Genomic DNA, 144,179 nt, shown 5'->3' with positions numbered 1-144,179 from the left:
CTTCTTATTTTTCTACAAGAGGAAAATATGCACACAGATACAATCAGTAATAGAAAATAAAAAATTTAATTACTTTTATAGTACAATTGCTGTCTGGATAATCAAGGCTTTTTTTTTCTTTCTTTTTTTAAGGTAGAATAATAAACAAAGCTAGAAGCAAAATTGTTTGCTTAGGCAACTTCACTGAATATAAAAATACATTGCCAGAATTCAGGCTTCCGCATTCTTTGGGAAACAAAGGAAAGATCCTCTTTCCTTTGTTAATGGTATTTATCATCTTTAACTCATTAGTTGCTGACGGCAGAAATGAAATGTTGGAGGGACTGGAAATGATCCATTGATAAAATTCACACAAGTCCTTTGAGGAATGCCTTTGCGCTGGTATTTTGCAGTTAAAATACATTCAAAAGTACATAAACTGTCGGCATTGCTCCTTTTTAATGCTCCTTAAAGAACATAGATATTTAATCTCGTGTTGATGCATGTTTCATGCCTTCTAAATAAAGAAGAACAATTGCAGGATTCCTCTTTATCTGAACTTTGGGTGCGCCCTTGTGTAAAATGGAAGTGCTTTGTAAGGCATCCACGAGAAGGGAACAAAGTAGAAGGTAATATGGGACTGCGTTACATGACAAACTGTGATTTGGCCTCTGCTGAAAAAATATAATTTTATTTTTGTCTGAGCCATCTTAATTTCTTGAGAAGTTAACCTTTTGTGACTGTCTACAAAGCAAGGTCAATTATGGGTTAATACAGAGCAGTGTATACAAATATATAGATCTCTTTCTTTTAAAATTATCTTGGTTTTTCTTTTTATTTACATGTTAAGGGAATGGATATATATTCAAAATATGAGGGATATCTTTTCCTTTACTTTACGTGGAAGTCCAGTGAGTCTCCTCTAAATTAATTTTAAAGAATGGTGTTTCAGTGGATGCTTCACTACGTTGTCTTGCTTAAGGCTTATAAACTCACAAAGAATTTGCACCTTTTTTTTTTTGTTTGCTTATTTATTTCCAGTAAATCATATGTACATGTTCTTTAAAATTTCTGTTACTGGGAAAAATAATTCTTCCATCTAGCAACTCTTAGATTTTTGTGTGAGATCTTGCAAATGTCTAACCAGGATCTGTACTGTAGCTGCTTATGATAACTGCCAGCATATTGATGTGAGGGGAGGAGCAGAAATCTTAACAGCTCACACTCCAGACACCCACACTGATTGCAATAGAGGAAACTCGGCAGCAGCAAAACAGAATAGTAAATACAGAGTAAGAAATCGTGAAAATGTGGTGAGTTATAATTACAAAGAGGGCACTTATATCACGCTGAATACTTTCTTTCTGTGTATGATACAAGTGAGATTTTTTGCACAGGGAAAATCCCAAAATTAGTCCATTGTATTTTTTGTAATTGCATGTTTTGTGTCTCCTGACTTCTAATTGAGTGACCTCAGAAGGAGGGCTACTTGTTCTCTGGATTGTGACTGGTTTCCTACTTCTAAGACTCAGGACTCGGGCTCAAAAAGAGGCAGCGTTGGTGGTGAGAGCTAAAGAGCAGCAATGATTCCTTGAGTATACAATTTTCCCCTTCTTTCTCTTTTGCTCAAGTCAGATATACACAGTCTTACATACATTTCTGTATGCACACATGGCAGAGCAGCAGTGGATGCACTTTGGAGTCTGCAGGGATTCAACGTGCAGGTACCAAGGATGCGCAACAACAGCGCTTCCAATGTCCCTTTTGAGTCTCCACACGTGGGAATTTGAATTACTTCACCCAGGTTGTTCCATAAGGATAAGATTATTTGCATTGCAGAAGGAGATAAATCAGTTATTGAGTGTGCCTGGCAAGATGGAAGGCTGCATTTGTGTACAGAATAGGAGACAAGTACTGATTAATTATGCTGGAAAGCACACATAGCTTATAAATGTGCGCATGATAAATGTCTGTATCGTACACCCTTGTCCACTTTATCCATGGACAACCCATTTGTCTCCCTGAGGACTACTGCAAATATTTGGAACACCCACCCCTTTTAAAATAAAACCAGCCAATGTAGTGAGTTTTTCCTTTCTCCGATTTCACTACTTTCTTTCTCCTATTTCACTATTTCTCCTCAGTGAAACCCCTGTTTGTTGCTCATAAAAAGTTTGGAAATGATTGGCATGTTGTAAGCAGCCTGACCTAAAGGGACCAGGCACCTCCAGGCTGGCTGTGGGGCACAGTGTTTGCCTCTGCAGGAGAAATGGGCACTGGGCTCTGTGTGAGAAAGGGTTGGAGGCAGTGCTTTGGGTAGAGCCTCTGGTGTTCATTCCTTCCAAAGCCTCTGCTCTCGGTGCTCTAACAGGAAGGGCAGCACTGCCTTTTGGGGTTGAAGTAATTAAGAAAATGTGACTTTGCACCAACTTGCCTTTCATGCCTGCATTACAAAATTGCATTTTATTAAAAGGCAAAGTCACTTTTCTGACACTAGATGCTTTTGCTCTGACCTTTCCTCAAGGGCACCACAAAGGTATGGTTTTCTTCCTTGAGGAAATAAATCGCTGTCCCTCCCTCCTGCCTGTTTTATGCCCCAACAATTAATTTTGTGAGTATCAATGTATCTTCTTTGTGTGTTTAGACCACGAACACCGCGTAGGGAGATTAAAACTGCTGTGCATGACAATTATGTGTACATGAAACTCTTCATTAGCCTCCATACTAAAGAAAGGAGAAAATAGATGTCAGAGAAAAATTTCTGCCCAGTTCTGCTTCCTCAGCAGATGAGTGGGAGTGTTGAAGTACCTCTTCTGACTCTGGAGCAGCAGCATGCAGGTTTCCAGGCAAACCTAATCCCCAGGGATAGAGGAAGTGCAGCGTGGGAATATAGACAGGGACTGCTACTAGGTGGTTCTGGCTGTGTGGCTGAACAAGTAGCTAGGGCACCTATTGAGTGAGGGAGGTGTCTCTGTGCCTGATCATCCCCATCCATCTGCATCGCTTTGTCTGTGAGCCTTTGCTACCTCTGAAATGAAGCAGCAGAAGCTAATCCTTCATGAGCCCATGGCTCCCAGCAGAGGGGCTGGAAGGGCTCAGGACGTGGTGAGAGCTGTTCATGTTGAGTCACTGCTGGAAGTCCACTGTGGCTGGTAAAGTGACACATCATTTTCTGCTTGAACAGTGGAGAGGTTTTTCTCAACACCTTGCACACTTCTTGCTCTGTTGGAGTTGAGTTTTGAACTGGTTTAAATTCATGAAACATCAAGGAGTATGCATATTTTTGTATCGAAAGTCAGATCCAAGAGGCTATTAAATACTATAAGTACTCTATAATTGGCTCGATTAGTCTAATATTAACTCTAAGTGACACTTAAGTGACATCAACTGTGACAACAGAAGTGACATTTTTGAATTGCCTTATTTTTAGGGAGAGTGTTGATCATGGCTTTTTCAATTGTCACTGTGGCATAATGCTCACAGACCAACATATTTCTGGCAAGCGTGACATGTCCCTTTTCTCTGGTGTCAGGGGTGTGGACAGTGAGCCTTGCTGCTGCTCAGTAGGGTTCCTGCACTGACAACATGCATTTGAGTCAATAGAAAACCATGGATTTCTGCTAACCTATTCAGGATGAAGAGATTTCTCAAGAAATGTTTTTTTATTAGTTACCAGTAATCTTTACTGAGGCAAGGAAGAAGAAAAAGACCACCTTTGTTAATGGCAAAGCCTATGAGGCAATGGCTTCAGCAGTCTGAGTGTGTGATAAAAGAACATCAAGACTGCAGCATCCTTTTTTTTTCATCCTGGTCAGTAGACTCCGTGTTGTTGATTTTGTTGTAGCTTTCTGAGGGGAGCAGTTCCAAGTGCTTGGCATCTAGAGAAGGGCAGTTTTCACCATTGTCTATATCCTTGGTTCTGGTGCTCTGGTTCCCAGGCTGATACCAGATATAGAGAGGGACCTTCTCTGCTTTTGCTAGGCCCTGCTTTAGATACAGAAGGTTGTGTTAGCCTCAATCATATAGGCCAATACTGTTCTTTGAGCTTATGTCCTGGCAGGCTTACATCCCAACAGCCTAAGAAAGCAATCTGTAAAAGTGTTTGTCTCCTAATCAAGACCCAGTGACTGTAGGCAATCTATTGAGGGGAAAATAACAATAGTTCCAGTGAAATTTGACTTTTTGGTAATGATTGTTTCACCTATATTTATAATCATGTGGAAGATGATAGGTGCAGAATAATTCTAGCAATGAAAAAGATGGTTTAACTAATTTCCAGTCTTAGTGGATTTCTGTGATTTTGGTGACTGTTTCCCAAAAGATTCAATTCAGAATCTCTGGTTGGTATTTCCTGCAGGAAGTGCAACATGGATTGTAGATAAGCAGGTTGAGGACTGTTATTGTCTCTTCTGATTGACTAGAAATAACCACATCCACTGTTTTATTACGCTGTTCTTTTCGCCTAATAACTCTTAACTCGAAAGGCCTTTGAGATACAGGCTTGCACTTTTTCAGTCTGTTTCCTGGACAATGGAGCCTTGGTCAGTTTGGCTGATAAATTCTGCTGTAATATATGTCATAAGTCTGGGTAGGAACCTTATTAAATTTGCCTGTGCTTCCCTTTTGCTTATTCCCTTCTTACAGTCATTGATTGGACTTTTATCCATTATCTCCCATACAGCTTGAAGGAGTGCAGCTGTCTGTGCAGAACCTGTGCTGCAATACAGCACAGATCCAACTTTTCTTAGTGCACCCAGCCATGCATGCAGTAACTTCGCTTCATATCCAGATCTTAAATACACTTTCTTGCTTCATATATTTTACATTAAGAACATTTACAAACTAATAATTTTTTTTCTGTATGTTCCTCTTGTATTTATTTTCCAGTGGGCTCCTTGAAATTGAGCCTGTGATAAGTCTGTCACTTCAAAGAATCGGAGATTCTTGTCTGTCAGTCTCATGATTACATGACATAAAATCTATTAAATATATATTTACTACATATTTGGTTTAATCAAATTAGTTGGTTTATAAAAATTAGGCTTTTTAAAATTTCTTGGGTATTGTCGTCCTAAATTCTGACATAAAACATTGCCTCCTTCACTGCCATTGCTGATGGCAAAGTGTTTTATTCATAATTTAATATTTTCCATATAAGCATTCCAAAAGTCTTACCCTCAGTGCTTTGGATATGGCAGGGTGGAATCTCATGTGGTTAACAAGGCCAGTATGTGTTGTTGTATGCCTCTCCACTGACATTCTCTACATTCATCTCACGTGTTACAGCTCAAAGGCTGATTATCCAAGAGTCACAGTCACGGTCAGTCTGCTTGAGTGTGATGTGAATTCTGCTGCATGATATTCCAGAAGACAACTTACTGCAATAACTTTGTCATTTCAAAATTGTTCCATACCTGCATACAGGTGAAACACAGCTGTGCTGTGTGTCCTGCTTTATTTGATGTGTTTTTCTTGCCTAATCAGTGAATTTATTCCATATGCTAATTTAAGATTCTTCTCTCCAGTTTCCAGCACAGAACTGTGAAGCTTGGAACATCATTACAACTGGAAGGGTTGTTTTTATTTGCTAATTCCTGGAAATCTGTCTGTTATTCTGAAGTCAAGGGAATGCAGTTTATGCAAGAAGAACCAAGAACAGGAAGGTTTTCATGGGGTTTAACACCACAGTGGGTCATAATTCTTTAGTTTAGTTGTTTTAGGTGTTTAGGTTTTTTTAGGTAGACACATGTTCATCATTTGACCTCTTAAAGGTCTTTGCATGCAGCTCTGTTTGTGTTCACAGCAAAGATTATTACATAAGAGCAAAGTTCATGTGTTGTATTGTCAGAGCACCTAGAGGTGCCTACCAACCCAGAAGAAGACTCCTGTGAATTCTGAAGAAGATTTGAGTTCCTGTTTTCAGGCCTGATCTGTGTTAGAATAATGAGAGGCTGTTGCAGGCTGAGTGACTGACAGGTGTAAGCCCTGTACTGTGTGTCCCTTTTAGCCAATTCAAAAATCTCTTTTAAGTACTACCACCAAATATCCTGCTTAATTGTTTCTTTGGGGTTTTTTAACTACATATAAAAAGAAGAAAGATAGGTCTGTTTCCCTTTGAAATGACACAAAGAGAGAGAGAAGCACATGGGTTAATGGTTACCTGGACTGTAACATCTGCTAGGTGTTTAGATGAAGTGCTTGTCTGGCTATTTCTATTGACCAGGGCTCACAAAAGGTTTTCTGTTCCAGAAGTAGGTCTGTAAGACCTCTGATCACACAGATGACCTTCTTAGTGTATCTGGTCAGTTGTCCTGGTTTTGCTTATATCTGAGAAAAGCCTGCAGGAAACAGTGGTAGAGCTGGGCTCCATGGTCACACCCTAATACCTCACTTGCTGAAGAAAGCAAGCCCTTAATTACAAACTCAACCACATTAAAAAAATTGTTGAGGGCTGACATTTCTGCATGAATTAAATGTGTGATGCGTTTGTTGTGGAGGCATGAGGTTGTAATTAGGGTTTTATACAATATTGTAAAAGGAGATTAATGTATAGTGTGTTTCCTTATCAGCAGGAAGCAGGAACCAGTTCCCTGTGACAGCATGGAGACAGTCCTTGTCCCCAGGACATGTGCCATGCAGGCACAGGCTGTAGAAGCCTGTCTAAAGGGTTTCCATTAAACAGAGTTTAAAAACTCTGGGGAGGCAGAGGTTGGTAAGATGTGAGTTGAGAATGCTTTTTGAGGTTAGTTCTAGGATTTCCTATTAGCTAAAGAAGCAAAATGCCTCCTGTCTGGCCATCATAAGGTGCCTGGCAGTGGCAAGGAGGTCCAGCTGGCTCTTGGGCCAGCTGGGAGCTCAGTGAGGAAACTCCACAGGAACAAGACTGGGCAACATCAAGTCCACTTGTCTTTTTTTTTTGCTGTGGTTTCCAGATTTTGCTGTACTGCAGAGTTTACAGAAATTTCTGTTTCAACCCTAGCCCATCACCAGCCAATTTTTCAAAGCAATTTGATTGTACAGCCATCTCCCCCTTCCCACACCTACACAAAAGTTTTAAAACTTGTTTTCTTCTTGCTGCCTTCTCCCAGCTTCTCCCTGTAGGAACTGAGCTGCACAGCAAAAGTGGTAATGAAATCCTTTGCATATGGGCAGGATTGATGTTTTCGACATCTGTCCTCCATTGATTTAAAATCAATCAATTTTTTGCTTCATCTATGAGTCTTGCTTTTTATGTCCAGCACAATGGATAGGATGGGCCCAGCCCTCTGCATGCACTCTCTACTGTTCTTTCTCTCCTTCGATGGGAAGCCTCCCGTTTCCCCATCGCGTTGACATAATTTCAGGATTCTTTAAAGTCACCCACGTGTGTATGTAAGCGGTGTGCTGAGCCATGCATAATGTGGTCACTTGAATGCTTCTGGAATGCCTAGGTATCATGTGAAGATAATGATCCATATAAATGCATTTCATAGCAAGAGACTCATCTATAGATGGTGTGCGTGTAGGCTGCCTTAAGCATTGGAGCTGCTTTTGCTTTTTGTTCCTCTCTCCGCTCACTTAGCCCTAGATCCCTTTTTTCAGCTTTGTATCTTTAAAAAGCTTTGCTTTTGTTAGCTGCGCTAGAGATATTAATTGTGCTCACAGAAAGCCACAGTTAGGTGCATATGTACCAAAAGCCACTGTGCTCTTCATCTGGAAGAAAATTGCAGATTGTTTTTTTTAGTGATTTGAGTGGTTGGTTGCTGCTCAGTGGGAGAAGAAGGTGGGACTGGCTTTCATACAATTTCTACATTCTTTCCCTTTTGTGTGTTTGAGGAAAAATGTCAGGTTTTCCACACATGGTTCATCCTGAGCCTGCAGCCCTACAGAAAAGTTCTGTTCCTAAGGACTGAAGAAACAAAAAGGAAAAGAAAAAAAAAAGTAGATTTGCAAAACTATTATTAAAATCAGCTCCAAAATTTATTTTTCTCTTTCTTTCTTTCTTTCTCAGTGAGGCAGCTAAAACACTTGACAGTTTTAGGTGTATGCTGGTGAGAGGTGGAACTTCCTGTTCCTGTCTGTATGTATAAAAACATGGCTTGTCTTTGATGTGCCAAAGCCTCATGGTCGAGTCATCCCCAGTCTTCTCACTCACTTTTGCATCATCTTTCCTCCTGCTGCCAGGAGGACCATGACAGCCCCGTCATTTCCTGCTGACACTGTGAATCATGCCCTTCAGATGCCTGAAGCTGGGGAGCAAATTTCTGCAATTAGTGAGCACAGAAATCCTGCCCTCGCTGTGGCCTTACAAAGACTGCAGTCTGATGTCATGAGCCAGTTCTTGGATTGGAAAGAAAGCAGATCTTTGCTTAACAGGGACTGTGGATACTGCCAGTGTGGTCTTGTTAGGGCTTCCTTGATGCTTAATGTGAGATAGATGCATCTCAAACACATTTTAGGTGTTTTCTTATTTTAGTCTCCATATTGAACTCCTGTGAAGCCTGTTTTGACTTGTGCTTTTAACCCTGTTAGTTCATGAAGGCTGAGAGGTACCATCTTCAAATGCCACATCGTTGGCATTGATTGAGAACATGCTGGCTACTAGGCATGCTGATGGGTCATGAGGTGTCATTAGTCTAGAAGTGCTTAATTTGAAGCATACTGCAAAAAAAGAACTCCAAAATTGGACTAGTTCTTGGTTAGGAAATCTACATGTCCTCTGACCTCATGTCAACGGGAAAGTTCAGTGACTTTTTACTTGTATGTTCTAAGAAAAACCTCACTATAGACGTATGAACTGGGGAATAGGAAAAGATTTAAAATAATCTCTAAAAGATATTTTCTCAGTAAAAGAGGAAATAAAGTAATTTTTGATTCCAATAATCTTGCCTTCATTTTGAAAAAACATAGCCCATGAAAGTAAACCCGCTAGTCACAAAAGAATGCTTTCATTAAAGTTTAAATGAAAAAGAAAAAGAACCCCACCATTAGCATAAATATGATCAGAAATGTGAACAATAACTCAATTTAGAACATCAAGTTAACATTATTAATCAAAATACTGAAGACAGACTGCTGACATCACTGATCTGTGTGCAGCATACTAGGGAAATAAGGAATAAGGCTTGCATTAGGGAAACAAGGAATAAGGCTTCTGAGATCATCCATATACTGCAAAGCCAGGATGTATCCATCATGTCACTAAATGTCCATTTATTATCCATTGCAGAATAACTTTTGAGTTAATGCTTTTGCACTGCAGGCTGCCAGGAAAAGCAAGAAAGCTTCTTAATACTGTTCAGATTTTAAAGCATTCATAATTTGGGATGAAGTTAAAAGAACTGATAGGGCATCCCCATCAGAGTCTCTGAATGAAGAGGATGCACCCCAAAAGAGTCCTTGCTACACAGCGTATGGATGGGTTTTCAGGAGAGCAAATGGATAAGCTTTTCCCATAACCAAGTAACTACCAAGGCATTCCTTCTGGGCCTGAAGTGGCAGTGGCATGAAATCAGTTTGTAAATCACATTGTGTATCACAATGCTGCATCTAATGATTATATGTATCCTAACTTTCAAATATTTTTTTTTCTCCAAAGTCTTCAAATATTGCCTTACCTAGTCAAGCAAAACCTTTTTTAATGATGCACTCTGTGAAAGGAAAGCTGTGACAGGGTTCTTTGGCTCCTGAGCCAGTGGTTTTCCTCCTACTGACTGACCCAGGAACACCAAGCTGCATAAATACCCAACTTTTCCTGCTTGGCAAACCCTGACTAGGACAAACTGTTTGTTCCAGTGCTGCAACATCAAATTTATAGCTTCTCCTTGGAAATAAATGCAGCACTGGAAGAAGATGCCTGCCAGAGAGCAGTAGCAGGATTTTGGTACCTTCCCCTACTGAGGAGACAGGGAAGCCATGCCTGCTTTTGCTAGCTTGCATTGCTCTAAAGACACTGAAGGAACAAGTACTCAAACAAGCAGGTTTTGGCTTCCCTGCCAAGCTTGCCACTGGTTTAAAGGGCAGGGGACCTAACCCCTGCAAGTGCAGTAATCATCCTGCTGCATACAATGAACCACCAAAGAGCTGGTGTTCGTAACTGTGCAAGAATTGTGCCTTGCTAGGTAAAAGATGCTAAGTTGTCATCATGTTTTTTTTTCTTTTACCAGTTCTGTATGACACTTTTTAACATAATATGTGTGAAAACCAATAGCTTTTGTCCTTCTTCAGTCTTAAGCAAGTATATTTATTATATCATTGTTTATGTCATGAAACATGATCCTCATTTTCATGTTGGTCTGTGGATTCAGAACAGATTTCTGTGTCTTTTTGGATTTGCTGCTAATTCCTTTAATGTACAAGTAAGACCACAAAATTCACAATAAATGTTGTTATCTGTTAGTATATGTTTGAGTTGAAAACTTAAAATACTTCCTTTCAGAACACCTATGGGATCCCTGTAAGAGACATAGTATTTTGTACAGATATACAAAGATGTTATTCCAATTGCTGATAAAGTACATTAGTGAAGAATTCTTACCTGGTTCATTACATCCCCTGGAGTTTCCAGGTGTGTTTGCACCAGGGTAGATGCTGGCACTCGATACCTTTGTTTGACTGTCTGGTTTAGCACTTACCATGGCAGTGGACTTCCAAAAACCAGAGGTGGGAAACAAATGGCACAAGAAGCCTTGTGCACCAGTCAGTGTTTGATTGCAGCTAGAATATCTTTACATGCTCAATTTTTATACACTTAATTAAGCAAATGGATCTTTCCCATGAAGCAGATTCCGAGTCTGTATCTGCTCCTGTTGAAATCAGTTGGCCTTAGGGGCTGTGTCAGAAGAGATGAATGTGATGCAAAAGAGAGTCCCTGGGTTTACAGGGGAAAAACATTGACATTAGCATTACCCCTACACTTAAACCATGAGCAGTAATTTCTGTCCATTATTGTCACTGCTGAAGAAATCCCCAATGATACAGTGGTTACCTAGAAGTATCATACCTGGCTTCTTTCTAGTAGCCAGGTCCTAAACTGAGGTCCTAAATTCTTTAGATGGTTTCAAATTTGGGTTGACATACTACTTTGCACTAGGACAAATATTTCAAATCTTGTTTTCACTTTACTTACATGTCGCTGAGCTAGGATTCAATGTCCCTTTTTACAGCCATCCTCGTCAATGTCCCTTAGGTCAGAACCCAGACACGTGGCCCCAGTATTACCTAGGTGTGACATAATTTTCAGTTGCTAAAGAAATACAGACTCTGAAATGGAGGAGGAGGTGGAAGGGACTGCAGGCCATAGTCTATAATTGGGAATCTTTACTTTTATTAAAAATATCTTAGCAGAAGCTTTGTTGTTCATCTTTCCATGTAAGTGGATATATTCTCATTGTCTTCTGTTAAGAGGAGTATTTTTATCAGCTATTGAAAGGTCCTTGGGGTACATGTGTGTAATAATAATTTTTTACTTTTAAAGGAAATGATCTGTAAATCCCATTAGTTATCATTTTTCAATTTTCATCTTTCTAAGCGTGATTTAACTTCAAGTGTTGCAGTTCTTAAATCTAATTAAAGAATCGCCTTTAGTTCCCATCAGAAAGTCGACCTACTGTAGATTGTTCGATTGAACGGTGGAGATGAACAAATTAAAGGCTGTACCCATTCTGGCATGAAAGAACCGTGGGGGCATTCCTAGGGTGTGGGACAGGACTGGATGTGGCTGTTCTCCCACAGGAAGTGTGGATCTGATCTCATGCCAGTGGGGCTACAGGAGGACCCAATGGGGCTAGCAGTGGGTGGATGGAGGAGGCACCGTTCTCCTGATGACTTCCTGGGAGGAGATCCCTGCCGAGGGGAGAGGGCCACCAAAACAGTGTCTGCCCCTTCAGCCAGGGTTCTGGTGGGCAGCAGTGATCATTTTCACCTATCAGCACAATGTGTGGCCTCCCACTGCTGCTGCAGCCCCACTTTGTGCTCTGCAATATCCGATAGCAGCAACCATGGAAACCGCTGCTGACAGTGGCTTACAAAAGAATTGGTTAATTAAAACATGTTTAAAATTATAATAAACTCACTATCTTAAATCCACCAGGGATATTGCAAATGGTATCCCACTCTGCCATCACTCTCCAGAACTGGAATGCAGCTGGAGATGAAATGCCCCTTTGCATCCAGTTCTCATCTTCTGTTATCTTAGCACATAGTCAGAAGGCATATATTAGAATCAAATTTTTTATAGTTGCAGCAATGAGGGCTTGACCCAACCCTGTGGCCACCCATAAATTCTGTTATCTGTCTCCCAGTTTAGCAGTGCAGGGTTTGTCCCAGCCCTTGCTGGAGGAGGCTCTGCAGTGGAGACTTTTTCAAGAGAGCAGGGAAGATAAAGGGGAGCAAGCAAGGAGACAGCGAGCTAAATAGGGTGGAAAACAGAGAAGAACCACTGCAAAGAGAATGTGAGATTGAAAATCAGACTAACTTCACACTGACAGAAGGGAAGTAAAAAGTCAAAATTTCATTGAAACTTGTGGGTGATTGAGCTGAGGAAATGTTGCATGTTCTGAGTCCAGTGGGGTCTCACAGTGAGCAACCAAGCTGTCTTAGTGGGCTGGATCCGTCCTACGTGTGAATCCAACCATGGTTTGCTGCCTTGGCATGCAGGAATCACATAGTGTAGGAGGGCTGTGAACCTGAGAACCCAGCAGTCTTTGCTAAAAACAGCTCTAAGCATCACTGAATGAGCACCTAGATGTTGTTCTTTAAGAAAAGATGATGGTTTTTGCCATGTGGAACAAAAGCACTTCCTCAGTAAGGAACACTCTTTGAGGCAGAAGAGTTAGTGGAGTTCGAGTGTGAGTCTCTTGACTGATCTCTTTCCTAGGCAGTTGAAGGTGAGCCTGTGAGTAGATGGGCAGAAGCACCAGCACTTCTGCAGGAGCTCTCTTCCAGCAGGATCTATGGCATGCAAGACTCTGTGTAAAGCGAGGAAAGGGTATTTGGCATTCTTATGTACACATGGGCAGATGAATTCAAACCCTGCCCTGTTTTAAGGCATCCAGAATAGAGAATATTAATTTATTAGTGTTTTCTGTTCATTAAGACAATGAAAATCGCCTTTTTAAAAATTATCAGGGTTTTTTTAAAAATACTATAAAATAAAGGCTGTATTTAAATCTTTCCAAGGAAAATATTAACTTACACGAAGGTTAAAAGTTCTCAAATTCCTATCCCTGGTATTTCTTTATAATTCTTATCACAAATTGATCTTTTCTCCCAGCAGAAATAATTGGTTCTGGTTAATAACAAAACCTCATCTCGATTTCATTGGCTTGTATCTCAGGCAACACAAGAGACCTTCTGTAATGCCTCAAAATATCCCTATGGATAATGCAGACCACCAAATTAGTCCTATTAAACTTTTTAACCTTTCAAATTTAAAATCCAGGAATTTGAACACTGACCACAAACAGAACTAAACATGCTGAAATCTTTTTGCTTTATGTAATTTCTCCATGTTATCATACACTTAAACGAAGATGCAGTGATCTCTATGGGTTGTTTCTGTTTACTACTGTCACCAATAATTAATTTTGTGGTTAAAATAAATGTATTAAAATATAGAACTTCATTCCAGCAACATATCTACAGTTAAGCAGTGTTACACCTCTGTGTGTTGATGATTCAAACCAGTCAATTTGTAATTTGCTTCCTAACCTCCAGGAGGAACAAAAATGAACTGTACAGAGAAAGGAAAAGGACAGAAATTGTATTGGCCTGTCTTGCTGAGTAAAGTGATGGATAAAAAGTAATTCTGTGAACAGCATAACTTGTTTTATTGCAGAATGAAACAACATGCCTGGAAAATGGTTGCTTCTCTCTCTGACATGGTTGTTCCACATCTGACACCAGCAGTGCCCCTCACAAAAGTGCTAATGGCTCTAAAAGTTGCATTAAGGAAAGCATTTCAAGCTGACTCATTTCAATAGGTGAACATAATCACTGGATCATCTGACAATGGCATGTAAAAAGTACATGTTTGTGGTTTTCCTTTGCTGACAATGTGAAGTAGAGGTACCAGGGGTTTTCTTCAAGCCTTTCCCCGCCTTTTATTTAAAGGAGTTGGTGAGTGATGGAAAAGAGCAGGGAGCTCGAGCTCCATAGCAAAGCCCCATGTCATTCAGACTGCAAGACAAGAGACTGCAGTCTGCCTCTTGCCTTTTCCCTGTAGGAATGAGAAATTATTATTATATCACTGATACAATAATTATTAAATCACTGATATAATAAACCCCGAAAGGGTAAAAACTGTAAAATGCCTGTTTGTACCAGGTACACGTGTATGTTGCTTTGACCTTATTTCATGAAACTTAACAGAGTTTTTGATTACTTTTCCTAGCAAGTCATGTTACTCAAGTGCTGTTCAGCAGTGCTGTTTCAGATGGGAGGTACAGCAGAGAGCTGTGTTGCTACAGGCTCCAGGCAGAGGAGACTCCTTCAGCTCTGTGGCCTGAAGAAGTGTTTGTATTTCAAATTCACTGTAAAAGTCAGAAGTGGGGAGGGAAAGAAAAACCCACAACTCAGAAAAAAGAAAAATCCTTTTTGCACAGACAAAATCGTAGAGGTCTCATGTTTAGGTTCCTGGAGGGATGCTGAGCTGTTTGATGGGATGCAGGTGCTTTGCTGTGGACATTTGCTGGGTTGTTCCATGTCAGTGGTTGGGGTCAGGTGTTGTGGTTTGCCTTCCAGCTGTGCTTTCTGTGGGCACCAAGAATGGTGACAGGTGGAGTTCAGCACTTCTTCAGAGCAGTCCCTGTGGCTGAGATGGTTGTACCAGTCTTTCTGTGGTCTAGTGGCAGACCTTGCTTTTGTGGAGGGTGAAGTTCCATGAGGCAGAGGGTGGTGTTCAGGCTGCCCAATTCACTGTCCAAGCAGGGGATGACTCCTGAGGGGTGTCTTTCTGTAGTCTGAAAACTAGGTGGTAGTTGACAGTGACATACTTCAGCAAGATGACAGCTTGCTGGATGTGAACAGTGTTGCATGTAGGACACATGGATTAATCTTCTAAGGTAGCTGGTCTTGAGAAGGGCTCAGCTGGGGCATTTGTGTGTCTGCTTTGGGGCACAACCCTTCAAGGAAAATATAGGGAAGGGCAAAGATTACACAAGAACAACAATATATATTTAGGAAATAGGATGTAGGACAGCAAGTTGAAATAATGGAAGCTGTCATTGGGTCTCTTGGCTAGTCTGTGTGACCTGGAAGGCGTAAATGCCTGCTGGAGAGAAGGAATAGCCTGTGAGGCCTGTCTGCTGTGAGTTGGATAAAGAGCAGTAAGTTGCAGCAAGGAAAATGTAGGTCAGATTTTAGTAAAAAACTTTACAGCAGAGAAGAGAGAGAAGCAGAGTCTGCTTGCAGCATTCCTGCACCAGGGGAATTTGAGGAGAGCTGGATAAATGCTGGTCAGGAAGGGTTTAGTTCACTGGTACTGCTGACAGGAGATGGGAGGAGGTTTCTTTGAGCCATGTGTTTCCATCATTCTCATTTTATGATAGTTAGCATGGGAAAATTACCACTGCAGACATGAAAAGTGGGAACCTGCCTTATGTCTGGCAAGCGATGGGCACTGTGTGCACATGTGAGGACAGAGGTGAGCAATGTGGGAAGGCAGCTTCCCCACCCTGCTCATCCCATTGCAGCCATTGCAGATCGCTGCATTAGTGGGTAGCTCTGCTCCTCTCAGAGATATCCCCTTCTTTGCTTATAAATAATTTCTTAAACCTTTCCAACCCTTTTGATGATGAGATTTTTACTGGTGGCTAAGTAGTGGTTTTGTATCTGATGTCTGCTGCATAGAAAAAATATCAGCGCATCTTCCAGCCTGGATTCTGCACTGCCTCGTTGGGGTTTTTTGTCATGTGTCAGGTCACTAACATCACTTCCAGTAGGGTTTTATAATTGCATTTAGTATGTCACTTACTATGCACGCCTCATCTGATTTCTATGGCACTAATGAGATAATTTATCTTTGCTGGGTAGCAGTCAGTTGTGTGTTGATAAGGCATTTAATTTTACCAAGTTATAAAATCTTGGCTGATTTTAAAGAAGGGTCAGAGCCAAGATAATTTTATATTTTAAAATACTTATCAACTTCAAGTCCTTAATGTTAGCTTTCTTTTTGTCTTTTCAGATAGACCAGCTCCAACCTTATTGAGAAAAACTTCTTATTCATATTCTTATTCATAAAACTTCTTTTGTCATTTAAGTGATAAAGGAAACCATGGGAAATTCTGTGCTAATATTTATTAGCTGTTTAGGGCTCATTTGGGGAGGGGGAAGATGGCAGGGAGACAGAGACAGTTTTCCAACTACCAAAGCAGCAAGACTTCTTATCATGCAACAGTGAAAGCCCAGCAAGCAAATAAGTGTGTGGGAGGAATACCTTCCAGTAGTTTAATTTTTAATTTTTTTAAATTTTCAGGAGTATCTTAAGCTGTGTTCTATCATTTTAGCCTGATTTGGGGATATCATTTGTAGGAAGAGTTTTAGTTTTTAGCTATTTTTTCAAGTACTGTATTTCACTCCTGCACAACAGTTTTCTTGCAAAGTTAATTGCACTTTTATTTTACAGCAATGCTGACTTTGTTTCATATATGAAGAAAAATGACATCTGGGTTTTCTAATTTAGAAGCACAAAAGGGGTTGATAGGGGCAGTGTTAGTACCTGATTCACATGCCGAAAAAAAGTGCTTGTGTTAAATTACAGGCTGCTGAAGCTGGGGCCAAAGATAATGTTATTAGACTTTTGGAATAAATGTGATTAATGGGACCACAGGGCTATCATATGGGTCACCTCTTATGTAGATACCAGATTAATTTTCATGAGTAGGATTTTACCATTTAAATCAAATATGTGCATGCATGCTTTTTTTTTAAGCTCTCTTAGTTTTCCCACATTTGGAGATTTTAAGTGTCTAAAAATGTTCACGTTTTCTTAAGTCCGCTCTGGCAGAATTTTGGAAAAGGAGACATCTCCACTTGTGTATTTTCTCTTCCTCTAGGTAAGGTCTGTGAGATCCAGAATACAAGTTACATTTTGTAATGGAAAAAACCCTCTCCTGAGATTATGAAAAGAGTAGTCAATTAGAGAATGCTACGATGTTTTTTAAGGCTATGAAAAGGTAGGATAAAATGAGCACTCTGGCTCATGCTGAGCTCCTTGGGAACAGCTGCTGTGCAGGATTCCTCCTGAAAACCTTGTCCAAACAAATCATCATTTAAATACAGAGTTGTCACTTTACCAAAGCCTCACTCTTGCAAGATCTTTCACGTCTGTGTTTGAGATGGATGTATTGTACTACAGGAGCCTACAATTCTTATTTCTGTAGTCTTTTAGCTCTGTTTAGTACGAGGTGAATCAAAGCATAGGGCAGCACTCAGCTCCTGATTACTCCTGTTTTCCGGTGGCTTGGGGTTTGTCAAACCTGTGAAGAAATCTGGGGAACAGCAATGATGCTTCTTCCCCTTCCATTGCCTCTCCCAAGGATGGATACAGATTGGATAATTTTCCCACTATTTAAGACTGAGATAAAGTAAAAAATATCCTATCACAAAACCTAGAGGATTTTTTTAACCTTTTAAAAGCACAGAAATGGTAGATTCTGGGTGGACTGTGGTATCCGTGTGATGGATTGGCACAATTCCTATGTCTCCCATGGGGCCAGTAAAAGCATGTATTATTCTGACATGCTATTTTGAGAAGAAAAAAAAAATCATTCAGATCCTTACATCCTCTTTTGTGAGCAAAGATCAGAAAAAAATTACTCCAGTGGCAGACACAGATGTATCAGGTTTTTGAGCCCCTCAAAACATTGCCTTGACTTCAGTCTGCAGGACAGGGCGCTGTGGATTCCTTGAGTATGTCTCATTTTGCACCAGCCTCCATCACATTTGTGTTTTGAAAATCAGTGTGTCTGTCATTTCTCCCCTGGGAAACAGCTGATTTATTTGTTTTGGCAAACCAAAATAAAAGCTGAGAACAGTATGAGCCCTTTCTTCAAACGGTGGTAGGACCTGATATGCTGAGAGCTTTTGTTTATTCTGATGTCTCTGACCGAGATGTTAATCGCCATCTCAGAAGTGTAAATCAGTTAAAATGGCAAAAAAAGAGACTTGGCCTATTTTTTTTTAGGGTCTGGAAAACTCCTAACTGTTAGGCAGATAAAATAATTTGAAAAACTTCCTAGTATTTAACAAATGACCAAAAGCATTTAGGGTAGTTCTTCACTTTTGGTGGGAAAAAATGCCTTTTAAACCTGTGGATTTGAAATATTTTCTTCTTGTAACTACCTGCAGGTGGTAATTGAGTGTGGGCTGAGTTCTAGCAACAGTTTGAGATGAAAGGACAGGCATCTCTGTCCTGCTTGGGGCTCCTCTCCCGATAAGTTTGAGGGTCAGGGTTTCACAGGGAGCAGGGACAAAGGTAGTTGGGCAATGTGCAGAGTGTTCTTTGCATTTGCAAACTTCATTGGGGTTTTACTAAAATTGCTTTATTCTGGTATTGAGATTGCTGCCCAGTGCCATTTCACCCACCAGTCAGCAGAGCTGTTTATTCACCAGACAGGTTTTTGCTGAGGTAGTACATCAATTCTAAAACTCTAAATGTTTGTCCCTTTCTCAGCCTCTCTTGTGCAGAGAATAAAATGGGAAGTGCAGTTCCCCAATGCAACATCTTATCTCTGTCATCCAAGGATGGATGAAGTGTGTTTGAAGTCATGGGCTCCCTTCTAGTATGCCTGTTTGAAGTTGGTTTCCCTGCTGCAAAGCTTGCTGCCTTCCCCTCAGCTAAAATATGGTGCCTGTTCAAGAACTGAGTTTGTAAAACCAGTTTTAATCTCTGCATGGGGTGTTAAACTGCTGTTAACCTCACAAAGGTTCTGTCCCAAGAAGCACAGCAGATTGTAATCCATTCTCTAGCATGTGCTGTCTTCTAGACTCCCACTTTTTAAGGCAACAAAGCTGAATTTAAACATAAAGCTTGAACAGCTTGGCTTTTTGATCCCTATGCTGAAAGACATCCCCATTTCAGGATCAAGGCAGCTCTGGAAATTCCTACATCTTGAGCTGTTAAATGATGTAAAAAGCTCCTAAATGAATATACATGTTTGCAAAAGAAGTACCGAAGTGCTGAAAGCAGCATAACTGTGTCAGTCAATGCCAGAGCCCAAGCGAATAAATCCAGGCCCTGGATTCTTCCTGGCAGATGTGAGCTGGCTGATGAGCAGGTCTTGCTGTGGCCATGCTGCTCACCCTCATGGGTCTGGCAGAGCTGGGGCTTGGGAGTCTGCACTGCAGGCCTTGCTCAGCTGAGATGTGGGCTCTGATTTACATCTGATATTTGAAGGGACTGTCTGCGGGGAAGCCCTTCAGAGAAACACCAGGGTTGGGTCACATCTATTTCTACTCTCTGCTATCCAGCATAAAGTGGCTCTCGACTGATGGATGTGATGCTTAATGGCAGTGGTGAATGCATACATATTTCCCAGATTCTCACTAGAGTGGGGGAAAAAAGCTAAAATGTAGTACTATGTCTTCAAAAGAATGTGGCCTCTGTGCTTTTTACTGACACAAATGTGGGCTTAGAAGGGAAACCTGCCGGGTATTTCTCATCCCAGATACTAAGGTAGTCCTGTACAGTAACAGAAAAAGGCTCAGATAACTCTTCACAGAGTCTCTCTGTATTTGGTATTAGACCTTATTCTTCCTCTTTTTTTTTTTTCTTTTTTTTTTTTTAAAGTAAGTGAGAATTTTTATTAAACATCTTGATATTCCCTTATATTAGCTGAGTGAGTAGGTATTTGTGTCTGGCTGGTCTGTAGCCAGTTTAAGTGTCATTGCATAAATAATTTCTCTGGGAACCACATTTAGCTCTTGAGTTGATAAATATAGAAGAATGTACGAATTTCCTGAAAACTGGTGCATAAAAAATTAAGGGAGAACAGGAGGAAGTTCAGTTTTCATTTCTGGGAGATCAAGGCATAGAATTACTTACTTGTGTGTGTCTTGCTTGTAGCATCAAAGACACACAAATATTTTTCCTTATCTAGTATGCCAGTCAAATTATCAGCTTGGAAATGAGATGCATTGAATTTTGACAGCAGGGAGAGTCCAAGGAAAGGATTGGTATCATTTTGGTACCAGGTGACATGGCTGTGCCATAGTTCAGCAGCTGGCTTAGTGATCTCCAGGGTACAAATTTCTTCCACTTCATTGCCAGCATCCTCTTCCGAGGAAATCAGTGCGGACTCTTGCAAATAGCTTTGTCCTTTCTCCGATTGACTGTGCTCTTAATAATCAAAAAGAGTTGCAGGCATTCCATTAATTGTCCAGATAATTAGCTTCAGGCAATCTGGCATTTCATCTTTGTCTCTGACTTAATCTCAGCTAGTTTTTGTTCAATCGCTGGCATGTGTAATTCCTCATCTATTTTGACATTTCTCTGTCACATTACCATTTGTCATATTTCAATTCCTCCGGACTCGAGCAAGCTTTGATCAGTCGTGCTGGTCTGCAGCTTACTTATGCTACATAAAACACAAATAGCTGTAACTATTTGTGCCCACTGATTTGATAAATGTTCATTTTCTGCTCCTGACATGTGCTCGCAGCCTTCGCTGGTTTGCCTTGTCCGTCCCGTGGCGCCTCCACACAGGTTGTTAAAACCTTCTGTAAGAGTTCTCATTCCCTGGGTGCATATGTGGTGTTTTAAACCTAATTTTATTTTTCTTTTATTAATCCCTAGAAGGATGCCAGATGGCGAAATGCGAGGATACATGATAGGGCTGCATGTGCACACACACACACGTTTTATTTCTCTGTGTGTGAATGCACAGGGTGATTCAGTGGGATGGAAGGTTTTATTAGATAATAAAGCTGGTTTTTTAAGTTATGCAGGTCACTTTACATGAGGGCTAAAAAATCTCAATTTATTTGGCTCTATGCAGTGTATGACTTTATAGAAAAGCTGTTTAAAAATATCCACTACTGCTGTTGGGAGCACTTACATTACTGTTCCCCAGAAGTTGGATGCCTTCTGCTGCTGGGTCCAGATGAGAAAGGAAAAGCTGTTATTCTGTGTACATTTGGAAAACTGTGAACCTCCCAGTTAGTCACATTGATCCCAAAGTGCTAGTCTGAAATGCTGCATGGGTATCAGGGGCTAGCTCTTAAATCTGTCACTGGTTCCCTGGGCATTTCACACTTTACATCTGGAGCCAGTAACGAGGTGGAAAGATTTGGCAGTAAAAAAGAGAAAAACATCTTTCTGCTAAGTAGCTTTTTTTTTTTTTTAATTAGGTTTGAAACTGTTGAGAAATTCAAAATATTAGATCAATGTCAGGTGGAGAGGTGTTGCATGTGCAGAAGAAAACCAGAAGTGTGTTTCCTGTTTGAAAACTGAGGAAGACATTTGTTCTATGCTTTACTGAATTTCTTACCCTCAGTTTGCATTTAAAGGGAATACACTGGGCTTCTTCCCCTGAGGACAGAAAAACTTCCCCTGGTCTTTGTTTTGTTGTTTTTTTCCTTTATAAGAGCAGCAGCTATCAGGCAGAGAAAACTTTTCCAAGATACAAGTGCTTTGAAGATCTGTATATGCTGAAAGTGCTGTGCTTGGGACATAACCATGACCAAGCACTGCGCATCCCAATACTGCACAGCTCCTTAGAGATCAGAAGGTGTTTTTCTCAATGATATCTCCAAGTCTTGTGTCCATTTAGGTGTGGGAAAAATGCCTTGGGCTTCTTATCTTTGAGAGAAAAGCCCAGGAGGCTTCAGAGCTGCTGTTTTGGCTGTGAAATGTGAGGCTGTGGCAAAGCACTTCCCCTTCAGAGACACCAGCTTCTCAGGAGGGATGTCACGTGCAAACACCAATTTTGGGGGAGAATAACATATTGGGCACTCATTCTTAATGTAATGGACAGATAGCTAAATTTCTGTCTTTCTGCACACAAATCATCCTGCTTAAATACATTGTCAAGTGGAAATCATGAAATCCATTACTTCATTTATAACAAGCTGTTGTGTAAGTCCTCTCAGTGGACTTTAAGTGCAGTTAGGCTTTTTAAAATATTCTAGTTCCCTTAGGACTGAGTGGAACAGCATACAGCATTTTCTTTCTTTATTTTTTTTTGCCTGAATCTGATATGGTCTCTGCAGGGCAGGATGCTGTGTAATGGCTGGATTTTTCATGTTTAGGGTTCAGTTTCTTAAACACTGTGCTAAATTAGGTATTTTTAGGTTATAGTAAATTGAATTCATACTCTGTTCCTCATTATATACAATTTCCTCTTCAAATATAATAGTGTTTTATGGCAAGAAGCATTATTTTAGATAGTATTTAGAGCTTAGTACAAACTCATCAAAAGTTGCAGGCTCTGACATTTTACCAAAACTCATCTTTTTCACAGTCACAAATTTATCACACGCTAGCTTATGTGGGGCTGTGGGTGATTGGTTTTAAAAAGCCCTGTTTATTGAGGCTAAGCTTACTTTTCTCTTGGTAAAAAGATCTACCACCTGTGATGCAATAGGTAGGTAGATTTTAAAGCCAGAAGAGGCTATTAATTTATTTCATCTGTGTGACACAAGCTATAAAATGTGATTTAAACTGGGTAGTTTCTGCAGTGAATCCCTGAAGTCAAAGTGGAAGCTGTTTCAACCCCCTTGGCTGAAAAAGCGTATCCTTCTTGGCCTGCTCTGGAGGAGCTGGAGCTCTCCCTGCGATGACTGAAGGAAGGGAGACAGCTGAGTTTGCTTGTGTACTGTTTTGGTAAATACAGTTTGTTTTTAATAAGGACAGCTTTAAGAGGTGTGAATCCTTGTAGTTATGGGTGACTCTTTCTCAGCCTCTTCACACATTTTGCAGCCGTGGGAGGAAGTATTTGAACACAAACATGATTTGGGATTTATGGAGACTGCTCGTGTGAGTAGAGTTATTCATTTGCAATGCTATTTGCCTGACTAAGCTCATGTATTTAAGCTCATGTATTATGCTTTGCCTTTTATTTTCCCTCCATGGACCCACTACCACCCTTCACCGCGATGAGTTTGCAGGGAAGAGTAGAAGCACACAGTGAGATTTGGGTTCAAGTTCCAGCTTCAGCCAGGCTGTTATGTTCTTGCCTTTCAACACCTGGGCTAAGAGCTTTTCTCTGATTTATTGCAGGTGTTTCTGAAATAAGAGGTGAGCCACTGCATCCCTGCCACATGTGCTGGCTGGAGATAGGCGTTTGTGCGAGATTTCCTGAGAAATGGGTTAGGGAAACTTTAAAGCCGACAGCGCTAATCAGCATCCTGCATGCCCGGTTTATCAGGCACATCAGATCCAAGGGAAGGACAGAAAACCGCGCGCAGGAAATAAGGGTCAGGAGTGACAGGTGGGGAGGAGGGAGAGAGACAGTTAACAAACAGCCAGCAAGAAAATGGAAAGTCACAAATGCATTCCCTGTGCCTGCCAAAAATCAGAAGCTGATGCATGCTTATAAAAGAAGCCATTTTTTGCTTTAAGATATCAAATTCTAGATTGCTGCTCTTCATTCTGCAGTGGTCGGGCAGAATGTAGCACACTGAGGTCCCAGGATGTGATTCTTTAGTTGTCAGCTTTGTGGTACTCTTCTAAATTAAAGTAGCAAAGGCAATAGATTAGAGTAATAAGATTCAATGCTGCATTTTTTTTTTTCTGGGTGTGACAACAACAATTTAGCTTTAATCAAGAAGTTATGTCCTCCTGGAATTTAATTTATAGGCTGTTTCCTAAAATTAGGAGCTTAGACTATTTCCTGTCAGTTTTATTCTGCATGATTTCTCCTAAATTATTTAAAGGTATTAAAAATGCATAGCACATATACTGTACCAAGTCTAATGAAAGAAAGGATTGATCCTGACTTTACATTGAATTACACATTAGCTGTTATTTATTGTTGCACTTTTCTTCACTTTGGAAACAGAATTAATTCAGACGAATACTTTCTGATGGACACTGCTCAGTAATCCCCTCATGTTATTTAATGGGTTTTGTAGATCTACACATAAATGTATGCAGAGAAAGCTCATTTTCCATTTAAATTGAAATGGGCAAAGTCACTCCTTTACATTACAGGAATTCACTATGTTAAAATCTAGTGTATGTGTGTTGGGTTGTTTTTGTTTTTTTTAAATCATGTGTCTGTTCCTGTCTCCAGTAAGGGAAGAGGGAGTCAAATAAAAATTTAAGACAAATCCCTTCTACCTTGCCTCTCTCTGCCATTCTCCTCTGCAATATATTTCCCTTTTAAGGGTGTGGTGGTTTGCCTTGAAATAGTAGAAGAATGTCATGAGGAAGCTGCAGCCTTGTTAAAATACTATGAAATTAAATTTGTCACATATAAATTATTAGCTATTGTATGAGATTTGTCTGATAGTTGGAACCTTCCTTTGACTGGAGAGTCTAATACGTTGGTAAATAGAGAAGCAATTCCACTTCTAATTGCACATGCATTAGCCTGTCTCGATACTGAAATACATTATTGGGAAAGCATATTTATCAGTTACAGAGAAATACAATCCTTCTCTCCTGATGTCATCCATGCAGATTGAGGCAAAAGCTGGCAACGCTGGGGACTGTGGCTGAAGACCTCTGAGTCATGGTTGAGCTCAGGGTTGTGCATCACAGTGGTGGGAAGGGTATTTCCTGGCTGTGTCCTTCTAAATCCAGCACTTATTCAAGAGAAAAAGAAGTCATTTAAACAACTGTTTACAACATGGCAGTGGTTTTGTTCCTTAGGACAAGGATCTGTCTGCAGTTGCCCAGATCTCTCTTTCAGGCTTGTGAGATGCTATTTGTCAAGGGGCATCTTATGTCAAGATTTTTTCAACCTGTGACCAGGAGTGGGATGGTCTCTTTCCCGGCCTGCAGCCCCCAAAGCCCAGTCAGTTCTCACACCTCTCATTCAGCATCTTCTGATGGTTGCTTAATTTGAGGGCTCATATCCCCATTTGCTGTGGGATTCATCTCCTGCCTGCCAGACATCCTGTTGTGTTATCAGGCAGCTGAAGAAATGGTCTGTCTTGTGGCAAAACATCCCAGCCAACACTGATGGTCTCCAGCAAGAAAAGCTCGGCCAAAGCAAGGAGTGACCTTGTCAGTCAGGCCGGGTGCAGTAATTAGGCACATTTGCATAAATGCCACTAACATGTGCCATTGCTTCTAGATGAGTGAGTCTTCACTTAGCTGTGGCACAGCACTAAGCCATTAATTATAGGAGTCAGAGGAGAGGTACAGCTGCAGATCTGCCCCATCAGGATTTATCAGGCTTCATTTTATAATCAATGGTTTATTTATTAAACCATCACAAATGGTGCATGCGCTCTAGCCATGGCCGGCTGCGGCTCAGCTTGGATATTTCATCTGAATCAATGGAAGCAATCATCTGCTTTACATCAGGTATCGAACCTGTGCAGATCCCTGAGTGACAAACGACTTTATTGTCTGGGTGGAATTGACTGGAGCTCATGCTTAAAGCTGGGGATGGGGGGAGAGGTGATGAAAATACTGAATTACTCCACAACTGGTGCTTTTGTCCTTCTTTTTTTCCTTTTTGTCTTTTTTTTTTTTTTCCTCCTCTCTCTCTCCCTAGCTCCTGAAAAACAAATCAGATTCTTTGTCTCTGTGTGGCTGAGACTGATGCAATGAGGGGAAGGGCTAGTGATCTTGAGGTGAGAGGGAAGCTACTGGAAAGCAAAAGGGAAGGGGATTTGTGTCCTGCTTTGGACATTTATGTCCTGCTTTGGACATTTGTGTCCTGTTAAAATTCAAGAGAACAACCAGAAGCAGTGGCCACTGCACTGGTCTTGGCTCTGACCTCTTTGGAGCACACATTGCACACAAATGGTCCCAATGTGCTTTAGGGATGCCATGGGACCCTTTGGCTTTTAAGGGCTGCTGCCAAAAAAAAAGGTGACTCAAACAAAATTGCATTTCAAGCAAAGCAGTGTCCAAAGCCCTGAAAATCCCCCCATAGCCCTTCTCATTAACACTGACCAGGCAGAGAGTTGACACTGAAGCTGTATGATTTGCATGTTGCACGGGGTCTGTTATTGACATAATGAGGTTTTATTGGATTAAAGGCCTTGCTGCCAGAACTAATTGTTCAACAGAATATACAGGTTTTTATAAACCTCCAAAACTAGCCTTTGTAAGATCTGCATTAATATATTTCACACCCATGCTAGCAGTAATTCAGACACACTGTTCCTATGTACAGCAAGGTAGAGGATTGACAGGGAGAAGTGTCTCCCTGGAAGACAGTGGCATCCCACAATGTTATGCAAAGAAAGGCTTGGGCCAGTGTGTTATAAAAATTCTGTATTAAATAAGTATGTACAGCCTGTATTTGGTAATTTATATCCATGATACTTTGTACACAGTCAGTTTTCCTGAATATAGAAAGGGGTGGGAGAGTAATTTTGGTTTCACCTGGGAATAACATGATCTTTTGCCTTTTCAAAACAGTTAAGTCTGAGTACACTTCTATGTGGGCTACTGGTGTGTTAGAAGAAAACACAAGGCAGTGTATTCCTCACCATGCACTCATTTTCAGAAGTGTATGCCAAACTTTAAGCTAGCAAACATAGCTACAGTCTGCACCATGTGGAACCCAGGCTTATATTTCCAGTTCTGCTGCTGGCTGCCATTTGACATTGAGCAAGACAATTAACATCAGACTGGATGTCTTCCCTTTTTTTGGGGCTTGTTTGGTGATGCATAGGTGTAAACTTAAAAGGTGTGTGGCAACTTCCCTGAGTAGGAAGAAGCAGAGGAGAGAATTAATCCACTGGAGCTCACAGTTGATGCTGCATGATGGGACCAGGGACTGGGAGGATAGATAGATAGATAGATAGATAGATAGATAGATAGATGATAGATAGATAGATAGATAGATAGATAGATAGATAGATAGATAGATAGATAGAAAAGTGCTGCCTGGACCATATGAGCTTGACCTGCAGAGTGGGAGACAAGGGTAGTTACATACTAAACCACATAGAAAGATAAATATTCACCTGTCATCTTGGGCAGCTGTTCCAAGAACCTGCTCCCAAAGGGCAGTGTTTTCAAGAATTTGCACAGATGAAGGAAAAAAATAAACAAAACATCTGAATGTTTATCCAAGCAGCAAGTGTCAGCACAGGGACAGAAAAGCACAAATATTCCTTTTCCTAAAGACTTGCTCCTGCCCATCAGTGGAAGGTCTGTCCTGGGGAGAACACCAGTGTAATGTGTGTGTGAACTGGTCTGTTCCTGCTGGCACAAGGCTATTGGGGTGTGTCCCCTGAGAGCTGCAGCCCAAACACACATCTGCTCCTGACTGAACAGTCCCCTGGGAGCAGATGAGGACCACAGCAGCATCAATTAATGCCAGTGCCATCCCAGCAGTTGACATCCAACCAAGGAAGCTTTCCCATAGCAGCCTCAATCATCATGGTGCTTCCTGCTCTTACACTCTCCAAAATGTTCACAGCTGAAATTCAGCTCAGAGTAAGTCACGCTCTCTGATTTATAAAAGGCAGAGCTGCTATTTTTCACTGTAAATGTACATCCCAGTCATTTCTGGTGGTGTGTTATAGTGACAAGTTATGTACACAATGGAGTTCCTAACTGGTGACTAACACAGTGAGTGAGACCTTCCGCGTGTGTGTTTACTCTTGATGTTTTCCCCTCCAGTAATACTAGCAATAAAAACTTGGTGAATGTAGGAAATGTGTAGATCTGCAGATGTTGTATCTTCTTTTCATTGACCTATTTCCTGTATAAAAGAGGTCAAATCACATTAGGTTTTCACTATTGAGATCCCAGGGCTTCAAACATGAAAATTAAACGAATCTATGCTTATTTAAATGCACTGAAACCTGCATTCTTTTTATTTTATTTTTTTTTTTTTATTACAGAAGTTTATCTGAGCATAAAAGTGCTTGGTAAAAGATCATAAATAGAAAATTAATCCTCTTTTAAGCATTTTATTTGACAGTAAGGTACACAAAAAAGATGGATTGTTGCTTCAGAGTTACTATCATGCTCCTCACTTTAGTATTAAATGCATTCAAATTTATACTAGCCAGTTCTTTGCTGTGCAATTTGTATGCATATTGATAGGGTTTTAAAAAGTGGTGGGTTGGTGTTTTTTTGACCCTCCAGGGACTTTTTATGTGCAAGCCAAGTGCTTCTGTACGCATGATAGAGCAATTTCTTCACTCCGGAAAGTGTTACTAGATAGAAATACGATAGCAGAGCAAACATCGACTTCCTCCAAATTGTTACTTGTTCAAATAGGAATGCCATAGCAGAATCTTACATGGGGTCAAAAGTGCTCATCTCGGTACTGATGAAATCTCAACAATTTTTGGCAGGTTTCAAATAGAGAGCATAGCTTATTGCAGGTTGGTGCACAGTGTAGAAAAAAGCTTATATATCCTTCTGATGTGGAAAATAACTTAATTTAAACTTCAAATAAATTACTAAGTATTTTTATAATTATTTAGGGCTTGTTCCCTAGCTAGAATAGATTGGTAGGGTTTGATTTTGGTCAGAGGACTCATACTGATTTACCCACTTGGGGAATCTGAATCTTGATGGAGATGTTTTGGCAGGTTTTTTTTAAAACAACTCACTGGAATTATTTAATGCAGTGTCAGCACAGCCTGGAGATTAAAGGTGCATATGTAGAGATATATGCAAACACACAGGCATCCTTATAAGAAGAGTAGATTAATACAGGCACTGTTGTAGAGAAGTCTGTCATGAAAACTTGAACTCAAGCTAAGCATATGTGCGTATATGTAAAGCTCATTTCAAGAGCAGATTCACAGCACAGACCTATTTTAAGCGTATTAATAATCTATGAATAATACATATCCACGATACACAGCAGCAGTATGGATTTGGAAATGGAAAAAACTTCTGTGAGTTTTGGTGTCCACAATGAAAATGGACTTACTGGGGCACGTCTTCTAACAGTAAAAACCAGCCTCAGGTCTGCTGCCTTTGGAAGAGGAATACTGATAAAAAACAATGGGGCATCTAGTTCAATCTGTCTAGCATACAGATCTATTACCATTGCACATAAGTAACAATTTCATACTAGCATTTTAAATTACTACTCCTTTCTTAAACCGTATGCTAATTTTCTTAAAGAGAAGTCTAATTGCTCTCTTTATATGCAACTCCAAGTCAAAAGCTTAATTTATCCCTCCAGTTGGATAATTAAATCATACAATGTTCATCTCTTGTGACTCTTCCTGTCCCAGAAATCTTAAATTCTTCTTATCTAGCTGTCTTCCAGAGAGCACAGCTCCTGACAAAGCTTTCACCTTTAATTTACTTGTGCCAGGAAGACAGCCGTTTGTCCCGATTCAGAAGCGAGGCTTCATTTTCCTTTACTTCAGTTTCTCTGTGTATTTCTTTTCCTAGAAAAGAAACCCTCTCTCTCCCACATGTACCTTCTCCAGGCATTACAAAACAAGATTTTTTCCCCCTCCCCGTGACCTGGTTTTGCAAACCTGCAAATATTCCCATTTAAATCAGCAGCCTGGTTGTATGGTTGTGGTTATGGGAAGTGGAAAGAGTGCAGTTTGAGTTCCTGTGTATTGTAGTTTGAGTATTACTTCTTGTAGGCAGTCAGAGCTCAAGCTGCAAGGGTGAAGCAGAAGATGACAATCCCCTGCTGCAGGGAAGTCCTAGAAGTCATTGATGCATTGCATCCCACAGGAGCAAGCTGCAGGAGTATTGGCTTGTATTGGAAAATAAATTGAAGGTATAAAAGTTCATGCTTGGTCAGACATTTCTATTAGAATTCCTTCCTTTGTAAGGTTCAACCTCCTTGTTTCATTTCTTTACTTCAAAATAAGGAGTGTTTTAAAAGCTCAGCTGTAGATTAGGTAGACCTGGAAGTGAGCAGTCCTGCTGAAGTCAGGAGGACCATGCATATGTCAAAAATTAAGACCTCCTAGCAGCTTTGCTCCAAGATTTTTAAGGATTGCATCCACTAAAAGGGATCTCCGAAGAATTTTTTTGTTGTGTACTAGTGGCATTATAAGAAATGGTATGACAGGTAGTTTGTAGAATGGCAATTCTGGTGCTGAAACATTGGTTCTGATATTATTTCTTGGGCATAACAATGCCTATACCTGAAATCGTGTTAGCCTTGCTTAGCCATTATGCTCTGGTGGAACTGCTGTGTCACTGCACGTTAAGGCAAAGGGCTGGTGAAGCAAGAGAAGCTGACCCTAAAAAAGCTAACTAAAGGACTGGCTTTTTGCTTTGCTTTGTGTTAGGGTCCTGGTGTGCTTCCACAGCGTAGCGTGCTTACCAGCACTGCTGACTGTCCTTTACTGGAACTGCAGATCAGCATCTCCCCACTGATTTTTAAATGTTTTGTGTTTTCCAGTACATTTCGTTCATGTCACTATTCAACACTGGTATTTAGACATCATTTAAAACTACATCACTGGTTTGTTAGGGGCTGAGACACTGCTCACCCTCTTTCTCCATCTTCCCTAGCATCAACCCCGTAGCATCCTCTGCATCTGCTGTCCTCTTCATGGCTGACTCAGGATGATACCCCAGGAATTCCTGATGGAAAAGCTGAGACATTCCTAGAATTTAAATTAAATGTGCTTTGCACCCAAATGTACGCAAAGTACATTTATTTTGAGTCATGCAACAGCCTGTCTTGTGGTGCAGTATCTGGTTGAAAAAAAGCATCACTGTTCCGGATGGCATTTGTACTGCTTACTCTCACTGGTAAAGCTCTGCCTGCTTTGGGCTTCAATAGGACCACAGAAGTGATCAAAATTCCACTCTCCCTGCAGCTGGCCAGAGAACAGAGGTGGGAGTTGTCACAGCTATGGATTTTTCTTACCTTCCCTTTGATTCTGAAAGAGCTCATTTGTCAGATTTCAGGCAAGAATCTTTGCTTGTGCAAAGGCTGTGGGTCCTTAAGTGAGCAGATTTGAGAACAGATGTGCTGCAGAAGGTGGGTTCATTTTTTATCTTGCAATCCAGTGGTACCTACACAGGCATCACTAATGTTTTTTTTTAAGTGCTTAAAGAAGAGTCTGCAGTTGAAAAAAGGCACTGGATTGCCTGAACTACTTTCCAGAATACTGCAGTAGATGCTGCGGGTCAGCCCGAGTACCTACAAGTAGATTTTTGTGTGTGTGTGCATATTAACCTTGAGACAGCAAGGAGCCACACAGGAGAAAGCACTGTGATATGAGGGCAGTGATTTTGTCAGAGGTCTTGTGTGCATCTTGAAGGGTTTGGTCCTGAGATTACCCAGATTGCTGAAGTTGCACAGAGATGTGGACAAGGAATCCCTTTGAACACTGACCTTTTGCTTTTCCCTTTTTAATGATAAAATATTCAAGGGAACAGAAAGTGACCCATTTTTTGCTCTGCCTGTCAAGCCAAGCAGAGGAAGGAGAGTACAGTGGGGGCCCAGGTAGAACCCAGTGAATGCAAATGATTTATGGAGTAGCTGCTTTAAGCATTTCAAATTACTTCTAGCATCATCCAGTAGAGTCTATTTATGTGTATGAGCTTAAACACAGAACAAATGGATGGCAGAGGCAGCTGTGCAAGTGATACAGACTCGAGCACTTCTCTTTGCCCCTCTGCTCACCAGGTATTCTCTAGGGCTTTGCAGGGGGAAGAGATGCCCTGCTTGGCAACCCCTTCACATGAGCTTGGCTTTTCCTCACTGCACCACAACTAAGCAAGCCAAGTTAGGTAACTGGTGCACCCTGAGCTCTGAAATGTTTTGTCAGGTTTTTTTCTTGGAAACTGCAAAGAAAGGCAGTTCACCTGACCAAGCTGCAGAGGAGCAGGGAAGATCTTTGATGTGGCAGCTGGGCACACAAGTGTGCATTCTTCATGTCTGACCCAGAAGCATCTCTGGGTTCTGCCTGAGGTATGTCTGAGCACCTTTGGGATTCACAGCCACACCTCACCATGGGTGTGGAAACGTGGCAGTCAGCTGGCTCAGAAAGAGAGGAGGCTGACTTGTCTAGCACAGTCTTTAATCTCACAAAAGGTTCCAGGGTGTGTCTGGTGGTACACATTTTCCCAAGGACTGTTTTAGAGTAACTTTATGTAAAAGCTAGCATATCATTCCTTCTAGGTGCCAGAGGTTTCAGCTGGGGTTAAGCAAACAAGCAAGAACACAGGGATCAACCATCAAACCACCACCAGCTCCACATTTTAAGCTGTTTAAGAGACACTAGGAAGATAGTTTGTGAAGCTGAACAGCTTGCTGCACCATGGAGCTTTTATAGGGCTTCAGCATCAATAGGCAGCACGTTTCATAGTCCTGGGAAGCCTGAAGTACTTTTTCCACCCTAGTATAACTGTGTGAAGAACATACGTACTTACAACTGATGCTTACAACTGATACCATCAAATCAGCTAAAGGTAGGACTTTTGGATGTGCTTTAAAGGATGCTGACAGTATTCTGCCTCTATGACAGACTTCTTGTCCATTCTCACTCCAAAGGAGAGTTATTTCAGGGTATCTTCTTTATATTCCTATATTCCCTGCTGGGTTTTACCTTTTTTTTTCCTTTTTATTAAGCTGTGTCCTATTTCTGTTTAATGCACCAAAGAACTGATGATATACCTCCAATTCCTTAGCGGCATCTTTAGGAAATGAAAAGTGATCAAATTCCCTTGTCAAGTAGGACGCTGACTTGTAGATACTTCTTTTCTTAAAAATCTAACCTAGACATAAAACTTTTAAAGAACTTGCAACCCAGATAGTAATTACCTACATTTAAAAATGTAAGCTGGGACAGTCCATCACACAAAACCATTCAAATAGTCCCCTAAAAACATGTTTCTATCTTTTCTTCATGGGCATTTAGATCCTTTACAGTAACCAATTTTATGAAATACAGTATGTCTGTTAACCAAGAGAACGGAACACTTCAGTTGCTTAGTAACTAATCCAATCCAAGGAGGAAATAAAAATAGCATACATAATTTTAGAACCTTTAGGACCTTTGCCAAGCAAAATATTCTCACCAGCAGCAGCCAGGTTTGTGATTTGAATGGGCTATCTTAATAGGATAGATTCTATTTGTTTTATGTAGATAGATGGTTCTTGCTTTTCAAATCTGATTAATTACATATCCGGGCCATTAGGTCTTGTAGCTTCTGTACACTTCCACAACTTTATTTAAATAAAAATACAACATAACTAAATATAATACAAATAAAAAAGGAAAAATGTTTTAGTTGCTGGCTTCTTTTTCAGTCTTAATGTGGTTAAAAAGCCAAAGACTGCAGTATAACTCAATAAATCACATTATATGGCCAGGAGGAATGTTATAAGCATCTGCTTAATTCAAGTGTGTTTTTTTCCTATACTCATTGTAAAGCTAGTTGAAGGGGAAAAGGATATTATTTTTATAAAAAGATATTACTGCCACCATTGGTGGAAATTGCCATATGGTACTATAGCATATTCAAGCAAGGTAGGAACCGTTTCTGTAATATTGTGTTTTAGCTGACAAAATATGACTCCTGTTTTAAAATACGTCTTCAAAAATTCAGCATTTGCATACATTTTTAGAGGCTTGCTCTGTTCATGCACATTGCCCGTGCATTTGACAAGTTTTCTACACCAGACTTTTTGCAAATTACAGCGAGGATCTGCATTTTTTTTTTCCCCCATTTTTATCAGCCTTGCCACTGGATGAAGAATCCGCAGGACTAAATTATAAAGTGTGTGAATAGCATCGCCGAGGTTGGGTCCCTCGCCCGTATTCCTGAATGAGGTAGGCAGTTTGGGATCTGATGTTCATGTAATGCCTGTGTCCTGCAGTGGTCACGGAGCTTTGGGTTATCAAAACAGATAGAGCACTCCTTTCACAAAACAATTTGAATACCAACTTCCAACTACATTAATTCTGATTTAATTCCCCGTTCCTCTGAAGTATGCATTTGGGAAGGTCTCACGTTTTCCTTAATCTCCCTCAGTTCAGTAAGTATTTTAATGTAGGGTGAAAAGCACTCAGATTCAGTGTTACATGGCTGGTACATTTTGCTCAAAGAAGAATACCTTTTTTTAGATGTAGTGATTCAGCACATTTTTCCTTCCACTTTAGGATTCTCATCCTGTAGGGTAAAAAAACTAAATATAGCAAATACGTGCCTTGCACAGAGTTTTAATACTTTTTACTTAATGCTTTTTTTTTTTTTTTTTACCAGTGGCGTTTCAGACACTGATATTCTCATTTTTTGTGTTTTAATTTATTAATACATCTGGCCGGATCATCTGAAGGAAATTAAGATTGTCCGTCATTGTGTGCTGAAAGAATTGTGTGCCAAATCTGAGAGGAAGTTTCCTCTGGAACATCATTCTAATTAGTTTATGTGCCTGAAACCAGGAGAGATGCAGTAGCTGTGTCCATATGGAAGCAGAGCCAGAGGAGTTACCCTGCAAGCCCATTGCTTTGCCCATGGAGCTGCCCAGTGGGAAATTTCTGAGCACAGTAGCAGGAGACTCGGTGTGCTCCTCTGTTGGAATTTGGGGTGAAATCCACAGGAAGGGAATGCTTGCATGGAGTCAGTGTGTCCATTTTCTGCTGAGAGCTCCTGCTCATTGCTGCCCTGGCTGCTTGTATGACCTTAGAGATTTGCTTTAATGTTTGTATTTCATTGACGATAAAGAAAAACCTACTAGCGCTGTGGTGAAGTGCAACTCGATACACAACTGATGTTTTTCCCCAAAGAAGTTCAGAAAACATTGCCTTAATACCAGGATTTCTGGCCAAAATATATTATGGAGTTAATTCAAGTAAATTGCAGTTACTCTGTAGCAAATAATTACCACCTGTTTCACATCTGTCTGAAATCCGCTCAAAATACAGCAATCTAGTCATCATTCTTGTATTATTTATGTCATTTTATTATTTGCTGTTAGACTTCTATTTACTTACCCGATTCACAACAATTTTTTCATGCCTTCTGCACACAGAATGATGAATTTAATAACCTCCTTTGGATTTGTTTATAAAACCTTTCAAAATATGTTTGCAATGCATGACAGGGCTTCTGAAAAGCCGCAGACACCCGGTGGCCTGTTTCATCATGAGCTGCGGTTGGGAGCATGCCACTTGCTGCCCTTGGACCTCAGTGCCTCTGTTTCACCTTCAAAAAAAGTCCACATTAACCTGTCACAGATGTGATCTCACGAGCATTTTCAGTCACATTTTGCTCTGTTAATCTGGGAGCTTCTGGGTTGCTTGCTCAAAGCATTGGTGTGCTTTGATGTTGGATGGACAGTGAGGCAAATGAGGGGATTTTAGCAAGAATTATCAACTCCTGCCAGGATGCCCAGGTACAGTAGAAATCGAAAGGAAGGATGGGGACAAAAGCCAAATGTAGGCTGCTTTAAAGTACTCAAAACAGTCTGCAAGCCGGGCTTGGGCTTTTTGTGCTTTGTGCTGATCATTCTCACGCACAGCAAGACATGTTGTCGTAGTGGTTTCTTTCAATATTACACTTCACAAGAAAATGGCATGTGCAGGAAGGAGGGCGAGGGGTTAATTCCTTGCAGCACATCTAGGCCATCCCCTGAAATCACAGGAGCAAAACCAGCTGAGCAGTGAATCAGGCCACCCTGCCTCTCCAGGACAGGAATAGCAAGAATCAGAAATCTTGCCCTCAGCTGTGCTGGCATGCCGGGATGCAGAGCGAAGGCATAGGGAAATACAGCCAGTCACTTGCCTCTGAGTTTCATGGTCTTTTCAATTACACCCAACTGGTACACATGACTTTGCAGCTCCCAGTAGTGAGAGCAAAACATGTTCCCCATTTACTTTCAGCCTGACTCAGGGTGACTGGCCTCCCAAGATGTGTTGCTGTATTAACACCCCATCTCACCCTAGACTTTTTACCTTAACTCCTTTTCATTTCTGTAGTAGCTTCTTCACATTAACCTCTCTCATAACAGGAGCAGCGCTATCCTCTACTAGAACCAATCCTGCTCAGTTGTGATGCAGTGCCTGTGCCCAGCATGTGCGGATGAGGGAAATCTGGATGCATGTTCTAACATGCTTCCTTGGGAGGGAAGGGCAGCAATGGGCTGGGTTCTCCAAATAATCATTGGAGGTGGAAAAAAAATAAATTACAGCTAATAAAAGTTAAGCTTGGAGGATTCCAGAAGAATGAGTTACAAACTCAGCAGCACTATTGCATGTCTTTATGATACCTCTCAAAACTGCCTGTCAAATCTCCCATTAAGAAGCATCACAGATTAGTAATTATGCGCATCTATTAACTAAGCATCCATTCTTTCTCTCAAAAGCTTTGTAGCAATATCTCTCCAAAGAAGCACATATCTCATCTAGGTGTCTGCTAGATGGCCATAACCCGTCCCCAAGGGAGATGCCTCTGATAACACTATATTAAAGACAGGGCTTGGTTTTGTCTCTTAAACTGCTATCACACAAGCCAGTGCACAAGGAAAGACACCTATTATGATTTTATAGACAAATGCTAACAAAAGCTGCCTGCACACATGCACACACAGAAAAAATTAATGTTAGCATTGCAGGAGGCTGTGGTGATGACAGGAGTACTTTTATTGTCAGCTCTACTGGGGAAGGGAAAAAGCCCCTCTTATTTGTGCAAATAACTCCAGTTTAGCTTTATTCCCATGCATCCTATTTGCACATATGAGTATGTTTTGTCAGCCATGTCTTTAGGTACAGGTTTTCATCTTCAGCTGCTTCTGCTTGTTTGTGTTAAACAAATTAGTGCCATAATAACACACACCCCCATAGAGACATGAATATTGTATGGTAAGAATCCGAAATACACGGTAATCTCAGGTTTGTTTGGTTTTTTTTGTTGCAGGTTTGTTTGTTTGTTTGTTGTGGTTTGTTTGGGCTTCCAGCCCCCCCACCCCCCCCCCCCAAAAAAAAAGAAAGCTTAATTAGACTCTTTTATGCTTAATTTTCCTGATTGTATTTTGTTCATTAATAGAGAGCAAATATGAAAAGAACTAAGAGCAAAACTAGAGGCAGAGGATAATAAAATCTATTACTATTAATTAAACGGAAATCCTCAAACATGCCTCCTTCCAGCTTGCTCTCTTCCAGATCCTAGATTGCTTCGCTCTTTCAGTGACTACTGCTAGACAGACACATCCTGTTCTGATGAAGGAGACCAGCTGGATTTAGGACTGTGACTTTGAATGTGTGGTACAACTGACCATATGTGATTCTCTGTCAAGTTTGCAGTTTTAATGGGAAATCTCTGAAGTGTTTCCACTTTGATTCATATTTTCTCACTGGTTCAATAACAAAAGAGAGGTTGGCTTTTTGCAGCTGGCTTGCACTAACATAGGTTATATTGTGACTCTGATAAGGAAAGGGAAGCTTTTTCATACTTATCCTTAGGAGTTGCTTTGGGCTGTTCCATTTGTTTGTTTGTTTATTTGGAGGATTTTTTTTTTTTTTTAGGGTTTTGCGGGGGGGGGGTTGGGGTTTGGTTGTCTGGTTTTGTTTGGAGCTTTTTTTTTTTAGGAAAAAATATCTGGGACCAGAAACTACATTTCATTAGGGATATAATTTTGAATTCTTATGCAGATCGTGGTTTTTATCTGGCTTCAACAGAACTGAATAATTCTGTTAATTGTTATTGTCTTCCTGCCGGCTTTGAGAAATGTGTGTCTCCAACCTCTCTAGGTCTGGCAACAGAATGGTAGCTAGTTGTGAAAAACAGCATAACAAACAGCAGATAAAATTTAAAGGAGCTTGGGATCTTCTTTTCCTGAAGAATGATTTGCATTTACTGGTCTTCCAGACCTGACAGCAGTATATGTAGGGGCAAAGGACCGCGATGGTGACACGGATATGGAGGAATTGGGAATAGGAAAATTCCCTTCCTTTTGCACTCTATGTAAGTTTTACTTAGAACATGCAATGAATTATCATTTGCAGTGGGTTACTTTCACCTGTATTCTATCTATTCCTCAGCTCTCTGGGCTTCAGGCAGAAAAGTCAAACGCCACAGGAAAATCTCATCTTCTAAGATCTGCAGCCTCAAGGCAACTGGCGAGGCATCAAAACTTCCATGTCAGCCAAGTGTCTGAAGTCTCCTGTTAAACAGGCACACAGAGAAGGCAGAGTTTCACACTCAGCCCTGGGCTCACCACGTGTGCTTTAGTCTAATATGTGCCACTTTTGTATTTTACATTGCCAGTGAGTTGTGACCAGACTGTATCTTCTTTGCACCTTATCAAACACTGCATGTTTGAACAGTGCCTTAATTATAGTGATCAGTGTTTGCAAACAGCATCTTCACTCTTTTCATCCAGATTTTTTTGGTAAAGGAGGGGCAGAGAGGAGACATCCTAAGAGTGATGCTCATGTCTGAGCCTCTGCTCACCTCGCAGCTGTGGAAATCTCCTTGCTGGTGGTGAGGGAAGATGCCCTTTGCTGTGGCTGGTAGGGAGACAGAGTCGAAGCCCTGGCCACTCAGATGCTCTTCCTGAAGTATCCATTATTTCATCCATCACTGAGATGCTCTTCCTGAAGCATCCATCATTTCAGGCCAGCATCCCTGGTCCAAGGGCTGTCCCTCTGTCGTGCAGGGAGCAGATAAATAGAGGTGGGAGGGTTCAGAGCAATGATTTGTAACTTAGTTTTGCTGGCTGTTCTTACAAACAGTGAACGGGCAATCTGGTAACAGGCTATAGATTTCCTAGATGAAAGTCCACTTATTACCACATAGATGTACTTTCTGATAAAGAAATGCTAAAATGGATATGTTGGCATCCAATTCTTTATTAAAATCATATCTATATATATATGTATGTATATCCAAGTGAAGACTGCATAATTTGAGTCCACAGAAAGAAAATGTTACACTTAAGTATTGTGGGGATATTTGAGGTCCTTTTTCCTTTCAGGCAAAACTTCCATTTTTGTGAAGATAAAGGATGTTTAAATTAGAAAGGAGCATTACAAATAAAAATGATCAGCCTCTGTCCTGAAAGAGGCTGTACCACAGCAGAGCATTTATCAAGGACTGCATTGTTACCTGATGCAATGGTGGAGTGCTGATGGGAAGAAGGATGTTTCCAGATCTTCACAGGCCTTGCAGATGAGGCTGTAGTGTTGGCAGTCAGGGTGATAATACCACACCTGCATTTTATTTTAAAGTGCAATTATACTGATGTTTTTCTCTGTTGCTGTAAATCAGTTTCCTAAAATATATGGATGTCTTTTTCTCTTCTCACACATGTACATTTAAATATTTCTGAATATTTGATCATGTAAGCATTAGACCCAGTGAAGCAGCTTGTGTGAAGTACCATGGAATGAGCTCTGTCATGAATGGTAGCAGTTCTGTCCTGCTGCTGTTTGCCTAATGGGGAAGAGGGCACTGACTTGTCTCAATATTGCATCAGCAATCTTCATATTATTCCTTTAAATCAAAATGGGCAGCAGCACCCTAGACTAGTATGGTGCCTATCAGAAGTGTATGTTTCATCTGACCATGTCTTGGAGACTATTTATTTTCTCATTATAAAGAATATTCTGGCCCAGTGTAAATGTCAGTGAGCTCAGTGCACTCCATGCAATGAAACAGACTGATCTAAAACAGTAGAAATAAGGGAAGCTTGGGTCCTCAGAACTGCTGAAAAGCAGTTACTTACCCTTTTTTGTTTTTTAAACACTGTGCACTTGATTCCCTCTGCCCACTAATTTGAGTCTTGGTCGGCCTCAGAAGGGCAGTAACTTTGCATACACCTCTTTCTCTGAGAGGGCAGGAAATTATTCTTCATGAGGAACATGATCTAGCAGGTTGTGCTGTGGGAGTGTTTGTTGGTTTCTTAATAAATATTTCCTTAGTCTGGATTTTAAACATCCCCATACACAGTAAGGAAAATGTGAATGAGACATCCTTTGTGACCAGATGTGTTGGTGGGAAGGAGTCTCCTATAAGCAAACCAGGCAGTGAACAGAGATTGTGTGATGTTCAGTTTGGTTGTCTGCAATCAATAACACTTAGCAAGAGACAATAAAGCATCTGGAAGATAATTTTGAAGTACACATGTATTGTTTCAGTGAAAACATCAGAAAAAAAGCCAGAAAATCCTTTTGAATTCTGTTGTGATCAAATAGAGTCCTACCATCAGGGCATTCAAAGGCAATCCTGCAGTCCTCAATGTTAGTGATCAACATTGATTACAAGGTGATTTTTCCAACAGAATCATCTCACCTAAAAAAGCATCTTGCTGTGCATATATAGCATGTACCAGCCTTTATTAGAAATAAGCTGATTCTTATTCTGCTACTGGCTTTTATTTTCTTCTACTCCCTCCCTTGCAGGAAGGCTGCATACAAATATAACAATCGATTGAGAGGAGATGTTCTTCCTTTACAAGATTAATTACAAACACAGGGATGCTGTGTCTGGCCCGTGTGTGTATGATTGATCTTGTAGGAGGAAATGCAATAGGAAACTAATGCTTCCTTTTATCCAGTAAGCAAAGTTCAGAGATGTTTGCATTCTGCTAGGTAAGCACAGCTGTCCAAAGATGTGAAGACGGATGGACTGTCCTGTCAGCACAAATTCATGCCGAGGTAACAGGCTGTGCTGTCTCTGCGGACCTCTCTCCCTGGCCACGAGGCTGTAGGGCCAGAATCGTTCATTTAGCAAACAGCTTAATTGTTTCACATTTTAATTAGTGGAAAGATCCAGACACAGTCAATGTATTACAAGGGGCAGCAAGGGGAAGAAGGTGTTGGTGGGCCTCTCTGCTGAGGCCGGGTGTGAAGAGGAAGACTCCTAGTGACACCAAGCATGGGACAGCTGTCACAGGGCAGCTGCTCAGAAATTGCAAGGGTTTGTTCTCTAAACCTGGCTGGTGTAAGGAGAGACCTGCGTATTCACTCACTGCGTGTAGCTGTGGAAGCATCTGCAGAAAGTGCAGCACTTTGCTACCCTTGTTTCTATTTGTATATAAATATAATCTTAAACCTCTAGATTTGGCTCAGGGTACTTCTGCAAAGGTTTGTTCTCTTCTTGGGCACAGGCTAGCACTTGTATTTAGGCTGAGAAGCAGTGTCAGAGGTGACAGATCCAGCTTAGTGTGACTCAGCTTTCTTCCTCAGAGTATTTTAAATAATGGATGTGCTACTGCTGGCATTTAACTCCTGCCAAAGCTGCTGAAATATATGGTGTCTTTAAAATACTGCTGCAACATCGAATCTCTGCTCAGGCAGGGGAGGAGATCTCCACTTGGGATTGGCTTTCTCAAAAGGAAAAAGAAATCAGAGGAAGAGGGGAAGGGAGGACGAAAAAGCTTGAGCCATAATATCCTGTAACTGTGAGAATGCCCTTCACCTGAGGCAGTGAAGCAGTCAGCTCTAGCAGCGTGCTGATGGAGAATCCTGAAATCGATGCTGCAGTCTGCGTTATATTTATACAAGCATATGCACTGCGCTGATGACGAGGGAGAGAAAGGGTTGTTCCCTGCGTTCAAATAATTAGTGTAATAAATACAGCCTGGCAAGCGCCAGAGGAAGTAGGGATCCTTTTGTTCACATCTCGCCACTTAGAGCTGGGTAAGCAAGTCTTGTAGAGTTAACCTCAGAATTTACTCATGCTTTTATTCTCTGTCTAGAGGTCTTGAGCAGGACGTGCTGCTGATGCCAGACTTAATAAGCAACGCTGGATCTCCTGCTTTAGAGTGATGCTGAGGATTTTATAGGGTTCTTTTCTTATTTTTCTTTCTGTTCATGCAAATCCTGACTGGTAAACGAGGTTCTGTTTGCTGTTTAGCAGTCAGTTTGCTGGGCTTGACAAAGGTTATTGCAATAATTGATGTTCCTCTTCTAATAATTAATGTTAATGAGTCCACTAAACAGTAAACAAGACAACAAAGAACTGTTAATGAGACAGTCTTTACTCATTTGTTTAATCTTTTACTAAGATAATGGGCGATAAACATGTCGCTATTCAGCCATCTTCAAGTCCTTAATGCATGGGGGAGTGTTTTAAAAGGAGATTTGAGCTGATTTTTTACACTTGCATTTAGTAAATTCAGCTGACTGGGTAGGTGGGGCGCCTGAAAGAATTGGGAGACCTATATAATTAAGTGCCTTGACATTCTGCTTCTGAAGGACATTGGCAGATATCCAAACGCTATGTTCTGCTCTCAAACTATTTAATTGAAACCATACAAAAGGGAGGGGGGTGGAGGGGCAAAAGAGAGGGAGATCTTGGCAAAAACCTTATGTGCAGTTTTTCGCTATTGGATTGACCAGACAAGGCAACAAAGCTGATAAAACAGGATTAGCAAAATTGCATTGTTGGATATTATATGCTGTGTGACATGTACTACAGCAAGGGAATTTGGCAGGATTAACCTGCAGAGGATAAAGATGTACCAGACAAGAGGGCTGAATTAATAGACTGCTGTGACCAAAGCAAGAAAATCTATTTGCATGGAATATTAGGGGCAATAATAACCTTTCAGGGTGGGATTGCAGTTAATGCCCCGAGTCTAGTGCTGACCCCGTGCCCAAGTCCTGCTCACCGCCTGCAACTCAGTGTACAAAAACCAGCTCATTGGCACAGCTTCTTATTACTCTTTCCTGTTTATAAATAAATAAATAAATAAATAAATAAATAAATATATATATATATATATATATATACACACACACACACACAAATGCTAATTCTTAGGCAGGATTATCTGTGTTACCGGGTGCGTTTGTGTTGGTGGATTTTTTTCCTCCCCGAACTGAGAAGTTTATTTTCCTATTTATAGGAGGTCACTTTCTTCTCCTAATGCACTAGTGTTATCCTAAAGTAAATATTTGGGTTTGGTGGTTTTCCTCAGGGCTTCTGGACCCAGCCAGCCATGGGGGAATGCCATTCCCTCACTGTGTGTTACTCAGCTGTTCAGGAGATTCTGCACTTACCTGCATGCAGTTGAGCTGAAGTCCTAAAAAAGCTTTCAGACCATGTAGTGCCGAAGAACCTAAATGCTACTGCCAGTAGATGATTAACTAAAATCATATTAAGTAAAAATGGGAGAATATTAAAATTAAGAATTTTAGAGGTAGACAAAGACTACATGGGACTATTTGACAAGGGGATAAAGAAGCAGAAAACCAGCCTCTGTCTTTGGTGTGTTTAAGGGGAGAGAAAGTAGATTAAGCATTCATTTATCATTTGTACAACATATAATTCTGTTTTTTCACTTGAAAAGGCCTTTAAATTTCCTTCTTCTAGACTACAAGCAATGCATATATGGTAGCGTGCTTTTTTAAAGTAATCTGATATGCTTCAGCGCAGATTGTATTCAAGGATTCAGAAGGATTTCAGCAACCTTGAAAAATGCTCATATCATTTGCTTTCCCTTCTCCCACCCACAGTACTAGTGGCAGACTTCAGTGTTCCCTGGGAACAGAGAATGTACTAAAAGTATTTGGCATTGCTCTGTGTGTGACACAGTGTGGTTCACTGAGTGTGCTCAGTGCTACCACAGACAGTGAAAGAAAGATCTGTTCTGGTGAGATGATTCCCCTTCATCCAGCATTAGCATGTCACCATTGACCAGTACTAGCCATAACACAAGTTCAGTTCTGGTACTTTCTTTCAAAGTTGAAGGTTGATGAGAATATTAGATACACATAAAATGTAAATATTCTTTTTTTTTGTTTGTTTGTTTCAACATGTTAAAATTTTGTAAACTGCTCTTTAAATAAAAGCTCTGTTAATACAACATTACTGGGACTTTACAAGTGTGCATCCATGCACAAGTGTCAAGAAATTTATTTCCATTTCCTACAGCAACTAGATTGCATAATCTCTCTGGAATATTTTTTGCTAGTGCATATGTTTCTCACTTCCCTGCCCAGGGACTATACACATCTCCCTTCTCTGCAGGGGCATGAAGTTTCCCTTGGATTAAATTGGGCAGTGGGCATGGAGGGAAGGATGCTTCCAATGCCTCCAAATCCAACCCATTTCAGGAGAACTATTAAAAACCAGCAGTTCTCCCTGGAGGTGTGCTAGGCTGTGTGTCTCTTTCTATCCAATGTTCTTAAGGACTTCCTCAATGAGTCCTCATCCCAGGATAGTCCTGAACTAGCTCACAGAATCTCTGCCTTCTTCTGGACGTTGGTTGCTGAGGAAGGTCTCCAATACAGAAGCTCAAGTTGATTATTTGCTTATTTTTCACAAGTGCCTAGATTAGTTAACCCAATAAGGAGTTGTTGGTAAAACCTTAAGAAGGACTCAGTCCTGACAAGTGAGTCATCATACCACCAGCAAAGCATTTTGAGGGGAATCAGGAAGAATCACATGTCTGTTTCTGTGGCATTCACATTCTCTGGACAGAGAGATATAATTCTGTCTCTTAGAAGAAGCACAGAGAGAAGAAAACAATCTTTATCTCTGCACCTTTTTTTTCCCCATGTGGAATTTGGTATGGAGATTGTTTACCTGAAGTGATTGCTTGACTGGATTCTGGTGAAGGTTCTTTGGGTTCAATGACCAATTGGATCCAGGTGTGTATAAGACTCTCAGCAGGCAGCCACAAGTATGCTAGTTGGTAGTTAGGTAAGTACAAGTACATCTGTAGAATAGGATAGTCTCTCTTTAAATAGTATATTAATGTAATATAGTATAGTTTTAATAAAGCTATCCTTCAGCCTTCTGGAGCCAGACATCATCATTTCTTCTCAGTCAGGGCTGCCTTTTTTACTATATGTTTCCACCTCTTTTTGTCTGCTTGAAAAGCTGCAGGATCACCTGGAGTGTGCTCTCCCCAAGACCGATTCTGTAGTGGTGCAGCATTGCAACCCTGAGCCCTTGTGCTGCTCGAGAGACACGCTGTGTGCATGCTGTGATGGCTGGCATGCTCACCAGTGTCAGTCCTGCACAGGGAGGGAGATTTCCTTTTCCCCTGAGTCCCAGAATCCATAACTCCCCTTGTGATTTTACAAGAAGCTCATTTTTCCTGGTCAGCAGTGGGCTGTGTCCCTCAGCTTCTGAGAGCTCCTGAGGGATGGGTGCCTTGGAGGGGAATGAAGGGCCTGCAGGCCGGGACATTTGTGGGGTGCAGAGCACCTTCCTGAATGCCAGTGTGCTGGGAAGCTTCTGGGAATGGACCACACACGTGCTGATGTCTCACCCACCTCAGAGGAGCAGACAGGGTGCAGACATGAAGGTTCATGGCCACAGTGCACTCAGGAAGCAAAGTGGTCCCTCGGGCCCTGCTCTCCTTTTGACAACATCCTGGGATCTGTGAAAAAGCAGCCTGCTTCTCCCATGTCTCTGAGGGCTTGGCTGAGTTTCTAGGTTGCCGCCTCCGCCTTCCAGCCTCCGGCTCTCATGAGATGAGCGCAGGGAATGAGTTGCAGGAGTGCAGCTGTACACATTTGCAGTACTGCGCTGCAATGGCCACCTCTGTGAAGACTTAGAGCTTGAGTGCCAAGCCATTTTGCCACTTCTATTTCTTCCTTTTTTCTTGGAGACATACACCCTTCACACATTTGTATTTCAAACAGACAGGAGTGTGTAACTGCTGGGGTCGATGGATCTAACCCTGTCACTTTGCTTTCCAGCATTCGATGGTGTAGAAGATGGACTGCGGAGGAGAAGGGCAGAGCACAGAGGAGGCCAGGAGCAGGGAGCCTGGCCAGGGGCCCCCTCAGGTGCTGTGCAGCAGCTGGTGTTGTGAATCAGGCCGTCACCAGTCGGAGAACGGCTACTTCACAACACCAGGGTCGCACCGCACCACGCTTCGCCCACCGGCTGGAGAAGAGCAACGTTTCCTGTGGGCAGGCAAGGGACATGGAGCACCTCCTGGCTGCTTCCACGCAAGCCCAGACCTGCAAAGGTAATCAGGTGCTCAACTCCTATTTAGGCACCAGCCTCCCACTGAAGTCTGAAATAGAAGTTAGGCCCCTAAATATCTCTGTGGGTCTGGCCCCGAAACCCTGCGTCACTGTGCAGTGCAGAGCTTCAGCAGGCACAGGGCAGAACTGTCAGCAGTATGGTCACTGCCTGTTCACATGCCACATGAATGTTAAGGAACAGGAAGCTTTTATTAAGCTGTGGAAAGCAGTAAAAAAAAACCCTCTGCGTGCTCCATGTGTGGTTCTCCCTGACAGTTGCATCTGTGGTCCCTGCCTGTGACTTGTTCTGATCCTTTCCCTACCTCGACACCCAACTGTGTAGTCTCTGTAAAAGGTCATGTGCATACCAGGAAAAAGCTGGGCTCCTTGCTATTGATACTACACCTGGTCAGCCTCTGCCAACGTGCCTCTATCTAAATCAGCCCTAGGTGTGTTGTGATAAATGAAAAAATAAACAGTGGCATCATCCAGAAGTGGTACCAACAACTGCAGTGCTTAAAATAGAGAAAACATTGCTAAAGCAGAGCCTCATAAATTCCTAGGTGTAGAGGGACAGTGAGGCACACTCTAACCAAGTGACCTGCATGTAACATGTGCCGTGCATTTCAGGTTTTAAAAACAGGCTCTTCTCTGCCTCCTCCTTTGTACCACACCAGCAGTGTGATGTTAGTTTGAGAGGAGTGGGTTACAGAGGACTGCTTTCCATCCAAATCTGGGTCATGGACATGGAGGTTGGCACATGCCTCATGGCAGGGGTATACAATCCCTTAAGTCAAACTGAAATGCTGTTCAGTTTGGATCTCAGAAAGTAGGCATGTGGTCTTGGTCTCAGGATGGGATTTTCTTTGGTGGGTTTTCTCTTCCTCTCACCCCTCAGGATGGCTCTTTGCTCTCAGGTGTGTCTGGCTGTTCCTTGTACAATATAAACCACTAGATATGTCTAAAGCAAAGAGCGGAGAAGTGCAGAGAGAAACTATTCAGGTAACATAGAACCAATGATGGTTTTTGTGAAAGTTTTCTTCATTATCCTAACTCGTGTGACTGATGATAGTAGTAAAAATTATTTAAATTCCATCCTGGATGTATTATTGCTGGCAGGGAGATAGACATAGGGGAGAGTCAGGATATGCACAAGATCTGAAATAGTATGGGACAGCCTGGAAATGCAAATGCAAGGTGACAATGGTGGTTTAATTGGACCCATCCTAATTTTTCTGTTCAGGTGGACTCCCTGCACAGGTAGCCCTGAATTTCTTCTATAGCAAAAAGTCAAATACCTTGAACAATGTTAGAGATGTATGGGAGGCTCATTCATAGATTAGAATGGCAGCCTGTGGGTTTTTGTCATGGATGAGAGGGAAAACTAGATTGTGTTTCTTGTTCATGCACTATGAATTTGTGAATCCAACATGCAAGAACACTGTTTTATTAAACTTGTTCTCTGCTAACACAAACTGTGTGCTCTGTGTGGTAATCTCATTGTTATAACTATGTTTTAAAGCCTGAAAATTTTCTCTACAGAGTTTATTTCTTGAAGCAATGCACAAAATTCTTTAGAAACAGGAGGCATCAAGGAAATAGTCCCAACAACCATGCACACACACTGATTTGCATAAGCAGCTATTCATATAGGGAACTAAACACCATTTCATCTTTCATTGTGAGCCAGAAACCTGTTTTACCTATTCAGTTTCTCTCAGTAAATACACATAATATTTGAAATACATTAATGGTTAATATCCACTGTCAGGTGACCTGATAGACTATCTCCATACTTCTCCAACTGTGATATGTAGAGACAGGTCATTTTCAGCTCCTTTTGTTAAAGAACTTCATGGGAAAAGCCCACTTCAGAGGTACTTTTGGGGCATCTATTGTACTGCAACTCTAACTCGAATGCATCACCCTTTATGCTCTTCTAAAGTGATTTCCTAGCAAATTAATGCAGGCTGTAGTACAGCTCTGCTACAGAAAATCAAGCACTCCGGTTTGTCATCAAGCAGCCTAATCATATCATCTTGAGGAGAATTGCTGGTTGAAAACCTGACTGTCAGCTTCAGTTGATGGAACCAATTTCTGTTTGCTCCCTTCAGCAGTTGGCACGTGCTGCAGTGAAAGGCGAGTGCACAAAATAAATAGTTCAGTATAGGTTTTACATTTGTGGAGTGTTATTCTTAACTAGCGCCTACAGTTCATCTTTCATGTCAACCCCAGTTCTGGATGCTGAGATGGAAAAATAGGTGCTCACCACGTTTCTGGACAGCCCCCCAAAAGAGAGGCGGGCCCCTGCAGTGTGGATGCACTCATAGAGGGTTTTCTGGTGCTTTACAGATCCTTTCTCCTACTTGTGTATTATTGTAAAAGAAGTGGAAGTTTACCCTGCAAAAGTACCCCATTAGAATTGTTGAAAGGCTTGATTTTATAACCTTAATAAAACACTGTGCTCAGCAATGAGGGTAGAAAAAAGCAAAGTCTATCAAACCTGAAATGCCGGGCTGTAGTCTCTTGTGAGATTTTTTTTTATGGGGTTGTTATTCCGAAAGTGGTTCTTATATCTAAGCAAATAGTATTTAATTTCACCCTTGAACCCTTTGAAATTTGAATGCAGTGGGTTTATTTTCCCAGCACATCCACACTGTTCTTCAATTGTTGTGAATCAGTTTTTTTGTTTTCTTCCCAGGCTCACCAGCAGCTCACATACCACTTCAGAGAGCAGCAGCCTTGTAAATTTTGTTCTCTTTTTTCCTGCATACCACAGCCAAGCAGACAGGCACAGTAGGGCTCACCATCTCTCACTTTCTGTGTTTGCATGCACACTGCTTTGTTACTGTAATGTTCCTCATGAAAAGTGCCATTAACAGGTTTCTTCTTCATTCCTTTTAGTGGGCTTCCCCTTTGGCAAGCAACTAATGTGAAATTAAAATGATATTTCAGACAGCATTGCAAAGCAAACAGTAGGTGGGGCTGAATTTTTTTACCCACAAACCTGAGTCAGGTTTTATTTCAGTTTCAGACATAAAAGTTTCACAATGAGAGGGGAAAAATACAGCAACAGTCTTCAGGCATCTTAACATGGTGAGCAAGAGGTGACATTAAGGAGGGGGAAGAGAGGCTTGTTCACATCTACTGTTTTAAACACAGCATATTAGGTATACGAGATTGGTATTTTTAGAAAAATCAAGACTCCTCACAGTATATAGTCAGGCCTCAAATGTGCACATAAAAGGGTCAGAAACATCCCCATTGTGCAGTGAAGTGGCACCACAAAGAGCATAAAAATCACTTGGCTAAATTACCAAGGCTAAATAACTTTCACTCAAAGATTGATGTAAACAACAGAAGAGTGCAAGCAGTCTCTAAAGATAACATAAACTACTTGTAGAAGTTTTATAACCTATCCTCTAAGGAGATTCTACTTAAAAGCCAAAGCAGCAGAGACTTTGCTGTGTCATACTCTTTGTCTTTATGTATACTGGAAATTCCAAAAATTATGGTATTTCTTTGACAAACAGTTGCCTCCTTCGTTAACAAGACTAACTATCTGTACCCCAATAAATGAGTTTTTAATGTTGAATTTGATTAGACCTAGTTCTCCAACCATGCATTAGCAGGAAAGCGCTGCCCACGCATGCAAGCTTAATGCACGCAGCTCTTGCTGTCAAAGACCATTTTGGAAAAAATGATGTGCAAAGCAATCCAGCCAGCTGCACTCTGATACCCACTTCATGCCAGGAAAACTCCTCTTCTCACAGGGACGTGGCTGGGTGTCAGGAGGGAGGCTGGCACCAGGTGGCCACCCTTGTACCACTGCAGCTTTGTCCCTGCTGCTGCTCTGTCTGCAAAGTCTGGGGCAAGGGTTTGGGATGGTCTGGTTCATTCCAGGTCTGGAATAGCACAAAAAAAGCAGAGCTGGGAAGATGTCTGAGGTCTATATTAATACTCTGAGTGTATGGCATCTTCATGATTCAGCTAAAAATGTTGGCAGTTTGGGAAGAAAAGCTCAATTTTAGAGAATTCTGGCATATGTCAAAAACTCAACATCCCAATACGTTGCCTGCCATATGCCTTTAGTGAAGTGGTTATTAAGATAACTAAACCTTAATTCCTTCCCTTGCATAGGGGTGTCTTGCTCTGAAGTCTTTCTGCGCTGGTCTCTGACGCTGGGGATGTGTAGCTGTGGTAGCCTGTGTCCCTGGGCTCTTCAGGAAAGCCAGCAGCCTCTCCATGTGAATAGTAGCCAGGGACTGAAACAGCTGCAAACTCTGCAAATGGTGTTTCATTTCCAAATCTCCAGCTGAATCTCACCACTGCAGATGAGAGATCTGGTGGAGGCAGAGCTTTGTGCTGGTTTTTGTAGGTGCCCACCACCCTCAACTGATACTGAGCAGGACAGTCTTCTGGAAAAGGTGCTGCTATTCCCATTTACCTGGCAGTCCTATTCCTTGATAAATAGCAAGAGGCTTAAGCCTTTTTTAGAGGGTTTACATTACTATTTTTTACTATGTTAGAATAATGGTTTCCATAGTAACAGCCATGTGGGTCAGTACATACCCCAACTCTGAAGATATGTTGTGGAAGACTCTTGGAGATTAAAAATCCCCAAATGCCTGAGGAACTGCTGCACATCCACAGGGTGTTACCAGAGAAAGTACTCCTGTACTCCATAACCTCTCCCTTTGCTGGATTTCAACACATCTAGTTTACTATTTTATTGCTTCAAATAAACTTCTTGTTCAACTGTGGGGACATCCAGAGAGACCTGTCACACAATGACAGCATCTCCCATGTCAGCTGCAGTGTGTGATAAGTCTCTGGTGAGAAGTAGCAGCTCTTTTCCTCCAGGAATGGGTTTTGATCTCTTCCCACTTTCTGTTAGTCTAAACCCAAAAGTATTAAATCACATTCTGGAAGCTGTGTTGCTGTAAGAGCCCTTCTAGTTTTATCACTCAAATTAAAATTATACTGGCTTCGAGCCTTGAATCCAAAATGGCAATGTCTCTGCTGCTTAATGACAAGGTAAGGGAGGTGGAGCTGGTGACTGCTCCCAACAGCACATGCAGAGGAAACAGCATCACTCATCCTGTCATGGGGGAGATGTGTCTGCTGTCATGAAAAAGAAACACAGAAATCCTCTCTGGCCGCAGCAGTGCAGCAGCGAGCATGTGGGAGGTGGTGCGTGCCCCAGGGCCAGGGCAGCCACAGCGGCCCAGTCCTGGGCAGCTTTGGGTGGAGTTGGCTTGTTTTAACCCGTGTGAAAGACAACCCACATGGTTGGGGTTGGTTTTTTCCTTTATAAACAAAGGAGTTAAATTTGTGCTGAGGAAAAGGGAGACATTCACCAAAAAGCCCCCCTGTCCCTGCCAGGATGAGTAAGCAGTTTCCCAATGGCCAAATACCATTAACACTGATGCCTCCATGAAGCTGAGATTCTCCCTCAGTGCCTCTCCTTGTCTGCCTGTGTGTCCCAGGCACATCACAAATTCAAGCACCATCAGCAAGCCTGCAGCTTCATTCACAAGAAGCTGAAGATTTATTCTTTCCAAGACAAGGCCCTGAAAAATACAAGATTGCAAAATACAGATGTTTATAGTGATTGAAATACTCAGTGACCAAGAAAACCCTCACATGAGCTTTCTTTTTTAATAAAGCAAACTGCTCTGCCTTGTCATGTGAATTAATGTCCCTGCTGCATGGCTTTGTCTATTTATTCCTTGCTGATGTTGTTTTTGATCACTACTAGATGAAAATGAAATCTTGGATGCTTTGGGGCTGCTCTTAGGACAGATTCAATGAGATGAAAACGCATTTCAGGAAATATCACTGAAGCCAGTTTTTGTTTTAATTTCCAGGGACACAGAGGGCTCCAATTCCCTGGAGTCAGGAGGAATTGCAATTGAAGAAAGGCACACTGAAAACACATTGGAACTGTGTCCTTCCAATCCTCCAAAGCAAATGTCACCTAGAGGCATTGCTGTTATGCCTCTCAATCACAAACTCTTCTTTTCAAGACAATGGTTTGGCAGTCCATGTCCTTTTCTTCACAGGCTTTTTGAATATTAAATGGTCCCTGGGCAAAGGGGCCAGGGCTGTAGCACCCTAACACACTTTCTACTTGCTGGACCCACAGCCTCTGTCCTTCTGTCCATCAGTTCACCAGCCTGCCCCATCAATTCTATTGCCAGGTTACTCAAAGCCCCATTCCAGTGGCTGTTTGTCTGGCCTGCTCGTGGCCTCACAGGCAGGTCCCCAGCTGAAGGGGAGCACGGGGACTTTACCCTGCACTGAGGTCCTCTTCTGACTTTGTTGTGGGGCAGCCTCTTTTCTCAAGTTCTTGTCCCCACACCTCCAGCTGGGAGGTGTACCTGGCTGGGGAGGTGGCCTCAACATCAGGTGACATTCTGTAACTCAACACTTGTCTTTACACAACCAGCCTAAGGCAAACAGTGCCAGACCAGATGATTCACACTGTGCAAATCACTGTTTTTCACAATCTGTTTGGTTCAAATCCAAGACAAATCTGCATCTAAAGAATCAAGTATCTGCATTTAAGCACATGACTGGTGTCCACCAAGTCTCATAGCTACATTTGATCAAGGAAAAAAAGTACTTTTCCCCATATGTTTATAGAAGGAAAAATCCATATTTGGAAACAGTTTGATAGAAAAAGTCAGACATTCTGTTATTGAATATAACCCAGATTAACACTGACAGACTCTGGGATTTTCTTAGAGGAAAATAAAAATCCAAACCATTTCTAAACTACATTTTTCTGACAAAAATAAGCATTAAGGTAGAGAGCCAAACTTTTGCCCACACTGACCTTGCTCTGCAGTGCAGTGGCAAGGATCTGGGTGCCCCGAGGCACCTCCACAAGGGAGCAGGGTGGGCAGGCATGGGTCTCTCTTTCTGCCGCTCCTGCTGCCAAGGAAGCTTAAAAGGCCAAGAAGGAAGAAATTTGTCCCCTTTCAAATTTTCTTTCAGCATTTCCCCAGCTTCCTCTGTATACGCATCACTCACAACACAGTGGGGTTATGATGCACAGCAGTGTTTCTTTAAACACTCACACAAGTAATAATAAAAAGCCCAGACCATCCCCATCTCACAGAAATGTCTCAGAGAAATGGATTTAAGTGAGACTGACCAGGTCTCACCACTGTAAGCTGGGGAGGAAACCTATGATGCTCTACAGCCTAAAACTGCCTCTCAGGCAACTGCTTCAGCATTTTGGCCCAGTTTAACTCTTGATGCCTACATCTCTCCAAAGACTTCTAGACTAGAAAAATAAACAAATTTAAGTTTGCTGCCACATCAGCCCAAAAAACCTAACAGCAAGGAAATGGTACTTGGACCTGACATTCTTAGCAAGACCAAATGAAGTCGTCCACCATGTGTGAAGCTTGCTGGGTTGTCTTTTTATGTGCAGGTCAGCATCAGTCATCTGCAGTGTAAATAGGATGATATAAACACATCAGTGAAGTGATTCAGTATCTATAGAGTGAAAAAACTTACACCTCCCTCCCATCCAAAACAGTAGGTTGGGAGAGGAGGAGATAGCTGAGTACCTTTGGGAAGCAAAAAATATTTGTACGGTGCTCATTTTAATTACCCTGTGAGGGAGCACAGCAGCCTGGGTGAGTCTCCTGTTATCCCACAGCAGGGTGTTGTTTCAGCATAGTAAAATACAGCAGAACAAATACCAACCCCCACATGGGAGTTTCTGAAACTCTCCATCAAGACTTTCCTCTTTACCAGATAATCGAGATTCTCCTACATGGCCACAACAATTTCACCTACATTTAGAACAGAAGATACTGAAATGGAAACTTGGGGGGGGGGGGGAGGGGCGGGGGGGGACCCTTCCAGACTGAAATCAAAACAAATCACTTTTTTGCATATTAATAAGTCTCCTGATTGAAAGTGTTCTGGCTGTTTAAGGAGGAATATCAACAGTAGATGCTGCTAATTTAAGCCTGGCTAATTAAAAGCAAAACGAAAAAAATTACTCCCGTAGAAACAGCCTCATGCAAAACGCACTCACCCAGCACATTTCATCAAGCTCTGCTTATTATATCTGGGTTTAGGGAAACAATCCCATTACTTTTTTACTCTCTGGGTTGGGTTTTCCCACTGCACATTGCCTCCAGCACCCTGCCCCTCTGCAGAGCCAGCAGCAGCAACCAGCAGGACCTGCAGGACATCCACAGCTGTGATCTGTTTGGAGCTTAGACCAGGCTGTCACCAATGGCGTGGGCATTGAGTCAGGACCACCCTGCCTGTAAGAATTGACACCTGCCAGAGTGCCATCAGGAACTTGTCATGGGTGTACTCTGTCCCCTTACGGAGCTCACCAGTAGGAATATTAAACTGTAGCAGCCCCAGAAATTACCCCCTAACCATATCTCACCAGTTTGGCTACAAGGGTAGTGTAGGCTATTGTGGCAAAAACATGCTACAGCAGGGACAAATGGCATTCACCACCATTCCCCACTGCCTAGAAACAAAGGTAACAACACAGCAAGTGATCTAGTCAGGCACAATCCTGCTTCCTCTCAAAACTGATTACGAACCAGTCATTGAATCATAGAGTCATAAAGGTTAGCAAAGAACTCCAAGACTGAGTCCAGCCTTTGGTGGAACACCACCATGTCAACTAAACCATAGCACTAAGTGCCACATCCAGCTGTTTTTTGAACATTTCCAGGGATGGTGACTCCACCACTTCCCTGGGCAACCCGCTCCAATGTTTAATCACTTTTTCACTGAAGAATTTTTTCCTGTTGTACAACCTAAACTTCCCCAGGCACAGCTTGAGGACATTTTATCTTGTCCTGTTGCTTGTAACCTGAGAGTAAGAAGCCAACCTGCACCTTGCTACAGCCTCCTTTCAAGTAGTTCTAGGGGGTAATAAGGTCTCACCTGAGCATCCTCTTCTCCAGGCTAAACAACCCCAGCTCCCTCAGCTGCTCCTCACAGGACTCATGCTCCAGACCCTTCACCAGCTCCATTGCCCTTCTCTGGACTCACTCCAGCACCTCAATGTCTTTCTTGTCACGAGTGGCTCAGAACTGGACACGGGATCTGAGGTGTGGCCTCATCAGTGCCAAGTGCAAAAGGTCAATCATTGCCCTGGTCCTGCTGGCCACACTATTTTTAATGTAAGCCAGGATGCCATTGGCCTTCTTGGCCACCTGAGCACACTCTGGCTCATGTACAGCTGGACGTCAACCAGCACACCCAGGTACTTTTCCACTTGGTACTTTCCAGCCACTCTTCCCCCAGCCTGTAGCAATTTCATTTGACAACAGCACATACAAATTATGTAAAAACTCTGCAAAAAAAAAAAAAATGAATACAGACACAGTGTAGGAGGAAGGAAGGCTGTATCCCTCACTCCAGAGCACTGGCAGTGTCCAGCAGGAGTCAGGAGAGTGGGTGGCAGTGACATGTTGCTTTCTACAAGCAGCAGTTATCAAACAGAGCTATTGTAGGAAAAGCTGCTGCTGGGCTCTCAAAAACCCACCGAGAGCTTTACTTTAACAGCTTGGAAGTGTAAGGTTCAGGCAGCATTGCTGCTTAAGTTAACTGGTTTGAAATAGATGAGAGGAAGAATCTGGTCCATAACCACAGGTTCTACACACATGGGGGGCACCTGCAGTCAGGCAGTGCCCATCCACAGCTGCTCTTCTCCCTGAACAGGGTGTGGACATTGAAGCCCAAGCAGGGAGGAGAAATGTCTCCATGAGCCTGGTGTCAATCAGCACATTCCCGCTGAAATGAGAAATGGGGTTCTGTTCTCCTAATTTCCCTTTTTTTTTTTTTCTTTTACAGTTATTTATTGTGTCTCTTTGAATTTGCATCCCAAGGGCTCTTGTATGACAGAATGTAATAGTATTAGTCACTGTTATACACATTAGAGAACATAATAGTATTAGCATTCATAACAATTTCTAGCTTAAAAGTGCCACAAAAACATTAAAATATACTGTATTTTTCCCTGTGTTTTTAAGGGATAACTTGTTCTTGTCTGAGGCTATACAATTTCCCTTTTATTATCCCTCACAAGAACTGGGGTGTTTCTGTCACCACCTCTGTCACACAAGAGAATGCCAGTTTTACAGCCCCTCCCTCACAGCAGCTCTGAACAAAAGGAACTTCCCTGTCTCCTTCTTCTCCTCAGCCATTCACAATTCCCACACACCTGCCACACACCTGGCTCCTCAAATCCAAGTCCAGCATTAGACAGCACCAGCAGCAGTCAAACATCCTTTTTTTTTTTTTTTTTTGGCAGCTTGTCCTGCTGCCTGTATGATAAAAACTCCAAGATATTAAATTTCTTTTTCCTTTTCTGCTGATGTTTTGTCATGCTGCCAATAAGCTCATTCTCTGTCGGTCACTAGAGATGTGTGCTGTAACCCACCTCACAGCCCCATGGTTTAAGGCATGACAGGGACCAGGAGCTTGCAGCAGGTACAGTGGAGGTCTGCAGAGCTCCTGGAGGTAATGGTGAGGCTGCCCTGTATCATTCTGGGGATGAAAAAGACCTTATCCAATAAATCTGTTCTCTGAGAGAAATCCTGAATGCATCTAATGAAAAAGCAGTATCTATCATGTTTATGTGGCAATATCCAATTTGTAATACAGTCTCATAAATATTACTTGTGTATTTCAGAGATCAGAAGAAATACAATTTATATAATTAGTGACATAATGTTTTACATGATATGGCATTATATGACTTCTTAGTCCCATAGAGCAGCATATGAAAAGTGGTTAAGAATTTAAAATCTGTCCTCTTTGTATCAGTGATTTTTCTACCTGCAAGAATCTGAAGTTTTTAGGATCTATAAAGCTCCTCCAAGTGTTCTGCAAAAGAGCACTAAGATAAATGAGCTTGTCATTTGTCAGTACATGTCTGCATATATTACCTTTCCAAAGCACCTCTGCTTTTGGGATCCCCAAATCAAAAAACACCTCTTAATGTTATGCCTCAAAAAACATTTTTTGATACTGTGCTTAGCAGGTCTTAATCTTGCCTTCAATTTTACTGCCTTTAGACAACCGAGAAAGGAAGATTAAAAATACTGTCTCAATTGGAGACATCACACAGGATTTGTATTCATTCCCCAACTGTGATTTGTAGTATGATGAATTCTCAAGAAATATCATAGCTTGGCAACTGTATTTCTGAAAAAGAATGATTTAAGCTGGATAGAATCTCCCCTGGGTCATCGAGCTGCTGCTCAGTAGTGATGCCTATGCCATGGCTTTCATTGTGATGGAAGGTCTTCCATGAAAGAAAAAACAGCAAAAAGTCTGTCATGGTATGTATGTCACACACACACACTAGATTTGACAAACCAAAAATCCCAAATCTAAGAACAATGAAACATATAAATATGCCAATTCAGGAGTCATAACAACCCACAGTTTCCACAAATTGCACACATTTTTCTTCTACCAGCCCCAGCCTTACACGCCTCATGCATTTTAATGCACACTTGCAATGCAAATCAGTTTCCAATAATTCCTGTTTGTCAGCTGAACAAAAACCAAAAGTCTCAACCAGAAAAAGTTTCTTCAGCCTCAACAGATGATCAGCTGTGCCTTCAGCCTCAGCCTCTGCAGGTGAGTCAGTGCCTGACTGACTTTGGGGAAGAGAGGTCTGGGACACTGGTCCTCAAGCATGCTGCTTTGGGAAGGGTGGGAAACTTGAAACAGGAAGCTTTTTCTCTCAAATTAAATTTCTCGTCTATGTGCAACTGCCAGGTAAAATGAGTTCTGTAGGCCACTTTGAAGTGGAATAAAACATGCTGCCTTTTGAACCACCAAAGAAGCACCCATAGATTCTACAGTGTTCAGTGATCTTGTAGACATCTCAGCTGAATAGGAGCCAGAGACCAGGGCTCCTACAAGCCCATGGGACCCTGGGCCCTCATCTCCTTCCTTAGTGTAGGCAGCCAGTGGACAGGTCCTTCCCTGAGGGGGAATCCCTGATGGAATCCCTTCCCTATTTCATCTGATGTCTTCTGCTACTCCCTTAATCATATTTCATCATGAGTGGGGAAAAAAAAAAACATTGTGGCTTATATTTCACCAAGGGCTTCATAAAATCACGTTTGCAACAGAGAATGGATGGATTCAGCACAGCTTTTCAGCCACACATGAAAATCTCCCCAGTCTGATTATGGAGAGTCTGTCTCATACATACATGTGCACATCCCTCCTCTTTTCCTGGTTGTCTGCAGGGACAGAGCCCTGTAACACGTTGCCACTACCCTCCTGCATCTCCAGAGCTCAGCTATGGGCCAGAAGGTGATGCAATTTAGCCCCAGTAAGGCTGGTACCCACTCTCAAACTCTCTGCTCTCCTGTCAGATTTAAGTGTCTTGTCAAATTAACATTTGTGTATTTGATCACCTCAAGGTGCAAATTATGCACCAAATGCACTGTATTCTCCCTGTTTAAACTGGAATTTTTCACAACCCCTACTACGTAGCTGTCTCCAGTCTAACCAGTGGTCTTTGCTTCCAGGCTAGAGGAGATGTGGTAAAGCAAACTCTCTGTGTAAGCATAATTTATAAACTCTTCCTAAACCTTTCTCTTTGTTCCAGTCACCCAAAAAGCTCCCAGGAGGAAATGTGATCACCTTGGCTCCAATTCACTTCTTCAGCAAATAAAAAAAAAAAAAAATTATACAGAGTACAGGCACATGCTATTGCTGTGAGAGTATAGAAGATCTCCATGGAAAGGATGCTGTGCTTTCAAAGTCCTCCCCCAAAGCAGTCATGGGGTCCCTAAGATTTTGCAGAGATAGACAGAACTTGCTGATACTAAGTTGTGTCATAGTTTAACCCCAGATGGCAACCGAGCACCACCCAGCCCCTGAGTCATGTCCTCAATCCCAGTGAGATAGGGAGAGGAATTGGAAAAGAGTAAAAACTCATGGGTTGAGATAGTAATATAAATTAGTAAGAAATTAATAAAAACTGAAACAAAGTACAATATAACAATAATTATAATAATAATAATCGTGGTGGTGGTGACATTGCTTTTTATTATTATTGTTACTATTTAAAGAAAGCAGAAAAACAACCCCAAGAAAAATAAATCCCAAGTAAAACAAGTGATGTTTGATACACTACAGTTGTTCACCACCCACTGACTGATATCCAGTCCCTCACTGAGCAGAGATTGGTACCTCTTGGCCAGCTTCACCCAGTTTATATACTAGGCCCGATGTTTTGTGGCACGGAATATCCCTCTGGCCACTTCTGAGCAACAGTCCAGGCTATGCTCCTTCCCAGCTTCTTGTGCACCTCCTCACTGGCTCACTGGCAGAGAATGGAAAGCTGAAAAGTCCTCGACCTTGTGTAAGCACTGCTCAGCAACAACCAAAACATCAGTGTGTTATCAATTTTATTCTCATACTGAATTCAAAACACAGCACTGTACCAGCTACTAAGAAGAAAATTAATTCTGTTGAAACCAGGACAAGCTGGAGATCTTGAAAGTATTTATTTCTTTGCAACAGGTCATAATTTCAATAAAGAACACAAATGTAAGATTTCTCCAGCTTTAGGATAGACATTTTCTAAAGGCCTAACTAAAGCCTGTACCCCCTGGGTACCCAGTACTCTCCATATTAACATTTGCAAATGATGCTTTGAGATATTTCAGATCTTTTAGGGCATAGAGATTTCTCTGAAAGGCAAACCAAGTAGGCTGTGATACACTTCTCTGTCTCCTCCCTCAGCAGCTCTGCAGAACCTGGATATTGCACTGACAGGCAGCTGGTGAGCTGCAGGCAATAGGAGCAGCCAGTTTTTAAGTCACTGATTCCTGTACGCAAAAAGTGGGTACATGGAGGCACCTAAGATCTAATACAAGGTTAAAACCAGGTCCTGACCTTGCACTGGCACACAGCAGAAGCAGGTAATTCATGGGTTATTGTCAAGAGGCTTCGTTCCAGTGACACACTGAGAGAGCAGCTGTGAGCAGGTGAACACAGCAGCAGCAGGACATTCAGGTCTACACTGTACCTCATAAAGAGATGGTAGAAACTGCTCAATTTCTGCTATTCTCCCCAACCCACAAACCTAAAACGGTCTCTGCAAAAATCCACAGCCTCGTGACCCTCTCTTGTGCAGACTGAATTAAAGATATAATTGAAGGTGCCCTATTGGCAAAGCTCCATGTCTATATATACTGTGTTTGGACAATGCAAAGAACTCATAAAAGGCACTGAGCAGCTTTAAAACTATAGATACATGCCACCTGAAGAAGGAGGCATTCAACCAGAGCCTGTTCATTCCCCGTGACCCAAAAACCAGATGCAGGCTACTAACTGAGCAAAACAAACAGGAGAAGTAGGCAACAAAGAGAATTTGGAGTGACTGAAGATCAGAATGGGTAGAGAGGTCATAAAATAAATAAGGAGATAAGGACCAGACATGCAGCAGAGACATCACACAGAGCATCAAAATGAGCAATTGCCAGTGGGCAGCACATCCATCACAAAGTATGTCACAGGGATCTCACAGGTGACATGGGGAAGTAGAAGAAAGCCCTGCACTGCTACAGGACCTGCTCCAGGCACAGGGTTGTCACTCCTCCAGCAGAAAATAGGACTATAGGTGAGGAAAACAGGGCCATAGGTGAGTATGAGCAGTCGTAGCCTGTTTCTGAGAGACAGTTCATTTAATGCTGCTCACAGTATTACTGCAGCAAACATGCAGAATTTCAAGTGTCAAGTAAGTAAATTTGTATTAAAGTAACTGCAATTATACACAGCCTGCACTCACTCTCATGGGAGGCTGTGGCAGGTTTGTGATGGACTTCACTGAGAGCAGAATTAGGATGATAATCGATACAAGCACAGCCATCATTTCATATTTTCTTGTAGCTGCCAAAGCCTACCATAGTAAAAGCAAAGGGCTTTTTAGATTACAGAGCAAAGGCCTGCAGAGATTTCAGCTAGTCTCTGAATAATGGCATGTGATCAAGTCCTTTTGTGAACAAAAAAAAAAGAGAATTTCCCAATACGTGAATGTAATTCCAATGTTGTGATACATTATTTGTTTCACCACTAGTTAGATCACTGCACAGTGTTCAGTGGCACAGAAGGTTTTGGTCAATCAATGCATTTTTCATTTCTCACCTGTCATCTAAATACTGGTTTGTGCCTTAACTGTGTTAGCAGCACATGTATCTCTGGTCTAACCAAAGAAAAACTAAATGTAGTCCTATGAGTAACCCACTGTGCTCAAAAATCAACCACTTCCTTCAATTACATAAACAACTAGGTAACCGAAAAAGTAATTCAATTTATTATGAATTTGATTGCTCTTTGAGATTTAAAAAAAAAAAAAAGGTAACAGAAAGAACTCATCCAAATGGCAGGGGGCCAAAGGGAATTAATGCAAGGTAACTGGGACTGCAGGTGGATACCAAAGGTTGCTCCTTTGGTGCACCTGAAGTTGGCTCAGAAGAGAAAGGCTTGCTGAGCACCACTACCACAGAAAAGCTGAGGCTGTGAGTCTGAAGGTGTGATTACACTGGTGTGCAGCCAGTGCAAAATATGACCATACCTTCCCAGAAAACTGCAGCGTATCTCATACTTCTGATCTGAAGATTATACAGAAAATCCCCATTTGACTGCTGTGCCTGACTAACCTGAAGAGATAACAAGTTCTCTAAACACAATTTATTTTCCAAGTAATTACCTTGACCTGCTTCAGGATAAAAGCCCATGTTTGCTAGGGGGAGCAATACACAGGGCATACTTGCTCCAGGAGAAGCTGAAAGACCTGAAGGAGCTTGAAATGGAGAAGAGGCTTTATCCAGCAGCAGGGCATACAGAGACCCGGCCCCAGGCAGGGCTGAACTCCCTTTTGCACAGTGCTGAAATTAGAAAAATATTCACATGCAAGAAGTGTCTTTTGTAGTGTCTATTGTAGAGATTGGCCAGGAGCAGGTGAAGACAGGGGGAGGACAGTGACAAAGAAAATATTTACCTATGCCATTTGCAAACTGTTCAAAAAGAAGAGAAGGAAGGTAATGGTGATGACATGAGACTTTAGGCTGGGGAGTTAGCAGATTTTTTACCCCTGCTATGTGTTGAAATTCAAGGTAGCTGCCAACCTGCTCCCTGCTGCCCATTGGGTGAACACAGGTGAGAAATCAAGGAGAGGACCTTTACGGTGGCTATTCATGATGACAGGGAGGGGAAAAGGGTATCCAGCTTCCTAGTTTCTTACCGGTCCCAAGGCAAGCACCCTGCTCTGTAACAAGGAAAATCCTTTCAACAAGAGCTCTCAGGATTTCTGCAGTTTTCACAATCTTTGGGTTCCCTCTGTAGTCTTGGGGAGATATTGTCTCCTTTTTCCGAAACTAACCTCTTCACTGCAAAGCCTCCTTCTCCATCGACTCTAGAGCAAACTGTTCCTCTTTCCCCTGCATCCCTAGTTAGAGGGGCTTCCTGATTTCAGGGGGCATAATAGGATATGTCCTCCCTTGCTCCTGCACCTTCTAGAATTTCTCCCAGGAAGACAGAGATGAGCAGAAAGAGCTGTTCATGCTCACTTATTCTCAGACTCTGTGAGGATGTGACACTGAGATGAAGGGAAGACACTTCCAAATTGTCCTGGACTTTGCTCCTCTACCAAAAAAATGCCAGTACCTGGAAAGGTGCACTTTTCTCCCCTCCCCACATGCTTTCACCTTCTTTTCTCCACTCCCCACCTGCATGCAGTCAGGAGGAAGGATATGGCTGAAAAATGCTTGCACAGTTCTCCTGGTAGGAAGTCCTGCTAATATGCAAATTTATCATTGAGATTAGAAGTGTTTCAATTCCCAACACTTTGCTCACTATACACTCTCTTTTGACAACATGATGTCCTATTGAAGCTATTCTGCAAATCTTTTGGCTCTTCTTGTGGGAGACGTGATGGGCAGGTTTGGCTCTTGCCTTGTGCTCTCAGGGCACAGGGGTAAGGGGGGGTCATAGCTGATCTCTGCCTCCCACTGGTTGCCCTAGGGTCAGCCAGATTAATGTTTGCATTTTGTTTGATTCATTGACCATGCTATCAGGGTAACGGAAGACAACACAGGTGACATTTATTGTGAGCTGGCCCCTCTTTCATTAAGAATTGGCCTAAATCCACACACATTTAATGGTAATTGCTAGGCAGGCAGTACAGAGCAAATACCTTTTATTTCAAATCCAAGACAAGTCAGTGCTGGCTGATAGTTTGTTGGCGCTTTCCTACATTAATTAAGTACCTCTCATCTAATATTACATGTGGTCTTTTTGAAAACCTCTAGTGAAAAGTCTATTTGTTAAAAGTGCCAGTTGAAGTCAAAACAACATCCAATATTGCAAATTAGGATTCCAGATTCCAGGATGAGATCTATTAGTCTTTCCCTGTTTAACTAATTAAAAACATGGAGGGACAAAATTTGTTTTGTCATTCTTCCGTCCGTAGGAGTTCTTACAGTAGCTAAGAAAAGAAAACAAAATTCCCTTCATTTATCTTAAGATACCGGCCGGCTTACCCATCTGTGAGCAAAGAATGTTTTTGCTTAGCTTGCTTAGCTAAATGAATCTTGTTTCACTTGCTTGCAGCTGAAGACAAATTAGGCTGATTATACACGAAAGGGCATACAGTACATCTAGGAATTAAACTGAGACTGGGTATTTAGGATGAATGAAATGAATAGGCAGCAGCAGCTTTGTGTGGCTCTGAACAATCAGCAGTCCCCTTCTTCTGCAATCTTTTTAAAGCACTTTCAAAATAATCCTCGGTGTTATTCTTGTGTGTAAGCCGCTGGTTTACAAGTATGGATTTTTAAAGAAACAAACAAACAAAAAAAATCCCCATGCAAACTTTCCCCCGTTTGGAAGGGGAAGCATTGCCGAGCTCAGCAGCTTGCTGCGATGCTGCCTTTCCCACTCAGCGGAGGAATTCCTGACATGCCAAGCTGCCGGGCTGCTCCGTGCACAGATCGCAGAGGCAAGCAACAGCATCGCTCCCTCCAGCAGTTTTATTTCCCACATCTCTTACTCCGTAGGGCGCTGCAGAGTGCGTGCTGTATCTGCTGCAAATGCTTGACAGGTGGTATTTCACATTCACCGCTCTCGCTGGTATCGGGAGCAGGCTGAAATACTGAGTTCTTCACGTGTCGGTGGTTTTCAGTAATTAGCATATTTCAGCCTAAATCACAAACATCCTCCCTTGAAAAGAATGATAATTGGTGACAAAATCCATGGCACGCAGTTACATCAAATGCAAATTTGGGCTAGTAAGATAGATGCTGGGCTGCACAAGGAGAATTAAATGCACCACCGTTAGCAAAAATAATTTTTGCTAACGCTTTGGGCATAATGATTTTTGAGAAGACATTTCTAATTTTAGTGTTTATGTGATAAAGTGGGGATTTGAAATATACAGATAAAAAAAGTCTTACTGGACTGTTCTTGTGGCATACCACTGACCATTCCCTGTATGACTTCTTCTCAGTATGACCATGAAAGATCAATAAATCTTAAACAAAATGGAGATTTAGATGTTCAGTTCCTCTTTGAAACACACATCCATCCATTTGTTCTATTCCAGATACTTGCTGACATTCAGTAATTCCAATTTTGTGCTCTCTCCCCTCACTGTGCATGTAAAAGGGAGGTTGGAGAGTGTCTCTGGTGGTTTTCTTTTTGAGCCAGCACAGGTTTATGTTCATGGTAGCTTCTTTGCAGTGTACAGTTTTACAGCTCTGACCTGAGCAAGGCTTCAGGAACATATTTGATACTGTGATTGGTGTCAACAGGGGAAAGAAAAGCAATCCCTCTAGCAAGAGAAAACATACATTTCTTGAATAGTGGGTGTTGCCCATCTACAGAAATCAGATGAAAACTGAAAGGCAAATATTTGTACCCAGATAGGACAAACCTGTCTTTCGAAAGCAACAGACAGCTTCTGGGAAAAGTGGTAGAGGCTTGAACTGTACAGAACCCCAGCAAGGGAATTCTTTCAAACAAAGAACACTACTAAGGTGTTTGGAGCTTGCTGACCAGAAGTTTTTCTACATTATTATAATTTTAAGCCTTGAGAAACTACTTGGGTGCACATGGGAGACTGAAAGACAGAAATACTGTACTTGTTTTACCCACTATGACACAGGGAGCCCAAGTCAAAGTAAATAGTAAGCCCAGGTCCTAGGGGTCTCGCTCACAAATACAGCCAAAGACAGCTTTTCTTCTCATCTCTTGTTTCCAAAGGGTGATTGTTCTTTCCATCTGTACTGGCTTTCCTGTGGCTTGGCCATCCTCTCTCCCCCACCATCCCCACCTGTACTGCCATGGCCATCTTCCCTCGCCAGCACGCCAAGACTCAGTCACAATGGGTGTGACACCTAAAGCCTCCAACACCTGCTATGTTTCCTACACTCTGTTTTAGCAGCATGGACAGTCATGGTAGGCTGACTGTCTTCTCATCTCAGCTGCCCTAACGCATATTAAGGTTCTGGAGATGCAAGACAGCACTTTGCAGACCACAGGCACAAAAAAATAGCCAAAACTACAGCTGTACTTGCAGACCCGGCCACTCCCTGTCAGCGGAAATGTGATTCTCATCTCAGTAAGAAATCAGAACAAAAGTTTTCTTTCAAAGACTTTCTGACTAGAAAAACATGGGAAGCAAATATAACAAGTCAAATCCCCAGGCTGAGATAGCATTGTGAACACAAGGCAGGATATGGCATTTGGTGTGAACTCGATGCTATTTTATTAAAAGCTGATAGGTGCTCATGAATATAAGTTAGCAGTTTACTTTTATCTAACAGGGGCTTTTTTTCTCTGAAATTACAGGTTCCTATTTTAGTATATAAACTTACTTTTGATGTATTGATATAACATAGAACTTATCAACTGTGGAGAAGACAAGACAAACCTTTATAATATTGGAGGGGTTGTGACACAATTATTGAGCTTTCATGATATAAGCATCATAGTGAAATTATTAACTACAGGAGTGTACATCCAGCTTGCTTTTGAAAAATCACATTCCAAACACACACACACACACACACACACACACACACACACACACACACACACTTCTATAACAGCCATATAAATAGACATTCAGTCATATCCTAACTTACAAAACATACACTACCGACAATAGTTGTGATAAACCCTTGTCTAACACTGAACAGCTTTGTCACTTCCCTTGCTACAATCTTCTACCATGCTGAAAACAATTCTGTATGTGCTGCTGAATTCAGGCTCTGAAATCTGAAGGCTGTTAGATCACCGTGCTGTACAATCACCAGCTGAAAGTGTACAGAGGCACGATATTACTCCATTATCAGCAAAGCACAAAAACATCTTCTTTCAGTTATTATTTATACAGCTTTTAAGAAGCTGAATTTACTTCCATAAAAGGATGTTTGAGAATTTCCATCTTTATAACATAGTAATGTTACAGGTATCTAAAGAAAAAAAAAAAACATAAATGTGACAATTTGTTTTATATGTATTTTGTATATAATTATTAGCTTTTTAAAATTTAGGATGACGTTACGCCCACCAGATATGTGAACAATTTGTAAAACAATAGTGCTTTCTTGGTGTCATGAAAGATCAAATTTAATTTAAATCTTACTTTACTGCCGAAGTACACTTAATGTAACAACAAAAAGGAAGATAGCAATGTTAATAGCTGGTTTGCTTTAACAGCCATCAGTAAGTGATCCTCACAATGACTTCACGTGGCACTGAAAGCTGCAGTATCCCCAGAAGTCTACATGCAGGGCAATCTTAAAAAGCAGTCACACAGAGAGAGAGAAACTAGGATCAGAACAGAAGTAATCACAGAAGCTCCATTTCTTTTCCAGCCCTAGAGACATGCCGGTCCTCTCATCTTCAGCATCAATGCCATGTCAGTGAGAGCCCGGCAGCCCGGGGAGCCGATGCTCCCGGGGCTCGGCACGTGTCAGGAAATTCCTCCTCTCCGCTGGCTGGGCTGCAGTGGTTGCACTGGCAGTAGGAGCAGCTCAGGGAAGGGAGGAGGGCGATGTGCTGCAGGGGCCTGGGGAGGTGGGAAGCAGCTGGGAATAACCCAAGCCACACGGGCCTTCTACCTCATAGATGTCTGCAGGATCTGTAGGGAAATCCAATATACAGACAAAGCAGGGAGTGGCTGTTTTCTGTGACATGCAAAACCAGGCTGCATGGCATACATGTGAAATGAAACCTGCCTATTCATAATGGAACTGCAGCCTCAGTTCAGATGCCTTTCACTCATACAAGGCCTTCCCAGACAGATGACTAAACAATCACTCAGGTAAAAGGTTTAATGAGCACTTTGAAGGCTATCTTTATCTAGAAAGGACCCCTATGCATATATATAAGCTTTGGTCAGAATTGTAAGTGATTCTTAAAAGGCTGGTTGTTAATAATCTAAGATTTTTCATACAGGGTCTTCTACTCCACTGGAAAACACGGAGGCATTTATAAATTAAATACTTTTTTAAATGGTTGAAAACTGTGGCCTTGGCATCACTGAGATGTGCTGACAATCAGCAGGGCAGGTCATTGTTATTAGCCAGAAGCACTGGCTGCACCCCCTGCTTTCACCATCCTGACCAACTGGAAAGCTTCCCTGGGAAACCAGCTCATGGAGACACCAGCAGGTTCCTCATGCAATGAACAGAAGAAGAACAAAGACAGAATTTGGGTTTATATTGACTAACATTTATCTGCATGTTGTGCATTCAGACATGAAGGGATGCCAAGCCACTCCCGAGCCCAGCATTTGTGTGTCCCTAACACTGAGCAGACACAACCTTGCTGATGTATGAGCCACAACTGACAGCTTGTAAAAGCCCACTGCAAGGAACAGCAAGCCCTCCTGAAAAATTTTCCTAGGATAAAACTGTGTTTCCTACTTTTTTGCAGTGATTTTTGGGTTTGTGGATGCTGCTTGGTGTCTCCCAGCTCTGTGTGAAACTGAACATAAATCTGGGATCCCTTTCACAGAAGCATGAAAGCACAGACTGCTCACAGCACTCATGACCAAATTTGCAGACTCATTATTTCCCCAAACCATTAAAAATACTGGGTTGCTAATTCCAATCTAACCAGCAAATCTTTCATCCTGGATTTCCTGGTAATAGCCAAGTGGGTTTAGGATGTCCAGCAATCCTCTTTTAGAGGAGGTTCACAAGCTAGGAAAAATAAATAAGTCAAACAAGGATTTTAAAGGAATAACAAAGGTGGTAGAAAACATGAGGCCAAAATGTTGGCTGTACCCACTATCCTCTAATATCTTCCTTTTCATATTATCAAAAGATCAAGTTCTTAAGCCTTCTGAACTCGGATGGCTAGGAAAACCTGAGCTCAAACAGAAACTGCTAATGAGAGGCATTTCCTAAAGCTGCTTTAGCAGGTGTTTCCTGCTGAAATGGGGAGGGTCACGAATGGAAATCTCATTTGGAAAGTTTCTAACCCCGAGGATAATATTCAGTGGTGCTGCCACTCTCACTGCCATCTGCACTAGAAAGTGGTTCCGACTGAACTAGATAGCACTTGATCCCACTGAGTGAGCCCAATTGTTTGCATTCTTGCACAAATGTGTGAATGGCAGCCTTCCGGCGAAGCAAATGCTGGGTCTGCTCCCTTCAAAGGCTTTGCCAGTGATCCTTGCCCTGCTGGCTTCATCCTTAATTGGCCTACACGGTGGGGAGCAATTAAAAATAAATGGTAGCTTGCTGTGCTGCTGTAAGGGGAAGTTTTGCGACTCCAGGCATGAGCGCAGCTACCTTAGTCCATGGCGTATGCCATTCACGGGGAATGGCACAAGAGAAAGGGGAGAGACCTGGCTATTCCAAGTGCTGAGGGAAAGAAAACCACACTGTAGTGTGCAATAAATCAGCATTAGCTTTACAATTAAAGGTTTGATTGTCTGAGGCCAAAGCATGCTTTCCCTCGTGTGTCTATGGAATGTTGGAATGGCATTTCCTATTATGCCTGTCATCCAGAAATGGGGTTTTTCATACCATCTTCACAAGCCCCCCTTCAATTCAGTCTCACCAAAGAGAGAAGAATGGCCCTTATGCTGCTGCTCGGAAAAAAATGTGGCTTCCTCAAATGAAATACCCAATACCAGAAGCTGTAAAACTAGTCTTTAATGAAAGACAACTAATCTCAAAGAAAAGAGTGTCCCATAACTGTTATGAGGCTCTCTGAAACTTTAATCATAAGGGGGGAATTTTGAACTAGCAATTAACTTGCCACAATCATTATCAAGCAATGAAGTTCCTTAGACAATTTCCTACTACTTATTAATGAAAGTCTGGCATAAGGATGAAGTGAAGAACATAATCATTTATGGAATTAAAATTTGAATTTAAAATACAGATTTTTGCTGCACAGCAACCCATATTTCCATTACATTTAGAAGTGCATTAAAGCACAAAAAAAAAAGGAGGAGCTGAGAGTCTCTTGATTTTCCTTTATTCCATGAAGATATTTGACATTGAAGGTGGCCAGCTTCAACCAGGTACTAAGCACGTAACTCATTTTACAAACATGACATGTATGCCATTTCTTAATGATGGGGTTGCACATCACTTTTTGTATCTTGCTACTTTACTACAAGGCATCTCTGTGCTTCCTGTATCATAAATGTGTGGTACCTTCAGGAAGGTCTCTTCATTTAGTGGTGGAATAAAAAGGAATTAAGTCTGCCCTAGGAAAATCTCCAATACATCCTTTTCTTTTATCTCTCTTTGTTGATACTGAATAGAGGCTAACAAAAGGCTTTACTCAGCTGATACACTGAAAAATTTGTGATGCAGTATATAAGAGTTTAGCATCTCTGGAAAAAGGTACCACTCTTTTTAAGCAGATTCAGTGAGCATGGAATAGAGCTGGCATAGGACACAGACTTCTTCTTGTACTCATTTTTATGCCCAGTGTTAGAAAGAAAATCTAGACATACATCTAAAAATTATTTCTCCCATAACTATCGTGTCCAACTCACATGTTGGAGTGGGGCAGAAAGGTTTATTGGCTATGACAGGGGCACTGGGATTAGATGGCTTTTAAGGTCCATTCCTAGCCCTCAACATTCTAAGACTCTATGATTCTATGCACCAGTGAAGTTCAAACTCTGTGATTATACACATCTCCCCCCTCCCAGGAAATTACCTAAAAGAAGCAGTATAGAAATATTTTTTTTGTTTGTTTGTTTCAGTAGATTTCATCCTCAGGGGGAAATTGGATTTCTGCATAGAAGTATCTTGTGTCTTGTGCTGCAGTATAGCAAACCATCTGAACTGCATTGATAGCATATGATTTATTCAACTGCCGAACTAGGACATTTATGTGCAAGAATATACATTTGCTATACTGTTTGCAGGCACCTCCAAAATTCACCTTCTCCAAACCTGCAAAATTTCAACAGCAGTAGGGCACTGTGGGGGTGGCAGAGACACTTTTCATGTTCTCTCCATAGACGGCTGGAGAAGATAATGTAATTTCAAATTCTTCAACAAAGAAATGTCACTCATCCCAGACACTTTCCTTTTAGTCCATTAATTCCTGATGCAGTTTATAAAAGAGAAAAAATTCAAAATTAGGCAAATCTCTCTAAACCAGATCTGAGCACAGAAACAGTGAGGGGCCAGTTGCTTAGTGATAATCACAAAGGCAAAGAAGGAAATACTGCATGCCCTGATATAGCTAGGTAATCAATGTGAGGAAAAGGCCATGGCCTTGCAAGGGAAAAAAACATTGAGCTGGTTTATTCTGTTGCTTGTAAAGATTTCTTATATGCTGATTCTACCTGATTACATTCAACACTGAGAATCAGTTTTTTTGACTCCAGGATTGATAAAAAATTACTACTAAATAGCACTAGGGGCTCTAATATATTGTTACTATGACCTTTGTAGTAAGGTCTTTAAAAATCAAGTTGTATTCCAAAGCACAGGGCATTTCACAGCTTTTTTGCACATACTTTTTCTTCCTCCCACATACTTCAAACACAGTATTTAAGCACTGTGAAACATATTATGAGGCACAAAAGATGCCAATCATATGGTGTCCTAAAAAGTTTGTCTGTTCACACTATTAGACAAAATCTGTAAGAAAACTCTAATATTAAAAAGCTACTTTTGCTAGGGCTGGTCTTATCAGCCATAAGGTCACTTATGAGGGCCTTTCTCCACTGCTCAGGACATTTTACCCCCTATTAGTCACTACATGGGTCACGGGCAAATGATCCTCCACATGGCAGGAAGATGTCTCCAAAATTATTTTTGACTGTTGCCAGTCTCTTCCTGTTTGAGAAGCACTAGCCAGTGCTAGTTTCACTAGCCAGTGAAAACTCACCATTTTTAGTTCCTGACTACAGTGTTTGTGGTTACAGTGGCAAAGATGTGATTTTTAGAATGCCATCTATAAAAATTGCAGTTTTACTTACCTACCTGCTAAGTGCTTTTCACATTTACAGATCACTCCAAAACAGAAAGAAGGAAGTGAGACAAAGTTTTTATTTTTTTTTTCTTTCTTTACCAAAAGGTTCTATAATTCTTTAGTCAAGAATGAAAGAGGAACACTGCCCTAACCCATCTAACACGACTGACAAAATGAAGGTGCACATAACTGCTAGCCCTGGAAGTAAGTTGTATATTTATACAAATTATTCAAACCTTGAGGGAATACAATACAAAACCAAAAGTGCAAATGAGCTAAAGATTAAGAAAACATAACAAAACACCACAAGAGGAAATTCAGATGTTTACACATGTGCATAGGTGCTGCACATGGCTACTTCCACACTGCACAGGACTTCCAGCATCCTCGGATCCCTTTCCCTCAATAAACTTTGCATCTCAAGTTGCATCTCACAAAGGGCTGGAGAAGGGATGGTACTGGAACGAGGAGCTGTCAGTCCTGGACACATCCCCCGCTCGTGGCCACCAGTGCAGCACCATCTGCTGGGAACACAAACACTTTGGACAAATCCTTCCAGCACCACCGTTTGTCCCCACCTGTCTTAAACATGACACAGAAAATGTCCACCTCCCTGCCTTTCTGCCCTTCTTTTCAGCAAATATGAAGTGATTAAGCACCACAGGCTTATCAGACTATTGCTTGAGCAACTGGCACCTCAGAGGACTTTGCAGAAAGCAATAGCACACACAGAAAGCTGGCATTTTAAGGTCCTACTCAAGAAGTCATTTCAATACAGTTACAGGTTAGTGATGCCAAAATGAAGCCAGGAACAGGAGGCAGGGCCCCATAGACTAAGTAATGTTTTTCAGTGTCCAACCCTTGCAGGGAGACTGGTTTCAGACATTCAAAATTGAGACAGAAAAGGTAAGGGTTAATTCAGCTAAAGGAGCTACTAGGTGAGAGATCTAAGCTAGTGAGCATAGCACTTGCTGAGTTACTACATCAGTGTTAAATCTGTGGAAGAATCTGTCACATTTCCACAGTCAAAACTAAACTTCATTATAAAGTAGGACATCAACATCTTTATTAGCTATGAAAAACACCATGCATCCTCCCTGCATTAACAACAAGAGCCAGCTGGAAAATTTTGGCAAGCTTTTATTTTTTTCTCTCAGAAAAGCATCCTTTGGAGGAGTTTGAACCTTTGACAGAAATTAAAAAAACTTTTACCCTGCAGGACAGAATTTCTGCAGCCTCAGAAGGGCTGGTTAAGGGTATAGACAACACACTGAGACAACCATACTGCCACAGTTGTGAGAAATACCTCAATTTATCCTTCCTCAGGAATCTCCTCATCCCATCCTGTTGTGTGGCACAGGCATGGCCAGAAAGACATTAATGAAAAATGTTCAAACTTTTTGCTTACAGAAGGAAATACAGAGTAATACTCCTGGAGGTTCCACAGTTTTGGGGTGGAACATTTTTGGCGAAACCTTAATTCTTGGATCTCCTTCAAAAGCAACCCAAAAGCTTCAAAAGCCAAGGATCCCTTAGTATGATGTAGTTTAGAGTGAGTTGAACTAAATGGTATCATCTTAAAGTATAAACTTTACATTGAGTAAAAGAGATTAAAGACAGCCAGGAATTCTCAGCAGGCATTATTCAGTATCAGCTAACTAGTTTTGCATGCTGTAAAGTGGCAAAATATATCAGAATTAAAGACCAGAGGCACTTGGAGAGCCAATTCATCTAGTTTGTTTGAAAAACTCTTCCATTTCTTTTGGTAACCCTGTAGACTGAGTTAGCACAGGCAAGTCTGCTTGTGTGTTCAGACTTTTGGTGAGAATTAACTTTTTATTCACTGAGAATGTTGTCATGGATTAACAATCAAGAAAGGGTCATCCATCATTTTTTTTGAATAAATGCTCCCTGTTTATGTATCAATTAATCCAAATATTACTAGGTTTTCATCACTACCTGGCCTCAGATTTGCAAATTCACTACACCGCCATCTCATTTGCTCCACAATTGAATTTGTAAGCAGGGCAGACATTCATTCCTGAAAAATCCAATCTACTAGCCACAGCTTATATTTCTCCTAAAACATATTATGATTCTGGAAAACAATTTCTATCATGAGGATTTCATAAAATAGCAGGGAAAATTGAGTGTATAAATCTATATAAATACCTAACTAGTAACAACGTCTGGCATTTTAATTCAACATAGTTTAGTTTCCTTCTTATAAAAATGGTTTCATTTCACAAAAGGTACATTTTAACATAGGAATTAACAGAGTTTTGATTATTGAATTATCCAGATGAATAATTTGGATTATCCAAATTCAGAGTCCTGACAGTCCTGATGAATTTCTTTTTCCAACTATTTTTAGTAATAAAAAATGAACAGGAGGGAAGGTCACTGTGACCAGCAGAGTTCTCTGAATACAGCTGGTGACTATTTACGGCAACTATGTACAGTTTCAGTAGACAAATCCACAAGCCCCAAATATTTCTCAAATGCTAAATCAATTAGTCAATATTTAAAGGCCATATACAACAAAATCCTTTGTTCAGTTGCCCCTGCGAATGTTACCACTGTTATTTCACATGTAGAGGGCACAGCAGCAACTTGCACTCTCCATCAGCTGATGCCTCACTCTGAGAATCAACGAACACCCAAAATAGTTTTCCCTGACCCAAAAGCCTAGTTTAAATGGCAAGCCTCCCCAAAAGAATGACATGAAGTGTTATCTGGAAGAGGGTAATAAAAATATATAGGTTGCATGTCCTAGTGAATACTATTACAGTGTATATAATTCCTTTTCAGAGCAGTACCTCTGCATCTCCATTTGACTAATGAGGCGTGCTGGTTTAGTTTGGGTTTTATAGCAAAACCAGGCTATATACCACAGTCTTTTTATAGGTTATGTACTAATTCATATTATATGGCTTGAAGCCTTCATGCATGGTGAAGCAGCAAGTAGACAAGGGAAAAGAAATGGTAGTGTCCTCACAGAGCATACCAGGATTTCCCTATCCATAGTCTCCTGCTTCTCCTGTTTATTTTCTTCTCCCAAAATGAAGAGGTTTGCACATGTGTGAAGCCTGGCTGTGGGGGCAGAGCAACACTCCAGCTCATGGGGTCAGCACATGCTAGTCAAGCAGGTTTACCCATCACCCTGAAATGGTGACACAAAACCCAATCTGAGTGTTCAAATATGGAAAAGGTGAGGTTATAGTATGGACAGATTTGTTGTTGGAATACCAGTTCTCATTCACATTGGGGTGTGTCCTTAGCATTTCCTCACACATTAAAGGGCACAACCAAGAAAATCCATCACAGAGCTATGCAACCCCATGTGTAGGCTCTTGGCAGTGCAGTAGGTTCAGCTGGACCAACATTCTAAAGTGAATGTAAGGACTCAGTGCAGCCCCTGAACTGTTTACAGTAACTTTCCCATCTCACTCCAGAGAAAACATTTATTTAGAGAAAGGTAAGAGGAGGATGAGGGTATCAGGACACAGGTCTCTCAAAAAGCAAATGTTGTATATAATGCCTTACTTTTTTAATGAGGCAGCAATTTGTTAATTCACCTTTCTGTTTTAATAAATACAGCCTGTAAAGTAAGGAAACATACTGTATTCACAGAAGCCTGTAACTACTCCAAAGCAAAAAATGTTAGTTAAAAAGATCCAAACAAATTCCTGATTGGAAATAACTCTTTGGCTATACATACTAATTTCCTCAGCAGACAGGAAAAACAAGCAAACAGCCCCCAGAAAGACCACAATGCAGATTTATGTGACAAACCACCACTACCTGAAGATGAAGTATAAATGCTATGGGTGAGTGGGGAAAAGACAAAGTACTGAGTGTATCCTGCGGCAGAGGAAGAGTTTTCAGTTCAGCATTCGCCCAGCCCTGTTCACCTGAATCTCTGCCAGCATCATTCTTAGCCCACATAAGGCAACTGACTGATTTCAGTTGTCTCTTTTCAGACTGTTGAGCATGTGAAATGAATACAAATACCTGGCTTCTTTCACGGTTCAAAACAGAGTAGGAAACTCAAACATAAGCTGCAAAGATACATACCTATTTGCATGTTTACAAAAGCAACTTATATCATTCTAACGTAAACAAATATATTGTTTACATTTATTTGAAATTGCACTACATAACATAAACTACATATATAAATTATTTTCCTTTAAATTCCCAGGGCCCAAAGAACAGTCCTGAAAAACATTCAAATGTGCCATGTAAGGCAACATTTTATTCCACGGAGGGATAATACTGCTTTACACCTTGTGTGCCCCAACTTTAGGAAGCTGTTCCCTCAGGAACAACATTTAGGCCCTTCTGGTCATAAACCTCTGCCAGAAATTTTAACTCCTGTTGAAGCTCTCTCCCCTCACAAACAAGATGCCCCCTGCAACACAGTCTTGCCTGAAATCCTGTTCAAAATTTTATAATCCATAGCTTTGTAAACACTGGGACAAGACCTGGTGTTTGACATCTCTATTTTCTGTGGATTCACTCATGTTTAATAAAGGGTGGGCCTTTCTTTCCATGGATGATTTCTTGTCTACATGTATGTCCATCTTCCTGAAATATGCAGGAACTTAACAGGCCTGGTCTCTATCCCATGACAGTCAAATTTAGACAAAATTCCCCAATATTTACTCAGAGACCAGGAAGGAATGACTGACATAAGCAGGCACACAAATAGTGAACATAACACAATTGCTGCAGCCAAGAAGGAAATTGACTGCCTTGCAGTTCTGACTTGTGCTGGACGGTGGCAACAACATTGCTATTCATTGAGAATTATCACTTATTGCCAGCCTTCTTAGAGGTGAAAGAAATTACAGCATTTGAAAGAAAGGCTCCTGAGGTGCAAGGAAGGTACTTCTGTGTAGATACTGTAAACCACAGAAGACCTACTCTTCTTCATTTCTGTACCTTGTGCTGTGTGAACACATAATCTCATTTCCTCATGATTAATGCAAAACACTCTAGTTTTCATCTCCAGCAACATGCCAAATGTTGTGAATGTGAAACTACAGTTTTAATTACCATCATGAATTAAAGTCTTTAAACCATCCATATACAGTCTCTGCTCAGAAAGTCTTCATATCTTCATGAAACTAGCACTTGAGATGACTCATTCAGTTGCCCTCAGCTGACTGACCTGGGACCAGGAATATAACTACTCACTTAAGAATTCTACCAACGTAATAGTAATAGTAACAGTAATATTATGCAGAAAATCTGCAGTGGAGTTGTGACTCATAATGGTGTTTCAGAGCTGTTGTGTTATATTATGAAAGAATGTTTTCTCTATATTGAGTAAAAAAAAATTGCTCTAGAAAGTGGCAAGGCTGAAGGGTAGTCCAGCAAATAATTCCTCCTACCACAGTGAACCATCTAATTTCTTCAGTAATTACGTATTTGTCTACACCAGCAAGCACGGCAACATTCTGATCAGCTCTCCACAATAACATAGTCGCTTGCAGGGCAATGACTCCAGAAATCATACTTTCCACAATTACTGATGTGCTCAGTCTGACCACCAAATGACAGCCAGCCAAAGAGTGGGCACTCTTGCAGTTAGCACAGCCTGGAACTTGGGTCATCACAAACACAACAATAACCCTCATGCTGATAAGAAAAATATTTATCTAGGTGAAGAGGTGAAAAAGAAATTGTCTGTCCCCAAATGCTGTAGGACACACAGAAAATAAATTAAAATGAAACTGTGTTCTTATACACAGAATGCAAATAGCTAAGATACCACTCAGAGGTTATGACCCAGCCACTCAGCCCAACAAAGTATGAATATATACAAGTGATGTCAATTTAAGCAAATAATCTCTGCTGGATGCAACTCCATGTTGAATGGGTGCCTTGGTTTGACATAACATCAACAAACTTTACCTACAACCCTCACTACAGCATCTAATATGTGCCTGGATTATCTGTAGATAATTTTCTGTTGTTTTCAAACAGCATAATTAATGACATGTGAAAAAGTAAGCAGATGAATGCAAATGTAAGTAAATCTCTGATCTGCTCTGCTCTTTCCTACACAGCAAGCTGTTGCACTCTTGTATATGTGAACCAATAATGTCAGCTTTCATGCAACTCCTCCCATAGATTACCCTGGATATGTCGGTAGAAAAATGTTCAGTGGTAAAGTACATTCCAAACTGGTTGCATGCTGCTTTGGTTAGGGAAAGCTATATAATTAGTGCACTGCACAACAGTCAGCATGGTTTCATCAACTGTAGAAGGTACTTCCATTGCTACAGAGCAATACTGCCTCCAAAAAAATTATAAATATGTAACTAGCAGACATTTCCTGTATCTACAGCTCTAAAAACACTGCAAATACACTCCTCAGGTTCAAAATTATATATACAAACTATGTGACATACTGGGGGATATGGAGTGACCTCATGCTTATGGATAAATCACCCAAGGAAGAAAAGACACAGCAGGTTGTTCTGAGGCTTCACATTCAGTATGTCAGCCACCTTGACACTGCTAAGCACACAAAGATGTAAGCTCATCCTTAATGGATGACCATGGCACAAGAAACTGAATGTAGGAGCCAGTCACTTTCAGTGCCTAACAGTAAGATGAATTAGGTCTCAGATTAGGGTCCCAGTTTGCGATTGATCACTGCCACTATTCAAAGTTCAGGCACTCTTTACTTTTCTTAGGAGCACTGCTAAAGACAATCCCCCACTGTTTCTTCAGTCAGTCTAAACCACAGGAAAGTTTTCTATTACTGTGTTTAGTCTACACCATTCCCTTCTTCTTTTAAAGAGTGGTTTTCTGAAGCCATTTGGGTTTGGTTTTGTCTGTGTTCTGTCTAGCACTGTCTTTTCTGATTATTTACTGGTTTACTGCATTCTATCTATACCTTACTGCACCACTACCATTTCTAATCCTGTGCCTTTTCTAGCTCCAATTTACTCAACTTTAATTTCCTCTTTTCCTTTCTTTTTTAACTTTCTCATCTAGAAATAATGTTTTATAATCTTTTTTTGGCAGAAAGATGGAGGTGTCACATACTTGCTGGTGTGCAGATGCTTTCCTCCTAACTCCATCTTTTCCATCCAGCCACTAGAAGGTGTTGATTCTAAAGGCAGATTTAGTGGTAGGTACATGGTAAGTATTATCTATGTGAAAGCAAAGATCGGCTTTATTTAGAGAATTTTAAAAATAAATTGAAACTGAATGTGTTGTTCTCTACTTGACTAGTTAATCCTCTATTGCTTGTGTGTTTTTTAAATTTCTAAAATTTCTAGCCATATAGCTAGCTAGTTTATTCTTAAATTTCTACAAATACATGAATGAAAGGGAATAAAACAGAATAGGAACTTTACACACGGGTTTCCTTATGGAACCTTAAAACCGATTACTGCCACCTTCTGTAAGATTCAGATCAGATATGATCATCTGGAAAGTCAGTCTTCCAGAATAAATGTCAAGCAGCATAATTACCCAAAAAAAGGCAAATTTTACAGATGACTTTCAAGGCTTGCAAAACCCAGTGTGATAGGTCCTTATCCCTCCTATGACTATCCTTTGACAGAAACAGAATTGCCAGAGGGAAACACTGATTCCATACAATCAATAATTTTTATTTTCATGCTGTCACAATTCAGTAGCAAATTAGGAATCAGAGGATCTACCAAGAAATGCCAGATGGTTCATTACAAAATATAGCAGCTGTCCTTTTTCCTCCAATGACTCATTTTAAACTGGTGGAAAATGAAGTTACTTTAATCTGCCATGTACAGCTCTATAATAAAAACAGACACAAAAATAAAGGTTGAGGTATCAAGCTACTCACTGGATTCACCTGGCCTGTAATCATTCAGCAGTGTAATCATTCAGCAGTTTCACAAAACAGATCATGTATTTCCACCAACGCATCTTTACTCTCACCACCCTACTGGCCCTTGTCTAATGGAGTTCACAGTGTCAGGGCAGACAAGGAAATAGCTGTCAGTATGAACTGGGTCAACACCTACACAAAGGAGATACCAAGGACTTGAGCTAACCATGAACATTGTACCTCAAAGCCAATACATGGGCAGTTAGCAGCACTCTCATTAGATGCCATGTCAGAGGTGGTTCCTGACTCAAGAGCCTGGAAGTGAAAAGCAAAAGCAATTTTAGAGGGATACACATGAATGGCTTGAAAGAAAAAGCAACTTCTTACTTCAACCGATTAGCAATACACCTATTTCCAAAGCAACCATGTATTTGAACAGAAAATAAGGGATAAAGAAGTTACTAAAAAATCATATCAATATTTACTATATTTGGATTCTAACTTTACAAAACCAATATCTCAGAACTCTTAATAAATCCTTGGGATTCTTAAAGGATAGTTTCTTAGACATACTAGGCTGAAACTTTTCTTTTTCTTTTTAGTTGTACCACTTTAGGGATTAATTTGGTATGTTTAAGAATGTAACAGACTAGACATACTCTTCTGAGCTCAGTCTCAGTTATTACAGCACAGCCAAACTCTTATCACCGTGGTTTGCTAGAGATAACAACTCTATCCCTCAGCCAAGCATAAAGATGCAAGCAGTGTAAAAAGAAGTAGTCCAAGGGGACATTTTTCACATTGCTTCACTAAAAAAGGTTCATTTTCAAGTTAATTCTTTCCAACTCCCTAACTAAAAAAAAAAAAAAAAAAAAAAAAAAGACAGCTTAATTCCTACTGCTAGGTGAGCATATTAGCAAATTCTAAAATACAGCCCAATAAGAAATTTATATGATTGTCTCACCTATGTAGCTGGATTATGTGTTCATAAATTTCAATATTTCAAAAACTTTTGGGAGATTGCTCAAATGTATCAATATTGGGTCTGCAGCCACAATTTCTCCACAGCAGTAATGTAAATTACATCATTTGGAGAGATAAGTGCACACACTCCTCTGAAGAAAAAAGAAAAAAAGAGAAAAAAAATTTAAGTGTTTTACATAAATGTAGTCACACAAGTTCCTTTTTCCCACTTGAAAATTACCAGGTGTCTCTTAAGTATCCTGGTAATTCTGGGGAAAAAAATATTTTGGGCACCACAACTGCCTTTTACTTTCAGACACCTGGTACCTCATCTTTCTATTACTGTCTTGAAGTCTCTAGACTGAACAAGAAATCAGTGAAACAAAGCAATGGATCAGCAAAAGTTGAATTAGTTTTAAAATTTAGATATGGCATTGAGATAGATAACTATAAAACTTAAGAAAAACATGTACTTATCTTTATCTTGAAACAAGATATAATTTTAAAATAAAGTTTAAACATTTCTTTGCAATATTAGTAATTCAAATGTTGTTGGAATGTGAAAATAACTAATTTTTCATCCTTAAGCTGTTTACATGATTTTTGAAAGTTTTTTCCACTTTAATAACCTACACTTTTAATAAACACTTGACACAGGATTTCTTTAAATATGCCTACATATTAAAATTCTCTTATCTTTCAAGTATTTTTAAAAGATGGTTAAATTGATCCACTTTGCAAGACAATGTTTATACTACCTCTTTTTAGCAGTATTGTAAACTGAATGCAATCTGGTTTTTAACATAATCCACAGCTGCTTCAAACTTTCTGAAGCTCTAGTGCTTTTTTCAAAGTACTTTAATGAAGAATGCCTTTAATTAGTATTCATTTCAAGTAGATTTTTATGCATTTCATAAAAATCTGGTCTGAGGAGAGTTCTCATCATTGCAAATAACTGACTAAATACTAACATCCTAAAAATTAGAGCTAGCAGTAACATAATTCATATGCCATTTTCCCAGATTTCCTTTACTACTGCTTTTCAGCATATCTTCATTTTGCTATAAAACTTAAAAGACTCTGTTACACACTGAAGATGGTTTGAACTGAAAGGTTAAATGGTTAAATTTCACCAGAGCTGAATGTTTTATGTAATACCAACCTTGCAGAACACTGACAATGATAAATATTGTGCAATTAACTCCCTTTTATTGGGTCCTTTCTGTCCCAAGGACCAGAAGCACAATACTGAGCCACGGGAGAAAATGCCTAAGAAATCTGTATTTTCTGCTTTGATTAGCTTTAGTTAGCCATTTGCTGACTTTTTGTACTTAAGCATGTATGTGCAATCTAAAAAGACCATAAGAAAATTGTAGTTAACAGTTTCCCAGCCTTCCTGTGGTTCTTTCTTCATCTATGGAGAGACTTTAGCAAAAAAGCAATGTTCTCTGTCTTTATTTGGACTGAAGCGTATTATCTCTACCTCTGGATGGAGAAACAGAGATGAAGTGAGATACAAGAGCTGAAGTCATATAGTGAGCCAATGCCAATTAGTAAAATACACCTTTCCAACTACTCCTTTAACTTCACAGTACTGCACTTCTAGCAAGTTGTGATATAAAGTGCCTTATTTCTTTGCATGGATCTCAAACGAGGATGTATGAAATGTGAACACCAGAAAGCACTAAGCCATAGTGAAATGAATTTTAGTAAGGTATTTCATGCATCAGAGACCAGCTGAGGCAAACACTGCTTGTAGGATACAGTCATTTACCAACCACGTGCAATTTTGCTGACAGCATTATTGGCATTAGAGTACCACTTCATTAAGTTTAATAATTCGGGATTTTCATAACACCTGCCACTTAGATTCAGTCTTCGTACAACTTTTTTTTTTTTTTTAAGCTAACTTCTACATGTTCACATTATCACGCAGTGTATGGTTTTGAAGCTTTGGTGTTCTCCACCTGTGTTGAAGCTATCAACCCACTCAAAGCCCAAACAACTTATATTGTTTTCGGACTATATCATCTTTTTGAGTGATTTTTTTTCCCCCGAACTCAAGTCGTGAGAAGCTATGTTATTTGAAACACAAAGTTGATGTCTTCAGAACGAGACACATGGAACTCTTAGAGCAGGTCCAGTGGAGAGCTTTAAAGTTGATCACAGAACTGGATCATCTCTCTTACAAGGAAAAGCTGAGAGAGCTGGGCCTGTTCAGCCTCCAGAAGAGATGGCTGAGGGGGGGATCTCATCAATGTCTGACACTATCTAAAGTGGGGGTGCCAATGGAGCCAGGCTCTTCTTGGTGGTGCCCAGCAATAGGCAACAGCAGTGATGCACATTAAGCTCTGCTGGAATGTAAGGAAGAACATCTTTACTGTGCAGATAACCAAGCACAGAAACAGGTTGCCCAGAGAGGGTGTGGAGCCTCCCTCACTCGAGATACTCAAAAACCGCCTGGACACAATCCTGTGCCATGTGCTCTGGGATGTTGGACCAGATGACCCCAATGTGGTCGCTCCCAGCCTGACCCATTCTGTGAATCTGTGAAACAACCGCATGGCCCCTCAGTGTTGGCGAGCTTCTGAAGCGCTGTGCTCGAAGAAAGGAATCACGAGGGGGATGGGACACCCGAGGAAATGGGCGAGCCTGGCTGTTTACCCATGCGACTCCGAGCTCGGGGCGAGTCGGGTGCTCGCTCACAAGCTCTGGCAGCTCCACACCGAAGCCCGGCCCCTCGGGCGCCCCACGAGCTGTGCCGGGGCGCGCCCACCGCCCCGCACGCCGCTTCGGGCACCATGGGGGCAGCACGACGGCTGCGCAGCGCGAAGCGAGGCACGCCCGCCTGCCCGGCGGCTGCCCACGCCGGCACGGCCCCTCGGCGCCCTCAGCGCTGGGCTCGGCACCCTCAGCGCTGGGCTCGGCGCCCTCAGCGCTGGGCTCGGCGCCCTCAGCGCTGGGCTCGGCGCCCTCAGCGCTGGGCTCGGCACCCTCAGCGCTGGGCTCGGCCCGCACAGGCGGCACCGCTGGTCCGGCGAGAGGGCGAGCGCAGCCAGGCGGGCGTTGCTGCCGCGGAGCCGCCCTCACGCCGCCGCACCACCATTGCCCGCCGGCACGGCGCGGCTCGGCTCTCGGGGCGGGCAGGCGGCGCTCGGACGAGGCGTCAGGGCACGGAGCGGTAGACGAGGGCAGATAGGGGAGAGAGAGGGTGGGAGAGCGGCGCGGGAGGCTGCAAGCAGCGGCCTTCTTGAGTCTGGAGCGGTGAGGGGCCGCTTCCTTCACCGCCCCGGTCTGTGAGAGGTTGCTCCGGGTGTGTGTTTGGGGGTGGGGGCAGTGAGGGTGTCAGCAAGGGCTTGTCGGTGGCCGTGTTTTTTCTCCGGGCGGCCTGGGCTTCCTTTCTGTCGGTCTGGGCTCCCCCGCCTGTCCCCGGAGGCGGCAGCCGGGGCGAGGTTGTCTCCCTCTCCCAGGTCGGGCCTGCACCCATCGTGGGTGCCGGGGTACAGAAAGGTGCGCTGGTGAGTGCGTTCTGTGGGCTCTGCTGCTGTCTCTGCCGCCCCCAAGATGCCGCAGTTGAGGTCAGGGAGAGTGGTGAGAGCCAGCGAGGTAAAGCCGGTTGGCCCGGAGGTCAGCAGCCCCGGCTCTTCCCGGGCAGGGTCTGAGCCAGAGGGAGAACTGGTAGGCGAGCAGAGTGGTCACCTGGCACCAAAGAGAAAGCCTGAGCAGCCCTTACCTTCCTTTGCACAACCTGCCAGGGTTTCTCAGGCTTCCTCTAAGTGTTTTGCTCTTCCTGTGCTCATTAAGAAGCAGCAAGGTGAGAAAAGACAGAAATTCCCAGGTAAAAAAACCAAGGGAATCCAGCACAGCAAGTCTCCCAGAAGAAGCAAGGCTGTAGCTTCACTAGTTTCAGAGACAGCTGAGTGTGAGGATTGGCAAGCAGCAGCCACGGCTGCACCAATGTGCCGGGAAGAGACTATAAGAGGGACAGGTCAAAGTCAACAGCTGTTTTTCTCAGGAGCTCCTTTGCAGAAAAGATTCTCAGCAGAGATTGAAAGGAATGAACATTGCTCAGAAGATGTGAACTTCTCTGGCTTCCACGAGGGTACAGGGAGCTCAGAAACAGAAGGCAAACATTCCTGTATAAAAATAAAAGTCCCATCCTTGAAGAGGGAAATTGAGAGCAGAGAGAGACATGGAATATCCTGTTTTCCAGAACCAGAAGTTCTTCAACCCAAAAAGGTCACATGGAGTAATGAAGTGCAATGTACTGACTGCACAATGACACAGAATATGCAAATTCCAGATTTTAGGAAGAATTTGGGTGCTCAGGAAGCTGTCCCTGAACCAAAACCACAGGAAGAGGCTGATATACTAGAGAAGGTGAATGCGTGTCCATTAGTTGGATCAAGAACGCTAGGGACACAGGAAGAAGAAAAGAAATGCTTGGGCAAGAAAGATAGGAGATCAATGGGGAAACCAAAAGTACATGGTCCCATGGAGAAGGGTAGTTCTGCCTTGCTAAAACAGCATACACAGTGTCCAGAGTCCAGGAAAGGAGCTCTGAGTATGAGGAACAGAAATGCTTTGCTGCCACAGCAGCTGCAGGATCTGACCGGACAAGAAAAAACAACCAGAAGAAAGACTCAGAAGCGTTGCATGAAAGAAGAGCAGCAGAGCTCAAGCCCTCAGAAACAACCAGACAGCCCAGGGGAAAGTGGTAAGCACTGGTAGCTCCATTGTACAAGTACAGTTACAGAATTTGGGCTCCCAAATTGGTCCTGCAGTAAGACCCCTTTAAAAACCGCCTGCTGACTTAGTTTGAGAAAAGCTAGGGTGTGCTTCGCAGTACTGTTAATACCACCAGTCTTAGAAGAAACATTTTCAGAAAGAGGAAAGGCTTTTCCAAAGGAGAAAAGCAGTCTATTTAACATGAAGGAGAGGAGACCAGTTAGCCTTTCAAGGGGGTAGAGAAAGGGAGGGAGGAGGAGGGAGACGAAGGGATATGGACAGAAACAGGCAGGCTGTTGGTAGGAAGTGCTGGGAGTTTGTTTCTCTTAAAAGCATTCCCCATTTTTTCAGAGGTGATGAGCCACAAGCAAGAAAGGGGACAGTAGTTTCAGCAGTGCCAGAATAAAAGACAATTCCTCATTCATCTATTATCTGTTTATTTTTGATTATGTATGATGCTGTCTTGTTACAGTGTCTGCTTTTATAGGATGCTGGGGTTTGCTCTCAGAACTTTTTAGTTGGCATTTTATGAAAAATCCCAAAAGATGTAGAAGGAGTGATTGTGTTTTGATGTTTTAAGATAATGTTGAATCAAACTGGAACAATTCTGAAAGAGGAGTTTTTAAGGTCTCTTTTTTTTTTCAGGATGATTGTCTAAAACCATTCTTTTTACTTTTGAAGTGGATACTTTCAAATGACATATACTTACTGTAGATTATTAATATTTTATCTAAAAACCATATTCTGAAAAACTGAAGTGTTAACATTGTATTTTACCTTAAAAACAAACGTCTTAAAAAATCCAGCATTATACTAGTATGCTCTTGAGTTCATTCTCTAGTCTAAATTTTCAGATACACAGTTTTTTACATAATCTGTATTTGCTTTTAAATAAAAAGTAGTAGTATCTAAAAATGCAAGTCCTTCAAGTTTTTTGGATCTGCGTGATCAGTCAGATGCATTTGGTTGGACTGTGTCTCTGAAAGATATTCTTATGAGTAAGTGTTCCTACTACGGAGAACCTGCTGTGTAAACAAAAGATTTTAAGGCCAAGCATGCAAACAGCATCTGCATTTTCTTGACGGATTTGCTCTAATTTGTTTTCCACCTATGTGGAATGCACAACAAATACACAACTTCCAGTCTCCTTATGACACCATATGGTTCTGTTCCTCGTTGCATTTGTTCCTGAAGATAATACATCCTTTTTATTCTAAGTGTCCCGATAGTCCCATTAAAAAAAAATCATAAAACTTCACAGAAAAATTTTGCCTTATATAATGTCATGTTCTTTAGCAGCCTTTAATGTTTGGGGTTTTTGGTTGTCTTTATAAAATAGGGTAATCTTTTTTCCTAGGGGTTTTCTGTAATGACACTTCTTTGGTTTTTTAATCAGCAGAGGAACCACTGAAAGCAATTGAGCAAGACTCTGGTACTTCACAGGCTGTAAAGAAGGTTAAGACAAAGCAAAACAGCGTAGAAGATTCTAAGGAAAAGGAATCTCACTATTTTAGATCTACAGTTTCTACTTCAGGTGACACTGAAAGCAAGAGCTTTCTGTGCCATGCTGTAACAAAAGAGCCTGGTGTGCAGTGTAGAAAAAGGCAACACAGATCTGGTCAAATCAAGCACTTGCAAAGTTTAAGTGTGACTGCAGCTGAAGAAGTGATGAATACATCTGCAAAATGTGATGCTAAACATGCCATACACCATTGTAGTGGCTTGCTCTGTGCAACTGAAAAGAATCCATTTGTAGTATTAGAGCACTGTAGTTACATCAATACATTAGTGAAGTCTTCAGCTAGTGGAACTACCAACAGTTATAAGTTAAATGGATTGTTCAGTGTAGCCCATGGTACTGGAGACTTGAATGATAGAATTTGCATCACTAGTAGAAAGCAAAATGAGAGATCACTCATAAAAGGTGGTTTATCACCTAACAAAGAAAAGAATGAAAATGAAGAAGACTGTGTTTCATACTGCCTGAGTGAAAACAGTAAGTGTTTAAGGGGAAAAAAGTGGAATATTGGTAGAAAGCCTAGAAAAAAGATGAAAATCACAAAGAAATCTGCAGACATGGCTAGTAAATGCAAAAAGTGTGAGTTACAAACTGAAGCAGTAGTTGCCATGTCAAGCTCATGTTCAGTTTCAGGACTAAATCATACAAATACAGAAAAAAATACTCAGGAGGTACAAACTGTATCAGCCTGGAGAAAGAATAGTACCACATTACTTGCATTTGAAACTGGCTTTAAGAAGACATCTGAGCTCTCTGCAGTAGTAAAAGTAGAAAATTCAAGCAGTGTGGCACATTATGCCTCAGATAGCCTTCGAGCGTTAGCTCAGATCCATGATGTTTCTGATCATCACAAAAGCAAGACAGGAAGAAATTTGAACAAAGTTACTAAGAAATTGCAGCAGTTTACCTGTCAAAGAACAATACCCATGACTGGTAAAAAAGTTTGGCCTGTTGAATCTTGTGCCAGGACTTCTGAATGGTTTTTTAAAAAACATAGGTCAATCTCAGAAGGAAAAATACTTTTAAAGGCTGCTTTTGAGGATTCCTCTGGTAAAATCAACGTTAAAGCTGTGGAACATAGTGCAGTGACTGGGAATGTGAGACAGATGGATTTCCATACACCGTTGGCAGAAATTACAAAAGAAATTACACATAAAAAAATTGATCCAAATATTGACTGTCAGGCTTCACTTGAAACAATGGAATCCTCTTCTGCGGATATTTATGAGACTTTGACAGTGAACAATGAAAATGGGGAATCACCAGTTAATACAGATAAAAATACCGTGGTTTTTAACCATGATGATGTGCAAGAAGTTAAAGCAACCTTGACTTTTACAGCAAAACCAGAAGATGAAGGAGATGTAACAGAAAGAAACCTGCCTGCAACAGTCCAGAATGGTACAATAAAACAAGAAGATAAAGATGAAGGAGTTGCGACAAACAAAAACCTGTCTGTGACAGTCCAGAAAGACACAACAAAACAAAAGGATAAAAATGAAGGAGGTGTGACAAACAGAAACCTGCCTGCAACAGTCCAGAATGGTACAATAAAACAAGGAGATAAAGATGAAGGAGTTGCGACAAACAGAAACCTGTCTGTGACAGTCCAGAAAAACACAACCAAACGAAAGGATAAAAATGAAGATGTGACAAACAGAAACCTGCCTGCAACAGTACAGAATGGTATAACAAAACAAAAGGATGATAATGAAGGAGATGTGACAAATAGAAACCTGTCTGTGACACTCCAGAGTGATACTTCTTCAAGTAACTCAAACAGTATAAACTTCAGCCCTAAAGTATCAATAGTGAACCAGATATTTTCTGATTTAAACCTAATTAAACCATTAACCTCTGGAAACCTGACAAAATTCAAAATTCCTTTGTGCAAAAACAAACGTAAATCCAAGAAACAGGAATCTGTCCATTCATTTGAAAGAAAAATTTGTAGTCCACTAGAGCTTCTTGAAAGCACTAGTCCAGGAAGGCAGAAGACAGGTGAAGATACTTTCTTGGTAAAATCTGAGCAGCATCCTCTTTCTGTCATGAGTGATGCTAGATCTCCAGCTTCCATACAGAAAAAAGCAGATGAGATTGATAGTAAGGACTTCCAGCACAATGGCTCTGTAAACCTCTCTGATGAGATGTCTGTGTTTCCTGAAAATTTTTCTGCATATCCACATCCTCCTCTAGATGGACAGCCAGAGCCATCTGTGCCTGATTTCTATGGTACTGAATGTTTGCTGAAATCTAGTTTTCCTGATAATTCTTGGAATGCAGTCAACCACCTTACTGGATTGGAAATAAATGGTGGTAGAAAATCAAGAGGGGATTTTTCACAACACAAAAGTCAAAATTTACCAGATATCCTTGAAGCTTACAACCAAGATGTTCTTGTCATAGATGTGATTCAGGATGACCCTGACCTTTTTGGAGCCAGTAATGAAGAGGAGCTTGCACCTGCACGCTGTGAAAATTGCCCAGTGAAAGCATCCTCTGCAAACTGCATTAAAGACACAGAGGTGTATATTAAGCCTGAGTCTCCCATTACCTCAGAAAAGACATATTCAGTAGAGAGTAGTTTTAGGTATGCATATAATTCTTTTTTTAATCACAATATTCCCAAGTACTTTTATCTCCTATCCATACGTGCTTTGGTTGTAGTGGTCAGGCTTCATTAGAGAATTCCACTAATTTCTGTTGAAATTATTTCTTTATTTGATTTTGAGTGTCTTAAGTTTGATTCAGCTATGACAGTAGTCTGAATGCAGAGAAATTAATTTGTTCTTCATAAGAGCTGTGATAAACTCTGAATTGTAGGACGAGGCAGTCCTAAAGGGCTTGTTTAAATGAAGTGAAATATGAAAATAGAAACAGAGATAGTTAAATATAATATTCTTGATTTGAGATAGCAGATACCCTTTGAAGCCACTTTTCTTAGTTGTAAAGTGGTACAATGCTTAGAAATGTTTTTATTAGGTGTAGCTTGTTCTCCTGAATCTCTAAGAGTGAATGTTGTCTCTACAGTAGTGCTCTGTTCTGCCATTCTTCCCTCTTTTTCTCCTATCCCCAGACATGTGACTATTTTTCAGATATGTGATTTGGTTAAGGTGTTCTAGACCTTTATCATCCTGCATCTTCATTCAGCAAGTTTCTGGTGTACATCCTTCGGTGTTAATGCTAGGTGTTAGGTTAACATTAGGTGTTAATGTTTTACTGGGTTTTGAGGTGATAATAAAAGTCACAGGAGGAGGAATAGAAATTTATAGTAGAAACTAATTTTTGTGAATGAGATAGTAGTTCTTCATGGAATGAACTCAGCAACTGTTCAGTCTGTTTTCTCTCTTAACCTTTGATACTTGTGGTCAGTGAAAAAGTTTTAAGGTAGGATTTTTCTTTTTTTTTTTTTTTTTAATAGAAGTACTGCAAGATTTTCCTCTGAAGATTAGGGTTTTTTAATTGGGATGGGTGTTTTAATTTTCTTTACATGGTCTTTCTAGGTGGCTTTATGTTACCTCTATTTTAAGTAACTCTTCAATTATTTTCAGGATTGTACTGCCTTATAACTGCATTATTTTTTTTTTTAACTCACTTCTCTCCTTATCCTTTCCTTTTCATTAAACCCATGTGCAAAAGAGGAAGGGAATCTTCTTTGAGGTGCCAAACCCTTTTATTAACATGAAAATATAAAACTTCTGGATGTTAACAGAATAAAATTTCTGCCAAAACAAGCCTCTAGAGAACAGGGCAAGTCTGTAGTAGGAGCATCCAACTTCTTGAGAAGCAGCTAGGCTATAGCATAGTAAATTTATTAGAAGGAGTATTCATTTCTTTCTGATACCTGTTGAATTTGTTTGCCGTTAGCCAAGGGAAATAAAAATGCATGGTTCTTCTTTCTTAGAATTTCCCCTTGATTTGGTAAAGCAACTGGCAACATTTCCTGTTTTGCTTTTTACCTTCCATAATTTGATGCAAAGATTATTAGATGGTGATTAAACATAGTTGGTAGCAGTCAGGAACATATTAATGAACTGAATATGGGAATATTGAAATAAGGCAATAGATCTTACCACAGTTTTATTGGGTAACTTATGATATTACCAGATAATACCAGATCAGGGCCAGTTCATACTTTTTTTTTTTTTTGGTGGGTTGGGTTTTTTTTTAGTTTTTTGGGGTTTTTCTAGTTTTACCAAGTACAACTGGGACTTATTTCTCTAGTGTTTGCATTTTACGTAGAGAAAAGTGCTGGTGACTTCCAGGCATCGGGAATACATTCTGGCCTAAAGCCTGAATGGGGCAGTAAAACTAATTTTTCACATATGCTTTTGTTTGCCATTTTCTGTTGCCTTGACTGGACAGGTTGCTGTCATTACACTTGGTGTCATTCACCAGGTACAGGCTTCTAAAATGTGTGAGGATCACGATCATGTTTTATATATTCTGCGTGTAACATTTAAGATACGTATTTGTCCCTCCTGAACTTTTCTAAGGATAAGTGTTTATTTTTCCTAACTTATCTTTGAAATAGGCAAAGTGTGTATCTTCATATGAACAGTTGTTTTTGTTACTCTCTTTGAGATTCAGTAATAAGCAAATGACTTTGAATATAAAATTACCATAAATCACATTTTTTAGAAACTGATTAATTGGCTATTAGTAGCACTGTATTTTCTTGATTTCGTATACAGAGAAAATTTCCCTTCCCAGTATTTTAGGCAAAGATTAAATTAGATCATGAGCTTTTATTGAAAATTTGGGGTTTTGAAATGTCTTTGTTTTACTTAACATGTTTAGGCATACACCTGAAGGGATGAACGTAAGAAAGCCAAATGAGAAAACTAAAAAGAGTCTTAAAACAGTGTGTTGGATCTAAGTATTCTGTTCATGTCCAAAAGTATTACAGAGAACTTTTGATTTTATGTAACTGATAGATTATTTTTGCTTTTGTGCAAGATGGAAATCTTAAATACACTTTTTGTTCAAAACAGATGCATGCAAGAATCTGCAAAGTCAAGTGATACTGAAAATTCCTATAATTTGGTGTTAAAAGGTAAGGGTCCCTGGAAATTTTTGGTATGTAATCAAAAGAAGAAAAAAACAAGAGATGTTTTCTGACAAAACCAAGGCTTTCTGCTTTCCACAAAAAAAAAAAAAAAAACAAACAACTTATTTGGTTTTGTATTATCTTTTTATTGTAACAGCAATTTGTTTCTTAATGCATATTGAGTCAGCATCTTTCAAAATGACACAAGCCTGAGTCACACAGGGAACATTTATTTCCATGTAGTACTTGTCTGCTGGTAGTACTAGTGGAGTGGGGTTTTGTTATTTGGTTTTTGTTCTGGTGTTTTTTGATATTTCTCTGACAGTTTTAGGCAAAGAATTCTGTTAGTAAGACACTGAGTCCTGTCATACTGCTTTGGAGTTTAGGTCAGAATTAGAGGTGGTTGTTCTCTTGTGTTCATCAGCACACAGAACTTTATAGTCAGGTTTATTTCCAGGTTTCTGGGGTTTTTTGTGGATGCTATGCCCATTCCACTGAGACACTGTTTTGTTTTTAAAGGATGCCCTTTTTTACGAAGTAACTGATTTAGTGAGGTTTTTCTTCCTATTTGAAGGAGAACAGTCCAGCTAGGCAGCTGGATGTGAATGTGATTTGATTTGTTTTCTACAGCTTGCATACCAGACCTACTGGTATACCAAGGTATACCTAATGTAGAAGTTTCTGCTAGATAGGTTGGAAGAACAGGATTTTGACTTGGAATAAAAGCTGGTTACTAGCAGTGGTGAACATACAGAGTGCTGAGACTGATTTTGGAGGTTCATGGTGTTTCCCTTCTGGTATCAGTTTGTCACCTGGTTGTTAATATGGCATTCTGACACTACATGTTGATTTTGCTTCAGGCTTGAAAGGTGTCTCTGACAGTACCTCTTGTTCTGGTTTTCCACATGAATGTGTTACATTCATGTAGAAAGTGATTTCGGCAGATAATGCCTCCTAGGAAGAAGTGACTAGATACTATTAGGGGAAGAGAAGATTTCAGGTTTCAGGTATTAGAAGGCAAAATAAAAGGTATTGAGGTTTTAAGAGCTCAGATACCAAGAAATAGATACAAGTTCCCTGAGGAGGAGTCAAGAGGAAGTGCACAGTTAGGCTTCTGGTCATGTAAAGAGATGGGGGCCTGTGTCATGGAATCTGCAATGCTGCGGTGATTGAAGCCAAACCTGACAAAGTTTTGTACTATTCAGTAACTTCTGCATGTTCTTTGTTGTTTTACTTCATGTTCTAGCAAAGTTTAAGGCTGAAAGTCTTTGGTTCTTTTTGTGGTGCCTAAGGTCCTTCTTACCAGATCTGAGAAGCAGGATTACATCATAATCTTAGATGAATATACACACAGTAACTTATGTTTAATGCATGATTTTTAAAAAAGACCTCCACAGACAAAAGAAGGGTGCCTGGGTTTGCTAATTACTGACCATTTATATATTTATTTAGAAATAGGTGTTACTGTTTTGCTGTCCTGTGTTAAGTTAGTGAAGTCATGGCTTCTTGCCTTAGTGGCTTCACCATTTAAGAAGGGGAAAAAGTACTAGAGTTAAAATAATTCTGGATTACATCGATCCTCTTCGCCTTTCAAGTGGAAATCTTGTGTATATTGTTTTCAGCCAGATGTGTCTTGTGCTTGACAACCATAGAGACCAGTGACTATAAGAGAAAAGCCTTTCCAATACTAATCTGATTCTTTCTTCCTGTGTCTGGACAACACAGTGCAGTTGGAAGTCATTTGTGTGATCCAGTAGTGAATTTCTTTTCTATGCAGAACTCTTCTGTTGTACATAAACAGCCCTTCCAGAAAGTTGCAGCCAGGTGTGTCATTCATTTCCCATGGCATCTGCAAAAGGTGCTGAAATTCCCTGACACTGAATTCTTACGGAGTTACTATATTACAGGATTTGGAGTGTCTCACATCTTTCTATATTTAGTTCAGGGTTGCATCATGTCAGTATGATTAACTTATGCCCTTTTCTAACAAAGACTAAGTCTTTTTGCTTAGCAAATTGCCACACATAAATTTGGCTGTGTTTTAATAAAAAGCTTAACTGAATTTATTTCTAAAGTATTGAATTCAGTATTTTATAAGTAAATAAGTTGTACAGTTCTACAGGGACCATTAAAGAACATACAGCTTGGATAGAATTTTAATTGCAGAATCCGCCTAATATTTATTTGAAATGGTTCCTGCCTTAAGCATGAAATATTTTTCCATAGAAATTTCACATTTAGGAGGTCCTAGGAGTTCTTAAATGTCATTAGTTCTAAGCCTTTGTAATATTTTGGAAATGGAAGCTTTGTTGTCTTGTAGCATGGGAAACACATAAAGCAATGTGTTTATACATTTTCAGCTGAAGATTTGAAGACCCACAACTCCTCCAGAGGAAGCAGTCCTTCAGGAGATGTTAGTGAGGACTTTCTTAAAAATAGACAACAGAGCAAACTAGATGAACTTTTGACTTTAAGTTTGGACGTGGATGAAAAGGTACTGAGAAATTATGCTTTCTCTCCTTAAATAGTTTAAGAAATTACAATCCACATAATTGGATTATTGTAATTACCAATGCTGTTTTATCAACGAAATCTTAAATTTCCTGAAATAAAAAGAATATTAGCATTTCCTACATGACTGTGTTTTGGCAGTGTAATCTTCGCTTAACAGAACTTGATTTTTTTTTTTTATTGTCACCAACAATTAAGCTTCAAATTAGAAGTGAAACAGGATATTGTTACATCAGTTGCAGTAATGCTGTATTTGCAATGGTACAAAAATTACTGTTCCAGTGTACACCTATGAATATTGCTTTGCATTTGACATTTTTACATAACATACCTAATTTTAAATGTTGCTGTTAAATGCCTCTCAGTATCAGAAGTATGGGGCAGTGTCGGAAAGCTGGGGAGCTGCACAGCCATCATGCATCAAAGAAGAATCATTCTGAGCTTCATTACTTGGGCAGAAGGGCCTTTAACATACAGATTTCTAGCTGTTCGGAGGGAACCATTTTCATGCTCACTGACTTTATCTGACCTTTCTCTGTCTTCCCTCCTCTAGATAATAAATCTAGGTCTTTTAATATTTGCTGAAGTTTTATACTATTTGCTCCTTTGATAATGAATTGGAATTTACATCTCTCTGCCACTCATATGTAGTTGCTGATAGCATTTACTGTTTTCCACTACTTAGGAATGGCTAATGGTTTTAATTGGATAAGTTAAACTGTAAAATTCACAGGGTTAAAGTTGGTAAGTAATTGAGAAGTGAATCAAACAGCAGAGAATCAGTTTCCCTTTCAAAGTAATTTTAAAGAAGAGAACATTTCCTTCAGCAAACGGAAGTGAGGCTGCTAACATGCAAGTCACAAAGTTAACAGTGCCATTTTGTTTGCTGATCTCCTGGAGAGACAAAAAAGGTCTGTCAAATTGTAAGGTTTGCTGAAGGTGGGGTACTTGTTGCAGTGTTGCCAGGTCAGTCCCATTTGTGTTGTTTCATAGCTTTGTGGCTTTATAAAATCAGTGTCCTAGTGCTTGCTTTTCTATGCTGTGTTGGACAGTAGAAAATATATACAAATAATCTCACCCAACCCAAACTCAAACCATAAAATGCATACTAAGCCCTACCTAAACCTGTTTGTATGTGGATAGAAAATAGCAGTGCATACCTGCAGGGGGAATGACATGGCAGAACACTTATTGCAGGTGCTCTACCATCCAGGGAGATTTTCAGATTATGCTTTTTTGATAGTTTTTCCAATTAATAATCCTGTGAGAAGGGCAAAAACTACACCTGGAGAAAATGCTAAAACTATTCACAAACTGGTAAAATAAAGTTTGGAAATCCAGTGAGAGCATATGCATCTCTAATTCTTTGGCTATAATACATTTGTGATAGAATATGAAGTCCTAAGTTACTTCATGAATAATGGACAAAACAAAGCCAGGATTCTATGACTTCATTCTATATTAGTCTTTTCAGATTCTCTCCTCCAAATATGTTTCTTGCTTTTTTTCTCTATATTGCTGGGGATTTTTTAGCTATCCACAATTGTGTAGAGCTGAGGAAAAGGCTTAAATTCCTCCTCGGTGCAGTTTTAAATTTAATTTCCACACATCTGTCATGCACAGTTAGGGTTGGGCAGTGGGTATAAAAATGCTGAGATTATCATGGGAGCAAAGAGAAGACAGTCACATTGCCTTTTTTCCCAATTAACAATCACTATTTCAAAGAACACAGTGTATAAAGGCAGTATTCCATTAACAAAGACGTAAGAATAATCCTATACACCGAATAACAGTTTCTACAGTTAAGACTGTCTTACCACACCTTGCAGTGATCACTAACAGTTTTAAGTCTGTAGAGTAAAACCTAACAGGCTTAGTAGTGCTTTGCTGTACCTGAAAATACTTTTAAATACCTTCACAGTTCAAGCTTGCAGATGGAGTGCCTGATGAAGAAGAAAATAAGACTGAAGCTGGAAAAAGGTACATATAATGTGTCCTTCATGTAACCTGTGGTATTTCCCAGTTACTATACAAGTAACTATACATATATATACTATACAAGTAAAATGTGATTACCTGAACACTACCAGTATTTAATTCAATTTTCCATGTTACTGGTAAATATGTGATGAAGAAAATAAATACATTAAATAATACAATTTCACTCCACAAAGTACAGAACAAGTGTAGTCATAACCTGACAGGACAATAGGGCTTATTTTGACTTTTGACTGGTGACAAAATATATTAACTTCATGACAGTGTCTCACTTTTGCATCTCAATGTGAGTGTAGCATAAGATGCATTTCTTGCCACAATAGGACTTACCAGAACTTAACAAAACCAAAAAATAGTAATAAGTAAGTCATGAAGCTTTCCTTTTTCTTTTCTGCTTATGAAAGTATTGAAAGATCTCATTCAAATTCTGGCTGACAAATATTTGTACAGCAGTAGGAGAAGGTGCTTAAAAGCATGTCACATGCAGTTAAGGATATGCTTTACTATTCTTCTAGCTTCAAGCTGTGTTTGTGGTGTTTATTGTACACATTTCTTAGTTTGATTTACAGAATGACAGAATCACTGAGTAAGCTGAGTTGGAAGGGATCTGTAAGGATCATTAAGGCCTACTCCTGGCCCACCATAGCACTATTCCCAAGAGTCACACCATGTGCCTGAGAGCATTGTCCAAATGCTTCTTGAACTCTGTCAGGCTGGTGCTGTGAACACTGTAGTCAGTTCCTGATCACCCTCTGGGTGAAAAACCTTTTTGTAATATCCAATGTAAGCCTCTCCTGACACATCTTTAGGCCATTTCCTCAGGTCCTGTCACTAGAAAAAAGAGATCAGTGCCTGCCCGTCCTCTTCCCCTCACGAGGAAGTTGCAGACTTCAGTGAGGTCTCCCCTCAGTCTCATCTTCTCCAGGCTGAACAGACCAAGTGACCTCTGTCATTCCTCACCAGGCTTCCCCTCAAGGCATTTCACCATTTTCATTGCCCTCCTCTGGACACTTTCTAATAGTTTAATGCCTTTCTTACATTGTGGCACCCCATACTGCACTAAATATTCAGGTGAGGCCATGCCTGTGGAGAGCAGAGTAGGATAGTCCTGTCCCTTGGCCAGCTGCAGATGCTGTCCTTGATGCCCCCCAGGACACAGGGCCCTGGTTGGCCCTCCTGGCTGCCAGGGCACTGCTGACTCACATTCAACTTGCCATGGACCAGGACCCCCAGGTCCCTTTCCACAGTACTGTCCTCCAGCCTCTCATTTTCCAGTCTGTGTACTTCCAGGGTTGCCCCATCCCAGATACAGAATCCATCACTTTCCCTTGTTGAGCTTCCTATGGTGATTGTCCATGACTGAATTACTGTCAGACTGAGAAATTTTCATTCATCAGCAGTCCAGAAGTGACAGAGAATTAGTTTTTGTAGAAAAGGTATACTTAAGATGAAATTCTTAAGTTAGAAGAGAAATAACATACTTTAGAGTGTTATGGTTTAGGAGCAGTAATCACCAATTAGCTACTGCAAAAATTAACCCTGTCCTGGCTGGAATGAGGACATAGTAATCTTCAAAATAACCAAGAAACCTTAGCTGACATAGAAAGAGTACTGCTTTTTTTTCCCAACAGCACTCACATTTCTGCGACAGGCCTGATTGTGCCAGAATTCTGTTAGTGGAGAATACTGCATCTTTTTGTTACTCCACTAGAGAGCTCCAAGCTTCTCCTTCTGCTATAAAATACCCATTTAAATTTGCCTTAAATAGTTCTTTACATTATAGAATAAGTAGATTGTGCTGAACAAAGTATGTTTGTGCAATGCAATACTCTGTTCACACTATACTCTGTGTGGTTAGAGAAGAAACCTTCCTTTGGAGTTGAACTATTTCCTCTAGTTTTACTGGAAAATGTTACCATTGCAAAGTTTTATCTAGAAGAAAATATAGTTGCTGTTCTTATTTAGCAAACCCCTCTTCTAGTGATGCTGTTATTTTAAAAAATGCTTGTAGACCTATGCAGTTTACAGTTCCTGGCAAAATTTTACGTAGTTTCATGTCTAGATTAAAGAAATCTGAAGGGAAACTGCTATGAAAATCCTAGTGTGTCAGAACTGAGGCTGGCATCATGAGGAAGCATAAGATTTTAGGTGGTAATTTGAAATTTCTGAGTAACTAAAAATGCAGATTGTTTTATTCCCTCTGTAAACCAACCCAAATGCATTGATGAGAATAACGATTCATCTTGAAAATTTTGGGTTTATTAGATGGAATTTCTTCCTCTCTACAACAGCATTTTTATTTCAAATTGTATTGAAAACCTTCCAGAGTTTAGGAACTGTTTGAATTGTCTTGGCTATCAGAAGTATTAAATATCTTGAATCCCTCAAAGTTGCAGAGGTAGCAACTCTGTTTCTGTCTGCAGAGGAACAAGCAGGTTAAAACCAAGATTGTACTGAACCAGGATTCTTAATTGAAAGGATGAAAGGAAGCAAGATCTCATAAAACGGGATGATACTTTTCCTGTGGCTTTGTTCACAAATACAAAAAAGATTACCAAGTATTTTACTACCAATATTTTTAGCTTATTTTTGAAAATACTGCATTTTAGTTGTTTAACTCTCTGGAACATACATATTTGGGAATAAAAGCAGAACAGTCTTTAATTGAAGTTCTCTTTGAAATCACCTAAATCTTCTGTCCAGTAGTCAGTTTTTAGGAAAGAAAACAGTTGATTCATTAAAACTAATTTGAAAAGCCTTGAGGTTTACTGCTTTGTCAGATATTAAATAACAGACTAATGTAAAGTAGATGCTTCTTCAGAGGTGACAGAAATCATCTCAGTCGTTTTGTCAGCATGGCAGGGGAGGGAAGAAGTGGTTCACAGGTGCCTTTTCTACTTACTTATTGAATTTCATACGGTTATGTGTTAGGGCAGAATAATCTCAACTAAAATCATAATCAGATTGGACCAGGCAAGTGAGAGTAATAAAAGTAAAATATTTGAGACTGCTGGCTATTTAAATTTATGGCAAATTTTGAAGTATTGCATAAAGTATTGAAGAAATTCTCATCTTTTATACACTTAATCTCTCTCTCTTTTTAGACATGCAGTACATGAAAGAAACCCCTGTTTAATTTTAACAAACTAATTTATTTTAACAAAATTTTGGTTTTTAATACTCAACAGTGACTGTAAATACAAAGTGAACTGTGAATTGCTATCAGGATTGCCGTTGCCATTAAATGACCGAAAAGTAAATCTCTTCAGTGTAACTACAGAGATGAAATCCTGGACAAATGGTATTGTATGCTGAGCCCTTGGAATTTTTTTTTTGTTGTTGTTGTTGTTTTTTGTTGGTTTTTTTTGGTGCTTTATTTGCCAATGAAATCTTAAGTGGCTGGAATTTTACTTGCATATATAAAAGCAAAACTGCAAGATCTCATATGGTAGGTTAGTGAGAGGTTTGGGGTTGGGTTTTTAGCAGAATTCTATTCTAGAAATAATTCTATCTGATATTTATGCCTCTCAGGTACTTTAATGGTACAGCAGCATTCTTAGTAGTCTGACACATTGTGTTTGACATGTGTTACTAGCAAGTAACTTGTTTTCCTTTATTTGTGGTCAGAGAATGTGACTGCAGATTTGGTTTGTTGATTGTTCTTAATAAAACTTGCTAAAATCATTTGTGCACCTTGCTGAAGGTCAGAACTTTGTTATTTATGCCAGTTCAAATCTTTTTGAGGCATTCACTACACTGGATCAAATAATTATATAGATTTAATAAGTAGTACTTCATGTTGACCCATTATATTTCACACGTGGGACAGATGTCTGTGCCACCAGAGAAATCATAATGGAACTGTAGTCACTGCACATAACAAATATGACATTTAGCCTTGCATAAATGCATGGTTTATTTGGCATACAAGATAGAGAAAAATAGGAATCAATTACTTGTGAATAGATACTGCATTCTGTTTCTTTGCAACAGGTTTGGAAATCAATGTTTTTGGAATTATTGATTAATATGGATAATTATAAACATGGATTTCTTGAATTAAGATCAGTCACAGGGGTTTTTGTTTAGTTTCAAATTATACTGTCAGTCTGAGCTTGTAGAACAGTTTTATCATCATGTCATGTAACACTATTTTATAAAGTAGTGCAAGAAACACATGCTATAAAAAGCATTTTTTGAATATGTCTTCAGATTCCAGTTGTTTGAAATTGTTTGTGTCTTTGGCCTTCAAGGCACATGCACCTCCGGAAGAGTTCTTCAAAGTCTTCCTTCTTAAAGTTATTTGAAAGTTGCCAAATCAAGAGTTTCTGTGCTAGGACAGAGCAAAACAGGATTTTATTCCCAGAACTGTGCAGGCAGGATTGGCTATTTCGCTTTAGAGCCTGCTTCCCTACAAGTCTGATCTACAGTCAGCAAGGGAGAGTACAAACTCTTGAAAGGACCTGGTCAGAAACTTTGTGCTTGGGGATGGCAAGAATCTGAGGAAAGATCAAATTCCCAGTGGCATTTTTCTATAGTGGTTGGCTCTTTTCTCAGTCTTTTTCTTGTCACTAAATGTATCCAGTCCTATTGAGTGACCCACCATCACTTCACAAGTTTTTGCAATGTGACAATACATAAGATTTAATACTCATTGTTCTGCATTATGCTCTGTCCTTCCTATCCTGTGATAGCCCTATCTGTTAGGAAGACATGGAGGTGAAGAACCATGTACCTAGTGCCAGTCTCTAGTAGAACATTCATTACTGGATGCTCTTCAGTGGCTGTAGTTTGCCAGAAGAGGCTAACCACCCTGTCTTTTGAACACTCAGTTCTTTGAAGGGGCCAGATGGGAATCCTAGAAGGCAGGGCATTCAAAAACTCTCATTTGTTTTTAGATATGGAGTTGAAAATTTGAACTTTTATCTTCCATTAACATTATTCATTTTTCAGAGAAAGAAAACTGTCATTAAATGATAATTAAAGTTCTAAAACGAAGTTTCATGGTTAAGAAACCATGAAACATTGGGCTTGAACTTTTTACTTGCATTGCTTAAAACATAGAGTATTAAAGGTTTTCTATCAGTTCAGAAAAAATAGCTTAAATTTAGGGCTAGTGATGTTGGAATGCAAAGATTACAGATAAAGTGGGTAGGTTTTGAAATTAAAACTTCTGGACATTTTTATTCCTTTTCTTATCTCTGTAAGTTAGAGCAGGAACCTTGGATAAAGTAGTGAAGTTTTTAATTTAAATGTGCTTACTCTTGAAGTTTGTGTAAAGTCTCACTTTTAAGATAATTAAGAAAACTGTAATTTAAATTACTGGTTTTAGACTGCATTAATCAAATTTTCATTAATCATTGCTGTGACTTGAAGGAACTCTAAATATAAAGGAAAATAAGATAAATGAGAATGATTTCCGTATGATTCATTTTTATTATGTGATTTGCGCCCTCATCCTAATTTTTAGGTAACAAATCTTCAAGAAGTACTTCACTGCCATCGAAGAATTGTGGAGATTTTGAACCATGGAAGATGGAGAAAAATGCAAGTGTGAGTTGTTAAATCTTTGATTTCTGATCCTTTGGCACTAAATTTCTTATGGCTATTCAGACAGTTCCCCATGTATCAAGTGAGAAACTGTGAATCTGTATATGTTTTTACGCCTTTACAGATGTTATCACTGAGTAGGTGTAATTTCTGACAGCAAAATCAGCGATGAAGGGACTGCTATTCACAATAACGTTTTCTTGATTTCCATTTTAAGCTTAAGCAAAATCAAATAATGATTTTTTGCTTTATTGGTGTTCGTAGAACTGAAAAGCAGACAAGGTTTCACATGTTTAAGACAGCCTGCTTTATCCATGATTCTGTGAACTGAAAACGGGTTAAGGAAGTTGATGCCCCAGAATTCTCAGATGATGACTCAGAGCTGTGCAGGAACTTGTCACCTTTCTCCATCCTCTCTACTTGTTGTCCATCTCATTTAGCAGTTCTTGCATTATCCCTGTTTGTGGTCGTCAAGACAGGCTTTTGTTGTATTAGACACTAATGTGACATGACAAGGGATTGATCCTTGCATCCTTTGAAATGCTGCAAGTATAGAGATGAGGTTTGTTTCAAAGGCTTAATTATAGATCACATTTTCTACTTTTGTTTATAGTTTGTAGATACTTTGAAATTTAAAAAAAAAAACAAAGACCACGTTTGCTTTCAAGAAATATTATTTGGCTTTTTCTGCTTGTTGTAATTTTATTTTATTCCAGGCTTCTCGGTCGGTCCAGCAGATCCTTGATGCACTTAACTTGCCCCGTAAATACTGCAGATATTACTTCATGACTTCACGTGGGTGTGAAAGAACAAAATGTCAGTTCTGTCATGTTCTAGGACAAGGAGATGAAAAGGTAAAAAAAATTATTGATGTAAGGAAAAGATTCTAAATGTGAACACTTTTTAAAACTAAAACATCATCTCCTTTGTTCATTTATATATGGGAAGTATGTGATCAGAGACTGATGAATGAAAAAATTGTTCAGAAAGCCTTCCTCTCAAGGTCTTCTAACATTTTCTTTAAACATGGTATAATTTTGAACTTGTAGATGCTTTAACACACATCAGCAATTAGGCTGTACAAATACAAAGCAGCAGAATGGACAGATCCTGGGAAATGTCTATTCTGCATATCAGAGACTTTGAGCAAACCTTTGCAAAGACTTGGTGTATACTGTTGAAACCAAAAGCCATCTATGGTATATCACCTGCATATTTTGTGGAACAATAGATAGGTTTGTTTTAAGATGATGTAATCTCCTTAATTAGAGCAACAATTCTCATAATATTTGCAAGCAAGAATAGTTTTCCAATGATGGACAAAGTAAATGTGTTTTCAGGTCATTTAACAGAGGCATTTTGAGTTTAATTCTTCCAAGAAATGTGCAAAGCAAGCTAATTGTACTTACAAGTAATAAGATTTTGAAATTGGCTGTTAGATGAAAGTTAGATTCTAAGTTAACTGGAAGCAAATGAAAACATCAGAGCAGGTAACCAATAACAAACGCCTAACTTGTCCTCATCAGGTCTTACAAGATTTATTTCAAACCTACCATCTTACTGGTATGAGTGCAATTTTATCATTGATGTCAGTATATAAAAAATTTCAGAATCAAAATGCAAAAAAAAGAACTTGCAGTTAACCTGTTAGACATAATTGCTAAAAAAAATTAACACCAAAAGCAGCTTGTCCATCTTCCAGATATCTTAAATATACTGTCAGAATTTTTAAAATACATCAGTGTAATTTGGTTTTATTTTTCTTAATGTTTTCTCTTTTCCTTTAAATATATATATATATATATATATATATATATATATATAACAAAAAAAGCTGCTTTATATTTTTGTTAATGCTTTCTAACCCCTTTGAAATGGGGGGTTAAGATATGACATCTTAAAAATCCTAAGATAATTTGAGAGTAGTTTTGTATGGAACATTTTTCCTTTTTTCTCAAGTGTGGTATATCTTTGGCAGGCTGTAGTGAATATTTGTAATTTTCATGTAGTTTATTTGAATTACTGTGGTTTGTAGTGCTTCATTATATTACAGGCACATTAAAGAATTGTTTGCCTAAAATTATTAAAAATCCATTCTATTTGATTTTATTTGTGGTGCAGCACTCCAACAGACTTTTAACCCTTCTACCCCCCAAACCTAGCTAAACTTTCCTGGTAGTCTAAAAGTATACCTGAGGTTTTTTTTGTTTGTGTATGCATTTATGTTTTTAGACCTGTCCATTTAAAAATGATAATAGGCCAAGCACCTCATGGTGGCACCAAAGTACATAAAAGAAAAACAGGTAAAGAAGCTATAAAGGCGTCTAATCTTATGTAGGAGGAATAAATCTATTCAGGAGAACTGTTGTGCAGACTGATAGTCGACTTGCTTAGAGCTCAGTGTTCTCAGTGATAATAGTCATCAGAGTGTTTGAAAGGAAATAACCTTTCCCCATAATGGCATTTTTTTCTTTTTCATTGAATAACTGGTTGATGCTTTAAGGTATAACTTCCTAGTATTTACCACTTTACAGTTGTAGTTGATCACACAACACAGCAGTGCTTGAATTCACAAAGACATCATATGTTTTGAAAATCAACATACTCTTGAGCTCAGGAAGTTGTACAAGTTATCCATTTTTCAGGATTTTTTTTAAAAAGATGCCTCTCATTTTCAAACAGTGAAATCTGTTTTGTATTAGGTAAACAAAAGACTGTTTCAAATACTTGCCAGAATATTTAAAGGAAGGGTGGGTCTTAAAAATACGTATCACAATGGAGAAGAGGGTAAAGGAGGTGATGCTGGGCTCACCTCCATGGTCCTCAGTGAAAGGGCAAGACACAGTGAGCTTAATTGTGAGTAAATTGTTTTGTTCAAATGACACTTCAGAGTGTAGCACAGGCAATCATTTCATGGTTAAGTAAGTGGTTTCAAAACGTTGTCATGCAAGCTGTATTTCTCTTTGTGATTTTATTTTAGCTTTGTGAACCTTGCTCTTTTTTTTAAATTTTTTTTATTCCTGTCCATTGAAGAAGTTTTTACTTTCTGTGACTTCATACTCTCCTTTTCCTTGATCCTATGAACTTCCAAACTGGAAACAGAAAGGATATAAAATAGGAAGATTAATTCCTCCATTAGTGTTGTCTTACAGCTTTAGGGCCTTGGAGATATGTTTCTATTGTGGTGGATTTTGGTTTGGTTTTTTAATGTGGCTTCCTAGAGAAATATGATTCTACACTGTCCTTTTATTACAGTCTCTAAAGACCACTAAGTGACCTTTGAACCATTTGGTCAGTTTCAGTCACGTTGAATAGGAATTGTGTATCTCAAAGCTTCCACAGTGTTCCTGTAAGAAGGATCCTGGTTTTGATCTCACTGAGATAAAGGCTGCAGTATGGGGGTTTCTTCCTTATTAAACAATAGAGTGGGCACTGACTGGGAGATTCTGAAGTATTTAGTGAATTTCGGTGCTTGTTCTTCTGGATAAGCACCTCTGTGTTACTGTAGTAGGACCTCGTTCTTAGTGGAGAGTTGATTGGTTGTATAAAATACAGAGGCCTTTATTATGGTTTTATTAAATTGTTGTGTTAAATGAGTCATAGAATCAACTGATAGGTGACGGAATAGTGTGATTTATACTGCCTTTTGAAAATAGGAATCATCTCTTTCATGTACCTTCATTCAAAATCTAGTACAGATAACTCAAAATTTAAAGATTCTCACATTTTTATATAGTCTGTGGGTGCAGTTACACCTTTCAAAATTGGAACAATTTAATCAACTGAAGCCTTCTAGAAGGTGTAAATGAATAACACATTTAGTTTCTTTTATTAATGTAATACAGCATGTCCCATGATTGAATACTACTACAACTGGTTGTCCAAGCAATTTCACTAATACTGGGAACAGTCAGAGCTCCAGATGCAATATTGGCTTTTTGTGGGAGTCGGTCCAAAGAAGGAGAAAAACTAATTCCAAAAGGAAGCAAACTAATTTCCATACTGTAAGCATGTACTAAAGTTTATTATGGAGATGCCCTCAGCCACCCCACCCGGGAGTGTAGATTTGGATTGAGTTAACCTATTCCCAAGTGACACTTCACATGTATTAATGACCAAAAATTTGACATGATTTTCTGAAAGTGTATCTTGGCATATAGCTCAACATTGCAATACTGCTTCCAAATAAAAACAATAAGCTTTATTTATACTTAGATGTATAATTTTTGTATTCTCTTGACTTGATGATCTAAACAGGTTAATGGCTTTAAAATAAGATGTCTTGACCATAAACCAGTATCTTCTACTTTGATGATAATTCATTTGCTGCATAATGAACTTCATGAGTGAATCCTCCGTCATTTTGAAGTTGCATGTAAAAATAAACCTGATTCAGTTATGTAAGACCATGACTACTAATTTAGGGCATTTTCTGTCTCTTGATGTTTAACTATTTCACAAAATTGTATTAAATATGACCAATTTACATTGTTGTGCAGAAAGACTGTGAATGTTCTGGAAGTGACAAAGAATTTCTAAAAGGGGGTGGGGTTTTTCCCTAACTTGGAATTCTACGATATAATGTCAGTAGTCTTTATTTCTTCATCTGCAGAGATGGAGCAAAATGTGTAAGTATCACAAAGCTGACAGCTTAAGATGTTAAGACAAGAAAGTTCCAATACTAAATAACATTAGAATATCTAGGTATGGATTTCTTTTTTTTTTTTTTTAGTCAATTCAGTCTGCGGTGAAATGGCTCATTAAATCAAGTTAGTTCTGAGCTTTCTGTTCTGTATCCTAATGAATGATTTTCTGGGACAGATTCTTCATTTCTGGATGATTTTTTGATTTCTTAGTGGGTATACTCATGGAATTTTAACTTAGTACATTTCACTTTTACATTTTTATTTCCCTTTGTTTATAGTCTGCCACATTTATACTAATTCTGAGCTGCATTTTCAAATTTTTTTTTTTGTTTGTTTTTTTGTTTTGTTTGCTGTGAGTATATACATACACATGCAAACATTTGTGATTCCATCAGCCTCTTTCCCAAGCATTGCATCTGCACTATTCTTCTGTTTGATTTGTTGGCCTTTTGATAGAACCTTTGCCTACATACCCCATTACCTTCTTATATCATTTGTCAGTATGTATGGCTTAAATGGAAGCAATGTAAAGCTCATTATGTAACAGAACTCATGCTTGGAGTAGTTCTTTTGTTTGGCATAAACTGAAGTTACATTTTACTATAGTTTTTTTTCTTTTTTTACAGATTTGCATGGCAATTCTAAGGACATACATTAGTATCAAAGAATCAGGCCTCCTAAAACGTGCAGGTATGGTGCAGTAGTAACTGTTTATGTATCTTTGTTACTTAGCTTATTTAAAGCAAATTAAATGGGCTGTCAAAAGAGAAATGGTTGCCACTTCAGCAGTGAATAAAAAGTTCTTCAAATGGAAGAATACATTTAATCCCTGCATTTTAATGGTTTGGTTTCCCAGTAAGGCTAGAAATTTAGATAAGCACTTATCTCAGGAGGTTCTTAGAAATCTTATTTCCACATAAAATGAACATACCTGACTTTGGACTAGAAATAGATAAATAGGGCAGGGAGGAGGTTTAACAGAATCCGAATTTTATTAAGGTGTTTTTGAACACCCTGGCCAAACATCAAAAACCTGAGAATGGAATCTCTTGAAATCAAGTGTTGCTACTGCGCCCACCCCCAACAGCTTTCATTTAGTCCTTACACCATATATGCAAACGATTATGATTAGCACATTTTAGGGACTGCAGTTCATTCAGATCCATCTGAGCTTTTGAGTTTAGTCAGAAAGGGATTTTGTTTTGTTTTTACTCTGGACAGTGATTCCTTTTATACTGGTCCTGAGCAGTCTTTTAAGTTTTTTAAAGCTTCTTAGAATGTAGCAGAATGAGAACAGGGAATTCAGTTGCACTGAGTGCTGCAGTGTTCCCATGCTGAGCATGAATGTTTTAATGTGGATAACACTGGATACCCGCAGGCCACAATACGTGTTTGTCAAGGAAGAGTGGCACTGGAACAGATTGTAAGACCATCCACTGTAACACAGCACTTCCTAGAGCTTCCTGTCTGGAAGGGCCTTACTACCTTGATGCATGTACCAAATCTAACCTGGGTTTGTGCATTCTTCTTGTGCTGCCCCAAATCAGCTAAACTTTCTGGGAACCTACAGGGTCTACAGTGCTCAGCTCAATCATACAACATAATTCAGAATAGTCAGTCTAGTTCTGGTAAAGTTAACACTATATTCAAAATTGATCCTTTCACCCATATTTCTCCTATCCCTGTTCCACAGTATCTCGGATAATTAAGACACTGTGTCTAAAATGTAAGGAAATAACTTGTTTAAATAGTTAGCATCAATTAACCCCAAAGTGAAATTAAATTTAATTGATTTTCAGTCCAGATATTTGTGCAGTATTACAAAGAAGTTACTCCTGGTGTGGATTTTGCTTCTGAAGTGCTGAATGATCTTCTTGTTTCATTGCTCAAGAACTGCTTGTTGCAGGAAGTATTTCAGATATTGAATGTAATTGTACAAATCAAGACACTGGTAGGTGACTTTGTAATATTTTTTAAATCTTAGTTTCATAATTTTAGCTTTTTGAGTACTATGTGATTTATAGTAGTAGGTTTGTTTCTGGTACTCAAATCTTGGGTGATGGGAGTAATTCAGAATATCCTATTACAAAATCTCTAAGCTTTCTAATTGAACAGTTGCAAAACTGATTGTGCTTTTTTTGTCTATATTAGCCAGCTGTAGACGTTCTTCTGAAAGTTTTTGAGCATATGGCTTCTTTGAATATAAGAAATGCTGTGCCTACATTAATCAGTATCTTCTGTAAGGTATGAGTTTGATTTGTACTACTGCTGCATGTTGGAATTTCTGGAATATATCACCTGTTTGAAAACTCAACCATATCAATTTAAAAACCAGTACTGAAATAATATTAAAGTCTTATTGTGAGTAGCTGAATTTGTGGTATCAATTTTCATTCATTCCTTTGGTTTTGACTGCATTTTTCCCAAGGTTGTTTGCCTCTTAGCTCTGAAGATGTGTTAAGTCATCACAACTTTTAATATGCTTACATTTCTTACCTTATTTGATATTGCAGCTCATTGATGCTGGTATGTTCCTTGAGTTAGAACATTTGGACTACATTATTAAGTTACTTCACCAATTGCAAGTTTCCAGTTGGGAAATGAGTACTGTTTTGAACATAAAATCCAGGTATGTCTTTAACAAGCTATTTCTTAATTATAACTGCCTACCTCCTTCTTCAGCATATATTTTTATAGATTTATGTGGAATCTTTAAAAGATGTTGAATGTGTTGGATGAAAAAACTATCGTATCATGCCTAATTGCATTTTAAAGTGCTGTCAATCTACTGTGTTTCAAAGATCAAGCATTGTTAAATCAAAATTTAGATTTTGACCACAATTTTTTTTTTCCATATCAATCATCATTGTACAATTTGCTGCCAGCTGTGATAGAAGTTTATATAGCTAAGCAAATTAGAAACATCATGGTTTAATATATAGTTTCTAATATTAATATATCATTTACCCACTTAAGCAAATGGTACTTCTGCAATAAACAACTCTTTTAGGATTAGTTATAATCTAAAGTAGTTTTCTAGTTTCCTTTACAGTGTGACTACATAAACATTTGTGCCAGCACTACTAGGGAGGAGGGTCATTTTTTGAGTACTGCTGGGATATGCTAGACAAAATGTCAAATCTGTTCAAAAACTGCTAATATTTCACCATCTCTTGAACAAGATTCTGATCCTTTTTAATTTTTGTATCGTCTGCCATATATACACACAAGTGCAGAAACTAAATTTGTGATTCATAAACATACCTTTGATACTTAATGGAAACCAAATATGCAGAGTGAAAAGAGCTCTGCTCAATTATTTGTTTAATACATGCAATAACTTCCTTTGGCAAGATTTTAAAGGAGTGTTTTCAGTGTGCAGTTTGTGTAATGTGAAGGAAATAGGATCAGAAATCACATCAGTTTACTGTTCATATATGTGATGATTTGTTTTTCAATAGGCTATGTTAAAATTCATGTATTATTTTTTTTTCAAATGGAAGATTTAAGGAAAGATATTTTGAAAAGACATGGATTTTTGACTACAACTTGGCAGTGGCTGAAATTCAGGTACAGTATGTGCAATCTTCATTACTTCTTTTAAACCTACATGAAATAGCAATTTCTAGACATATATTAATTAGTGGGCTTTATTATCAAGTATAGTGAGCGTAGGCAATGCCATGTTTGGGAAGGCATAACATGCAGGAGAAAACTCTCTTTGGCCTTTCTGTAATGTCAGAATTTTGATTTATATACTTGTAGTTTTATATCTTCGTTTTACATCAAATTCAAGGATTTTGTAACTTCAAGCAATTATTTCCTCTGCTTTACATTTTTTGTGCTTGTAACTGATAGTGTACATCATTCCTCACCAAAAATTTATTTAATACATTATTTAGAAGATAGAATTCATATCTGCATTGTAAAAGCAGTTGACAACATCAAGGAGTATTTTAAATAATAAGAAAGTATTGTAAAACATTTTTTATTTTGACACTTGTGTCTTTCATATTCAAGGTCAGATTACTCATTATGCACAATTATAATACAGTTTGCATATTATCACACATCCTATGTAGATCCAGAGATTGAAATATAAAAAGGGAAAAAACAGTCCTGTTTTTCTCCTTTAACACCAAAGTCATCAAGTGATCTGGCAAGCAAATGACTAATTCATATAGAAAATAACCATAAATTCAGTGTGCATCATGGGAAAAAATACTGAACAAATGCCAGTTCCTAAATAGGATGAATAGGTTATGAGCTTTCTCAACTGGGGTCATGACATGAAAAACGGAATTTAATTTCTTGAGGGATAGAAGTAATTAGCAGTCCATGCAATTTTGGCAACATATAACTGGCATATGAACATGAACATTCTTGGCAGTGGCATTTCATCTGCATTTTTTTCTCCTTTAAGTCTATCCCAGGTACATATCTCAAATTTCACTATATTTTCTGTTTGGTTTTCTGGAAGCAGCTTTGCTTCTATTTATCCTTTGCCTCCTTTACAGCACTGCAAGGAAAAAAGGGATTGGACCAAGCTGGGAGCTTTGTACCTTAATGCAAGAACTGGATGTGAACATTTTGAAGATCTTCAGAAATTGTTTATATCTATTGCTGAAATTCTAACCAAAGATTCTAAGACAAATGGACCAGGAGTCCCTTTTTGTGATTTTGCTGATACAGGTAAAATTAAGATGTAAGAAGTGCTTTTGGTAGAGGTTTTAAAAGAGATAAAAAAATAAATCATATAGTTTTCTGATTATTAATTAATTTTATGTTGCAATATTCTGAATCTTCTGAGGTGTAACTGCAGTCAAGTGTAATGTTCAGTACAAGCAATTTGCCAGTAGAGATAAAATGCTTACACTTAAGGAAGATTCTGAAGGAGGAACAGTAAAGTTTTGTGAAATCAAAAAGAGAACCCAGAATTCATGATCTTTCAATAAAAATGTCCTATGCTCAGGACAGCAGCAAATATATTTAAGTATTTTCATGTAAAGTGTCACAGGAAAATGTTACATTATGTTAATAGCATAAATAAGCTTAATGCTGTAAGTATATATATATATACTTGTGTATTTTAAAACACATTGAAGAGGTTACATCATGTATATAATTTTTTTTGTGTATACTTTTTTTTTTTAGTAAGTTGGATTTTTAGAATTCTTTTATTCCCCAAAGAATCAATGATTCCTGCAAGGGCTGAGTGCTCAAGAACCCAGTGTTTTAAAAGTTCTGACAGGTTTTCTTGCCTCTTTCCTCCCTATGTCACTTCATTTGCATATCTGTATCATTCTTCCTAATGAGTTTGCAGATTACTGAGGCTTGGTGAAGTGCCAGTGGAATATTAAATCGTTTTGTAAAGAATTACTTAGATATTTTTCAACCTGTATTACCTACTAAAACATAATGAATATTTGTTCCAGATTTGTCACATATCCTTTCTGACCACAGACTTTCATATCATAAAAAAGCATCCAGTTGTGACACAGGGAGAAGATTCTGTTGGAGCTTGGAATTTAGTATATCTTTCTTAGAGCAGTGGTCTCCCAACTGATAGGCGCCTCCATCAGTAAAAAATTTTTGAGCAGTGACCCGCAATTTATTTAATTATATACATGTACTACTATACCATACATTAAATTCTCTATAAACCATGCACAAAAACAGGAATTACAAATACAAGATAAATATTAAACAAATGCTGTATTTTAAAGTATTTTATTTATTTTTATTTTCTAATAGTACAAAAAATGTTTCCTTCCCACTTCTGAATGGGTTGTTGTAGTCACACCCTACTTTGAGACCACTGCTCAAAAATTCTAATATGCTTCCAAAGAGGTTGTAATTACTCAGTTCTGCAATTACCAGAATTTCTTAGTGGTGTCAGAAAATGTAAAGCTTACTTTACAAATAATGATGTTACAAAATTATGCCATTACATGTCCAAGCATTTTATGGATGACCTAGACTACTATGAAATACTGTCTGCTGATGTTAAGACTTAGGAAGTTGCTACTTTTAATGGCTAATATTTCAGAAAATGTCCTTATTTTCACAATTATTGTGTTTTTGAAATGTGTAATTTCTTTAAAACTGAATTTGCATGTTAAATAAATAAGCCTTATTCTTTTTCTTTCCAGTAATGAAGAATTCACAGCATAATAAAGCTGACAGACTTTTCATTGGAAGGACTGGGATAAGCGTAATGTATTCATATCACAAAGTACTGCAGTGGATAAAGGTATGCAGTGCTACAGGAACCTGACTGGAAGAAAGAGAGAAAAATAATTAGTAATTTCTCTTCTGGATATTAAACTCTAGTTCCTCTAGTGGAATGACTGGGTGTGCCACCTGCTTCCCTGGCATCTTAGTACTTCCCAGCTGTCCAGCTGGATCAAAGCATTTTATTATGTCTTTCTGAGCAGTAGTCTTCTGTGGAAGCTATCATAACTTGGTCTTAAAACCTAGAAACTGACTGCTCATGTTCATTTTGTGATTTTCTGAGCTGAGATTGAATCTGAACTGAGTGAGACAGGTTTTACTGAGATTCTGGGGTGAGGTGCTGATGGGGTTATTTCCCAGAAACATCACTTTCTTCTGCCTGGCAATCATGTTGCATTCTGAGACCTCCCAACTGAAGAGGTACTTAGAGAAGTTTGGGCAATTTCCTGTACTGGTGCTTCTGCATCTGACCTCAAATAGAATGGATAAGGCCAGGAGGACAAAAAAGCCGTATAGCACATCTGCACTTGGTGAACTGCCTGTTCTCCAGAACTGCTGAAGTGCTTTTCTTCCACTGAATCTAAGTTCCGTGATTCTTGCAAAACTCAGACATCACAAAGAAATACCTTTACAATCATATGTTTGCTGTCAAATATTACACAGGGCCAGGACTAAGAGACTAGACTTTTGACTGGATGTTTTGCATTCCTTAGGCCTCAGGCAGTACTGGTCATAATTTCACTGCAGCAAGATCCATTTCAATGTTAAATTTGTCTTTTTCTTCCTGGAAGGAACCAGTGCATACCAAACTCAATCTCTTATAGAAAGCAGCATGAAAAGTGATTGCATAAGAAGTAATACAAACCCCCAGTGATTTTAGATTGTGTTTTGGTCAGTGATCCCATTCTGAACTTGGGCCTGATCCTTTCAACTAATAATCATGATGTTCCTCATCCTGTGCAAGATGATTTCTAGCATGTACTTTTATGAACAGAAGCAAAGGCTTTCATCCCCTTTTGTCTCTTGAAATTTTGGGTTGGCTTTTTTTTGCTAATTATCATCAGGGAACCCTTTTTGGTTCTCATTGAGGAATTAAATTGTCTTCTGTATGATTATCTCTAGGGGATGACCTTCAGGAATTCTGTTATGTAAAAAACCTGTGCACTGCTCAGTCTGTTTTCCAGGGTCAAGCATGTCCCAGGAGGTACTTGGTAGAAGTGCTTAGTCTAAAGATAGGATACCTGTTCTGATGAAACTTTAATTTGGCATTATTGGCTTCATGAGTTGAATGGTCTTCAGCAGGTCCTTTCAAGCTGCAGAACAGTGTCATACTGTTTAAGAGTAAAGGGAAGGAGAGAGTGTCTTTGCATTAGCACTTGAGTAATGCTGCACTAGAACTCTAGGCATTTGTGTTCCACAAAACTTAGAACAGTTAAGATACTCCTGACCACAGAAAAGAGAATATGAATTCTTGGCATTGAGGAGTGGTAGTGCTCACATGCCCACTGAAGAGTTCAGTTTGGCTTGGATTTTGGCTGTCTTCTTCAGCATATAATGTTTGTGTGCCTTCAGACCTTTTTGCTGTTTTCCAAATCACCTTAAGGGAGAGCCTTATCTTGGATTGCACAACCCCTGATACTTCAAGGAGACTCATCCTCATGTCCTAATTTCAGAGGTGCAAGGTGTGAAAAGCACATGTAGTGTTATTCTTGTAGAACATGAATTACTAAATGTAGATGCTTCTTACAATACTATTTCTTTCATGTCTAGAGCAAAAGATCTTTATTTCTTTGAGAGTGTTGTGTTAGGTATCAAATCTACTTCTCAAGAGATTACTGACCAAGATCCTCAAACAGCTTTGTAGACAACCTGTGTGACCATATTAGAGTGTGAATGAGGCTCTTCTCTCAATGATTTTTATCAGAACTGGTAGATTGCAAATTTATCTCTGCTTCAGAAAGCTGTCATTCTTACCTCTCTCTACCTGTTTCATTCCATTATATATATATCAGATCCCTAATCCTGGGGTGATGGGTCTGCTTGGTCTGCTTGGTCTGCTTGGTCCATGTCTTTTTTGCCCAAAAGGTAGTCCAGAAAGTAAGGTAGTACTGAATTCGCTCTTCCTGCTCTGCCCAAATTAATTTTTGCTTTAGGACCTGCCCTGTGCTGTTTTATGAATATGTTGGACTGCCTGAAACTCTAAATGTGCTTTTCATACCATTTTCCCTTAAGAACATCAAACCCCTTTATTGCAGAGCTTTGGTGGCTCTTGGGGGTAAAATATGTATGCTGCTTCGTCCTGAAGAGAATTTTCTTTGTAAGAAGTAAGGAATGTTCATAAAAATTAACTTTAAAAAAAAAAAATGCAACAAACAGCCAAAAAGTTGTTACGATTAAGTTTCTGTAGAAAACCAGTCTAAATATCAATATAGAATCTGATGATAAAGTTGTTGGTTGTTACAGTGTTAGCCAGAGAGGCCCACCTTCTACCAGTTTATTGTCGTGCTGCTTACAATCATCAGTGTTTTCTTGGACTTACACTGGAATAATTATTTCCTTACGTCCAGAGACGTAATTGTTAAACGTCTCTGCTGCAAAATTAAAATTCTCTGTATGAGCTTTTAGAATTTGTAGATTGTGTACTACTGAATGAAATCAAAATTAAAAACAATTAATAAACCAAAGTAAGCACATACAAATTAATTACAAAGTATATTAAAAATACTGTATTGAACATTATATAGTAGAAATAATGTTATGGGTAATAGTGTGTTGTGAACTCTACAACAGTAGGTTAGTAGAGTTTTTTTGTCTACATGGTAAAAAAACCTAAACTCTTCATTTGAAATTTTACTGTACTTCACCCCTGACTCAGTTTGGAACAGAAAATTGCATCAATACCTATAAATCTGTGTCACCAAATTGAATCTCTTCTATCTTATGTAAATATACTCTGTGTTCACTGATACCATTGCTTTCTCTGATGTTCCTGCTTTCCCTCTCCCTCTTACACCAGGGAAGGAAAGTTTTGGATAAACTGCATGAGCTACAGATACATTTTACCCTCTTGAAAGGACTTGTAGGTGCAGGGAGGTCAGCATCCAGATGTCAGATTGTTAATAAAGCCGCAGAAATCTTTCTTTTTTCTGGAAATGTGGATGGAGCAACAAGGGTATTGAGAGGTAAGCCTGTCTTAAAATTTTGAATTAAATTTGAACAGTTCACTCCTATGACAGATTTCAAATAAAAGTTACAAGCTGGTCTGTGCTACTAAATACAGTCAGTAATACTGAAGCAACAAAGGAAAGGTGATCATCTTACTGGCTAATATTCTTCTTTATATGTATAAGAAATATTACAACTAATTTTTTAAGCTGTTTTCACACTATTCTATCAACACCATTCTATCTAAAAATCTGCCATAATGAGGGAGGAATGCAGCTTGGAAAATGATGCTGTCCTATGCTAGGAGTGTAGTTTTCCTTTGAACCAGGGAACATTCAGTGTCAAATTTCTGGCTTGGGTCAATGCAATGTTCCTTTGTGCCTCACAGTATCCTCATTTTATGTAATTGCTTTAGAACAGTACCGTATTGCTGCAATTATTACATATGGCTCTTTGGAACTCTGATCTGCTGAAAAGAGAAGAAATTCAGAAGTAAAAAGAACAAAATGTATGCTGTAAAGTGATATTGAGAATGTAAATTTGTTGTTCGGTTTTATAGCTGTACATAGATACATACATATCTATATGCCACTGACAGTCCATTTTACTGCAGTGATATTTCACAAAAGGGGTGATTTGCAATATAAAGGTTCAGAGAATCAGTCTAAGGAGTTTTGGTCATGAGGAACAAATTATTAATAAGTCAAGCTGCACTTCTGTGCATTTCTGAAATTTGTGTCATGGCACAGTTTACAGTACATTCTTAATGGCCCAAAGTCTCAATATCCACAAGTTCCAGTTCCTAGAAATAACTGCACTATTGTCTGCCACAGAGTCAGAGTGGATCACTGATGCACCATTGTGGCCCTGTGATAAAATGGACATCCTCAATCGACATAATCTGTTATGTGCAATAGTGCACAAATACTTGAAGAAGAGTTTGTACAGGCAGGCATTTGAAGTTCTGCAGAACTTACCAGGTTTGCAGAAACATTCTGGTAAGTAAAGAAAAAGATGCTGTGGAAAGAGCTAAAAATTTAACAGATGATTCTGTGCTGTTCTTGTAGTGTTTTCTAGCTAAAATTTGTTGAAGAAGTAAGATGGGTTTATTCAAGCCTGTTTCTTTTTTCCAAGGAGTATAGTGTCAGTTAAATATGTGTTATGCCCTGTAGCTCTTGCTGCACTTGTGCAGACACACTTGGATGTGCACACACACCTGTCCTCTTTTGCTCAGTTACTATAGAGGGCAACAGGAAAGACACATTAAATTTTTAAGGATCTATACAATGAGATAAAACAGGAATATTTTTATCTAATTTTACCTTAATTTCAGATGAATGAGGTGGGGATTTTTTTCTTTAACTGAGCTAGCTAACCTAAGCATCTCTTACGTACTATGTTAAGAACCGAGTGCTCTTTCAGGCTCAATTTATCTGACAAATTTTGGATGAGTACTTCACAATGAGATATGTAGTTACTTAGGGTCCCCTGAGTAAACCTCAGCTGATTCTGCTGTGTAGGTCTCAGACTGCTGCTACTTTTAGGTATGTTAGGAGAGATTTGTTGGGAGACCATCTACTTTAGAAAATACTGAAAGGATGTAGTTCTTCAAGTTATGAGGTAAATACAGCAAGACTGCTCAGTCCTGCCAAGAAGGTGACAGTTCAGAGTAAGAATAGAAGCAGAAAACCAAGGGGACTTTTGTTGGTGGAAATCTTAAATTTGAGAGATCAGAAGAAGATTGTGTTTATAGGCTTGGGCATGTGAATATATTTTTATATTATTCTGTTGGTTTTGGCAGCAAATAGTTACTTGAACCTTAACACTTGTCCTTCACAATGTGAATGAACTACTGCATTTTGATGAATAAAGCATTCATGTTATCCCATCCTTGTTCCATCTTGCTGATAGGGGCAAGAGTTCTGATTTAGATACTGATTGAGAGACAGTTCTTCAACTAGATTTGCATTTTGATTAATTCAGTAGTTAATATTTTTCATTTCATTTCAGATATTATAGATGCTTCTCAACACAGCTGCCTTTTTAACAAGCTGATAAATGCCTGTTTTGAGAACAAGAACCTTGGGGTCTCATCTTCTGCAGTAGACTTCATGCTTTCCAAAAAAATTGCTATTGATTTTATTTTACTTAGAGGATTAATCACAGCTTTGGGAAGAAGTTCTTTATGGTCCAAAGCTAGGACCTATTACAAAAGTAAGTTGCTTCTTAAACAATATCTTCGCCTTACATTCTTTAGATAATGTGCTCATAACATTTCAGTATGAGTAAAAAAAAAAAAATAAAAACCAGTACTTTCTGTGTCACTCTCAGGAATTTACTTGTAACCTAAAATACTTACTAGGAAATGGTGAGTCAAAAATAAGAATCAGTGCATACTACCTGGCATGAAATAAATTGTGATAAAATTAATTTTTTACATTCAGTTCCAGAATTTCAAGTATATGAGCTCTGAAATTTGAAAAGTGCATCATATTCACTTTTTCATCTAGGCAAATTAGATTTCCTGATACTTCTTTCTAGAAGTGTACTAGCATTACTGTGGTGGTAAAATTATTAATATTTAAGATTTGAGAAGTCTGGCTAATTATTTTATCCTAATTATAAGAAAATTCATTTCAACTAAAAGCTAATAGTCTGTAATTGTTTACAACTCCCCTTTTCTGAGCTAAGATAATACTGAGTGTGCCAGTCTGCATAGGGTCTGTCCATATGGTCACATTATCTACTGTTTGATTCTGTCTTAGAATTGTTGAGATTAGCAGACTGCTTTAAGAGACCATCCTTTCTGGGATGGATGCTTCCTTTTGTTAACATTGGAATTAGTGTTTTTCCTCATCTTTTTTTTTCCCCTGAAATGCTGTATATGTTGGGTTGCTGGAACCAGTGATTCCAGTGACTGAAGAGAAGGGAACAAAGCACGAGATGCTGTTCAAATGTTCTCTCACTTTGACCATGATTAACAGCTTCTGTCTGACCTGCCTAAATTGTACTTGTGTTATCACAGACTTGCTGTCCCCAGACTTCTGGCAGAGCTTTTTAATCATAGCTGGTAAAACTCATTAAAAAAAAATTCCAGTATTTTACAACTCTGAGTATTACATGCAAATGCTGTCTGTTGTGTTCTCCAATCAGGCCATTTCATAGGTGAAAAAGTAAAATCCGTTAAGGCTTTGAGGTTGGGGATTTTCCACATTCAGTCACACAAAAGAAGATAGATCTATGTTTAGTATTGGTAATCCTAATGCCTCATTTTCTGCACTTACTCTCAGATGCTTTATCACTGGGTTGCTACCCAGAGCTGCAGGGAACTTTATATCACAAATTCCTGAAGATTCCCTCTTACCTGTCTGAAGTTGAGATGCTGTTGGCCATTGAAATATTTCTTGTTTCAAATGCCAGTGATATTCAAAGTTCAAGGGCTACTAGTCAGACTCTTCAAATAATACTGAAAAGGTTTGTTGTCAGATATGTACCTTTTTGATTGTATTTATTCATGTGATTATGTAAGTAATAGATATTTTTTTCCTTATCCTCCCCAAAGAATCCATCTCTTCCTTTTGTTCCTTGAATAAGTGAGAAGTTTTTTATCTCTTGTTCCCATGTGTATGCTGCTGTATATCTGTTTGTTTTCTTAAATGGTAAGTTCTGCTCTTGCAAAAAATGTAGACGTGTCACTTAGGCACAGCCTTGTTCCAAAAGTAATTGCATGCCAAAACTGAGTAAACCTTACGGATTCAAACACGTACATGAATTCTTGCTATATCCAGTTCATTAAATGGTTTGCATTCCTTTACTGAATCTTCCAGCCCAGAGACATTTTTTCATTAAATGTGCTGTGAATATTGTGGAGCTACTTTGCACTGGTATTAAAGCTTACTACTTTTCATTACCATTAAAGATGTTAAAAATACACTTTCTGTAACTTTTTAATTCTTCAGAACAATAATATAATCTGTCTAGAAATTAGCATAATATTTATCAGTGAAAAATACAAGGCATTATTTTAATGTTTTTGTAATTTTCCTGCCAGTATAAAGTGTTAGACAAGTGACACATAGGCCTGTATGGTACCTAATTTTGTATTAAAATTCCCTTACAGATCTGAAGATACAGTTCAGAATACCAGTGCCTATCACGAGGCAGTGGAGAGGCTGATCCAGGCGGCTCATTTATCTGATCCAAAGCTTTTTCTTAAGCGTTCGACAGTGAATGTTAATATAGAAGAAGTTTACTGCCTGGAGCATTCATCTGCTCTAAAATGGCTTCAGGAAAATATGAAATGGGCTGAGAAGGTCTGGCTGTTTCAGTAGTTACTAAATAGTTTCCACTGTGTTTGGACTGTGCCTTACTGAGTTTTACAGCAAGGTTTCAAACTCAAGTTGTGGTTTTAAATGCTATATTGGAGGTAATGCTGATAGTAGCACAGAAAGAGCAATTTTTTTCTCTATCACACTGATATATATAGATGTTTGCAATGGCATCACCAGATAATGAGGAAGCTGCAGCCTCAGAACCTACATTCTCCAGTTTTACAATCAGAACCTACATTCTCCATTTTTACAAAGAATTAGCACTTAGCTTGTTTCTCCCAGCAGGTAATCATATAAGTGTAGTGTACGCATAGCTAGAAGTGTAGGTAAGTGCATTGGTTGAGTGCATCTACTGTTCTTGAGTGAGACATTTTCCACATTCATTCATAGTCTGTGGAAGTAATACCTGTTTCCTTTCGTCTGCCTCACAGTAACTTGTGAAGTCACTGTCCCAACTCTTTACACCTTAGATCTTCATTTCTTTGCTCCAAAAGCCCCATAAAAAGCACTGAGAATAAGATAACTTCAAAATCACTTGAGACATGCCTGATTTAGGATACCGTTTTTCACAGAACTGAGAGCCAGCCTACACATTGCTCACAACTGAAAGTTTAGTTGATAATTTAATTAGATATTTATTTGATGTAGATAATAGCATGTGTATGGTTTTGCATTTGTATATATGGATACTTCCACTGAAAAGGAAAACTTGCACTCTCCCTTGATTGTGCTCTTAGAAAGAGGTGGGTTTGCCCATCTTTTAGGTTCTGCCAACTGCATGATGAGATGGGTACTTCTAGCAAGCTTGTTTCACCATTCCTGGTCCTTCAGGATTTCTGCTTTTTTTTCCACCTGAAAATCCTGAATCACATTCAAAGCATGAGTTGCATAAGTCACATTCTACAGTCTGAGTAAGAAGAACCAAACATTTAATACCAGAAGACCTCTCATGGCAAAACAATACAGCCTCTGTCAAAGTTGATACTTAGTGAGCTCAGCCACTCAATAGACAATATCCATATTTTTGCTTTCTCCCAGTATAAGTTAAGCTGAAAGAACTTCTGTTTGACATTAAACAACATATTTGGTATCATTTTTCATATAGGGAGTGAAATTTATGTCTACCTGTTTACAGAGAGAGATGGAAAAATGTGCAAATGAATGTGCTGTGCTCCTTCAGTTGCTAGATATATGAGAAATTCCCTCTGTAAAAATTTTTTCACTGATTACACACTATGCTCTTGGAAAGATTATTTTTGTTGGGTGTGGACAGTTTCTTGTAACTAAAACAGAATAATATGGTTCGGAAGACAAAACAATTTTATTTCAAAATATTGATAATTTTGAGAGTTTCAAAATGTGGGACAGAGGTGGGAAGCTGGAAGTGGGATCATGATAGTTTTATGGTGTTTTATAAAGAGCAATGGGGGAGGAAGGGGAGCATTTTGGAGGAGTTGTTAGGTTGTTAATAAATGGTTTTTAGTATTCATATAAAGCATTCAAAATATCTGAGTCTGTATTGTCATTGAATTATTTAATTATATTCAGATTCCTGTAATGAACACTCTTAGATATGCAGCAAGATAGGCAAGCAGCAAAGTTGAGGTAGAGAATTTAATATCTTGTGACCACTACAAGAGCCTGGAGAATGATACACTGCATGAAGAGGTTAAGAAAGTGTGAAATCAGTCAGACTATGCAGTTCTTCATCACACCAAAGCACATAATGTAGCAAATGCTCATGAATAAATTGGGCTGAAACTCCCAGCTGTGGAGATGGCCAGCTTCCAGCTTTAACTGGAAGTGGAGGCTACAGGCAGGGTTACAGGCTGTGCTCAGTTCACTGAAGAATTCAAACGGATGGTAGTAAGAATTTCACTTGAGGAGAAATAGTAAAATTAAATATCTCTGCTGTAGTAGTAGAAGTTTAATTACTGAAGTCTCAATGTCATACTCCTCAGCTTAGTAAACTTTAGCCACAGTATAAGCAATTATTCACATTTCTTTTCCTTTCACATACTCCAGATGCATCTTGCACCTTTGTGGTTTTATTGGAGAAGGTTGGGGTTTTTTTGCAAATCCAGCTTTATATTTTTGAGTCTACATTCCTGCATACCTTTTTTTTGTTTTAATTTACTAGAATGATGTGTAGTATCAGAATGATACTGACACGATCTCAGAGTTCTGGACCATTGCATGTGATAGGATTGGAGAAACTGATGCTATTTTTTGACCTTCCACAGACCAAGGACCAAACCAGAAAAAAAACAAGTAAGGAGAAATCAGTTCCAGTTGCCACTTGTAGCAACTTAGAATTAAGAAGCAAGAATGTTTAAAATTCTCTGTTAGGGCTCAAGACATCAAAATACAGACTTTTTCAGATGATATTTTAACTGGTATAGAACAAGCTTTCCATTTAGAAATCTGTGCAGCTCTTGCTGAGCTAGCGGGATGTGTTCTGGGTAGGATAGGGAATATTGTGACCAGATAAAGCCACAGTAGTACTCCCATGAGCACAATAAATGCTGAGAATTAGATAAAAAGCAGAAATTAATTACTGAGCTGGGGCAGGATGAGGATACTCTGTTTGAAAATGTGTAACCGAAGCAGGTGGAGCTGGTATCTGGCACTGGAACTTGCTGATGACCTCTCCCAATTTATTTTATTCCTCAACGAGTTAAAATAAATTCCAGGTGAAACAAACAGCACACTTTTCTGTTGAACCAATTTTTTTTTTTGTTTACATAATTGTCCAGCCAATTTGCTTACATAACTGATTGGCTTCTATTGGAAAGTGAAAAACACACGGCACATTACGGAAATTATGAAAATCCCCCAAGGACTGTGAGAATGTTCACTTGATTTAAAACTTCACTGAACTATAGATAGTCCCTAAACCTTAACAGTTATCTTTTTAACCTTTTCTGGCTGGAAACGCAATAGATTACATGCAAATAACGCCAGTCCTTGACAGTTAATCTCCCTTTGTTTTCGACCACTGGCAGCAATTGACATTTTTGCTCCGAGTTTCCATGTCCCTGTATCAGGTGCATTTTGACACCAACTACCCTTGGAAGAAAAACAGATGTGTAAATGTATGTGTACATCGAGAGTTGCTATCTTAGGACATAGTCTTAAGCTGTGCGTTTAGGCTGGACAATAGGAGAAGTTTCTTGACAGGGTGATTAGACACTGGAATGTGTCTAAGGAGGTGGTCGAGTCACCATCCCTGGAGGTGTTTAAGGAAAGACTGGACGTGGCTCTTAGTGCCATGGGCTGGGTTGGACTCGATGACCTCAGAGGTCTTTTCCAACCTGACTCTGTGTAACTGCAGGAAAGCAGCTCTTGTATTCCCCTCGGGACTGCAAAGCTCACGCCTGGTTCTTCACCAACTTGGTGGTTTTTTTCCTGCAGAACAAAAGGCGACGTGAAGCGCACGCAAGCATTTGGCTAAAATGCTCCCATCCCCTCAGCAGAAGGGCAAGCATTCCTTCTGTCGTGCTGTTCCCCGTCTGTGTCCGTGCGGAGCTGCTGCAGGCGTAGCCGCACGACGGGCGCGGCAGCCCCAGGGGCGCGAAGGGGCCGGGGCCGCCTCCCTCGGGCGCCCGGAGGGGTCGGACCCGCGGAGCGCGCCGGGGGCGGGGGGAGCGGGCAGCGCCGCCCCCGAGCGCCGCTCGGCGGAGGGGCCGCCAGGGGGCGGGAGCGCAGGCGCGCGCCGGGCCCGCCCCCGGCGGGAATCCCCCGGGCCCGCCCCCTCCGGGGCCGTCGGCGGGGGCGATGGGGCCGAGTCCCGGCGGTCGCCGTCCGGCCTCGGCGGTAAGCGAGGCCTGGCGGGGGTCTTCGGCGCGCCTCTCCGCGAGGGGAGGGCGTGAGCAAAGGCAACGCAGCCCACCGCCCACCTGTGCGGGGGTTCCGCTCGGACGGCGGCCGGAGGACGGTGCGAGGCCGAACCCGGGCGGTGGGGGGGTCCGCTTTGAAGCCGGGCCGCGTCGCTCGGTGCCGCCGGTGGGGCGGAGGCCGGAGGCTGCCCGCGCGCGGGCACGCGCGTGGCGGTACGTGCGCGCGGCCCCGGGTGTCGGCTGAGCCGGGCTCGGCCCGGCCCGGCCCGGCGGCTCCCGGTCCCGAGGGTGCGAGAGGCCCCTGAGCCGGATCGCGGTCGGCTCCGCCGCCCTCTGGGAAGACCTTGCCTTTAGCCGATCTTGAAGCGGATTCCAGCAGGGCTCTGTTTTCGCTGGGTATAATTATTCGTGCTCGGACCACTGCAGCCGATTCCCTTTCAAGGAGCGAGCGTGTCACGTACACCCGAGCTTATTTTCTGAGCGCTGTCATCTTGTTGATTTTCGCGCTGTTTTCTCCGTGCTGCCTCAAGTGTAGGTAAACACCTGAAACAGACAGGAGCCGGCTGAGCGGGGGGTGGCAGCGATGTCAGACGTCGGGGCGCCGAAGGCTTCTGCGGCATAATTCATATTTCGTTATGTTTCAGCGGGTTTGTCTTTGAGGTGGGGTGCAGGTGAAGCTTAGTCAAACTCAGTAGGTTTTGTTTTTCAGCTAAGCCGTGTACCAATTTCTAAGCAGTTAATAGAGCATTTAAAGCAAGAAACAATGATGCTTTTGTCTGGTTATATAAAGCGTCACCACGGATTAAGTGAGATTGTTGAGTTTTTTCCATCCTCTACCCAAAGTCCTGAAGCTGAGATTACAGTGAAGGGAGACTGTTTTATGACCAGAGAGCTTGTTAATGTGTTTAACTTAGTTTATGATTTGGACTCTTGTTACAGACAGTAAAAATTACATGGTTACTGTTTTGCCCACCTACCTGAAAATCAGAAGACAAAAATTACCGAATGTTTTGGGATATTTTTGCTCAGTATATTTTTTTCCTCCCGCTATCTACCTCTAGTGAAAATTTAGGTTCTTGGTTAAGCATATTGGTACTAGTAATATGCATTTTTGAAACTTCAAGTGTTTTGCAAAGTAGGCACAGGAAATGTCATTCCGTAGTGGAACACAGATGATGTTTTTCTGGTACCTGTTCATCTCCTGTTCTTTAAAACAGCAGGCATGTTATTTTGATAAGTACAAAGTGTATTAAAAAAATGCTTGAAAGCATTGCCAGTAGGGAGCTTACCTCATAATCCCTAATAATTATGTGTATTTTTGCATTCTACATGCCAAGTAGTTTGTCTCCCGTTGGCAAAGTCTAGCCTACAGTTGCCTAGTGCAGAAGTTATTGGTAAGAATTGCCAATTAATTTTTATAAATGTCAGCAAACCTTTGATTAAGATTCCCAGGCATTGCTGTATGACAGTGATTCTCCCTCTGGTTTTATATTATCCTCCCATAAAGTAGTTGGCACATGCATTTTAAAGTATTAATACTTGAGTGTAGGACTTAGTAAAAGTTTGCATGGAATTCCATGTGTTAGTGCTTAAAGAAAGCTTCTATTTCTTTGCTTTTTAAATTCTTAGGAGTTATTTTTCCCTAACTGGAATACCTTTAAATGTTCATTTTAAAATCCAGATACTGTAACAACTCATAATATTGGCAAGACTCACTGTTAGTAGAGGGAACTGAAAGCATTCTTACACAAAGCTTTAAGTTTTATGTGTGCTTGCTCAATTTTATATTACTATTGTGACTTTAAAAGTTATCACCCAAGATTTAGAAAATGCACTGGTAAGTAACAGGTGAAAATATCCATGTCCATTTCTAAAAAGGATTTTTTTATTTTCTTTTTTTAAGTGAGTTAGTGGATGGCTGAAATTTGGCTCAACCATTAAGTTGCTGAAATGTTTTGCTGCTTGAGAACCGTGAGAAGGTATGTCATGTTACTGACCTAATTTACCTTTAGCATATGTTTCAGCATTTGCTTATGACTTGCATATTTGTGAAACTGGTTTGGTAGTTTTGTTTCATGCTTACTTCTTTGACATTCTCATCTTTACAGCTTGAAGCTCTCAGCAGAGCATCAACAGTTGAAAATTCTCCAAAGCCTTGAGGACATATGCCTGTCCTCAAGTGAGACATTAAAAAGGCTCTCAAGAAAATGAGGGTTTTAAAATGCCTCAATTATGAGAAATATGAATATGATAGCTAACATATTACTGTATTATTGAGTTATTAAAACTTAGTGCTTCTAAATGTGTGAATACGTCTGTAACTATGAACTTAATTTAACAGAGCTTTTCAGTGCCAAAGCTATACACCAAAAAGTTGAACTTTGGAGAGATGTGAAGAAAAAGGAAGTTGAAGGGAGTTATTTAACCAATAAATTAAATCAGTCTTGGAGTATGGTTGCATAATGTGTTCTAGTAGAGATTGTGTTTCATGTCTTTCGTGAAGTAGAGACGCTGCCCTCAAAGTGGTTGTGACCTTGATTTTAATATTAAACCTTTCTCTGCTCTTTCGATCTAAATGAAGCTCTTGGAACAATCTTTGCTCCTTATGAGTGAAGCCATAAACATCTTTCTTGCATTTTTTTTCCCTCTGAATCCATTTTAATTCACTTACTTTGTCACTCCAGTTGAAAGATGCCTCAGAGTTCTGTCTTTCACCTTCAGTGAATGAATTCTTCCTTCTGTCACGCAGACTAATTTTGGCCTTTGAGCATTTCTCTTTTAAGCAAGTTCAAAATAGACTTTTGGCTGGAATCCTGAGCCTTCCTTCTACCATGACAGTGTTGTTTAGATACAAAACAAGGGAACTAAAGTTAGCCATACTTGGCCATTTTTCATCTAGAATAACAGATGGAACTTTATGATTAAGAAACTCAGAAGTATGATTAACGGTTTCCAGCTATGTTGAACTTCTTTTCTGAACTACTGGAAACATCATGCAATATAGTTTGAGCGTGGATGTGGGAAATGGTGTACAAATAAGGTGAACAGAGAGCTGAGCTACTCTTCCTCGTAGCACCTTGGTCTATGAGGTTGTGAATTTCTTGCATGTCAGTCAACTGCAATCAGAAGGGTCACTGGTTAGTTTACTGTTTTCCTTTGCTGGAAATGTTTTTTTCCTTTTACTGTTTTGTGTACACTTGCTACCTAAAAAAAGAGAAAAATTCACTTTTTTTTTTTTTTTATCAGCAAGATAATTATTTTGGTGCTTTCCAGATCCAAACTGGTAAAGCATATGACCAAGTGGACTTTTATCCATAGTGCTTTGCTTCCTGTCTTGCCTAGTCTAGTAGTAGAGGTGTTTTTTCCTGCATCAGTGGGCAACTGTGGCACGATTTTGTCATTAAGAGCTTTCACTCTCTAATAGCATTATATTGCTGTGGTATTTCACCATCTCCTGCTATTTTGAGTAGGATCATGGGCTGTAGTGGTTACTAGTCTTAATTTAAGAGTCTCTGAGATGCAGCCAACAAGGAGGTAGAAGTTTTTGCCAGTGATATATTTTAGCTTTTTTTTTTTTAATCTTACATTTCATCTACATGCATGAAAATTGTTTTTATGTCATAGTAGATTTGGAATTCCATCGGCCTTTTTAAATCATGAGACTTATGTCCCACTTTTCTACAATAACTTCTATTTTCAGCAAGCTGACTTTTAAGATTTGGTAATTAAATATTTGCCCTCTTAGGCAGAAAAAATTAGTCTTCACTGCTTTCATTTTTCTAATTGAACACCTGGGAAGGTTGACAGAAAAAAGGTAAAGTAAGGGTCACTGCTTCTGCTTGACAACTCGAATATTATCATTTATCATTTGCCAAAGTAAAACATTCTGCTTATTGTCTGAGCACAAATCTGGGGATTTTTTAAAATTTTTTTTTTTAAATTAATTATATCAGTTGGGAAAGTCTCATGTGTCTGTGTCCAGGATGATGATTTGGTCTAGGATGCTGGATAAATAGCTCTCTGTAAAACAGTCCTGCTAACTATTTAATAAAGTTAATGATTTTGTATGAGTAGGAAGCAGCTTTGTCTCTAATCTGCCATATATTTTCCTATTTGAGGGCTGCAGTTTGAATGATACTGTAAGGAGTGAAACTGCATTGGCAGAGCAGGGTCCCTGCCCTTCTGATTTGTAAACTAAAATGAATGTTAATCGCTGAAATTGGCCTGATGAATTTGTTAGTTTGTGACATTAGCTGAAGTAGAAACCTATCATTGTGTATCTCCCAGTTCACGTTTTCTTGTTGCTTTTATGTATACTCTCTTGCTTCTTAGTTTGCTAAACCTGAATATTACCTTTGAGCTATGGCAGGGTGTTTTGGTGAATTTTAATGCAAGACTTGGTTTTTCTTTCCTTTTGAGCCTTCTGTAACATAAGCATGCTCATTACAGAACTGTTGTTTAATTTCTACATAATTGCAGGCATTTGATAATTTGAACTTTCTGAACTTCTTAGAACTTCAACTTAACTTTTTCTTCTCATCTTAGGTGAAACAGTCTTTTTCTTCTACTATTAAATTTCTTTTAGCCCTGGTTTCTTGTAATTCAATGAAGATGAAAGGGTAAAAAGTATTGTCTTTTTACTTGATATGTTATATAAAGGAGTATGTTCAGGAAAGTAGGGGTTTTTTAATGGACACAAGTATGAAGCTCAGAAACTAATTCAGAACTTTTTTTCACTGAATTTTGATTATTATTCCTGGGTAAAATTTAATATTCTTGTGGCACTGCTTGAAAAATACTGGATTTGGCTTTTGAACTTGGAGGTTCAGAGGTATATAAGGGTTAGCTTTTAAGAGCAGCTTCAGCAATGTCTACAAAAATTACCACTAAACCAGTATTAGCAATTTTAACTAAATGACTGGGAATTTTTATTTGAGGCATATTTGAGAAAGTAGAGAGAAGTTTCTGTACTTATTTAAATGTCTTATTCAATCATTAGCATCCACCATTCCTCAAACCCAGTGGATTGGCTCTGTCAAAACACTGCTTTGTTAATCCCAAGAGGAAAGATCCAGAATTCAGGCTCCTAATTTAGATTCTTCGCTTTTAAATTATTTTACTTGCAACTATAAATGTTTGCTCCATTCTATCACATTTTAATGTAATTATATCAGTTTGCTGTTTGATTGGTAGCATCATACATAAACATTTTACTACTTTGTTAGGTTATGTCTGGACAAGATATTGCTGCAGTGCATTCTTCAGTCAAGAACTTTGTCAGGTGCTGATGCCATCAATGCTCTCAGACCTTTCTATTTTGCTGTACATCCAGATTTCTTTGGACAACATCCCAAAGAGAGGGTAAAAATACTTTAATATGCTTTCTTTGTAAATATTTCATATATCAAGAATGGAAATTTTCTAGTTCTCCTGCTGTCAGAGAGACAGTAATAATGTTAGAATTAATTATGGTTGGTACCAGAGAAAAAAAGATGCACTTCCTTAAATTTTAGCAGGGACAGGTCCCTTGAAAGTCCCTTATTTGTTAATCATATTTTCTAATTGTTATAAAGAAAATACTGAATCCTTCCAGGCAAATTTATAATACATTTTACTTTATCCCTTTGAAATGCTGAGCATTATATTTGAATGAATTAATTTCTTTAAGCTTGAAAAGCCAGTGGATTTTGGAATGTACACAAATGTACAAGTACGTACACCATACAAATTTATTCATGCAAGGTAATTATAAATGCTGAGAATATGAACCATATTGAACTATGAATAGAATATGAACTACTTGTTAAAAGCAACTGACATTTTGTGAAACCTAATTCTGCATGCAAGATTAAAAAGGTTTAGATGAAAAATGGCCAAATTCATCACCTGTCATTTTTGGTTTTTGTTTTAAAACAGGAAGTAAATGAAAACTCTCTGAAGAGACTGAATGGTTACTTGGAGAACCTACAGAAACCAGGATTTCGTTCCTTTAAGCCAACTCAGCTTACTTTTTATGTAAGAGAAAGAGAACCAAACTCTTCTAATGTTCAGGAACCCTTCAGTGCTTCAGGTGCTTTTATATCGTGTAGAATGTATCTTCCTGTATTTAAATTCCTTCAGACCATTGCTTGTGCCTTGTGCAGTCATAATGACTTTTCAGCTGAATAAAATCCTGTCAAACCATGAAAATCTGTATTACATCAGGCAGGTGGGGCCATCCCAAGTAATTAAACATCTTAAGCTTTAAAAAGCCTTCAAAGAATGAGACATTATAGCCCTGAGGTCAAGTTACAGTATAAGGAAGTAAAAAAAGTGGATGTAAATGATAATATTTCTGCTTTTAATACCATTGCCATGTTTAACTGGAGCAATAGTTGAGTCCTTGTTCTCATTGCAGTTCATATGTACTACACAATGTCAGGGCACTCGCAGAATCAGTAGGAACTTACTCTCTAAGCATAAGCTTTATGATATCTGAAGTTTCAATTTACTTCATTGTCTCTTATCTTTAAGACTACAAAGAATATTACCAAATTTGGAATGTTGCTTTGGATTAACTTTACATACTTGTCTCCAGTACCAGTATGCCTTACCTAACAGAAGAGTTTTACATTCTATATCCTGACAGTCAAAACACTTGAGCAAATTGTGAGGGACCCTCATGCTAGAAAATAGAATCCTGCTGTTTTTCAAGAGAATGGTAGGGTTATGTCTGGTCTTCTTAACATAGCATTTGAACTGGAAGCTGTCTTCTGCTCTTAAGTCAAAAGCTTACTTTGTAATTAGAGAAATTTAGGTCTTGTAGCTAAGTGATGGGACATAGTTAAACTGCATGTGAATTTTGCAGTGAGTATTGAAATAAAAGTATCATCATAATTTCCAACTGCCTGTGCCTTCTTTAGCCTCTTGGGAATGCATTTAAAATAATTTTAATTAAATAATACTTGTTTTTTTACAGGGTTTCGAGCAGTCAGTTTTACTTTACATACTAGGGATCTCCTGAGCACAGTACTAGATATTCTCAACTCCTGCAGTTTATCTACAGAACATGTTCAGAGTTTGAATGTGAACTCTCAGCCCCACAAAGAAGCAAAAAGCACAGTGAACAGACCTATCAAATGGGATAAGACTTACTATTCATTTACTGGATTCAAGGATCCTGAGGAGGAACTAGAGCAAGCCCAGAGAGTGGAAACAACTTTACTGTATGTAATGCTTTCATTGAACTGAAATTTTGAAACCTAAGTTGGTCTTATTCTAATGCTGAGTTTTTTTAAAGGTAGGCAATAAACATTCTGAACAATATAAAATGTTATTATCCAACATGTAATTTTGCCATGTTTGTCAGAGAGTTCAGATGAGCTCCTAGAATAACTACAGTGCCAGCAAAGCTGAAGCATTTTTGTCTCTTTGCCCAGCAGTCATGTTTGGTCAGTCTAGTTTTGGCTGATCTGGTTTTTCAGATTTGTGGAATATTGGTGACAAAAATTCTCTTCTTTCTTACTTAGAAACTTAGAACTTAACTGAGATTTAACATGCTAGAGAATATTTTTACTTATTTTTACACATTTACAAGGAATGCCACAGTTACGTATTAACAGTCTTGTTTAATACATAGACAGCTGGCGTCAAGCCTTCTTTTTACTTGAGTTTGAATTTTTGTGCTTCAAATACAAATGAGAATGTAACTATTTGTTTGCAACAGAGTATGAAAATTAGCTTATACTATGAACAAAGGCTAAATCTCTTAAGTAGTAAGCTTTTCCTAGAAACAAAATTGCCTACTGAAATTTTAGATGTATTCAAAAGAGTACATGTTTGTCTGGTTGTGATTATTGGCAAAGAAACTATAAAACTTTGACCTGTTTAATTTATGTTTATGTCAGCTCTGTAAAAGTTACCTAACTTAGCCCTTTAGTACCACCTCCCATATTTGATAGTCTACTATGATCACTTTGTTTGGGGTCTTTTTGTAAGGTTTTAGTGTGTTTGGGTTTGTTTGGGGTTTTTTAAAGGTACATATGTGGAAACTCCTTAAATTAAATCACAGAGTTCTGAAGATCTCCCTTGAAGTCACATATGCCTTTTACACATACATCCAAGTCTTACTGTTTAACATTGTCAGTGGTTTTGATCATTAGATTTCTTAGGCCACTCCAAAGATATTAAGTGCCAAGGTTTTCTTTGGAGATATCTTAAGGTGAAGTGTTTAGAATTTCATTTTCTATTCTCTGTTTTTAAAAAATCCCTTTACCTGATAATTTGACTTGAAACACTTAGACTATCACTCAGAATTGAGTTACCTGTACTGCTCACATGATCATACAGCAGCATGCTTCTACTGTTGAGTATTTTTCTTCCTCTTTCAGGTCCTGGCTAGATTATAATGAAGCAAGTGCAGTAAAAAAACTGAAAAAGAGTTTGCCGCTTAGAAAAGAATTAGAACGTTTAAAAATTGAACTTTCTCATGAACTCCAGCTCTCAGATATCAGGTAATTAATTGGATCACTTGGACTTGGATTAAGACAGTCAAAGCAAGGAAGTGTTGTCTAATACTGTGCTATGAATGTTAAAAGCTTATTTCAGCAAAACAGCTATATTTCATATATGAAGATGTGTTACTGCACTGAGTAAATTTCAACAAGTGTTCTACTGGGACAAAGTTTCCTGTTACAACCTGCTCTCAGACCTCCTATTTGTAACTGAAAATGTAGGCTCCAGTTGAGGCAAACACAGAAAAAGAACTGGTGTGTATGTGTTAGTTTAGATGTTTTGCTGGTTAAAATTGCATTTCCTGAAATCAAGTTAATATCTACAAAGGTAACTTGACCAGCCATGAAGTGCAACTTTGCACATGGTACATAATGACATTCTGTAAATGCTTAATAAAAATGTTCTTTCTTTTAATGTTTAGTTTCTCACTCTCTGGAGAAGGAGATTTGTTTGTTTGAAAGACTTGAGTGCAGTTGGAGATCTTGATTATTCAGAATATTTCCCAGAATATTTGTGTTCCCCTTTTAATTTTGCCTTTGAGTGCGGATGTTGTGAAGTGAGATATTCAGGATGGGGAAAGTGACAGTGAAAGTATTCACAAATGGAAAAATGAACTTTGGGGGATTAATTCAAGGGCTAGTCTATTTTTTTAATTGGGAAAGAGAGAGCTGGAGCTTCTAAAACCATGCTTTTGTACTTTCACCCTGTAAAAGACCTTAGTTTCTTTTAAGCTGAAGCCAGGTTTTTTGAACACAATTTCTAATGCTCTGTAGCTGTGCTGTGGTGAGAGTTTTTAATATTCTGAATCAGTCTTCAGTATTAAATGCGTAGTTTTGATTTTATTCATGGCTTATATTAATTTTCTTAAATAGTTTGTGCTTCTAAAATGAAAATTATTGTGTTCCATTAATCTTCCATAAGTTACGTGTTAAAATTCAGAAAAGAATGTGGGTGTTGGAAATCTGACAAGCCAGTATCTTAATAAGACACTATGACCTGTGATTCTGGAGTCTCTTGCTAGTGTTCACAGAGATCTGAAAAATAGCTGGGACACTGGCGTTATTCCATGTATAAGTTTAGGACAGATGAAGAAATTGCCACCTTTTTCTGCTCCTCTCTGGTGCTGCTGAAAGCAAAGTGATATTGCTAGGTAACAGAAAATAATTATTTGAATTGCTTGTATTTCATTAAATTGCCTCACAAGTGCTGTGGCATAGTGCCATTCTCTGCATCCCAAAGAGTGAGGTTTTGCCAGCTAGCTTACTCTAAATGAGATGATGTGGGTGACCCCAGCCAGCAGCTGAGTACCCTCACAACCACTTGCTCATTCATACACCCCCAGTGAAATGGGAGGAAGAGAATAGGAAGAGCGCAAGCAAGAAAATTTCTGGACTAAGGTAGAAGTTTAATATCTGAAGTGAAGCATAACTGTGGGTTCAAGCAAAGCAAAATGAGAATTTCTCTGTTCCCCATTGATGGGCAGGTGTTTAGCCACTTCTGGGCAGTTGGGCCTCAGCATGTGTAATGCTTGCTTGGAGAGACAAACACCATAACCATAAGGGTCCCCCTTCCTTCTTTCCCTCAGCATTTATTGTTGAACGTGACATACATGGAATATCCCTTTGGTTAGTAGGAGTCACCCAGCCTGGATGTGTCCCCTCCCAGCATCTTGTCCACCCCAGCCTTCCTGATGGTGGGAGGCAGAGTGGGAAGAAAAAGTAAAGACCTGGATACTATGCCAGGACTGCACAACAGCCAAATTATTGATGTGTTATGATCATTGTTAATAAAAGCTAAAATATAAAATATGAGTGTTATGAAAAAAATTAAATCAATTCCAGACAGACACAGTACAATAAAGGAATGGGAATTTTCCCCTTTGAGACAGTTTTATGTCAACTAGATGTCTGTAAAAAGATATATTTTTCCAAAACACTGGGATTTCACAATTTCACAATTTAGATGGTTTTTGAAATTTGCTTAGCAATCAGTCTGATCAGTCTGTGATGGAAAAAATGTCAAAACTATGTGTATTAAAGCCAGCAAGGTAACACCTGGCTCTTGTGTGGTTTAATAAAAATTATTCCACTGTAAAATATGAATAATACATAGCAACTTTCCATTGGAATCATCGTAATGTTTTGGGCTAAGGAAGAAAAAAAAAAAGAAAATAAGACAATGTCCTTACAATACTGTATTTGCTCCTCTAGACAAACATTACACAGTGTCCAAACAAACTGCATGCTCCATGACCAAACCAAATACTGGGTTGTGTGGTGCTTGTTCTCTTACTAACCCCCTTCCTACTGGGGAGAGATTTACAAATTCTGTCTACTTGTTTTTATATTTATTTTTCCATGTGTTGGGTTTTTTTGTTTGTTTTTTGGGACTCACTTTAAGAAACACTGGAATTTTATTTAGGCTTTTTATCAGTTCAAATAGCATATGACATGGACAGCTTTTGAGTAGCCTTTGCTTTTATTAATGTGGGGGTGCTATTTTGCTTGTGTTATAAGGTTTTGAGCTACATCTCAACTTCTGTGATTTTTTTTTTAAATAATATTGAGGATTAAATGCTTTCAATTACATTTTTATTTAGGTGGCAGAGAAGCTGGGGTATTGCTCACCGCTGTAGCCAGCTACACAGTCTGGGCCGCTTGGTCCAACAGCGACCTGAAATATTAGAGAATGTTAAAGGTATTTCTGTTGCGTGTTTCATATATCCTAATATAGTATTGATTCAGAAATAAGCATGGGTCTGCTGTGACAAGGGAGCTCTAGTTCTTTTCACAAATTCTTTTGAGAACTGCAAAAACAAACTTGTCAGACTTACTGAAAAGCTGGTGAGAACTTACATTTAAAAGTTACTGGGCATTTTTTACAGTGACCTTTCCTTAGAATTTATTTACTGCACTCAGCTTCTAGTTTACTTCTTAATAAATGCAAGCGGAGTCTGTTGAAGGCACTAGGCTTAATATTATCAATGAAAGTAAAAAATCCAAACTGAACCTCTCAAAGGGTGGAGGTAGCAATAGATTGTTGCCCATGGTAGATTCAAGACAAAAATGTGAGTAGGTTTCTAACCCGCATGATAATTTTCTAGAATACCTTAAAATGCTGCTGCTTTCTTTTCTCATGTGTGTTCCATAAAATGGCTGTATTAAAGTTGGTATTTTCTCAGGAAAAACTAAAATATTCTGTAAACCTGACCTACCAATCTTCTCATATAGCTGTTTGACCTGTGGCAGTAGCTGTTTCCTCTAATTGTAATTCCACATTTTATGTCTGACTGCAGATACCCAGTTTTGAGTGGCTTTCATTTGAGGGTTCGCCTAATCCTTTGCCAAAAGACAGAGTGGGAAGGACAATGAGTAGTAGTTTTAAATTGTATCAGATGTCAAATTAGTGTCTATCTTTAGCATGCTCAGGAAAAGAAAGCGTTAGAGAAGCCTGTCTCATGAACCTGTTGTAGTCTCCATTTTTGAAGATACTTAGTAATGCACTGGATAAATACCTGTCAGTAAATATACAAGTACAGTTGCTGTTGCCTTAGGGTACAAGGACAGACTAGATGCCTTGAAGTTAGTGTTGCTCTTTCTTTGGGATTTTGGAAAGCTGATTTCTGAGAGCAAGAGCTTCTGCTTAAGCCTTGTCTTGTAGATTAATACATCAATCACATTGAAGACTTTCATGAAAGCTTATTTTGATAAATAGTTGCCTGTGCTTTTACCCTAAAGAATTCTTGAGTATAACTCAAAAAAACATACTCGCACTCAAAGCTGATTTATCCCCCTAAAAATCCACTTGGAATTAGCCTTTTAGTTGCCTCTATTTTAAAAAATGATGAAAACATAATGTGCAAGTGTTTCTTACAGCTTGCATGTTGCTGAGGGTTCAGAAAGAGAGTTGAATGGCCTTATTCATAATTATTTAACCAACTTTTAATTTGTATGTGCTTCAGGTATATAGTGTGTGTTTCCTACTTTATACATTATTTATACAGATTCTTTGAATATCCTCTCTGATGAGATTTTCTCATATTTTAAAAGCAGTCATAAGAAAAAAGTCCAATTAAGAAAAATATATCAAGTTCAAACAAAGAGAAAGCAAATGCTGGGTCACGTTTGTGTGAAAAAAATTCTTAAACTGACTTTTCAGGAACCTTTCAAAATTTTGAGAATAGCAGAAGCACTTACTCTTGTGCATTTGTGTGGCAGAAATACATTGCTGGCAACATGTTAGCAGCCTGGTTAAGTCTTCAGTAATTGTAGGAATGGTTGCAGTAACCCAAATTAATAAAGAGCTTTGTTCAATCTCTAGGACGCACGGTGGTATTTACAGACCGCTCGGGTATGAGTGCAGCAGGTCACATAATGCTGGGGACCATGGATGTTCACCATCACTGGACCAAAGTAAGAAGATTTCAAATCAAATGAAAATGCCCCTTACTGTGATATCCTTTTTTAAACTATAAACAGAAATATTAATAGGTGCAGATAACCAATGAGTGATTTAAAGCAAACGCTTAGCTAATGCATTTAGCATAATGGTGTACACTGCATTTGAAATTTAATCTTGTGTGTGCTGTTACTGATAACAGTCTTTGCTAGATCTTTGCTTTCATTAGTAAGTCAGTACTACTTCTGATTAGAGATAAAGAAAACTAATTTGTTATGCACTGTTCCAGTCCGTGCAGTGAGTCCTGGCAGAATACTTTGTGATCCATAAAGAGTTCATTCCTATGAAGAGCTAATGGATTTTATTCTGATCTTTTATAAATATGAGGCTTAAAGGAAGCTGTGAACTGATGATTTCAGTCACTGACTACTAACCAACCCTACCCACTCCATTCTGTTGCAGCTAATGTGGATGTTGCAGAATTTTATCTTCAGTGACTATGTCAATTCTGCTGCTTGTGTAATGTTCAGAGATTATAAGCTTCCTGACATCCTAAATGATAGCATTGTACGCAAAGGACCAAAGACTAAATATGTAGCAATATCAACATGTCACTTGAGGAATACTTCTTTAATCTTGGTTACTGAAACATTACTGATAATTCTATCAAAAAGCTTTTATTCGTGAAGGGGATTATTGGTGGAATTTCATAGTTGGGAATTTCACCCTGCTATTATATCAGAATATTCTATTTTTGTATTCCAGTCAGTGAATAATATGAAAAGTTAACACTTGATCTTTTTTTTGGTGGTGCTTTGAATTTTTGCCTGTATATTTCACTGAGGAGGGAAAATGAACCATGGCTTGTCAGAGTGAACAGTTTACTAAGAACTTAAACTGAGAAACCAGAATTTAATAGAAAACTTTCTGAGATTTGAGAGTGTTAGTAGTCATTGCAATGAAAGTGTTCTGATTATACTAAAATAAACACTGACCTCTTGAAAAGATAAGTGCTTCAACTTTCTAACCTTTGCTGTGGGTTTTTCCAAAGGCATCGTAAACCCACACAAAATGCTATGCAGATGGAACAATATGTGTAGTTAGTTGTAGTGATGGTACTTGCTTGGGAAGACAAAAGAGTGGTATGTATTTGAACTGGAAATCAGAGGCTGTTTATGTTGTAATGCAGCAAAGATTATGTGAAATGTTACACAGAAAGTCAGTGAAAATCTTGATGAGGTTGGTGAGTCAGTTTCTAGAGAGCATATTTATCCAATCCCTACCTCATTTTAGAAAGCAGTCCTAAGCGCTATTAATTTTTGTTACTAATTTCTAGAAGAAGGAAGCAGTAGAATGGTTGGTCAGGACTATAATATATAAAGGATTTTTGCTGGTTTTCTCTGTTACAAGTGCAAATGATGGACCAAATTTTATTGTGCCAAGAGCTGTTCTGTCTCTTACTACCAGAGCTATCTACTATCTATTGTACTGTTCTCCTGAGTTTCTAAAGAGATAGTTCTGAAATCATTTGACTTGTTGCGGTAGCAGCTTTTTCTTTTTTGCATGAAAACCTACTTTAAAATAATATCAACAGGGTAGATGGTAGGTAGTGACTACTGTATGAGGAATAGCTCTACCACTATAACTGTTGTAATAAGTGTTTTATATAGCATCAGATTATATACAGTTTTTTTATCTGAGACTATCAATGTTTTTACGTCCTTTTGCTACCTTTATGTTATAAATACAGAAAATACTTAAAAGCTTGTTCAATTATATCTTGTCCCAAAACATTTATACTTGATATTTCTCACCTATGGTATTCTTTGATTTCAGTTTTTTCCCCTTGGGTTCCATGTTTGCATTGTTAAGTGTCTCTCTTATTGTTTCTTGTTATTTTTTTAATTTATTAAAATTAACTTTAAAGCTCTGTAACATAGAAAATGTTTGTTTGTGTGTATGCACAGATTTTTGAGAGACTGCCAAATTATTATAAACTTCAAAAAAGGCTGCTGCTTTTGGAAGATCAGATAAGCCAACTTCTGGGAGGCATCCAAGTAATATATATTGAAGAACTGCAACCTCTGTTCACTCTAGAAGAGTACTTTGAGACTCTGAACTCTTTCTATAATAAACTACGTGACAGCAGATTACCTTTTCATCCTCGCAGTCTGCGAGGCTTGCAAATGATTCTGGAAAGGTAGGTATTGGCAGGGAAGGTTGATAATCTTTTAGAGCTTTTACTGTTTTCTTTTTTTTGTTACACTGCTTATTGCTCACACTAAGAAAAGTGATATAATCTCAGATTTTCATTATGTCAAGGTCTTTTTGTTTCTGAAGGTTTTAAGTGCATTTTTATGGGTTAAGAAGGAATCAGACTGAAGAAAATCCTGCTTAATTTCATTCAAGTTGGACTCACTGTTCTGGTTTAGAGTGTTGTGCTGGGTTAAATCAAAAATTTTGTGCTGTCATGATGGTGTTTATATTTTTTGAGTATTATTGTCAGTTCTTTTTGAAATGTAATTTTTAAAAAGCATAGCCTACTATATTTCTCTATTCTCATGAGCAAAACTTGACAATTTTTTACCAATTATTCTGATAGTGATTAATTTATATTCTTTTATCTTTAGAATTTTTTCTGAAAGCCGTTTATATAAATAGTTACATTAAAAATTATTGGTTTTTACTTCCATCGTGTTTCATTAGTGACAGATATGCACCAAGCTTACATGAACTTGGACACTTTATGATCCCAACGGTCTGTGATCCGGCAGCACTTCAATGGTTTATTTTTGCCAAAGCACAGGAAGCAAGAGAGAATTTGAAAAGAAAGGAGGAGTAAGTGTTCATGTGTCTTAATACACTTATCTCTCTAAAATCTGTGCATGTTTTTTATTTGGAGAAGGAGGAGAATTTTTTAAAATGTATTAATACTCTTTTGGTGAAAAAAAAACCTTTTGTTTCTAAAATAAACCTTTACCAATCAGCTTTACTAAGTAAAGAATTGCAGCATTAGTGAATGCAGACAGTTATTAGAAAATACCCTCTCTCACCTTGTAGAGACAATTGTACATCATTCAGAAGTAAAATATCTTTGCTTATAAGACAAAAGTGCATAATTCTTTTTACAATTATGTCTCCAAAGAGGTGGAAAACACCTTCTTAATGAATAAGAAAAGGTTTAATTTTTATTAATGTTAAATAAATGTGACCAAAAAAACAGTGAAATGTAAACTCAAAATGACTGAGACCAACTAGAGAATCATTATTTCTAGTTGTTAGTCAGTTTGTTGAGAAAATATTAATTAGTACCTAACAAGACAAGAAAAAATTGGGGAAGAATGATGAGAGAAACACCTTGTGGGTACCCTCTCATAAATGACAATAGTGATTATGATAGGGAGTCATAGCACCATACTTAATATTAGGACCATGGTCTGTAATATCCATCAGAACTCTGAATTTGGTTCTTGACTTTGTACCATCTGTGTCCTTGAGGAGGAAGTAGAAATACTGGGGTTTTTAAATAAAGTACTGTTACAGGTGTGTGGTACTTGTCCTTTCAGAAGTCATTGCTGCAGGTCTTTTTTTCCGCTATGGAAAGTTTTTAATGAGTTGTTGAATTATCACATTGTCATCAGTATACATGAAGTATAGATCCATATATGTTCCTGTGAAGTTATTTTAGGCATGAGTCTTGCTGAAGGCTCTATGGTTTAGCTCTGTTGAGACCTCATTAGTTGTAAAAATATGTTTTGCAGGTGGACTTCAGTAGACATGATTTGTTGGAATTTTTCCACAACCCTAGTCCAGCTTGGAAGTTAAATTTTTCCCATATAAATTATAACTACTGTATAGCTCTCTATATAACTGTCCACATGTGACATCTGGGAAAATACTGTCTATAGATTTTGGGAGGGATGTTGTAGCAAATATATGCATTTGCATCTGGGTAACTCACTCTCTAAAAAACCTTACACTACCACACTTCATAAAGACACCAGTCCAGGATAACTGTGCCCTCAGAGTAAAAGTAACTGTGTTGTAGGAATGTAAGAGCCGAGACACATATCTTGTGTGCTGGATGATTGCTGGTTTGTATGAAATAGTAAACAACTATACTGGGTCACAATATCTGCTCCCATCATCCATTAGCTTATGAAGAGGCTTTATGCATCGGGTAAAAAATATCATGGGGTTTTTACTCCTTCCCAATTTGTGTCTGACTGCACTTGAGAAAATACTTGAAGCGGGAAACTTTATCTCATGTTAATAGCAATCAATAGACTTTTTATTCTCCCCCCTCTTAATTATCTTACTACTTTTTGAGCCAATTTGCATTTTGTGTCTCCAAATATCCAATGACAGCAAATTGCATATTTGAATCACATATGGCATGTGTATATGAAAGAGGGTGGAGGTATTCTGTGATTTATATACCCACAGCCTGATGATTTAATTTGTTTTTCTTTTGTTCTTGTGTGATAGGAAATACAAAACAGTCATTCTGTATCACCTCTGCTTTTGTTTTGTCTTTTATCAAAGCTGAAAACTCATTTTCCACTTAATGCTTCCTTGGACTTCCTCATGTCCTTCTGATTTTCCTTAGCCTTGTGTGGTGGTTAAAAAGGCCCTAAGATAAAGGAAGATATTTTGAGATTACTGGCTGTACTTTGCACATGGACTTAAATGTTTTGCATGCAGTATACAGCATAGAATGGCCATAATTCTGATGTGAATGAACAAGGAAATCCAAATGCTGCTGCTCTAGAAAGTTCTGTTATCTGTTTGGATAATGTCAGTCTTCTAGTAATGCAGTAATTCTCCTTCCCGTGCTTCTTTAAAGTATCAGGTTTGTGTGGTGATAAAGGTGCAAGCCTCCCTGTGGAAGTGACAGAAAATAAACCTGCAGTTCTCCAGCTTACTGGAATTCTTCCAAGGCAGCCTAAGATTTCACAGAACTGGAAAGCTTGGTGCCTAGGTATTTGGGAATGCACTCAGGAAGGTGGCATGGAAATAGTCCATAGAGAGGACAGGCTTGCACTGGGTTAAACTTGCTGGCTCAGCTTATCGCTGACTGCCAGAGTGGCCTGGGCTCTTGGGCCTCAGCAGAGCTCAGTGCCATGTGTACACAGAGGTCCCACCTGAGCTCTGGGGATAGTGGCAAGGCCCTACAGTAGCATTTTCATGTGAGGCAAATGTAGGTCTCACTAGCTGTGTCTGTGCTTAGCTTCCTGGGCTGGTTCACACCCCATTGGTGCTCCTCCCCTGTCTAGCACAGGGTCTGTGCTGTAGGGCAGCAATGGTGCTGTGTCTGCAGCCAGGCTGGCTTGGAAGTGCAGCTATGTTTGCATGGCACAGTGCCTGAGCTAGTGGGGCTGGCTGAACCTGAACTGTCTCTTCATCAGTTGGTCAGTCACAGCTCCAGTGCATTAATTAAATATACACATTAACTTTCTTTCTTTCTTTCTGAGTTTGCACATGGTGTCTTATTTCTCTGGGGTGAAGGAAAAAATCATCTGCAAGCTTTGGATTTAAAATTCATAGAATCATTTAGGTTGGAAAAGACCTTTAAGATCATTGGGTTCAAACACATCAAACAAAACAAAGTTCTGAAGTTGCAAAGTTAGTAACACACTTAATATGCATCAGTTTGCTTTACCTATCAGTTGGTTTTGATGACACACAGAGTACTGGTTTAATTAAGACAGATTATTTTATGAGCATGATTTTATGTTTAAAACCTAAACTTTCAATATTATTTAAGTATTTTCATTCTTTACATTAAAAATATTTTTTTATTTTTATGTTTTCCCAGTTTTACATAGTGAGCAGAAAGATCAGGACATGGGTTTTGAAATGTGAGTCCATGGCATGTAGTGCCCATAGTCATGGAAGAATGTTCACTCTGATTTCTGAGATAGTCACGTGTATCAACCTGCACAAAAATCTCAGCTCCACCATACCTGTATATGAATTGACACCTTTGTTTACATGCATTTAATAATATATTTATTTCAGTATTTCTTGTTTTAATATATGTTCAATATATATTGAAATGCATTTTTAAGACAGGGGTTTTAAGAGATGAAGTTGTAAGTTTGTCACTGTGTGTTGTCTCCATTTGCTAGGATGATGATTACAGAGAAGGAGCTAATCAACACTTCCATGGAAAGATTTTCTTTGGACCGCCTGTATAAGGAACCCAGCGTTTCCAGTGCACAGATGATAGATTGTTGTAAGCGGCTGCTGGAGGAATCCTTACCCTACCTACAAGGCATGCACCTCTGCATTTCACATTTCTACTCTGTGCTGCAGGATGGAGACCTGTGTATACCTTGGAACTGGAAAAACTGAGGGATGTATCTGATAATCAGATGAATTGTTTTATTTTCTGTAAGAGGTTATAAATATGAATGTTTTTAAGAGTAAATTATTTAAATCTGTATTTTGATATCAGTATTCAGCTCACAAATTTTCTTCCAACTGCTGCTGAGGAAGGATTGCAGTTCTAGACAATTTGCACAATGCGCAGTTTTGGTAGTCCTGAGAAAGACATCTGTACGTTATCCATACTACTGTAGGAGTCCCAGTGTATGGTTACAGTTGTGAAACTGCATTTTTGTAGTGAATTCTGAAAATGCATTAAATTTCAAGTCTGCAAAAATGTGCATGTGTATTTTTAATATACGTGAATATCTCAAGATAAATCATCTTAAATTAAGAGTGTACTGCTCCAGTCAGGCATTACATGCTGCTTTAAGGGGTTCATTGAATGCAGAAGTACAGAATATATCTGGTGACAATGCTGGCATTTCATACTGCCACCTATCACTGAATTAGAAAAAAAAGAGAAGAAAGGAAAAAACATTGGAATATCTCTCCTTTGCAGAAGACAGCAGTACATTAACTTGGAGTCTACAGCAGAATTTTGTATGCTGGTCCAACATTGTTGCCTTAGAATTCCAAAATATGCCAGTTACGCTGTCTGTGGTTACTTTAAAGCAGATGTCATTCTCTTTCTGTTTTACGGCATTTGCTCCATAAATACTGGCAGTCCTCTTTACTTACACTATTATAGATTGCAAATCCCATACACAACACTTAAACCCTGAGTAGTAGTTTTAATGTGATATCTAAGGGAAGGAAGCACTGATTTTTTTGGGATGTCTGCAAGAATAAGTACTCCTCAGTAAGAGCAACGAGTTTGCAGTATGGCAAACATTTGAATACTTATTGGTACTTAATTCCTTGAAAAAAATGAAATAAAGTGTGAATGCACGTCAACACTTTTTCATTGTAATACATGCCAAGATACATTTTGGTATTTGGATTACTCCTTAGCAAAATTTGTTTGAGAAAGACCAACTGCTTAACATTTCTGGATTTGAATTTACCATAACTGGCAAAAAGAATTGTCAAATGCTTACTTGCCTTGTATTTTTATTTTTTCTTGAGCCGGGAAATTGATGTGGTTCTCTGTTTTCTCCTGTTAGATGGCTCAG

General features: G+C 39.4%; 2 protein-coding genes and 1 long non-coding RNA gene across 8 annotated transcripts; 2 read left to right on the top strand and 1 right to left on the bottom strand.

Moving 5' to 3' along the window:
- Positions 1-48,879: 48,879 nt before the first annotated feature.
- On the bottom strand, positions 48,880-77,638 carry LOC144247182 (uncharacterized). 2 transcript variants are annotated; one of them, XR_014952052.1, is made up of 3 exons: positions 54,856-75,901; positions 52,760-53,377; positions 48,880-51,491 (listed from the first exon to the last, which is right to left on the bottom strand). It is a non-coding gene; the product is annotated as an uncharacterized LOC144247182 (long non-coding RNA). The 2 variants fall into 2 exon arrangements; XR_014952050.1 differs by having other exon boundaries at positions 48,880-53,377; positions 54,856-77,638.
- Positions 77,639-83,308: 5,670 nt separating this feature from the next.
- TOPAZ1 (testis and ovary specific TOPAZ 1) lies at positions 83,309-123,475 on the top strand. Of its 3 annotated transcripts, none has more exons than XM_085569332.1 (20): positions 83,309-84,929; positions 86,340-89,049; positions 91,454-91,515; positions 93,870-94,003; positions 95,942-96,000; positions 99,207-99,319; positions 101,489-101,571; positions 102,285-102,422; positions 106,841-106,904; positions 108,014-108,165; positions 108,366-108,458; positions 108,728-108,843; positions 109,718-109,784; positions 110,732-110,906; positions 112,367-112,467; positions 115,465-115,630; positions 116,447-116,611; positions 117,624-117,827; positions 118,904-119,087; positions 119,734-123,475. In XM_085569332.1, exons 1-20 carry the CDS (start codon positions 83,777-83,779, stop codon positions 119,942-119,944), a joined length of 6,150 nt encoding a protein of 2,049 aa, XP_085425458.1. In that variant the 5' UTR covers positions 83,309-83,776; the 3' UTR covers positions 119,945-123,475. The 3 variants fall into 3 exon arrangements, with proteins under 3 accessions (XP_085425458.1, XP_085425451.1, XP_085425467.1); XM_085569325.1 differs by having other exon boundaries at positions 86,337-89,049; positions 119,734-123,474; XM_085569341.1 differs by lacking the exon at positions 118,904-119,087 and having other exon boundaries at positions 83,310-84,929; positions 86,337-89,049; positions 119,734-119,939.
- Positions 123,476-123,708: 233 nt separating this feature from the next.
- On the top strand, positions 123,709-143,341 carry TCAIM (T cell activation inhibitor, mitochondrial). 3 transcript variants are annotated; one of them, XM_021525880.3, is made up of 11 exons: positions 123,709-123,760; positions 125,687-125,762; positions 129,009-129,144; positions 129,700-129,853; positions 130,742-130,988; positions 132,153-132,275; positions 134,876-134,973; positions 136,597-136,688; positions 138,642-138,874; positions 139,381-139,512; positions 142,806-143,341. In XM_021525880.3, exons 2-11 carry the CDS (start codon positions 125,734-125,736, stop codon positions 143,029-143,031), a joined length of 1,470 nt encoding a protein of 489 aa, XP_021381555.1. In that variant the 5' UTR covers positions 123,709-123,760; positions 125,687-125,733; the 3' UTR covers positions 143,032-143,341. The 3 variants fall into 3 exon arrangements, with proteins under 3 accessions (XP_021381555.1, XP_085425481.1, XP_021381556.1); XM_085569355.1 differs by having other exon boundaries at positions 123,709-123,881; XM_021525881.4 differs by lacking the exon at positions 123,709-123,760 and adding an exon at positions 124,012-124,318.
- The last annotated feature ends 838 nt before the right edge of the window (positions 143,342-144,179 follow it).

This window comes from Lonchura striata, chromosome 2 (genome assembly GCF_050655825.1).
Source record: "Lonchura striata isolate lonStrDom1 chromosome 2, ASM5065582v1, whole genome shotgun sequence".
In the NCBI taxonomy this organism is placed as follows: Eukaryota; Metazoa; Chordata; class Aves; order Passeriformes; family Estrildidae; genus Lonchura; species Lonchura striata.
Note: the sequence above shows the minus strand (reverse complement) of the source record. Positions and strands in the feature narration are given on the sequence as shown.

Excerpts from the sequence above, each read along its gene's own strand:
- TOPAZ1 (XM_085569325.1), top strand. The coding sequence starts at position 83,777 with ATGCCGCAGTTGAGGTCAGGGAGAGTGGTGAGAGCCAGCGAGGTAAAG. Across the intron at positions 102,423-106,840 it reads TAGGACAAGGAGATGAAAAG|ATTTGCATGGCAATTCTAAG; the intron begins GTAAAAAAAATT and ends CTTTTTTTACAG. Across the intron at positions 108,459-108,727 it reads TAATCAGTATCTTCTGTAAG|CTCATTGATGCTGGTATGTT; the intron begins GTATGAGTTTGA and ends TTGATATTGCAG.
- TCAIM (XM_021525880.3), top strand. The coding sequence starts at position 125,734 with ATGTTTTGCTGCTTGAGAACCGTGAGAAG. Across the intron at positions 130,989-132,152 it reads AGAGTGGAAACAACTTTACT|GTCCTGGCTAGATTATAATG; the intron begins GTATGTAATGCT and ends TTCCTCTTTCAG. Across the intron at positions 134,974-136,596 it reads AATATTAGAGAATGTTAAAG|GACGCACGGTGGTATTTACA; the intron begins GTATTTCTGTTG and ends TTCAATCTCTAG.